General features: G+C 37.8%; 7 protein-coding genes, 1 long non-coding RNA gene, 3 other non-coding genes and 1 pseudogene across 11 annotated transcripts; 7 read left to right on the top strand and 5 right to left on the bottom strand.

Annotated features, from left to right (window-relative positions):
- The first annotated feature begins 9,225 nt into the window (after positions 1–9,225).
- On the top strand, positions 9,226–13,217 carry LOC121971425 (nudix hydrolase 26, chloroplastic-like). Its single transcript, XM_042522685.1, has 6 exons — positions 9,226–9,455; positions 9,525–9,575; positions 11,676–11,768; positions 12,118–12,212; positions 12,728–12,842; positions 12,927–13,217. Exons 1-6 carry the CDS (start codon positions 9,390–9,392, stop codon positions 13,005–13,007), a joined length of 501 nt encoding a protein of 166 aa, XP_042378619.1. The 5' UTR covers positions 9,226–9,389; the 3' UTR covers positions 13,008–13,217.
- Positions 13,218–14,524: 1,307 nt separating this feature from the next.
- On the top strand, positions 14,525–15,046 carry LOC121972836 (protein MKS1-like). The gene has a single exon (XM_042524462.1). The coding sequence runs from the start codon at positions 14,525–14,527 to the stop codon at positions 15,044–15,046; it is 522 nt and encodes a 173-aa protein (XP_042380396.1).
- Positions 15,047–45,646: 30,600 nt separating this feature from the next.
- LOC121971424 lies at positions 45,647–48,164 on the bottom strand. Its single transcript, XR_006109132.1, has 6 exons — positions 47,897–48,164; positions 47,668–47,737; positions 47,514–47,591; positions 46,677–46,763; positions 46,487–46,545; positions 45,647–45,919 (listed from the first exon to the last, which is right to left on the bottom strand). It is a non-coding gene; the product is annotated as an uncharacterized LOC121971424 (long non-coding RNA).
- Positions 48,165–52,600: 4,436 nt separating this feature from the next.
- LOC121971423 (auxin response factor 17-like) lies at positions 52,601–58,737 on the bottom strand. Its single transcript, XM_042522684.1, has 3 exons — positions 57,589–58,737; positions 54,193–54,715; positions 52,601–52,943 (listed from the first exon to the last, which is right to left on the bottom strand). The coding sequence occupies exons 1-3, from the start codon at positions 58,585–58,587 to the stop codon at positions 52,930–52,932; spliced, it is 1,536 nt and encodes a 511-aa protein (XP_042378618.1). The 5' UTR covers positions 58,588–58,737; the 3' UTR covers positions 52,601–52,929.
- A 642-nt stretch (positions 58,738–59,379) lies between these two features.
- On the bottom strand, positions 59,380–63,108 carry LOC121971422 (probable alkaline/neutral invertase D). The gene is made up of 5 exons (XM_042522683.1): positions 62,893–63,108; positions 62,217–62,611; positions 60,992–61,423; positions 59,988–60,546; positions 59,380–59,824 (listed from the first exon to the last, which is right to left on the bottom strand). The coding sequence occupies exons 2-5, from the start codon at positions 62,598–62,600 to the stop codon at positions 59,529–59,531; spliced, it is 1,671 nt and encodes a 556-aa protein (XP_042378617.1). The 5' UTR covers positions 62,601–62,611; positions 62,893–63,108; the 3' UTR covers positions 59,380–59,528.
- Positions 63,109–71,399: 8,291 nt separating this feature from the next.
- LOC121971421 (probable methyltransferase PMT26) lies at positions 71,400–77,373 on the top strand. Its single transcript, XM_042522682.1, has 9 exons — positions 71,400–71,574; positions 73,076–74,024; positions 74,112–74,261; positions 74,765–75,035; positions 75,124–75,234; positions 75,426–75,600; positions 75,702–75,974; positions 76,387–76,581; positions 76,848–77,373. The coding sequence occupies exons 2-9, from the start codon at positions 73,110–73,112 to the stop codon at positions 77,047–77,049; spliced, it is 2,292 nt and encodes a 763-aa protein (XP_042378616.1). The 5' UTR covers positions 71,400–71,574; positions 73,076–73,109; the 3' UTR covers positions 77,050–77,373.
- Positions 77,374–81,604: 4,231 nt separating this feature from the next.
- Positions 81,605–88,125, bottom strand: LOC121971420 (PHD finger protein EHD3-like). The gene is made up of 6 exons (XM_042522681.1): positions 87,769–88,125; positions 86,779–87,240; positions 85,032–85,241; positions 84,612–84,941; positions 83,043–83,123; positions 81,605–82,825 (listed from the first exon to the last, which is right to left on the bottom strand). Exons 1-6 carry the CDS (start codon positions 87,883–87,885, stop codon positions 81,854–81,856), a joined length of 2,172 nt encoding a protein of 723 aa, XP_042378615.1. The 5' UTR covers positions 87,886–88,125; the 3' UTR covers positions 81,605–81,853.
- Positions 88,126–88,769: 644 nt separating this feature from the next.
- TRNAV-AAC lies at positions 88,770–88,843 on the top strand. The gene has a single exon. It is a non-coding gene; the product is annotated as a tRNA-Val (tRNA).
- Positions 88,844–88,914: 71 nt separating this feature from the next.
- Positions 88,915–88,988, top strand: TRNAV-AAC. The gene has a single exon. It is a non-coding gene; the product is annotated as a tRNA-Val (tRNA).
- Positions 88,989–89,081: 93 nt separating this feature from the next.
- Positions 89,082–89,155, top strand: TRNAV-AAC. The gene has a single exon. It is a non-coding gene; the product is annotated as a tRNA-Val (tRNA).
- A 120-nt stretch (positions 89,156–89,275) lies between these two features.
- On the top strand, positions 89,276–91,228 carry LOC121971419 (annotated as a pseudogene).
- A 9,098-nt stretch (positions 91,229–100,326) lies between these two features.
- On the bottom strand, positions 100,327–102,329 carry LOC121972835 (UDP-glucuronate:xylan alpha-glucuronosyltransferase 1-like). The gene is made up of 4 exons (XM_042524460.1): positions 102,300–102,329; positions 102,088–102,213; positions 101,417–102,018; positions 100,327–101,339 (listed from the first exon to the last, which is right to left on the bottom strand). Exons 1-4 carry the CDS (start codon positions 102,323–102,325, stop codon positions 100,327–100,329), a joined length of 1,767 nt encoding a protein of 588 aa, XP_042380394.1. The 5' UTR covers positions 102,326–102,329.
- Positions 102,330–144,179: the final 41,850 nt, after the last annotated feature.

The following is a 144,179-nucleotide window of genomic DNA, read 5'->3' as shown; positions in this document are numbered from 1 at the left end:
AAACATTTTTCGAAGTTTATTATAATAAACAACCCAATATAAAATACTTTAAAGTATTTGGGTGCCCTGCTTTTATCTTAAACACAAGAGAACACTTAGGAAAATTCACCTCTAAAGTTGAAAATGGAATTTTCTTAGGCTACTCCCTAAATAGTAGAGGTTACGGGGTTTATAATAAGGTTACCTTAAGAATTGAAGAAACTACTAATGTGAAATTTAAAGAATCCAGACAAAACCAAGAACAAACACAACTTCAACCAATTGAATTTGTTCAAGAAAATAGTAACTCTGAAGGAACCAACCAAATTCTAAGTCATGAAGAAGAAGAACAACCTCAGGGGAGTCAACCCCCTAGAACTATAAGAGTCAACCCAAATCACCCAACTGATCAAATAATTGGTGACCCAGAACTTAGGGTTCAAACTAGATCATCCTTTAGAAATCTAAGTCAAATATCTTTAATCTCAAAAATTGAGCCCAAAACCATAGCTGAATCACTACTTGAACCAGACTGGGTCATAGCTATGCAAGAAGAATTAGCTTAATTTGAGCGTAATGAAGTTTGGGACTTGGTACCACCACCCAACAATAAGAAAATAATAGAAACAAAATGGGTATTTAGAAACAAATTAAGTGAAACTGGAGAAATTACTAGAAATAAGGTCAGACTAGTTGCTAAGGGGTTTAGTCAAGTAGAAGGACTTGACTATGATGAAACATATGCCCCAGTAGCTAGACTAGAGTCCATTAGGATGTTACTAAGTTATGCAGCACACAAAGGGTTTAGACTATACCAAATGGATATTAAGTCAGCATTCCTAAATGGACTAATAAAAGAAGAAGTCTACGTAGGACAACCACCTGGGTTTGAGAGTCTAGAACACCCTGATTATGTCTATAAATTGAAAAAAGCCTTATATGGACTCAAGCGAGCACCTAGGGCTTGGTACAAAAGACTAACTTCTTACCTAATCTCTAAAGGGTTTAACCAAGGTCAAATTGACCCAACCTTATTTGTCAAATTAATAAAAGAAGATATTTTTATAGCACAAATTTACGTAGATGATATAATCTTTGGCTCAACAAACTCAGAATTCTTAGATGAATTTACAAGTTTAATGAAACACGAGTTTGAAATGAGTCTGGTAGGTAAATTAACCTACTTTTTAGGATTACAAATCAAACAGACAAATGAAGGTAACTACATTTATCAACAAAAATATACTAAGGAACTACTCAAAAAATTTGGAATGGAAAACACCAAAGAGATAAAAACACCTATAGCAGTAAATACAATCCTAGATGATGACCCAAATGGAAAACCAGTTGATTTAAAATACTATAGGAGTGTCATAGGTAGCCTACTATACTTAACTGCAAGTCGACCAGATATCTTATTTGCAGTTAGTATGTGTGCTAGATACCAAACCTGTGCTAAAGAATCTCACTTGACTCAAGTCAAAAGAATCTTTAGATATCTTAAAGGAACAACAAATGTAGGTATTTGGTATCCTAAGACTAATAATTTTGAATTAATAGGGTACTCTGACTCAGATTATGCTGGATGCAAATTAGACCACAAAAGCACAAGTGGAGGATGTCAATTACTAGGTCCATCACTTGTTAGCTGGTTTAGTAGAAAGTAACACTGTGTTGCCCTATCCACAACTGAGTCAGAATATATAGCTATAGGAGAGTGTGTTGCACAATTATTATGGATGATGCACACCCTAAAAGATTTTAACTCGAACCTTACAAATGTAAAAGTCTTAATTGATAACATTAGCTCAATTAACCTAACAAAAAATCCAGTGCATCATTCCAGAACTAAACACATTGAAATTATGCATCATTTTATCAGGGATCATGTTACTAAAGGTGACATTGAACTCAAATACATTGAGTCCAAGTCCAATTTAGCTGACATATTCACAAAACCACTCCCTGAAAGTGAATTTAGCAATCTGCGTAGAAAATTAGGGATGTGTCTAATATACTAGGATTTTCAAAATTCAAAATTATTTTTAAAAAATGATTGTTTTAAATTCTAGGTTAAAATTGTTTTATTTTTTAAAATTTTCCTACTTTTAGAATTTCAAAACAATTTTAGCCTTAGAATAGAAAAATCTTCTTAGAAATCATGTTCCCCTAGGACTAGTATTTGAGCATCTCACCAACACCCAAGGTTTACCTTGCTTGTGATTGACATACATAGAAAGGGGTGAGATGTATATGCCAGTTGCCTGGACTTAAGATGCTTATGTCAGTGCATCAATATAAGTCTGGGCGTTAAATACAAAACATACATTGATCAAGCTAAGTTATTCAGTTTAGTCAAACACTGACTGATTGCAATGAACTTAATTGACTAACCAAGTGAAAGCTACTATCTTCTGATAGTTAGTAAGTACCTAATTGGTTAGACAGCTACTTTAGATGTCAGGTTTAGGGGGAGAATTAAATCAACACTTAGCACCTAAATTATTTTCTCCACCTTAAACAATTTTTTGTGGTTTTGAAATTGAATTTCGGTTTTCAAATTTAAAGTTTTTTCAGTATTGAAAAGTAGATTTTTCAAACCTAGTTTTGAAATCCTTAAAACTAATGTTTCAAAATATTTATAAACCTACTCTTGAAAACTAGCTTCTATAAAACTAAATTCTTCAATTTGATTTTATAAACTAAGGTTTTGAAAATTGAATCTTTTTCAAACTTAGTCTTGAAAAGTAAATTTTTCAAACTCGGTTTTAAAAACTCATGGTTGAAAAGTGTTTCAAAGTTAAAACTTATTTTGAAAATTTAAACCTTGAAATTTTGGTTTTAAAAACTCATGTTAAAGTTGAAACTTACTTTGAAAATTTGATCTTAAAATTTGTAACTTATAACCTTATGTTTGGAAATTAGAATATGTAAACTTAGTTTTCCTAAACTTAAGCTTAAAAATTAGCTTTTAAAATTCTTCTTAAGTTTGCAAAGTCAGTTTATTTTTCAAAAATTATCTTTCAAAATACTAAGTTATGTTGCTAAATTAGCTATTTTCAAAACTTAGTCATGTTACAAAAGTTAAATTACTATGTGTTGAAATTTAAAACTCTCCCAAGTTAACTTGACATTATTTTAACTTTGTCTGTATTCTGTATTTTTGAGTTTTGACTTATGTCCTTGTTTGATGAATGCCAAAGGGGGAGGGATAGATGGTTAAGTTAGAGAAACAAAATGTCAAAGTTTAAAACCTAACTTAAACCCTGAAAATCATGCTTGTTTATTTACTTGCATAATTTTTTCACTAACTTAACCAGGTTGTCATTCCATCAAAAAGAGGGAGATTGTTGGTGCGGTTAGCACTAACGATCTAACTCAGGTTTTGATTAATAACAAATCAGGTTAAGTTAGGTTTGTCGTTATCTAACACTCTGAACGAGTGTGCAGGCTAAGTCCAGACAGGTCAACGGGCTGACCGGATGTCTGGCACGAAGTCCAAGCGGGTCGACGGGCTGATCGGACGCTTGACGAGAAGTCTAGCTAGGTCGACGGGCTGACCGGATAGCTGGCGAGAAGTCTAGCTAGGTCGACGGGCTGACCGGATAGCTGGCGAGAAGTCCAAGCGGGTCGACGGGCTGACCGGACGCTTGGCGAGAAGTCCAGCTAGGTCGACAGGATGACCGGATAGCTGGCGAGAAGTCCAGACGGGTTTAAGGGCTGACCGAACGTCTGGCAGGTGAGTAAAGGTAAGTCACTGGAAGGGAGTGACTGTGAGGACGCGTTCCTGGGAAGGGAACATTAGGCGTCGATCTGGCTTAGATCCATTTCAGATATCTAAGTCGAGATCGTGACTAGATTCCGGTCTCGGAAAGACGGAATCTAAGTCATATCTTCTATATTGAACTTATAAACTGTGCTAATACTTTGTTTTGTAGGAAAAATATTATCTATTTGCCTCGGACTAACCTTGTTTTGCAGGAAAGGTGTTCCCTGGAAAAAGGTGGTCCGGGCGCTCGGAGGGGATCCGGGCGCCCGGGAGGCAGTTTTTATCTGGAACGCGTCGTCGCCACGTGGATCTCGCTGGTTGGACCTGCCACGTCTCACCAGGGTGCCCGGAAGGGATCCGGGGCGCTTCGAGCCTCATATAAAGGAAGGGGCAGAGGCAGAGCTTCAACAACAACTCTGAATTGACGATCTGCTCTCTTGCGCTCCTACGACGTTGCGACGCTACTCCGACAAAGCTCCGATTTCTTTCTTATTGCTCTATTGTCGGTATTTTATTTCTATCAATTCTTCTACTTAACTCCTTTGTAATTATTATTTGAATTGATAGTAATTGCCCAACGAGAGTACTCAACGAGTACGGGCCTTGGAGTAGGAGTCGACACAGGCTCCGAACCAAGTAAAAATCTTGGTGTCTTTGTCCTTTTTGATTTTCGTTGTTTTAATTTCCGCTGCGTACTCTACAAAAATTTGTAATCGATATTCACCCCCCTCCTCTATCGAACGATCACGATCCAACATGAGGAACGTCTCCATTCATCCCTTTCAGTATCCAAAATCTTCTCTGGTGAAGAGCGGGGGACGAACGGTGCTGAAACCCTCTTGTTGGGCCATTGATAATATGCAAAACAAAGAAAAAATAGAAGAGATGTCCCAAGACTAGGTCTTGGATTAGTAGTGCGGGAAATAAAGTTAATATCATTAGCTCGAGTGGTGTTGCACCAACTTCGAGCAAAACCCGATTCATAAAAAGAATTAGAATGTAGCTATTAAGCTAGATTCTAATTGACTCCGTAAAATTGAAAACACCACGAAAAAATTGCGTGATTGGTGGTTGCACCAGATCAACGCGACCCCTCTCTGATACTAATTGTTGGATCGAGAAGGGCTAGAGGGGGGGGTGAAAAGCACTCGTGACTTTCACTATTTTCGAATTCGTAAATCGTATGAGTTAAAGCAGCGGAATAAAGTAAAGAAGACAAAGAAACACATAAAGACACGAGGAGTTACTTGGTTCGGAGCCTGTGGCGACTCCTACTCCAAGGCACGCGATCGTTGATCGCTTCTGGTGGGCAACAACTATAAGCTCGAAACAATAGTACAGAATATGAGTTACAATGAGTGCAATAATGAAAATGATACCGAATGACAGAATCTAAAATAGTGGAGCTCCGGGTCGTCGGAAACTTGAAACAGCACGTCGAGGTCGTTACGTAAGCAGCGCACATGAGGAATAGCTCTTTTGAATTCTTGTAAAAAGGTGCTGCTTGAATCCCTCTTTTATACAGTGCTGGAGGCGCCTCCAAGCTGTCCGAGGCGCCTCCAGCCCGTCGAGTCGCACGGGTGGATCAGCACAGACCAGGTCGAACCTTATCTAGTTCAAGGCGCCTTCAAGCCTCCTTAAGGCGCCTTCCAACCTTGGTCCGAGGCGCCTCCAGCTTCATCCGAGGCGCCTCCAACTCCTCTGGACAGCTGGCTTCGGCTTGCACCCAAGGCACCTCCAAGCTCCATGGAGGGAGCTTGGAGGCGCCTCGGACACTGTTCCTCCGAGGCCAAAGTTGATTCTTTGTTCCTGCAAAATGTGTTAGTCCCAAACACATACCCTGCAAAACAAAGTTACCACAGAAACGATATAACAAATGATAGTCGACAGTCATTGGACTGTCCGGGTCTGACTTCGGATTTCCAACCGGAAACCCTAGGTCGACCCGAAGCCTACTGTTCCCTCTATGGGGAATGCGTCCTCACCTACTCCACTCAGGAGATTTACCTGTTGCTAGTGTGATCCTCCAGATCGACTGGACTTTTGCTCAGCGTTCGAAGCTTCCAGACTTTCTGCTGGACTTTCGCTTCCCGGCCCTTCCAGTCTTTCACCTGGTTCGCGACACCAGGACTTTCCACCTAGGGTTACCACTCCCTAGGACTTTTGCCTGAAGCTCTCGACCCGCCAAGACTTTCCGCATAGGGTTACCACCCCCTAGGGTTTTCCACCTGCCTAACCGCAGCTAGGACTTTTGCCTAAGTACACTTAGGACTTTTCCTACAAGCTCATTCAAACTATTAGATCACAAGACGACTTAACTTTGAACCCTTTGTCATTATCAAAACTTGGGTCCGATTGTCTGATGCTTCCCGCACCAATAGAATGTGATAAGAGTGGCACATCTCATTTATATGAAGGATCGAGACATGTTAGAGGGAGGTGGGGGTTGAATAACACTCGTGATTTTCACGTTCATTTTTTGGAAAACACTCGTGTAAGAGTTCATGTAGGGGAAATAAAGGAATAAACTAAAACAACGACACAAGTTGATTTTACTTGGTTCGGAGCATATGACAACTCTTATTCCAAGGCTCACACTCGTTGAGTATTTACTTTGGACAATTCACTTTTAGTTCATAAAATTACAAAGATAAATACAATTACAATGTGATTAAAGATTAAGTGCTATACATGAAATTATACTGACTACTTAGAGAGTTGGAGATGCAAGCTTTCGGTAATCGGAACAACGTTATGACTTCGTGGACTTATCTTTGGAGCAGTACTCAAGAGCATAATATATTCAAATTGTTGTATAGAGATGCTAGTCGAGGCCTCCTTTTATAGCCAAGTTGAACCTAATCCGATCCATTGATCTCGGGATCACTATTCGCAACTTGACTTTTATCGGTCGATCGATCCTTCTGTATCGGCCCAGCTTTTCATCCAGATTTTGCCACTTCGGATGAGTCTTCGCTCGGTTGACCGATCCCACTGCTCGGTCGACTGATCTCGCTATCTTCGCTGACTTATCTAGTCCAATCAACTTGCTGTTTATCTGTCGTTCAGTCGACTGAACCTCCCTGTTCGATCGACCGATCCTCCGATCAAAACTTCATCGAGAGCTGAAATTTGATCCTTTTGCTTTGGGGTTCGGTCAACTGATCTAGACGTTCAGTCGACTAAACAAGGCAAAATTTGACCTTATAAAAATGTTAGTCCTCCTATAAAATAGAGTTAGAATAAAAGGCAAAATAGTATATATAAAAATTAACTTTGATAGCCTCCGAACTATCCAGTTCTGACTTTGAGTTTCGCTAAAACTCTATGTCAGACCAATGCTTACTATTCCCTTTTCGAGGAGTGTGTCCCCACCTACTCCTCTCAGAAGAAATTATCTTTTGTCAGACCGGTCCTATAAACCGTCTAGACTTTTTCTCAACGTCTAAGACTTCAGGACTTTATGCTGAATGCCCGCTTCACGACCCGCCCAATCTTCCACTTGGTGTCTGTGACCCCCAGGATTTTCACCTAGAGTCCTCGACTCTAGAATTTCTTCCAAAGTCCTCGACCCGCCAAGATTTTGCCCAGCCCCTCGGACCAAGACTTCGTTGCCTAACCGCAACTAGGACTTTTCACCTACCTAGTATTAACTAGGACTTTCTTTTGCCTAAGATCACTTAGGACTTTCCTACATACTCAGTCAACCTTGTTAGACAACAAGAAACATTAACTTTGAATCTTTTGACATAATCAAAACTTATGTTCTATCGTTTGGTGCTTTCTGCATTAACATTACCTCATCACCTTTAAAATCAAAGGCAACGGAGGTGTACTAGAGACCATGGACAACAATGGGCGAACCGAAGGCCATGAGGATAGGACGGGAAGGGTCAGGAAAAGAGAAGAAATGAAACTTACTAGAAGCTAAAGGAGTAAAAGATGCAAGGAATCATCGATGAGCAGAAAACAAAGAAAGTAGAAGATGAAGAGAAAGAAGAAAGCGATACAGTGGCGTCAAAATATGCAACTTAAAAACCCTAGTGATGGCTGCTCACAGTCGTTCGATCAAAAGGATGGAGGAGAGAGGTTTAATCTAGAATGTTGAATTTAAACCGTCGGTAGTCACATAGAATCCCAACAGTTGTCTGTCACGTCACAATGCTTCACATTAATGATAAGTGTTACACGTGCCAATAAGATACAAGCAACACTTATGAGGGATGAGAGTCATTAAGCAAGCTTATGATAAAAAGTCGTGCTTAGCATGCTGCACATTAATGATAAGTGATTTGCTCAGTTTCCAAGAAGCCAGGGTGACCTTAGCTTGAGCCGAGACAATTCAAAAAGGGAGCGTCAAGATGGGAGACAAAGGACACATGAAGTAATAGTAGCTAAGTATTTCATCATCTTAAACCGAATAATGATACAAAATATGATCACCTAGTCGGGAAATATGGGGTCTTAGAAACACTGGTGGCTAAGTATAATATCCGTTTAAAGTAAATGAGCGCCCGATCGGAGGACCAGAAGCACAAACAACACTAAAGTCCAGTCAGTCGGATTTGCAGCCTCCTTCGACTAGACTTGAAGGGGAGACTTGTGATACAGTAGTTAAGGTGGGCCCCCCTTGAGGCAAGTCAAAGTCTAAGAGGTCAGCTTGTATGGTGGTCAAAGTTAAGAGGTAGTCAATATTCTGAGTGAAGGTTTACCATCATTTTAGATTGAGAGCTTACCCGATCAGGCCCTCCGACTGGTCGGGCCTCGAGCCCTGATCTCTTAAGCATCGATGAAACTCAAAGTCAAGTATTAATTAGCTCAACCGAGTGCTCCCACTGATCAGACATATGGCCCGATTGGACGCACTAGAAGCTTAGTCCACCCAAGCTCTCTATTCAAGTAAAGAAGCCGGGCGAAAGCCGAGTCACCGACTGTTTTCACCAAAGCCAACCTAGCGGCTCTTGTGAGTGATGGCTGATCGGACTATATTAAGAACTCAGTCGACTTGCCAGGTGAGCCTATTGTGGGTCTCGTGACCTAACGACCTCATATTTCTTTTTGGCATTTTGTGCCATGAAGGATAGTGAATATTTTGTGTGTAAGCTGCATATTTGAAGCTTCCACCTTGTCAATTATAGAGATTATGGATCCATTTAAGAAAGGTGTAAGAACTTCTATATGGTATGGTTTGTCCTAAGGGTTTTTTTTTTTCCTTTTTCCTTTTTTTTTTTTTACTCTTAAGAATTTTAAAATTTGTTAGTAAGTGAAGTTTAAATTTCTTATAGATATTTTGATAATTTTAAATTTATGAAAGATATTTTGTAGGATTTAAAATTTTGATAGGCTTTTCCATAAGTAGATAAAACTTTTGAGGGTGATACTCGAAAATAAATCGGGCAATTTCGAATAATTTTCAAAGGGTAGGGGCAATACCGTCCGCTTAATTAGCAAATTCCGATTTTCATTTCTATGGCGACGGGCAGTGCACAGCCGTGGTGGTCTCCTCCCTCTGCAGCCGCCCCGCCGCCCCTCCTTATCTGGCCCTCCCTTGACAAGCCCCTTCCTCCCCGTCCGATCCTCCTGCGTTCATCAACTTCGCGTTCTCCTCCGCTAAAGCTGAGCTCCCTTCGTCGCCGTCTCCATGGAAAGTTCTCCCCCGGGCTACCGAAGGAACGTGGGGATCTGCCTCGTCAATCCCGATAACAAGGTTCGTGGCACTTCGTGTCGGTTCCTCGTCTCTCGAGCGTTCGTCTGATGGATGGTTTCGCGCTTTCAGATCTTTTCGGCTTCAAGGCTCGATGTCCCCGGCGTTTGGCAGATGCCTCAGGTGAGTGTAATCGCCTTTCTGTACTTGTCTTTCCTTGTTGAAAGAATAAACGAGTTTGATGTGCTAAAAACTGAATTTCATCTGTGATTTGCTCCATTTCATCCCGCCATTTTGATTCATTTATGGCTGCGCTGTGTACCGTATTGTTTCCATTAGCTTCATCTAAATTCCTTTGTTTTGGTGTCTTAGTGCTTATAATTTGATGATAATGAGTAAGAAATGGGAAATTTGGTTCTCTATTTTGGATATTTCTGATGAGAAACTTTGGATTTGTTGTTTCAATACTTCTAATCTTGTAGATTAGGATGAGATAACATCGAACATAATCAAAGCATAGGGCTAAGTCAGTTAAACACTAGGGGAGACAGAGTCCTTTTCCAATTTCTTCAAACACAGAATGGAAGTTTAGTTCTTGTGATTAAGAATTGTTTTCCATCAAGGAATTAAATTTCCTTGAATGATCAGAAGTTTAGGAGTATAAGTTGGTTTAATTAAATCATCATTTTTTGAAATTAGTTTCCTATAAAAGGTAATTTATGTTAAACCAATAAATGCTCCAGTTAGATGATTTAAAACTATAATAAATACGGACATCAAAAGAAAAAAGAGTAAGACCAAAGAAGAGGAAGACTAAACAAGACTTAGTTAACAACGATAAAATAAGATAAAATTTATTTAAATATAGACGATGATATAGTAGGAGTATAAAAGCCTAATGACACAGGAGGATCCATATATCCTACCCCACTTAATGGGATAAGGTTTAGTTGTTGTTATATAAAAGGTAATTTAGGTCAATTATTTAATTAATTGATTAGATGATTTGAGATATATGATCTTTGAATATATATGTTTTCTAGTTGTTGCTGTTGTTGCCATGTGACCTTGCCGTCACGGGTTTGAGTCTAAGAAATAATCTCTTGCAATGCAGGATAAGACTGCATATAATAGTCCCAATGTGGTTTGATCCTTCCTTGGGACTTTGTATTAATGGAGTTTCGTGCACTGGGCTACCTTTTTATTGTAGTGTGTAGAATAGGTTAAACAACTGTTTTACTTATTATAGTTTAAATAATTGTTACTCTTATTCTAATTAATTTTTAATTTAAGCTAAATCAAAACTCTTTAGAATTGTATTTCACCAAATGTATCCATTCAGTGAACTTTCTATCTCCATCAATTTATTTTATGATATTTGAAAAACTTAAAAGTATTGGGGAAAAAGAATATATCAGCATCTAGGATTTATGATATAGGTTCTTCCTCTTCTTCTCTTGGCAATGCACATCTCTTTTCTTGTGTTATGCTTGTTTTCATGTCTTTGCATTTTGATCAATTTTAACAAAAGAGGAGGATGCAAAGCCATGATGAAAAAACCATAATACGATTCGAGATGTGCACCCATAGGAGAAGTGGATGGATAAGGAAAGAAGGGAAAGAGCCTACCTCATAAATCCTAGATGTCGTTATATTCTCCTTCTATAGAACATTTCGTTTTTCTAGTTTCCATGAAATAAATTGGTGGAGGTAAAGAGTTCATCAAATAGATAAATTAAAAGATTTGGTCAAATACAACCTAAAGAGATTAGCATTAGTTTAAATAAAAGGTCAATTAACTATTATGAGTAAAATAGTTACTTAAATTAGAATAAGTAAAGTAATTGTTTAATGTATTCTAGTCACCATAATAATATTCAAAATGATCATAATTAAATATATTCTAAAGTTCTTTAAATATAATAAATTAACTATGACCATGTTAAATGCTTATAATAGTTTTTTTTTCTTATTTAAATAAAACCAAAATCAATATTATAAAATCATTGTGAGAGAATTATTAATTTATCTTTTACTGAACAATTCTAGTAAAGACAATAAAAATAAACAATTTAACTAACTTAACACTCCTAAAATTGGGTTATACCTTTTTTCTGATTCTAGCTTGTCACATGTCTGTAGAAGTTTGTTTTGAATGGATGCTTAAAATTTGTTCTCAGCTACTGTCAAACACGAAAAGCTTGGATATTGATTCTTCAGTTTTCGATATGTTCTTCTGTTTGCCACTGAAGTTATCCTATCTTTTATGAACATCTTCTTCAGGGTGGTATAGAAGGAGAAGAAAACGCTAGGATTGCTGCCTTTAGGGAATTGAAAGAAGAAACAGGAGTTACATCTGCAGATATCCTTGCTGAGGTGACCAATCTACACTAGCATTTGCTCTCATTTTAGTTTGGGATGGAACAAATTGCTGATTGTTCAAATCGGCTGACGATATACCATGTAACTTAGCCATGCTATTAGTCATGTTGTTACTGTCAAGTTAAACTATTAAATGATACAATATATTGATCATAGCCTTGTTTTTGTGGGATTAACTCATGATCTTAGCTAAGAACAGGTGGTTTAAAATTTAAACAGCATTAGATGAGTTCTATCGTTTGGTTGATATATAGCGTGCCATATTTTTTCGCTTGGATTTTTTAATCTTCGTTCTATTAGAAGAAGCAAGTGAGCATATGTTGCCTCAATTCTGCAACTGCAGGTTCCTTACTGGTTAACATATGATTTCCCTCTAGAAGCAAAGGCTAAGCTGAACAAACTATGGGGGACGGATTGGAAAGGTCAAGCACAAAAGTGGTAAGCATTCTGACGTTCTTATTGATTTTCTACCTTTCTAATTGTAAAGGAGAGGAACAACACACGATTAACCAATGTGGTATTCAGAAAATAGTGCCACATCTTATTCAGTAGTCAGTACCCTGATGAGAATGTCTATTTACGATGTGTATTACCTGTTCGAGGTAGTAGAGGAAAGGTTTGACCTCGCAATACTGCAGTTATATGAATAGAATTTAACCCGCTTACCACTGAGAGCAAACAACTATTGGTAGAATGTTTGTTTCCTTTTTGAACATTTCATATTTTTTGTTAGACATTCCTCCTTCGAAAAGTAGTAGTTATGGACACTAGGCTTGGACTTCGACACATGTTGCAAAAGCTAATAGAGCATACAAATTGAGACAACTTTGAAGTTGTTTTGTCTTAGCTAATGTCCAGTAAGGTTCATTGCGAAATATATTGATTATTATCGCTCGTTTAAGAAAACTGGTTATGATCTCATTCTCGATAGCTAAGTCTGCATAAATGTGCAGGTTTCTATTTCGATTCACAGGAGACGAAGATGAAATTAGTCTCACTGGGGATGGAAGTGAGAAGCCAGAATTCGGAGAATGGATGTGGATGACACCGGAGCAAGTTATTGAACGTGTGGGTAAACCGACTCTTGTCCTATTACACTAATATATATGATCGAATTTGAATCTCATACTACATTATGTGCTTCCTGAACAGGCAGTTGATTTCAAGAAATCTGTCTACGAGGAGGTTCTAAAGTTCTTTAAACCTCATTTAGGACCAGATTCAGAAGATTAGATTCTGAAGAATAGATACTGGAAGACTGAACCGCTCTGTTAGCGGTTAAACATTGTTGTTGGTATAATCATGTCTAACTGCTTCGATGATTCTGAAGACAAACACCTCTCTTACTGAGTTTGAAATAGATCGCACGATAATGTGATAGGCAATCCATGCATAGTCGACTGATGAATCTTTCTTTATACAGTGACAATATCATGTGTTTGATATGTTATCAGTCAAGTTTATTACAGTTTGGTGGATAAGAAAAACTGCTAAACCAGTTCATCAGAAGAGAACTGTTTATAATATATCATTGATACGACGGAGCAACTTAACTAATTGAATTGAGGTCCTGGCTCGATCCAATCAAATCAGCAAAATAATACATTATTGAAAATAATTGACAATAACAAATGCTTTGTAGAAATTGAATCTATCAATCGTAATTATTCAAATCATTCGGCTTCTATAGAAAATAACTTCTAGAAATCTTGAGTCACAAATGACTTGGATAGATAGACGACTTCTAAGCCAACGGAGACGACTTCTCATACGTATTTTTTCATAAAATTAAATACATATAAAAGCATCCAGATATAATTGTGAATTGTGATTTGAAAGAGTTTGCAAGACCTAGACAACCATTCATGAATCGCCAAAGAATTTAACCGACTTAAACAAAAATTCCTCGATATGTCATCACGCAAGGAAGGAGAAGTTATTTTCTAAGTAGACTATTCCTCTTATCTTGGAAGCTTGGATTTCCAATTGGCTTATCTTAGACTATTCTTCTGAAAGACATACATATTGGATCTTGAAAAAAAAATATGATAATTTGTAATTTTTTTATTATAAAATTTAGCCCTAATTAGACTTAATTATCAACTAGAACACAAAAATCTTGCACCCAAAATTCCAATCCATTAATCATGGAGAATTCAAGAGCGAGACAATTTCATGAGATAGTCAACCAAGTAGACTGAGTTGTGAGAGATTCTGGAGACCTTTTCACCCGTTTGATCAAGGCCTAGATTTCTTTAATTGGCCCTCCGTTCACCTCTTATAGATTCTCTTTCAAATTTAGTTTATATCATGACTTAGTCAAGTAAAATAATAATAAATGAAACTCTCGCGAATACATGGTCCCGGAGAATAGTCGGACCATCTTGAATACATTATACGCAATTTTATGTTACATCGTAATAGGTTGTGGTTCTTTTAGTCAGTTAGTAGTGATTAGCGGTGCTAGAGCAGCCTTTAACCTACTAGTAAAAGGATAAGCACTAAACATACCCAAGGACGTTTTGAAAATTTTGAAACTTTCAAGGGGATAGAATGGAATGTTAATTTGGCAATGCATTGCTTTCCTTGCCTACAAATATCATGTTAATCTCCTTTAAGGTTCCTCCAAATTTGTATTTTATTTAGATTGTTCACTTTCTTTCTTTCTTTATTGTTTTCCCCATTTTCAAAGAAATTTATTAATTAGAGACTTGTAATTTGAGATCAATCTGTGTTTAATTCTCTCTGCCATGGATAATTCCTCCGCCGGCGGCGGACGACAAACTGCGCGGCAGCGGGAGCTGCACGGTCCGCGGCCGGCTCCTCTGACAGTCAAGAAAGAGTCCCGTAAGATAAAGAAGTCCCCAGTGGCGCTTCCGCCGCCGCCGCCGCCGCAGCAGCAGCAGCACCGGCGTCCCGTCATTATCTACACCGTCTCCCCCAAGGTCATCCACACCACCCCAGCCGACTTCAAGTCCACCGTGCAAAGCCTCACCGGCGGCCGCGCGACCACAGCCTCCGACCGCGACGGAAACAGGGGACCGGCTCCGTTCTCGCCGGAACAACGGAGAGGCGGAGGGGGGATCTTGTCGCCGGGGCCTGCATCGCTGCCATGGATATCTCCGGCGATCTTTACTCCTACTGCGATCTTTACGCCGCCAGAGATTCAATTTATCGCGAGTCCAAACAGCAATCTATTCTTCTCCGGCACCGGCATGGTTCCTTCCCCGACGGCTTACAGGGATCTCTTCGTCAACTATTATCAACATTAATCAATTCTCCGGCGTTTTGATTTTTACAGATATTATATACAATAATGATATGCTACGTAACTTTTTCCTACGCTCCCGTACGCAACCGCCACTGTGGCAATCCAAATCAGCGTTTTTATATTTTGTCATCTTTTTTTTAGTTTTTTTCCGAAGCAGCGTCTTATAGTTTCTTTCCTCTCTCGACGCCGCCGCCGCCGCCATCCTTTGGGTTGCCGCCATCCTTCGGCGCTGCCTGCCGGGTGAGACCCAATGCCATCTTTTTTTATTTTTTTTATTTTTCCCAAGCCGCGTCCTTTGGTTTTCTTTCCTCTCTCGACGCTGCCGCCGCCATCCTTCTAGGTTGCCGCCATCCTTCGGCGCTGCCTGCCGGGTGAGATCCAGGTGAGATCCAGTGTCAGACGCCGACCCTCGCCGCGACTGGGACTGCCCCACCCGCTAGACGCCTCTTGCCGCAGATTAGATTTTTCTGTCAATGCCATCCTTCTTCGTTGCTGCCGCCGTCCTGGAGCAACCAGCATACTAGGATTTCCTTAAGATGCCGTCCAACTCTGTTCCGGTGAGATCTTACAAATTAAGATACGAGGAAAAGCTTGCTCGTGGAAAATGGAAATTGGAAATTGGAATGAACACTTTATTTTAACCTATATATTTATATGTACATTTTATTTTAATCTAACGAAATAGCATGCTCATGGAAATTGGAATGGACCAAGAACAACAACAATATGACGAATTTTGTAAAGGTTATTTATCAAACACTGGACTATTTTTATTTTTATTTTTAACAAATTTTGATGAGATTGTATTGTTGATGTTTTGAGGTATTACTAACTTATACTAATGATTGACACTGTTTATTAGAATGAACAATAAGTCCATTATAATTATTTTGTTTCTTTGCTCATATTTTCCCAGAGACAACGGATTCCTTATGTTTCATACAATATAAATCATGAAGTATGTCAATCATTTTTGGGGTTTTGTAATTTGGAGAGATAATCATAATCTCATCTATGACAGAACCTGAAGTTTGCCTACCTCATCAAAGGATATCCTCTTTGTTAGCAATAATTTCATCCATTTGTGCTCCATCAATTCGTGGTTGGCTTAGTTGGAGGAGAATGCACATAAATGCTTTGTTGGTGACACTAAAACTGAAGCCACTATCGATGTCATCCCCTTCCCTTGTTTCATAAACCTAAAATTGAAGGAATCATCCTTGTGCAAAATTTGTAAATACAGTGTGCAACGAGTGAAATAGAATAAAGTTTAGTTTCTTCTATAGTTCCATATTTTCTTTACAAATCAACTGTTCAAAAAATTTATCTCACAAAAGAATCATTTTGTAAACAGTGAAATGAAAGTTATTTCTAGTAAAATGCTTCATGAGATATAATCTTAGTTGTTGATATATAAGGTGGTTTCTTATATCTCATTCTGATTAGTAAAATACTTTTTGAGATATATTCTTAGTAAAATGTTGATATACGATCTGACTAGTTTAACCCAATCATAGTCTTTTTTTTTATTATTTTTTCCAAGAGTCTAGTGCAGGTACTAAAATTATCACCTCTTTTTACTTTTTCAGAGATCATGCTTTAGTACTAAAACGATACATTTTGATGTTACATTACTGTCACATGAGAATATTGTTTTATATCTATTTGATTTAGTATGCTTTTGTGGCTATATGATTATATACAGAGCTTCACTTCATCTGACATTCTCAACAATGGAAGAAAATGATGACGAGACCCAAATATATATTCCTCAAGTTGCAGATGATCGAAAGCTAAAAATTAGAATGAAATTCTCATCACTAGAGGAGGTATTTTCATTTTATAACCAATATGTACGAGAAGTCGGATTTAGTACTAGGCTAAACAATAGCAAGAAAAATAAGATGACAAATGAAGTTGTCTGAAACAATTTGTATGTTTTAAAGAAGGGCATACAGAACAAATGCAGTGGAATAATCATGCAAATGGTGATCAACAGACAAGGAAAAGAGCACGTGGCGAAGTTAGAACTAGTTGTCAGTCAAAGATTTCACTTGTCAAGGAACGAACTAGATCTAATTGGGTTGTCAAAAACATCATGGAAAGTCATAATCATCCACTCTCGACTCCTTCAAAGGTACATTTACTACGCTCACATCGTAATGTTTTGATAGCAAAGAAAGCATTGACTCAATAATTTTCAGAAGTCAATGTGCCAACTTGTCAACAAATGCAATTATTAGAGATAGAGTACGAAGCTCCGGTGAGGGTGGGTTGCACAGAACGAGATATTAGAAATTTTGAGAAAGAACTAAGGGATGAACAAAAGGGTATCGATGCTGAAACACTAATCGAGTTATTTGCATCTGAGAAAGAGAAGAATCTAGTTTTTTTTCTTTGAATATGAGACTGATTCAAATAATAGATTTAGCAGGTGTTTTTGGGTAAATCATGTATCAAGGACAACATACAATATATTTGGTGATGTAGTTGTATTTGATATGACATATAACACCAACAAATATAGGTTGATTTTTGCACCATTTGTAGGAGTTAGCCATCATCATCAGACAATTGTTTTTTGTTGCGGCTTTATAAGTGATGAAAAAACTGAGTCTTTTGTTTGGCTGCTTAACAAGTTCATAGACGTAATGTCTAAAGGTGCATCAAATGTGATCATCATTGATCAGGATCCTGCTATGATGAAAGTTATTGCCCAAGTTTTCTCTCAAGCACTACATCGATATTGTTTGTGGCACATACTAAACAAATTTCTAGATAAATTATATCCTTTGACTTTTGTGACTACTATCAAAGTATCAAAAATGTCATTGGAAATTCTACAACACCTGATGAATTTGAGAATTCATAGAAAGAGGTCATCAAATGTACTAACTTAGAGAAAAATGATTGGTTGTCATTGATGTATGAATTACGACACAAGTGGATGCCAGCATATTTTAGCCATGTATTTTGTACTGGAATGTCAAATAGTCAGAGATATATCTCAAATAAAAATTTATTAATGGATATATAAAACAAAGAGGGACCCACCAAGTGTGGGTCAAAGGATGGAGATAACAGTCGACGTGGAGATCAAAGTCAAGAAGGTCAACGTTAAAGAACCAACGTGCTCACTCTCCAAAAGGGCGCCGAGCGAAACTCTACGGTAGTGGTCGATTGGGCGTAAAGCTTCCGACCGACAAAAGCTAGTGCAAGCAGAACACCCGTACATCCAAGATCATAAGACGCTCGTCACGAAATAGAGGGTCATTGGGACGACCGGAGCGTTAGTCCGTTTGAGCGATAACAAGTTGCTATACCCAGTCACCATAAGGAAGAACAACAGAGGCCGATCGATCGGAGGAGTTCCAGCCGATCGATCACCCCGCTTGGCCGAATAACGGGATCATTGTCGTATCTCTCGATATCCTTTTGGGAGATAGTGCCACTGACACGTGACATGGTCAACAGGTGGATCGTACAACGGAAGGTTCTGCTGTCATGTTAGGGATACGCATGCCCTATTAAGGTATGATGTCAGAGGCATTTTCTTGACTGGTCCTTCATAGGACAAATTGGAGAATGTGCTTACAACTAATTGGAGAATGTGCCCACGCCTCGAGAAGTGTGCACATCGCCACCAGGGCACTATATAAAGGGGTCCATACACTAATGGAAGTACACATTATTCACTATTCACACCTGTGTCTACTATTGCTCCATCTTTTTCCGCTTTTTAGTGACTGACTTGAGCGTCGGAAGACCAACACCAGGGACCCGTTCCCTGGCTCGACACTGATATTTTTTGTGTTGTAGAGCATAACAAAGTCTATATCCAATCAACGCAATAGCCACATCCCCAGTTTGTCATCTCTACAATTTTATATATATATATATATTACACATGATTAAACATATCTGTTAGCGCAGCGGAGCCGACAAGATGGGATGAATTGCCTGAAGAGGTAAATAAAGACCTTTCTCGTTCTTTCAACTCTAATTAAAAGCAACTATAATAATAAACTAAATGAAACACCTAGAAAGAAGAGGCACAGGGCGTAACGCAAATGGTGGGTGCATGACATCTTTGGTGTAATAGTCAAAGGTTGATTCTTAGGAACTGATGACCTGGGGTTTATCTCACCATGCGCCTATGGCCTGTGTACCTGCATGTACCTCCCTCCATATCCATGGGGTCGGCATTAGGGGGTCCGCTAAGGTAGTGGATCTACCTTAAAGGAAACAGCTAGAAAGAAGAGGCACAGGGTTTACTTGGTTACAACCTAGATGGTTATTAATCCAAGGCAAGTAAAAGCTCTAAAAGATCTCCTTCATGTAGGCAGAGAAGCCTCTTATAATCGTAGAATGCTTAGACAGTTGCTAGGAAATGAAAACAGGAATTGATATCTATTTTCTAGGTCCAGGGTCTTTTTATAGCCTCTGAAAAATCTTATCCATGGCTAGAAGGCGCCTTCCATAGGGGTGGAAGGCGCCTTCAGCGAGGCAAGTGACGATAAAACTTTATCCTCGCCAACGTTCATTTCTTGCCTGGTCGAAGGTGCCTTTCATAGCGCTGAAAGGCGCCTTCGTACTGTTCATCGAAGGCGCCTTTCATCCATGGAAGACGCCTTCCACAATAAAGTCGCGGAGGCGCCTTCAACTCCCTTTGAAGGCGCCTCCAGCAACACTTATAGCCATCTTTTATTCTTCTGCTACTCCGATCGCCTGGGTGATTTCGGCCAATCGGAATAGGGCTCACCCAAATCCATTTTTCGGCCTTCTCTTCGAGCAGCCTTCCTCCCCGACTTCTCATCCCTCGGACCTCCATGCACGTCCTTCTCGTCCGTCGGTGTACCCTTTCGCAGCACCTCGTCCCTCGAACACATCAAGCCCGTTGGCTCTCTCCCGTATTGTCCTTCTCGCTAGCTGCGTCTTCCGCTTGACTTCATGTGCTTCTAAGCTCCTACATACATAGACACAAGGATCAAATACACAGGATCTAACTTAACTTGGTTGACCACATCAAAATTACCACGGGATATCAACAATCTTCCCCTTTTTGAAGTACATCAACCCAAGTTAAAATTAGGGTAAAATAAAAGGTAATAATATGAATATGTAAAAAATTTGCAAAAGTAATTTAAGCAAGTCAAAATTTACAAACTTCGTTACAACAAAAATAAAATTCCCTTAGTCCTTACTCCCCTAACTTATATTTATTTCTCTCCCTTTGATTACATATAACAAAAAATAGGGAAAGATATATAAAAAGTTATAGAATTTTGACATTAATTCTTAGGGGTAAAAAAAAACTAGAATGTTAACATTTTTCGCAGAATTAACTGTCAAGAATTTAATTTTTAATAAATAAACCTCGATTTAGAAGAAAATTGTTTTAATAATTACTTATTATATTCGAAAATTCCTGAAAATTTTTGTCAAACTCAACAAGACAATATTAGATAAGTATAAAAAAATTTTAGAAAGAAATACTTTTTATTTGATAAGAAATGAATTATTTTAATATAGAGATTGAATTTTGAAAATAATTCTTTTAAAAATATATTTTTTAATTCTAAAAATTCTATTAATTTTTATGAATGTGTCAAACACATTGTCTGAAAGAAAAAAAAAATAGAATTTTCAACATTTCTATTTTCTTGAATAACCAATGTGATTTTTACAAAGTAATTCAGATAATATTCATAAAAAAAATTAAAACTTTTTTTTTTTGTAAAGATAGAGTATATCATGGTTCATCACAGAAAGATAAACTCTATTGAAAAGTAAGTCAAACATTATTTTTAATATTCAAAATACTACTTTCGTTAAACGGTTAATAATTTTTGAAAATATTTTCATAGATAGAGAGATGATAGTATTTCAAAAAAAAGTTTTTGTAAAAATAATTTTGTGAGATAATTTTAAATCGATACATTTTATTTAGACAATTCTAAACGAAAATAATATTAAATCAAATTGAGAGTACAATATGTATAAGAATTTAATTTAAGCATAATTTTTGGATCCAATATAAATTTTTCTCTGGATTAATTAACAATTTTGGTGGAACATGACTTCTAATTTAACCCCTATTATTCCTAATATTTCAATTGATTCTATCATAATTTCTAAATTTTAATTTTTCAAAATCGTTTGAACATGCATGGTCATTTTTCAACTTTTTTATATATGTAAATTATCATACATTTCTAGGGGCATGATTTTGTTAAGTTTAATTTTAACTTAACATTTTCTTTTTCTATTTTTTCTAAATATTTAGAAAGCACCTTAATGAATCGGAACAATTCTTCAGGAGATAAAGCATGTACCTCGCTTACCTCGTCTTCTAATATTTTCCCTTCGTCGCTGCTTTCTTCTGAGGATCCTCCCCCTTCATCAATACTTACCTCTGAGCTACTTTCATCGTTGTCTTTAGGTCGATATTCAGCTATTAGTGCTATGTTGTTGATCTCCTCGGTCTCGAATTCCTTTGATGATGAAGCGATGTCCATCGAAGGGTCTGATTCTTATTTTCTTGATGCTTCATGGTGGTTTTAAGAACTTTTCCCAAAGTTCTTTCGAACATGCATAGTCGCCGATTCTTTCGAGTTCCTGCACAGGTAGAACACTAAGTAGATGAAATTCAGCCTTACCATTGCCCATGAATTCGTTTCTTTGTTGTTTGCTCCATCGGTATTTCTCAAGTTCTTTTTCGTCTGTTGTTTTGGGTACTTTGAAACCATTTTTAATACTCAACATGATGTCAAAATTTGTCTTGAAGAAGATCTTCATTTTGTGTTTCCAAAACTCAAACTCCCCCTCAAATGTTGGCGGATAGATACTTGGTCCGGCCATCGTCTTGGTGCTTCAGTCGGCGATTAGTCCTTCTAAGACGGTCTGACTTTGATACCACTTGTTGGCGCAGCAGGACCGGCAAGATAGGGTGAATTGCCTGAAAAGATAAATAAAGATCTTTCTCGTTCTTTTAACTTTAATTAAAAGCAATTATAATAATAAACTAAAGAAACAACTAGAAAGAAGAGACACAGGGTTTACTTGGTTACAATTTAAATGGTTGTTAATCTAAGGTAAGTAAAAGCTCTAAAAGATCTCCTTCGTATATGCGAAGAAACCTCTTACAATCGTGGAATGCTTAGACAGTTGCTAGGAAATAAAAACAAGAGTTGATATCTATTTCCTAAGTCCATGGATCTTTTTATAGCCACTGGAAAATCTTATCCGTAGTTGAAAGGTACATCCAGCGAGGCAAGCGAGGATAAAACTTTATCCTCACCAACGTTCATTTCTTGCCTAGTCGAAGGCGTCTTCCATATGGTTGGAAGGCACTTCATATTATTCATCGAAGGCGTCTTCCATAGTGAAGGCGCGGAGGCACTTTCAACTCTCTTTGAAGGCGCCTCCAGCAGCACTTATAGCCACCTTTTGTTCTTCTGCTGCTCCGATCGCCTGGATGATTTCAGCCAACCGGAATAGGGCTCACCCGAACTTATTTTCCGGCCTTCTCTTCGAGCAGTCTTCCTCCCTGGCTTCTCATCCCTCAGACTGCTGCGCATATCCTTCTCATCCACTGGTGTACTCTTCTGCAACACCTCTTCCCTCGGACGCACCGAGCCCGTCGACTCTCTCCCGTGTCGTCCTTCTCGCTAGTCGTGTCTTCCGCTCGACTTTCTCTGCTCCTAAACTCTTGCACACTTAGACACAGGGATAAATACACAGGACCTAATTTAACTTGGTTGAGACCGTATCAAAACTATCACGAGGTACCAACAATATCAACATGAGAAAATTTTACCTTAGTTTGCATTTGTAATTATCTATAAATATACTACAATAAGATAAGCATAGTATGATAATTTTATTGTCATAGTTGATCTAAAACTAGCACAATATGCCAAAGAGAATAAGCATTAAAGTTCATTTGTTGTTCCCTTATGGGTACCAATTATGTACTTTAGTTTGAAATTTCATAAGATAGATTATTTGTTTATGAGACAGTCTTCATTGTTAAATTATTATCGAAGTATACGAGGGCCAAATGATTATAATAACAGATGTGCATGCTAGCTAGAAAAGATAATAATAATCTAAGGCTGTAGTTGCGAGTCTTAGATACAATAATGATAGTCTTCATTAGATCGCTCTTAGAGAGCTAGCTTGCTGTACCGGCTAAAGAATATTCCTCTAACTTTTATTATATTTTGGTTATATTTGTTACCGTGTACTCAATCTAACCTAAAATCTGGAAGCATATTTATCTAATATGAAATTATAATATTCTCATTCTTCTTTCTTTGGGTAACATACTAACATACACAATGAATCATCTCGCCCTGTCGCCTGTCTGTCTTATCGTCTCTCCTATGATGTGATTTCTTTTTCCCATGCTAAATCGCGATCTTATGCTTTATCATAGACTTTAACCAACTCATTAAGAACACCTTAAAATATGATAAAATGGCCTTGTCATTTCCTTGATGCTAGGCATGACATGTAAAATCTACTCTGGATTAATTAGAATGATTAATTGCATTTATATTAAAATCAGTTTGGATTGAATTATCATGCATAACCTTAATAATTAATACTCATTTTAGGAAAAAAATTGAAAAAACAAAAGTTTTGAAATTTTTTTATTAACCCTGCAATCAGGTAAAACCCCACACTTTTAAAATAATCATCTTCCGAACTATATCTCTCATTTAATGACGTGAAAAGTATACTCTATTATTTAAAAATCATTTATTGTTTGAATCAAATAAGATTAAATAATATAATCTTAAATAACTAAGATTATCAACAATAACTTTTAACTTAACATGTCCTTAAAGTTATATAAATCTAGAGGCATAATCTAATAACAATATTGACTGCTTTTATCTTTGTTGTTCTCAATCACTCTCAACTTCTCTTTACCAAATGAAATACTCAATATAAATTAAGGAGGTGTTTGGTTTAGAGAAATAAAGGAGAGGAATGAGAATAGTGATAATCGATTACTATTGTTAATGTTTGGATTACAAGAATATGAATATAAATAAGGGAATGAATCCTTATAATTAGGCAATAATTCATTTTCTTGTCTTCCCCCCTCAATCAGTCATTACTCTATTTTCAACAATCAAAATATTTCCTTATTTCAAAAATACCGTTGACCTAATACTAATATTTCCCCTTAATACCAAAGATTCCCATACCCCCCCTTCATCCGCATCCCTCCGTGCCATAGCCCCATCTCCTCCGTCAGCTGGCGAAGTGGAAGCTTGCCGGAGTAGCTCCAACAAAAGAAATCTGGCGCCTGAGTCAAGTACACCATGCTGCTGCCTTCGGCAGCAACAGCCATCACCTACAAGTTGTTCCTAGATGGTTGCGCCGTCTCCTACTCCCTCTCTCCCACTGCCATTTCCCATACTCTCGGCTAGAAAACTCATCCAAATGATGCGAAACGAATGATGATGACTCGAATAACCTAGAGTCATCAGATCTCCCAGGGCCATCCAGTTAGAGGTCCTATAGCCAAGTCACAGCTTTCGCCTCTTAAACGTAAACCACTTCTCAACAAACACCCTGACTCATCTACCTGTCCCTGATCGATGAATAATGGACTTGCAACCTAATCAACAAAGTCGTCGTCCCACCGACCCATAGAGATTTAGAGGAGGAAGCAGAAATAATCCAGCTTTATCACGATGCTCGCCAGCACGACCGATGCAAATCATAGGGGGACAAAATGGCAAGAGGAAAGAGAGACGTGTCGACGAAAGAAGAAAAAGGGTAAAAAAAGTAAAAGCGCTAAAATTGTCGATAAAAAATCTTATATTATAGTTATTTTTAAACCAAAACAAGTAAAATCTTATATTGCAGTTATTTACAATGAAAAAAAACTCAAATTATTCTTTTAATGCATTAACTAATAAGGATAAAATTGAAAATTTATTTAATTCTCATTACTGACATTGATTTAAATCAGATATTGATTTAAACCAAACACTGATAATGTAATCCTGATTCTCATTCCTTTTGACCTCATAATCAAATTCATTATCATTCTAATTCATAAATCCGAACCACATGCTTAAATATATAATGACTAGATAAATTAAACTATCATTAGTGTATATATATATATATATATATATAAACTAAAAGTTTGAAATGCGGGAGCATATTTTATAAGTTGAAAATTAGTTTATAATATTTTTATTTTTTAAAAAATATATATATTAATTTTAAAATCAATTTATACTTCAAGAATTATATTTTTTTAAAAAAAATATAAATCATTTTACCTATGTGATCCGGCAGTAAGGATGGGGGACCCCCTTTGTGGGGAGCCAAGGACAAGTGAAGGTCAGAAGTCAAAAGAGTCAGCATGAGGTCCATCCGATCAGAGAAGGGTCGGGTTAATCGGCCAAACGGGTCCGGACGGAATTAAAGACAACCTGACGGGAAGTCGGGTTTCCAACGCTCATGGTGAACAGGGTCCCTGGGCCGAGCGGGTAGCCCGCTCGGCTGAGGCGTAAAGCATCAATGCTGTGAAGGAACAGTCTCAGCCGAGCACGCGATGGAGTAAAATCTTCCCGGTCGGATCAATACTTACGCCCGATCGGACTGATGCCTGCCGAGCGGATGGACGCTCGGCTCGGGGAAAAAGGAGACAAGGGCAAGGGGACATTGGGGAACATCTTCTGACAACAGGTATGTTCGACGACCAAGCCATACTCAGAATCCTACGACGGAAGGTTCTGTTGTCCCATCAGAGAGGTGCTCGGACTGTAGCAGTATGGTGTCAGACATGCTCCTCTGGTAAGCCCATACATAGGTATGGTAAAGGACACGTGTACGCCTCGGTAGGTGTGCATAAGCCTCCCCACAGCTCTATATAAGAGCCCTCAGACTTCGCCGGAGGTACGCGATCTCTCATCTTTGGAGCCACTTCATCGTTTTCCTCTTGCCTGACTTGAGCGTCGGAGGGTCGTCGCCGGGAAACTCTTCTCGGCCCGACTTCTTTGCAGGTAGCGATGAAGATTCACGTCATCAGCCGGAGATAGCGGAGAGCGCCACGTTTCCAACGTCCGTCGACTCAGCATTCGGACAGGATCACTATGGAAATTCTATTTTTATCCTTCTAGAACCTCAAGAAGATAGTTAAAAGTTTAACATTATGATTTCTATTTGTCCAACAATATGTTTTTTAATTTATGATATAAAAAATATAATTTATTATTAGGGTTGATTTGTTCTAGAGCTCGTCGTGCTTCGGTTGTTCACTTTGTGATGATGAAATGCAGTGGAAATACACACAAAGCACACTCACAACGCTAACGCTAGGATTTACTTGGTATCCACATCAAGAAAATGTGACTAATCCAATGATTCATACACGACGCTCACTCCACTAATAAAAACACTCATTCTCAATAACTATCGGAGGTGGAGAAACCTCGTACAATACTCACACATACAACAACTTAACACAAGAAAAATATACAATGAATACAAATGAAAAACCCTCTCTTCTTGCTTACTTGTCGCTTGTTGTTGCCTCTTGAACCTTGGAAGTGGACCAGCACTTGTCCCCAAGAGCCTTCAAGAACTGGTTGTGAGCAGTGGAGAAATCGCATGAAGAATCGGGAAGAATTGCGCATGAAAGCTGTTGAGAAAAATGCTCGCAACTACTATATACTGTGTTCTCCTGCGGCTCCCAATCAATTGGGCTTCATCCCAATCGATTGCCATGTCACATCCCAACCATCACAGCCATTCATCGCCTGTATCCTACGCAACGGTCGAATCCCAATCGATCGGCTGATCGATTGGGGAGGCTTGAATCGATCGACCAATCGATTCAGTCTTCTTCTGTGCTCTCGCGTCTGCACGAGAAAAATTATCCCAATTGATTGACCAATCGATAGGGGAGCCCAATCGATCAACCGATCGATTGGGGAGCATTCTGTGCTCGCGATTTCACTTCCCAATCGATCAATCGATCGATTGGGCCAACCTTCTTCGCAGCACACCTTCAATCGATCGATTGATCGATTGACTTCCCTTTGAGTTTCTTAACTCAAGTCTAGGGTCCCCAATTTCAACATCCGATCAACCGTGACCTGTTGGAACTCCTCATGCCTAGCATCCGATCAACCTTGACCTGCTGGGACTTCTTCACCAAGTGTCCGGTCAATCCTTTGACCCACTCGAACTTTTCTCCTCGTGCCAAGTGTCCGGTCAACGTTGACCCACTTAGACTTACCGTCTCGTGCCAAGTGTCCAGTCCTCCATGATCCACTTGGAATTTCATCAGATGTTTGGTCACCCTTGACCCATCTGGATTTCCTCGTGCCAAGTATTCGGTCAATCCTTTGACCTACTTGGACTTCCCAACACCAGGTGTCAAGTCAATCTTGACCCACCTGGATCTCCACGTGTCTGGCTTCACTCACCTAGTCTTTCCATCTACCTGGCTTCACTCACTAGGACTTTCCATCTGCCTGACTTCACTCACCAGGACTTTCCATCTACCTAGCTTCACTCACCAGGACTTTCCATCTGCCTGGCTCACTCACCAGGACTTTCCATCTACCTGGCTTCATTCACCAAGACTTTTACCTAGATTCACTCACTAGGGTTTTCATCTGTCTTCACTCACTAGGATTTTTCCACTACCTGGCTTCACTCACCGGGACTTTTACCTGCCTAGCTTCACTCACTTGGTCTTTCCATCTCCCTGGCTCCACTCACCAGGACTTTCACCTAGCTTCACTCACTAGGATTTTCACCTGGCTTCACTCATCAGGATTTTTCCATTGCCCGGCTTCACTCACCGGGACTTTCACCTGCCTAGTTTCACTCACTAGGTCTACCTGCCTTCACTCACCAAGATTTTTCAACTGCCTAGCTTCACTCACTAGGTCTTTCACCTGACTTCACTCACTAGGATTTTCTCTTACCTAACATCCAGTTAGAATTTTCCCAGTCAAGTATCCGGTCAACATTGACCTACTTGACTCTTCTTTACATCAAACTGGTCAGTTCTTAACCAAAGGGGAATTGTATCAACAATCTCTCCAATCGGGCGATTGCATCTGCAATCTCCATGTATTGTCAAATATCAAAACCTAAACATCAAGACTCAAGCTTGAGCCAACTCAAGCTTAGTCAATCTGATCAACCTGACTCAGGGGATATTGCACCAACAATCTCTCCCCTTTTGATGTTTGACAATACCTTTAAGTTAGGCTAATCTCATAGCCTCAACTTATTCTTCATGTCAATGCCCTTTGGATAATGAAGGCATAATTTAGACTTTACATTCTCCCCCAAACTTTCCTTGAGGGACAAAAGCCTAACTTAAACCCAAATTTCTCCCCCTATTGGTACACATCAAAAACTCTCCCCCTGAAGAATTACTCAACGTTGTTCACAACCTCACATGTTGTTCACAACACCACAATGAAGGTCTCATACCTTTCATTGTCTTTAATGTTCACCCTTGAGCATTAACCAACTTTACACTCACAATGAAGGTCTCATACCCTTCATTATATTCAATGCTCATCCTTGAGCATACTCCTTTTCTACAATGAAGATATTCAATCTTCCATTGTTCCCCAATGTTCAACCTTGATCATTTATCCAAACGAAGGATTTACCACCTTCAATGGTTTCTGAAAAATATTTTCATATTTTTAAATAGTAGCTCCCCCTAAAAATATACTTCAAACTTCTGTCATTGCACCAATAATGACTTGGAGTTCCTAAATCTTTAGGAACCCCAAAAACTTAAAGTTTTGAGGTTTAAGAGATTCAATATTGAAACTAACCTCATCCTAAACTTCAACCTAGTGTTCCTTAACCATTTCTCCTTGTTTTCATCATGAAAACTACCCCTAACTGTATACAAATATATTCCAAAGGTTTAGGAGTGGTTGAAGAGGATCAATATGGCTTAAAGTACTGAAATCAAACTTTTCCAACCAAAATTAGCCTTTTCAATCAATTGGGTTGGGTCTCAATCGATTGACACTGGTTTCAATCGATAGTCTGATCGATTCCGGGAGCTTTTGTTCGCGAAAATTGCCGCTGAATCGATCCACTGATCGATCCAGGCAAGGTTGAATCGATCGAATGATCGATTCAGCGAGCTTCTGCTCGCGATAATACCCGTCTCAATCGATCGCCCGATCGATTAAGACACTCCAATCGATCACCCGATCGATTGGAGATCTAATTTCCTAAAATTCAATTTCAGTGAAATTTAGAAATACCCTAATAATTTTATAAAATTCTAAAAATTATAAAAATTATTGTAGATATTATTTATAGTTTTCTAAGAAAATACTTCCTATTTTCAAATATTGATACAAAATTAGAAACTTGTGAAAACTTCAATGTTTCTTCCAAGTTTGTGTCTAACTTTTCATTGATGATTACTATCAAAAGATAGTCTTCACTAAAGTTTTCCAAAGTATATTTAAAATGTTTTTCAAAATCAATTTCCAACCATGTTCTTTGAGCTCAATACACGTGACTTGTACATTAGCTTTCCCAATGATTGAAGTACACATAACTATGTGTTCAGATGAATTCAAAACTCAACTGGATGCACTAAATCAATATCTTGAGTATTTTTCATCATCCTAACATCTCACTTGTATCTAATGTGTAGTAAAACACATACAAGTCACCTTATAATCTTTGTGAGATGTAGTTTTTTGGTTTTACCCTAAACTAGGGATCATGCATATCTATCTAAACATTTTGAATTATGAACATCCACCTAGGATGCTGCTTGTTAATAAATATCATTATCCTTAATTGCAAGGAAGTTAAAAAGTAATGCATGATGAGTTATGGCATACATAAAAAAGAAATAATTTTCAAAAGAAAATATACTGTAGCTATATGATGTATGTATGACATGTCATGGTATTTTTGTGTTTTTCATAATAAAAATGAATGCACACATGATGTCATGGCATACGATGGGCAAGCAAAGTATGGCAATTTAGCATAATTAAAATACCTAGATTATCTATCTAAGTATCCTTAAACCTTAGCTAACTTAAAATTAAATCCTAGATTGTCCACTTTTTCCCAAGAAAATGTCAAACTCCCAATTTGACATTTTTTTTGTTTTTCTTAATTTGTGCTAATTTAAATTAAATATAATTCATCAAGGTTTGGTACAATTTACTCTTTCAAAGAGTAATCATTTTAAATTAAGGCTTAAATTGGCTTTACCTCCTTAAGAAAATACCAAAATCCCAACTTATCATTTCTTATCCTTTTTCAATTTGTGGCAATTTAAATTAAGTCCAATTCCTCAAATTTTGACACATTTTACTCTTCTAAAGAGTAAACAATTAATCCATTTCATTTTCAAAGGTCAACAAAAACCTTGAAAATACCTCCAAGTGTCAACTTCATCAAGGTTGGGTTAACTACCCTTCCAATTAGAGTTGACACTCTCTAACCCATCTAGGGTGTAGAGAATATACTCCTAGGAACCCAAAACCTATTGGTGCTCCTTGAATATTCTAGGTATTCACTAGGGATAACCTCCCTAGATACCTTCCTAATGACCTTTCTAGGTTTCTTAGAAGCCTTGGTCACTTCCTCTAGGTCAACTCTAGGGATAGCTTTCCTTGTGACCTCCTTAGTGACTTTCTTAGACTTCATAGAAGTCTTAGTCACATTTGTCTTTGCAAAAACACTTCTAGGGATAGTTTCCCTTGTGTTTTTGAGTCGACCACTAGACCTAGGGTTGGTTCCATAGCTATATGAAACCTTATGATAAGAAGGAACGTCCTTCTTGGCCTTGGTTTTGTATCCCAAACCTATATGACCATTGGATGACTCTTGATATCCTAAACCTAGGTTATGCTCATTTTACCCTTTTAGAATATTTTTCATCCTTTTTAAGGCATTTTTTAATTTATCAAGTCTTGACCTCAAGGCTTAGTTTTTCATCCTTAAATCCTTAGTTTTAGATTTTTCATTATTCTCATGAGCATTTTTATATTTGGGTCTATATCTAAAATTCTTAGAATTCTTACCCAAATTATTGTCTATTTTTCTAGCCCTAGGTGAGGTAGTCTTTGCATGAAGAGCCACATGATTTTCATTAATTCTATCATGCCTCCTATTTTTATGGTAAATAACATTAAAATGACATAAATTTGAACAAGCATGTTTTTTACCATGTGTCAAAGGAATTGGTTCAATAAATGATACCTTACGTTTTCCCTTTGAAGCTCCCTCTTGACTTGAGCTCCTTCCTTTGACTTTGGTCACTTTCTTCCCCTTAGGACATTGACTCCTGTAATGTCCCTTTTGATTGCAAGAGAAGCACACAATGTGCTCCTTGCTCTTCTTTGTCATGGGAGCAACCTTCTTGGGTTTCTCCTTGCCCTTTGGTGTCGCTTGGCCCTTCTTCTTGCCAATTTTGGACACTTGCTCTTATAATGCCCTCTTTCCCTACACTCAAAGCATATAATATGATTTTTATTATTAACAATTGAAATTGTTATATCTTTGCTTGTAGAGTTGGAACACAATCCTCCATTTGATTTTTCTTGACTTGTGGAGGTGACACTATCTTCTTCTTCTCTTGATCCGGAGGTAGAGACTTCTTCTCGCTCTAGAGTCAATGATCTACACTCCCCCTCAATCCTAGAGGTGGAGGCTTCATCATCTTCATCCTCTTGCACATGAAACAAAGAGTATGCTCCCTCTTTACTCTTTTGGTTGCACTCCTTTGAGGATAAAGCTTCTTGGACTTCTTCTTCGGAAATTAAGCATCTCTCAACTTCGGAGTCCTCTTCCTCTTGATCTTGATCCAAGGAGTCTCCCTCTTTGGATCCTTCTTGATTTGGTGGAGTGGAAAGAATCTCATGGATCTTTACCAATTTGCTCCAAAGCTCCTTGGCATCTTTAAATTCTCCCACTTGCTTCAAGATGTTGCTAGGCAATAGATTGACCAATAGTTTGGTCACTTTATCATTGGTCTCACATCGTTGGATTTGCTCTTAGTTCCACTTGCTCCTCTTGAGAATTTTGCCCTTTGAATCTTTTGGAGCTTCAAACTCTTCCATTAGAGCAAACCATTACCCTATCTCTATCATGAGGAAATTTTCGATCCTTGATTTCTAAGAATCGAAGCTCATTGATATGAATGGTGGAGGCACCCTCATGTCGAATCCAAGTCCATCTTGGAATTCCATTCGAAGTTGAGATTTTGATGAAGTCTGCGGCTTATTGAAATTTTCTTCAACTTCTTCTCCCTCTAGCTCGTTGCCCCTTCCGGTGATGATTCTGATGAAGAGCAACCTCGCTCTGATACCACTTGTTAGGGTCAATTTGTGCTAGAGGGAGGGAGGGGGGGGGTAAATAGCTCATCGTGCTTCAGTTGTTCGCTTTGTGATGATGAAATGCACTCTTGCGGCTCCCAATCGATTGCCACGTCACATCCCAGCCATCGCAGTCGTCCATTGCCTGCATCCTGCGTAACGGTCGAATCCCAATCAATCAGCTGATCGATTGGGGAGACTTGAATCGATCGGTCAATCGATTCAGCCTTCTTCTGTGCTCTCGCTTCTGCGCGAGAAAACTTGCCCCAATTTATTGGGGAGCATTTTGTGCTCACGATTTCACTTCCCAATCGATCAGCCGATCGATTGGGTCAATCTTCTTCGCAGCACACCTTCAATCGATCAACAGATCGATTGAACCACAGTTCAATCGATCGGTTGATCGATTGACTTCCTTTTGACTTGCTTAACTCAAGTCTAGGGTCCCCAATTTCAACATCCGGTCAACCGTGACTTGTTAGAACTCCTCATGTCTAGCATCCGATCAACCTTGACCTGTCGGGACTTCTTCACCAAGTGTCTGGTCAACCCTTTAACCCACTCGGACTTTTCTCCTCGTGCCAAGTGTCCGGTCAACCTTAACCCACTTGGACTTGTTGTCTCATGCAAAGTGTCCGGTCCTCCATGACCCACTTGGACTTCCACCAGATGTTCAGTCACCCTTAACTCATCTGGATTTCCTCGTGTCAAGTGTCCGGTCAATCCTTTGACCTACTTGGACTTCTCAACACCAGGTTTCCGGTCAATCGTGACCCACCTAGATCTCCATGCGCCTGGCTTCACTTACCAGGTCTTTCCATCTGCCAAGCTTCACTCACTAGAACTTTCCATCTGTCTGTCTTCACTCACCAAGACTTTCCATCTGTCTGACTTTACTTACCAGGACTTTCACCTAGCTTCACTCACTAGGATTTTCACCTGACTTCACTCACCAGGATTGTAAAATATCGAAAAAATGACAGATAATGATAAGGGAATTTTTTAAAATTTTTCGAAAATTTTTCGGAGCTCGTATGGACGAGTTAACGGGGATAAAAACGGGGCCCAGGAAAACCTGTTTAGGCTACCCTGTTTTAGCGAGGAAATGTTGATTTTTATTTATTCCTTTCTTTTTCCTTTTCTTTTTATTTCTATTTCTTCCGCGACGTCGTTTCCCTCGCACACCCGAGCCGCACCCCCTTCCTCGCCCGACGCCATCTCCACCGTGCCCTAACCGGCGGCGATTACCTTCCTCCCCTTCTATTTCTCGCCACTGCCTCTTCCCCTCGCCACTGTCCGTTGCCCCTCGTCGCAGTGGAGATCTCCAAATCGCATCAAGAGCCGCCGCCTCTTCGATCCGGATCCCAGCCCTAGCGCCGATCACCGGGCAGCGCCCCTTGCTCCTCTGCCCGAGAGCTCGAGCCGACGCTGTCGACCAAGACCGCTTCTGCCCTAGCGCCGGCTGCCACCACCACTGTGCCTGCCGACGCCGCACTTTCAAACCCTAGCGCCGGCCGCCATCGCCTGAGCCCTAACGCCGGCCTCACCTTCACATCCTTCCCGAGCCGCCCCATGCCCTAGATCTTCCGTCGACCCATTCTTTTCGGTGACACCCGAGCACTGTCGCCGACCTTGTGCGCTAGCGTCGCTGTCGTGCCACTGCCGATCCACTTCCAGCAACCGTGCACTAGTACTGTCGCCGGATTCTTGATCGCCTCTGACCAGTAGAGAGGAAGAAGGTAACTTGGTTGGAATTAGGTTATTATTTGGCAATAATCTCCATTCTTGAACTTGATCTTTTCCTTGCTGCTAATCTAGGTTACGAGTTGGTGAGGGGTGTCTCAGTTAGACATAAGGAACTGCCACCGTAGAGGTAATGGTTATGTTTTGGGAACATGGTTTGGAAGGAAAATTGTTGATTTGGTTTGTTTGTTTTGTTTCTAGCAGTTGCCCCTATTCCAGCAGCCCTCATTTCAGCAGTAAACGATCAGCAGTAATCAGCGTCTGTGATTTGAGGTAAAGTGTAGGATCGTGATACATTTTGTAGTGAATTTGGATTATATGGTTAGTAGGTTGGTTTAGGGTTTTGCCCTAAATAGTTCTTAAGAATTTATTTAGCTATTTATGTAAATTATAGCTAAATAAAATATATTTATTTGTTCGTGACTTAGGGTTTTGACGCGAGACGAGTATCTCGATTACCGGATTGGACCATTTTATTGGAAGCGGGTACTTTGACTTATGTCTTTTGATATGCATAATAATATTTTTAACATATAGCAATGATTATGTTGCTCATTTGCTTCGGTTGATCACTACCCGATCTATTACATGCTTGTTTATTTATTTTTATGCACATCATGTTAGTATATATCTGATCATACATGCTCATAGGGGTAGTGACATAACCATGATATATATTATGTTCAGGACCTAGGGTTTATTTGATACCCTATTTGATTTGTGTACCTTTGATTTGATTCCTTGTCCTGTGGTACACATTTTTGTATTTATATATTGTTGGAGCGTATACTGAAAGCCTAAGCTTTTGTAAACATTTATTTTGAATAAAGAATCACATTTGGTCAAATTATCTACATTTGTTTGTAGTTGTTCAATTAATTTATATTGTAGATGACATAGTATGTGGTGTCACATACAGAAGATGATGTTATCAGTACCTTATAAATTATAAACAGTAGCTCATGACCAAAATGGAAAGGAACAAACTATTGGAAGGTCGTAGTGTAATTAGGAATTAGTTTATCTTAACTATATAATTACACTAGTACACTTAGAGTGTATTGAGTAGGACCATTAGAGGTCGTTTCTTTTATACTGACTTTATAAAGGAACAAAGACCTCAGTTATTGTGGAAGTGTGCGCTCTTAATCCTAATATAATAACAAACATATATATTTGATATTTATTTCTTTAATTTATCAATGGGTGAGATTTAGTTCGATAAATCAATAAGCCCGATAAGTTGGGAAATGATATCACTTATAGTGTGTTGTTGATTATACAAGGAAACTGTGTCCTAGTGATCTAGGTTGATAATGTCCCCAAGATGAGCTCATAAGGATTGACATGTTAAACCCTGCAGGTGGACTTAGTCCGACATGACGATAAGGTTGAGTGGTACTATTCTTGGACTAAGATACTAATTAAATGAGTTGTCAGTAACTCACTTAATTAGTGGACATTTGGCATCTTAAACACAGGGAGACTAACACACTCATAATAAGAAGGAGCCCAAAAATATAATTTAGGATTGGTGCGGTAGTTCAATAATAGTTCTCTAGTGGAATGAATTATTATTGATAAAATTAAGTTGTGTGTTCGGGGCGAACACGGGATGCTTAATTTTATCGGGAGACCAAAATTAATTCCTCCTCTCGGTCCCTATCGTAGCCTCTTATTTATAGAGTACTATACCCACCTATACCCACCTTCATACCCATGATATAGGGGTCGGCCAAGCTAGCTTGTGGATCAAGCTAGGGTCGGCCAAGCCTTGGTTCATGGGTGGCCGGCCCTAGCTTGAACCCAAGCTTAGGTGGCCGGCCCCCATTAAATTTAAAAGAATTTTAATTTTAAATTTTTCTTATGTGAAAGGTATAATTTACAGGAGAGATTAAAAATTAAAATATCTCTTTTAAAAGGATCTACAAAAGATTAAAGAAAGAGATTAGATCTCTTTCCTTATTTGTAGATTGGAAAGATATTTTATTTTTCTTCTTTGTAAATTATTCACATGTTGAAAAATTAAAATTATAAAAATTTCTTTTATCAACCATGAAGGGATTTTAAAGGGAAATTTTATTTTTTTAAATTTCCAAAGATAAATAAGGAATTTTAATTATTGATTGAAATAGCCTTGTTGGCTCTTAATGATGTGGCCGACCATGACATGAAGGAATAGAAAATTTTGTTTAATTTTTCTTAATTAATTCATGTCAAGGAAAATTAAGGAAATTTTATTGTAATTAAATTTCCTTATTTACCAAAGCTAAGGATTATAAAAGAGGGGGTTGGGGTGCCTTCATGACACAACAACTTTATTATTCTTCTCCCTCTTTTCTTCTTTGGTGTGGTCGGCCCCTTCAAGATCTCTCTTCTCCTTGTTGTGGCCGAACCTCCTCTTCCTCTAGGAGATCAAGTGGTGGCCGGTTTCTAGCTTGGAGAAGAAGGAGAGAAAGCTTTCATCCCTTGGAGCTTGGTTGGTTGTTTCTCTTCTTCCTTGGAGGTGCACTTGATTTGGCCGAACCTTGCAAGGAGGAGAAGAAGGTGCTTTGGTGGTTTCTCATCTCGGAAGACCGTTGTCCGCACAACGTCCGAGGTTAGAAGAGGAATACGGTAGAAGACCTAGAGGTTTTTGCTTGCAAAAGAAAAGGTATACTAGTTTTTTATTTCCGCATCATACTAGTTTCATCTTCATGTAAAAAATACCAAATACAAGAGGGATGTGATTCTAGTATTTCGAATTTATTTTCGATGTTGTGTTCTTTGTTTTTCTTTTCCTTGTGATTTGATTGTTCTTTTCGGTTGACCTAAAGTTATTTAAGGAAATTAAATATTAGCTTTCCTTAAAAGGCTTTGTCTAGGCAGTGGTGGTTGTTCCCATATCCAAGAAGGTCATGTGCCTCGTCATGCAGTCCTGGAAGCCAATTTTGGAAATTAATATTTAATGGAATTAATAACCTAGGTGATTTGGATCGAACGTGTTAAGTTCCGCAGGAGATCCAAGTCTAAACCTAAAAGAACAAATAGATTAAACTTTGGATCAAACGTGTTAAGTTTCGTAGGCGATCCAAGTTTAATTTAAAAGAACACATGGTAGCTAGGAAAAGGTTCAGACCTTTGTACAAAATTTTTGTACAGTGGAACCATTAGGTTTTCCGAGTAGCAACCAACAATTGGTATTAGAGCTAGAGTTTTGCCTATGTGTATTTGGTATTAGTTTAATTATGCACATGTCATACATAATTTAGGCAGGTTAATAGTAGGATGTGCTAACTTTGTAGATGCAGGATCCAACTATTATGGCTTATAGTTTTTATGTGTGTGATTGGACCTTTGGACATGTCAAGGGCATTTATTGTGTGTGCATGATTGTATTATAAAATACAGCAGGAGCTGTATTTAGTTTTATTAGGATTTTATTTTTTGATCTAGTTACATGTACATTCCTTTTATGGAATATAGGATCGATGGATGTAAATTTTTATTTTATGTTCGATCTAGTTCACATGTACATTCCTTCGAGGAATATAGGATCGAAAAATGTAAAATTCTATTTATGTCGCGGATCGAATCTTGCAAGGCGTGGAACATTTTGAGGACCAGAGACGCAGCGGAACAAGGAGCAAGATGGATGCGACATCTAGACCCGGTGGCGGTGGCCAAAGATGGCAGCAGCTAGGGTTGGCGACACACGGAGGACAGCAATAGATAAAAGTCATAATAGTTGAAAATTAGTTTTTCTATTTATTATTTTTTATTCTGTGACTGTGTGTGCTTGTTAGTATGCATGTTAAGTAGGCTATCATAGTCAAAATTCCTCATTTTTAAATAACTAAGTGGGAGAGGAATTTTAAATAAATTCCACGGTCTCCATTACTGGTTTGTAAGTGATGCAGACAAGCTTGCGCATTGGCTCTGAGTGCCTTCCTCCATATCGGATGAGCTTGTTTATGGATCACTAGAACAAACTTTCATTTTGGATGACTATAGGAAGTTAATTAAGAGCGTGTGATCTTCCCCATCGGAAGGGGCACAATCTTATTAATGGACTTAGTGTCAAGTAATGGTATACACTTAGGCACGTCTAATAGTATCCTCCCCATCGGAGTCACTGCTATTATTCGTGTGACCAAAGGAAACCAACTATTAATTTTATTTGTGAAAAAGTTAGGTTGACAAGATAATAAAATTAATGGGTTAAACCCTCCTTTTACAAATGTTGAATTTGTATACGTCCACACTATCGTGGCATACAAAATTCTCGGTGTTTTGAGGTGTTGGTTAATTTAAAATAGTATTGTTTGAGGAATCAATATTATTCTAAATTTAGAGTTCTGACCAAAAGTTATTTGTGATTCTTAGGATGACTTTCAATCCACTGGTCATCATACTAAAAGAGAATAGACTTACTGGTCCTAACTACATAGATTGGAAAATGAACCTGGACATTGTTCTTACTACTGAAAGCTATAAGTTTGTACTGACTGAGCCTTGCCCTGATGCACCCACTGGTGAATCTACCCAAGAGGAGATTGAATATCATAGGAAATGGGTAAAAGCAGATGAGATAGCGCGGTGTTATATTTTGGCTTCAATGTCAAATGTATTGCAACATCAGCATCAAGATTTACCAACAGCTTATGATATTATGAACAATTTCAAGGAACTCTTTGGTCATCAGGATCGGACTTCTAGACAAGAAGCCATGAGAAACATAATGACATCCACCATGCAAGAGGGTACTCCCGTGAGGGATCATATCCTAAAGATGATGGCTTATCTAAATGAAATACAAATCCTTGGAGGAGAAATTGATGGGGAAATCCAGATCGATATGATCCTCCAAACACTATCTAGAAGTTTTGAGCAATTCCGCCTGAATTATAATATGAATAAAAGGGTATATTCATTGGCAGAATTACTGACAGAACTTCAGGCAGCAGAAGGTTTGTTCCGTCATAATTCTCATATTCACTATGCTGAAAATGGTTCTACTTCTAAACCGAAAGGAAAGAAGAAGAAGCAAAGAAAGTGAATAAATCTCAGAGTGCAGGACCTAAAGCTGGAATGAAAAAGCCGAAGGGCACGTGCTTCATCTGCAAGCAGTCAGGGCATTGGAAGGCGGACTGTCCTCGTAGGAATCAAAACAACAAAGGTATATCTCATGCTCTAGTTGTTGAAACATGTTTAGCGGTGTTATCTACCATCACCTGGTGTGTAGATACGGGAGCCATTGATCATGTCTGCAATTCCTTGCAGGGGTTCCAGGAAACCCGACGACTAACTGAAGGAGAGATTACAGTCTACATGGGCAATGCTACTAAGGTGGCGGCTGTTACAGTAGGAGACATCTACTTATCTTTTAATAGAAATAGAAATTTGGTTTTAAGAAATTGTCTTTATGTACCTAGTTTTAGAAAGAATTTAATTTCAGTTTCTAAACTATTTTTGGATGGATATTCAGTTTCCTTTAGTAACGATGTAGTTATTAAGAGAAATAAAGTGATTATCTGTTCTGGTGCATTAGTTGGCAATTTGTATACTTTAAATCCAATTTCTCCTACAAAGCATTATATGAAAATTAATAACACATCTTCTAACTCAAATAAGAGAAAAGAACCTTCAGAAATGAACCAAGCATATCTTTGGCATCTAAGACTTGGTCATATTAACTTAAGTAGGATTCAGAGGCTTATAGCCGATGGACTCTTGGGTTCATTAGAGTTAGAAAATTTTCCAACTTGTGAATCTTGCTTGGAAGGTAAAATGACCAAGAGGTCTTTCAACGCCAAGGGGTATAGAGCCAAAGAAGTGTTAGAATTGATTCATTCTGATTTGTGTGGTCCTATGTTTGTCCAAGCAAGAGGTGGTTTTGAATATTTTGTCTCTTTTATAGGTGATTATTCAAGACACGGATACATTTACCTAATGTGCCGCAAGTCCGAGTGCTTTGATAAGTTCAAAGAATACAAGGCTGATGTGGAGAAACGACTAGGTAAAAGTATCAAGACACTACGGTCTGATCGTGGTGGTGAATACCTCTTAGGAGAGTTTAGGAATTACTTATCAGAGGTTGGGATTCAATCCCAACTGTCTGCACCTGGTACACCCCAAGAGAATGGTGTGGCAGAACGAAGGAATAGGACTCTTATGGAGATGGTTAGATCGATGATGAGTTATTCAGAATTACCAAATTCGTTTTGGGGATATGCTCTGGAAACAGCAATGTACATTCTGAAATTAGTACCTTCTAAATCAGTTTATTCTACTCCCACAGAATTGTGGAATGGGCGAAAATCCAGTCTAAGACATATTCGAATTTAGGGTAGTCCAGCACATGTGCTGAAACCATATGCTGATAAGTTAGAATCTCGTACAGAAGTTCGCGTGTTTGTGGGTTATCCCAAAGGAACGAAAGGTGGTTTATTTTATAGTCCTAAAGACCAGAAGGTCATTGTTAGCACCAATGCCCAGTTTTTAGAAGAAGACTATATAATGGATCACAAGCCCAGTAGCAAAGTTGTTTTAGAAGAACTTAGAGAGGACACGTCTACTTTATTACCAAAAGTACAAGATGAAGTACCACAAGAGACTACAACACGTGTCACACATGATACACAACCACAGACGGTGCCTCGTCGTAGTGCGAGAGTGGTGAGGGAACCTGAGAGATTCATGTTTTTGGGAGAGTCTTCGGACTTGATTCGGGGTAAACATGAACCTGATCCCCGTACATATGACGAAGCACTCCAAGATATAGATGCAGTATCTTGGCAAAAAGCAATGAATTCTGAAATAGAGTCTATGTACTCTAATAAGGTCTGGGAGCTTGTAGAACCACCCGATGGTGTAAAAGTCGTTGGATGCAAGTAGATTTACAAAAGGAAAAGAGGGACAGACGGGAAGGTAGAAACCTTCAAAGCTAGGCTTGTTGCGAAAGGGTACACTTAGAAAGAGGGAATCGATTATGAGGAGACCTTTTCATCGGTAGTCATGCTTAAGTCTATCCGGATACTCTTATCCATTGCTGCTCATATGGATTATGAGATTTGGCAAATGGATGTCAAGACAGCTTTCCTTAATGGAAGTCTTGAAGAGAACATCCATATGAAGCAACCAGAAGGGTTCATTGAAAAAGGCAAAGAGCATCTAGTGTGCAAGCTCAATCGGTCCATTTATGTACTGAAGCAAGCTTCAAGGTCTTGGAACATCCGGTTTAATGAAGTAATCCAGTCATATGGATTTATTCAGTGTCTGGATGAGTCTTGTGTATACAAGAAGTGTAACGGAAATGTGGTGGTATTTCTTGTACTATACGTAGATGATATTTTGTTAATTGACAACAATGTCAAGGTATTATCGGACGTAAGGGTATGGTTGTCCAAACAATTTGATATGAAGGACTTAGGAGATTGTGCACACATTCTTGGGATCAAAGTTATAAGGGATCGCAAGAAAAGAATGTTGTCTGTCCCAAGCTTCATATATAGATCTAATCCTTGCTTGTTTTAGCATGCAAGATTCCAAGAAAGGTTTCTTACCTTTTAGGCATAGAGTAGCTCTATCTAAAGAGATGTCTCCGAAGACATCAAAGGAGATAGAGGACATGAGAGCGGTTCCTTATGCTTCGGCTATAGGAAGCCTAATGTATGCAATGCTATGTACGAGACCTGATATCTGTTTTGCCGTGGGCATGGTTAGCAGATATCAGAGTAACCCTAGACAAGGACATTGGACTGCGGTAAAGCATATATTAAAGTACCTGAGAAGGACTAAAGATTATATGCTAGTTTACCAAGCAGACGATTTGCTCCCTATGGGTTACACGGATTCAGATTTCCAATCAGATAGGGACAACAGTAAGTCTACATCAGGCTATGTGTTTACTTTAGGAGGTGGAACCATTGCATGGAGGGGTGTTAAGCAGAAATGCGTTTCGGACTCAACCATGGAAGCTGAGTATGTAGCAGCCTCTGAGGCAGATAAAGAAGCAGTATGGCTCAGGAACTTTCTAATGGACTTAGATGTAATTCCTGGTTTGCCCAAAATCATCACAATTTATTGTGATAATAGCGGTGCATTTGCAAACTCGAAGGAACCACGAGCTCATAAGGCAAGTAAACATATAGAGCGCAAGTACCACCTGATACGAGATATCGTGAAGCGAGGAGAAGTTGTCATCGCCAAGATTACATCAGCAGATAACTTGGTAGATCCTTTCATTAAGGCCCTTCCGGCAAAAGCTTTCGATCGGCATGTGGAGGGAATGGGAATCAAATGTATGGCAGAAGATATGGCAGCTTAGTCATTAGTATAAGTGGGAGATTGTTGGAGTGTATACTGAAAGCCTAAGCTTTTGTAAACATTTATTTTGAATAAAGAATCACATTTGGTCAAATTATCTACATTTGTTTGTAGTTGTTCAATTAATTTATATTTTAGATAACATAGTATGTGGTGTCACATACAGAAGATGATGTTATCAGTACCTTATAAATTATAAACAGTATCTCATGATCAAAATGGAAAGGAACAAACCATTGGAAGGTCGTAGTATAATTAGGAATTAGTTTATCTTAACTATATAATTACACTAGTACACTTAGAGTGTATTGAGTAGGACCATTAGAGGTCGTTTCTTTTATACTGACTTTATAAAGGAACAAAGACCTCAGTTATTGTGGAAGTGTGTGCTCTTAATCCTAATATAATAACAAATACATATATTTGATATTTATTTCTTTAATTTATCAATGGGTGAGATTTAGTTCGATAAATAAATAAGCCCGATAAGTTGAGAAATGATATTATTTATAGTGTGTGTTGTTAATTATAAAAGAAAACTGTGTCCTAGTGATCTAGGTTGATAATGTCCCCAAGATGAGCTCATAAAGATTGGGATGTTAAACCCTGCAGGTGGACTTAGTCCGGCATGACGATAAGGTTGAGTGGTACTATTATTGGACTAAGATACTAATTAAATGAGTTGTCAGTAACTTACTTAATTAGTGGACATTTGGCATCTTAAACACAGGGAGACTAACACACTTATAATAAGAAGGAGCCCAAAAATGTAATTTGGGATTGGTGCGGTAGTTCAATAATAGTTCTCTAGTGGAATGAATTATTATTGATAAAATTAAGTTGTGTGTTCGGGGCGAACACGGGATGCTTAATTTTATCGGGAGACCAAAACCAATTCCTCCTCTCGGTCCCTATTGTAGCCTCTTATTTATAGAGTGCTATACCCACCTATACCCACCTTCATACCCATGATATAGGGGCCGGCCAAGCTAGCTTGTGGATCAAGCTAGGGTCGGCCAAGCCTTGGTTCATGGGTGGCCGGCCCTAGCTTGAACCCAAGCTTAGGTGGCTGGCCCCCATTAAATTTAAAAGAATTTTAAATTTAAATTTTTCTTATGTGAAAGGTATAATTTACAGGAGAGATTAAAAATTAAAATATCTCTTTTAAAAAGATCTACAAAAGATTAAAGAAAGAGATTAGATCTCTTTCCTTATTTGTAGATTGGAAAGATATTTTATTTTTCTTCTTTGTAAATTATTCACATGTTGAAAAATTAAAATTATAGAAATTTCTTTTATCAACCATGAAGGGATTTTAAAAGGAAAATTTATTTTTTAAAATTTCCAAAGACAAATAAGGAATTTTAATTGTTGATTGAAATAGCCTTGTTTGCTCTTAATGATGTGGCCGGCCATGACATGAAGGAATAGGAAATTTTGTTTAATTTTTCTTAATTAATTCATGTGAAGGAAAATTTAGGAAATTTTATTGTAATTAAATTTCCTTATTTACCAAAGCTAAGGATTATAAAAGAGGGGGTTGGGGTGCCTTCATGACACAACAACTTTATTATTCTTCTCCCTCTTTTCTTCCTTGGTGTGGCCGGCCCCTTCAAGATCTCTCTTCTCCTTGTTGTGGCCGAACCTCCTCTTCCTCTAGGAGATCAAGTGGTGGCCGGTTTCTAGCTTGGAGAAGAAGGAGAGAAAGCTTTCATCCCTTAGAGCTTGGTTGGTTGTTTCTCTTCTTCCTTGGAGGTGCACTTGATTTGGCCGAACCTTGCAAGGAGGAGAAGAAGGTGCTTTGGTGGTTTCTCATCTCGGAAGACCGTTGCCCGCACAACGTCCGAGGTTAGAAGAGGAATACGGTAGAAGACCTAGAAGTTTTTGCTTGCAAAAGAAAAGGTATACTAGTTTTTTATTTCCGCATCATACTAGTTTCATCTTCATGTAAAAAATACCAAATACAAGAGGGATGTGATTCTAGTATTTCGAATTTATTTTCGATGTTGTGTTCTTTGTTTTTCTTTTCCTTGTGATTTGATTGTTCTTTTTGGTTGACCTAAAGTTATTTAAGGAAATTAAATATTAGCTTTCCTTAAAAGGTTTTGTCTAGGCGGTAGTGGTTGTTCCCATATCCAAGAAGGTCATGTGCCTCGCCATGCAGTCCTGAAAGCCAATTTTGGAAATTAATATTTAATGGAATTAATAACCTAGGTGATTTAGATCGAACGTGTTAAGTTCCGCAGGAGATCCAAGTCTAAACCTAAAATAACAAACAGATTAAATTTTGGATCAAACGTGTTAAGTTCCGTAGGCGATCCAAGTTTAATTTAAAAGAACACATGGTAGCTAGGAAAAGGTTCAGACCTTTGTATAAAATTTTTGTACAATGGAACCATTAGGTTTTTCGAGTAGCAACCAACATATATATGGTTATTGTTATGTTGTTCATGATATTGCCATGTTTAGTGTTATGCATTATCTTACATGATTGCATGCTGTGCGATAGTCTGCTCCATTATTGTCGAGCACATCGCCAGTTACATGTATCCGTACACACCACCACTCATGGGTTAGTGGTAGATCAGACAGGTGTGTGACAGTTCTGTTGTTTGGCTCCGTTGGTCTGGTGACTCAGCGTGGTAGCCGGCAGACAGTTCTACTCTGTTTGGCTCCGCTGGTTTAGTGTAGCAGCGTGGTAGCCGGCAGGCGGTCGGACTCTGTTTGGCTCCGTTGGTCCGCTCATGGGTAGTGTGACGCAGCGTGGTAGCCGGCAGAAATTCCTCCCCGTCATCGTGTACCGGGAGACACTACAAGAAAAAAGCTAATAGACAACGCTTTAAAAGCGTTGTCTATGTGACTGAAAAAACGTTGTTAAAAGCACTGTTGTTAAAAGTCTGCTCAAAGACAACGCTTTAAAAGTGTTGTCGTTTGTAGCAAAGACAACGCTTTTGCAACACTTTAAAAGCGTTGTATATTTTTTGCAAAAACATCATTATTGCAACGCATTAAAAGCATTGTTGTTTTTGGTAAAGACAACACTTGTGCAACGCTTTAAAAGCGTTGTCTTTTTAAAAAAAAATAAAATAAAAATCTATTTACAAAATCATTTTTTTATATTTACAAAACTATTAATTTTCTTTTACCATGTCCAGATTCGAATTTGACATATAAAATAGCATTAATTAGCTCAGCTAATGATTTCAAACTCGTACCAAACAATAGAATTCAACTACAAAGTATTCGTATTTACAGGAGAATTCAACTATACACAAAGACTAAATATTTCTGTTTCAAAATAGTTAGTGGCATTCAAATTTAAAATAAAAAAAGTACAAAATAGCTAGCCGGCCTCGAAGACAACGATCTGCATGCTTACTTCTACTAGATATATTGATCAAAATGGATTGACGGCTTGAGACTGGGACAAAACACCTATCACTGTGTATCTGTCATAGAAAACAATACCATCAGTATTATGCAAAAGAAATTTTTGGTGGTAATAACTGAAAATAAAGGTCACAGTTCACACCATACAATAATTTTTAAGAGAAAAAGAATTAAACATAAAATAACGGGGAATAGAGCAAACGAAAAATACTTGTGCTACTTTGTTTCCGTCATGGAAATATAGCAAAAAGAATAGTATAATTGGATATGCTAGGGAAACCACTATGAGACCTAAATACATAATTAGAGATGCAGTGCAAAAAAAACAGCATATATTTCATTTGAGTTCTTACATATGAACTAAAGTCGAAATCAGCATATGTTCTGATTTCTTTGGTTTGCAGAACTTGTAGCTTTATCAAACACAATTTGACTTGAAATTTTTCAGTAGCAAATGTAGTTTTCCGGTGTACTAAACTATACATATAAAATATGGCTTTGATTCTAGAGTGCAAAGAAAGGATTTAAAAATTCAACATGTCAACATGAAGGTAGAAAAAAACCATTTTTGAACCAGTAAACATGGTATTTTCTACAAGATATTGAAGCCGACTCTTGGATATTACCTGCCCTTTGATCAAGCATCTAGAAGTTGATGAGTTCTGTCAGTCATATTTTGTTTGACCTGAAAAGGTACGACAATCCCAAATTCATATTCCTAAACTCATCTGATGTTTTTGGGCCATCAAGAAGGTAATGAACTTACATAAACTTTAACTAAAACAAGGTAATGAACTTACATAAACTTGAACGTACCTACTCATAAATATGATCTTGTATATATTCTGCCAACTCCGATCGCACCTCATCAATTTCTTCTCGAGAATACTCCGCTTCTGTAAACTGTGAACATTAATGAAAAAAACATCAACATTGCCTTAAGCTAAGCTCCTCCCTCTTCTTTTCCTCTGAATACCTACTATCAAAATAGTACCAAACTATCTAGTTCCACTCCAGGAGTAAGATTTTAAATCATGTACCCAAACCAATTTGCAGAGAGTTTTACAACCCAAAATCACAAAGATTATTGAACTAAATATTGACAATATAAATTTCACATTCGAGAAATAAACCTCTAATTCATTCTTAAACTTCAGGATTGAGCATCTCTAGGAGAGCAATCATCGTTGTATGCTGTCATCTCAAGCTAGACTAAGGCACATGACAAAACAACTTAAAAATGAAGGCCTAAAATTCTAAAAGAATATCTTTCTTGCACTAGACTATTTAATTTTGTGGTATATTTAACATCGTGCAGGAAATTTCACTTGACCAAGATTAGAACAGAAAGACAAATTTGTGTTCCTTGTCATGAGTCATGATCAATGAATTAATAAAAATGAAATTAACAGGAATCAAAAGAACTAGATATGTGAAAGATAGTTCAAGATTAGCAGTAAATCACTTTGGCCATTCAATTTTACAGGACCTTTCAAATATTCGATATATTGCACTATAAATTATTTGAGATGCAAAAATAAAATAAAAGTGATCCATGGCTACTTATTTCTTTTGCCTTTTAACTTGATAGAGCATCAATCATCTAGAATCTGAGTTTAAAAATTTACCAAACAGAGCAGAAGAATAACTCACCTTATGAACCAGGTCCTTCTGCTGATGATTTGATGTTAATCTTCTCCTCATCAGAATCTGAGTCACTGGCATTATAACCTGAGAAATAAAACAGTTGAGCAACACCCTAAATATATATCATAGGTGATAGATCCCGTCCTAATTAGAGTATCACCTGGCCATTTGTCGCTAACCTTCCAAACTGAACTCCGATACTTTGATGCTCTTGAAATCCAAGCATTTGCCTGCAGATGCCAAGAGCAAATTAAAGAATTTGTCACGGAAAGAATTCAGAAAAACACTAATTCGTACATATTGTGTTACCTTTCAAAATAATGATCTGATGCAGGGAAAAAAACAGGAAACAAAAGAATCAACCTTGTCGAATTAACCGTAAACCCTACCATTTTTGCAGAGGAAACCACCGACGAGTAGATCTAGTGCGGAGGCGGCGATCCAAGAGCGGAGTGATTAGGGCATTTGCTATTTGACGAAGAGGTGAAGGAATTCAGAGGAGAGGAGGTTCGCGGAGAGGAGTTCGCCGGAGAGGGGTTTGCTGGAGAGGAGTTGGATGGAGAGGACATAAGAGGAGGAGTTGGAAGGAGAGGGCGTGAGAGGGGTTCGGGAAGATAGGCATGAGATGAGGAGTTGTGAGAGGGGTTCGGGAAGATAAGCGTGAGATGAGGAGTTGTGAGAGTGAAACCTAAGGGTACTTGATCCAACGGTTTGTATTATCCCAGATTTAGATGAGGGTTTAACAATACACAATGCTTTTTATAAATCATTGTCGTAGATACTAAAAAAATGCTAATAGACAATGCTTTTCAAAAAGTGTTGTGTTTGACCCATAAAAATCACTAATAGACAACGGTTTTTAAAAAAACGTTGTCTATTAGTAAGAAAATAAAGAAATAGACAACGCTTTTCATTAAAAGCGTTGTTAAAAAGAAAAAGACAACGCTTTTTAAAAAAAACGTTGTCTTTTAAGTGTTGTAAAATCTCAATTTTCTTGTAGTGAGATGAGAGCATTAAGCTCCCCTATTTATGATTTGGGGTAGGAGGATAGGTGTACTCCGACAGCATCCCGTCCACTCGGTCACTCATCAGGGGCAGTGATGGCAGAGTGCACGGTTGTCACAACCCTACCCACTCGGTCTCACCATTGTGTGTGAGATGACTTACTAACGTCAGGGGTGACCATGACATTTGCAGCATATGCATGATGCATTTATTGTTTGTGCTTGCTGCATTTACTTGCTGAATTTATATGGATGCATATGATTGACATGCATACAGGATTTATGACACTCTCGGTCTGACGACCTGTTGTACTTATACCTTGGTCCTGGTTAGTACAGTTTTATCCTATTTTGTTTCAGTTGCATTTATTCTTCTTGTATCAGAAGACTGTACGCATGATTAGTGTTGTCTGTTATTTTCTTTATTATGCATATCAGTTGTTACCCGCTGAGTGTTGGACTCACACCCTCCTCCGTTGTTATTTTCAGGTTAATGCTGTCCGGAGAGAGTTCCAGTCGCTAGTCCCCTGCAGTCCACGAGGATGTTTATTTGTCTTTTGGTGTTCTTTACTAGACTATGTTGAGACTTATTCTATTTTGATACACTTGGATCTTATATGGATATTGTCGATGAGTTTTTATTTGGATTTATTTTACTACATGTCTGCCTGGACGGCAGAAGAGGTAAGTTGATATTATCGTCGGATTTGAGCTTTATGAGTGTAGTGGAGTAGGAATATGTTTTGAGTTTTATGGGTGTAGTTGAGTAGGTTGTTTTTGAGTCATATTATCACTATTACAGTTTGTTAAATTATTAACTGCGTGGGTGATTGTTTTATTATCTGTTATTGTTCCGGCCGTGTTGGCCGAGGTATATGTGGCCCAGAGGGCATTGTAGAAAGTTTCAAATTGTCCGCCGTACAGGGGAGATGCTCGCCGAAATTTCTTCGGACAGTGCCGCCTCCGGGACGTGACAAGGATTTTCCCACTTCCCCGCTTCACTCACTGAGACTTTCACCTGCCTTGCTTCACTCACTAGGTATTTCTATCTGTCTGGCTTCACTCGTCAGGACTTTCATCTAGCTTCACTCACTAAGATTTTCACCTGACTTTGCTTATCAGGATTTTCCTATTACCAGGCTTCAATCACCGGGACTTTCACCTGCCTAGCTTCACTCACTAGGTCTTTCACCTGGCTTACTCACTAGGATTTTTCAACTACCTAGCTTCACTCACTAGGTCTTTCATCTGACTTCACTCGTCAGGATTTTCCATTGCCTAATATTCAGTTAGGACTTTCCTAGTCAAGTATCCGGTCAACCTTGACTTACTTAACTCTTCTTTACATCAAACTAGTCAGTTCTTGACCAAAGGGGAATTACTTTAACAATCTCCCCAATCGGACGATTGCATCTACAATTACCATATATTGTCAAATATTGAAACCTAGATATCAAAACTCAAACTTAGTCAATTTAGTCAACCTGACTCATAAGATATTGTCCAAATATTTATTTTATATTTAACTTTTAGACATTTCAAATTTAGTATTTTAAACTTTTAAGCAACTCAAAAGTATTCTAAATTGTAAGTCTCATTCCAAGCAAGCTGATTTAGTTATAATTCAGTAAAAAGAAATTATTAAGAATGAATTTCAAACTTTAAACACTACAGCAACCACCCTAACCTTGAACCGTTGAACGTAACAAAATTTCAATATAACTAGATTAGAGGTGATAAAATGGATCAATATTACCGATAATATAAGCTTGTTATTATTATAAATTGTCCTCGAGATTATGATATCGCAGTAGGACGTTCAGATTGTCACTCAGGCACCTAACATATTTATAGAAATTTTTCTTCTAAATAGGAACATAATCAAAGGATGCTAAATTTCTGAGTTGATCATCATATACGTTTCTCGATTGCTAAATTTCTGAGTTGATCATCATATGCGTTTCTCGATTTATTTTGATGGTCGATAAAAAATTTCTGTGGGATCAGATCGATCATCCTAAAAATAATCAATGAGGCTAAATATAATTATCATAAATTAATTAAATATTTATCCAATTGATAAATATAACCTGAATAATTTAAAATTATAAAAATTTGTATTTTTTTTTGTATTTAAATGAATCTATAATCAGACAAAAACTGAAAGAGCACCAGATTTATTTCCCTTTTAAAAAAAAATTAATTAAAAGGGCACTCCAACTTTCACTAAGTCTCTTACTTTTCGCACTATTATAACACTTATAGCTACCTCTTACAACGTACAAGAGCTACTTTATTAATAACTATTATAATATGTAACAACTACTAAATTTCTATTTCAAAAAAATAATTATTCTATTTTAATCAAAATTATTATATGTAAAATATTATTATATCAAAATAATCTTTAAGGTTAAAATTATTTAAATTTAATTAAAATTATTTTTAAATAATTATCGAAGCTACTAAATAAATGTACATAGTTTTAACTAAACTTTAAAACTTAAATCTTAAAATCTAAATTATTTATCCAGAATACTATTATATCAAAATATTTTATACTAATTTAATCAAAATTATTTAAACTTCATCAAAATTATTTTAATTAATAAAAATATTTTTAAATAGTTATAAAAGCTACTTAAATAGCTACTGCATAATTTATAGAAGTTACAAGCAATTGCTAAATACCACAATAGTATTGTATTTGCGATTACAAGTAATAATATTATAACAACTGGCCTGCTGCAACAAAAGTAAAGGTATTCTTAAAAAGTAGGATGTCTGAAACGCTCTTTTAATTTTAACCCTTTCTAATAAAATGTGATTTAAATTTATAGATAATTAAATGTTTTTTAAATTAATAAATAAATATAGCATAAATTATTAATAAAGCAAATTATCCTAAAATCTTTATATACAAACTCAACTTCTTTTTACGTCCAGCAAATTATCTAAAATCCCTATATACAAACTCAACTTAATTTCTTTTCAATTCCTATGTTACAAAAAATTATTATCACTCCATGCTTCAACTCCCTATTGCACATTAATTTACTTAATTACCTCATCTTTTAGTTAAAAAATTAAAATGAAATACAATTTCTCTAAAATTTAATATCATTGAATTAGAATCTAATATATTTTATATCAAATGGACAACTTCGATCAATTGAAAATCAATCAATTTATCATGAGAGAACAAAAACTCTCATATATATATAAAATGTCTAAAATAAAATATAATGTATCTTAAATTCAACATTATTTAACTAAAATCAAAATATATTTTATATCCAATTGAGTATTAATTGAAAATATACTAACTTCTAGTCTGAATGTGTTGAATTTAAAAAAATTATATCTCATTTTAACTTTTTATATCTAAAGAAATGAAGATAATTAGATAAATTAATGTAATATTAGAGTGGAAGTAAAGAAAAATTAGGTTAATAAACCAAACTTGCTAGCATTTAAATTTATTTATTATATTGAATGGAACATAATATTTATTCTTGAACCCCGATTTTTTATTTTTAACTCTACATAAACGTGTCAGACTTAGAGTCTGATTTGGTTTTTGGCTGAGATAGGCCCGACGCAGTCCAACCCTTTATCGGGTTGTGTCTGGCACAGCCTAAATTAGGCCACATTGCAGACTTTTGGTCAGGCCAGGTCAGACTGGATTGCAGGGTCTGCCCGGTCCCATTGCCATATGAAATCGGCTATTGATTGTCTCAATATTCCAAACAGTTGTTACTTTAACAGCCTGACAACTCTTTTTTTTAAAAAAAAAAGGTAATGGCAAACCACAAAGAGCGTCGAAAGCTCCTCAGCGGTCTGCCATCACATAACACATTATGCATGTTGAAGTTGCTAGGGCTGGCGCACCACCACCGGCCACTTGATCACCCGCTTATAAAATGGCCTTCTCCTTCTCCAACAACGACTTCACGTACGGAGGAAGAAGAAGATGGGCGCGTCTGCCACAAAGCCTAAAGTACTCGAGGAGGGAGGGAACGCACCTGAGACGAGGGAGATGGTAAAGGCATGAGATGGTAAAGGCATGTGATGAGGATTCTTAGGGACTCAGAGAAGCAACAGTAACTAATGAACATAAGTAATGTGATGAGGTTCCAGTACGACGTACAAATCTGTTAGTGACCAACCTGCTACTATGTGGTGCGATACTAAAAGGAACATGAAACGACAAAAAGTATACAACAAATAGAACATAAGAAACTAATGGTATAGACAATTGATGCTAACAAAATTCACTGAAAACAAACATGTGGAATATCAAGGCAATGCTAAGATAACTGCAGCAAGGAGAAGCAAGTCATAGTGGTTAGGAATTCATGGTTAATCCTTATAGACAAGGCCTTCGACATAGCACTTCGAAATCACTCACGTTATCCTCATGAATGCATTCCTGAAAAAACAAACATAGATGTCAAGCACCAAGGGATGAGAATTAACAATGAAAAAAAAATATGCACCAGTAGTTTCATTAAATTGACACAAATTTTGCAGTTCACTCAAAACCCATAGAGAAATTCCAGTAATCGCAGGTTTAATTATTTGATCCGTAGAACTATATTTAGAATTTACCCCATCATAAAAAAATATAATTCGAGCTTCAAATATCACCGATCTATCTCCAATCACAATACATATTTTTCAATAACAAATTTAGTCTCACGCAAACAAATTTCTCAACTAGATTGTTGTATCACATGTGAATCCATCTATGTTGAGAGGTGGTCATTTGAGTTATTGGTTTTGCATTTATTGATTGGAAATTGGTCGGGGGAAAAAATCTTCACAGTTAAAGTTTAAATAATGGATCTTGTACAAAATGAACAAAAGACAATCTATTCACATTTTGCTTTATATTGCTAGATGAACCAACCTATTATGAAATACTGAGGCTAGTAGAATTTGGGCAATGCAATGAGATAAAATGATGCTAACCAATCAAATCTAGGTCTTTATCTTTTGCCATCTAACCAATTCATTACTTTTAGGGTTAAACTATACAAGCCTTTGTCTCCAGACACTAAAGAATGAATTGAAAATTATGCCTACCGCAATTTAAACCAGGATGGTGACAGGAACCAAAAATACAAGTTCATGCACAAAAACTTGCTAAGTCAAATTTGGGAACTAAAAATAATTCACTTGATTATCTAATCAGATGCAATGAAAATGGATTCAAGAAAAAATGACAGATGGTCATATAACAAATCGTTATTATTATACGATAGTACTATTTACCATTGAATGTTTTCTCAACATTCGGGTGGGAATCACTTGCAATAAGTAACTCAATGAACATAGTAACATGAAACAAACAGATGAAACCAGGGAAAGATAGAACATCAACAAAATTAGATACGTTATTGTTTCAATCCTAAGACATACTGGATAGGGAAAAAATCTAAAGAAATAAACTCAAACTCTATAGGGCATATGACAGATATATTATAAAATTTCATGTAAATCTTTAATGTTTTGCTAAGTTCTAATTATTTAGTCCCGTAGCAAAGTATGAATATTTCAAACTAAAAATGTATCATGAGTATGTTAAATAAACGAGTACTGTAACAAAGATATGAAACTGAAAGGCTGAAGCCCTTCAGAACTGAATGACAAACTGCTGATCTTCATTGTAACATTACCATTATGAGGCAGCTCCATGTGAATAACTTTACCAAATAGCCGGAGAGATCTTGTAGAAACCTTGACCTGGTTATTTGCTGGCTCAGCACTTTTACCGTCTGAGGTTTGGGTGCTATTGTCGCTAGGTGGACAGGAATCTCCTGACTGTGTGTTGATCTCGGTACTTAAGGCTATGATCAGACCATTTTTTTGTGGTGCTAGACCATTGTGTAGCACTTGCTTAGAATGGTTGACACAGTCCCATACACTAGGTGCATTGACTGAATCTTGCCTGGCTCCCTGCATGCTAGCAGGAAACAAATTGTAATCAAAGAGTTTTCTGTTTCCACTCTCCGATCCTATCATCTGAAAACTTGTCATTTCAACGAGTATGTCACGACGAGATTCGGAATTTTCTATTCCCTTCAATCTCTTTGGAGGGAGAAAGGGAGCATCTAGCTGAGGCCTATCACAAATCAACTCAAGCTGCCAAGGGTTAACAGTTCTGGCATTTTGCAAAACCTCTGGCTCATCCCAAGAGACCTGCAACAAGGAAAGGGAAAAGAAGTTGGTGGAGAAGCAGGTTTTTACTCAATGAACAATATATTTTAAATTTATCATTTCTGTTGCTTAATAAATTTCCACGTCTCTTTTCTCGAAGATAGAAATGCTACAGATTTGCCAAAGCAATAAGATCAATTATCTACTAATAGAGTGCTAAAACCACACTCCATATGTGCCTCTTCAGACCTGCTCCAAGACTGAAAGACCTTAAATTTCCCTATTGTTGTCTTGGTCTTCATCATTGAAATTACAAACTGTTAGACTTTATTACCCAACTTTTGTTGGGTCTAGCCCGAAAAGTTCACAGTATGACATATGTGGTGCGGCATATGTGGTGCAACCTTAATTATGAGAATTTATTTTAGGATATGTGGGGATAACAGAGAGACCTTTAGAGTATGTGTTCCTTGTTGTGTGTTGGTTGTCTATTTTCAATATTATTATTACATGAACAATGCCTGAGAAAATCTTATGAATAATATATGAAACTAAATTAGATGAGAGATTGGTTTGGAAGAGAAAATTTGTAGAGTGAATACAAAATTACCGTTGGTAAAATTAAGTCTTGATGTGTGTTAGTTTCCATTAATTAATAATATGCATAGGTAGAGTGAATATCTAGGGTACAAAATTTAATTTTTCCTTGTAACAGTTGGTAGTGTAAAATTTAATTTTTCCGGTAACAGTTAGTATACGCTACCACAACTTGATCAAAAAATCAACCCCTGTTATGGCATCAGATTCGGTTTACATAGAGAGGCCAAAATCTCTCTTTTTTGGTCCTTTACAACCAAATAGACAGACCTCTAACTGAGTAGGCATTGCAAGTTGTAACACTTGGCCCATTGTCTCTTTTAACATCTTCCATGGGCTCAGGTGAAACAGTCAGTTTTTGGTATTATAAAAGATCACTTGATGAGATTTATAAATTATAATATTACTGATCATTATCTGCAGAAAATTCCTAGAATTAAAAAATCTGTAGCTTCTACCAAAAGCACATGACCCAACCATCAATAGGGAGGAATTTATACTTCAAACTATCCATCAAATTCATTATTAAGGAAAATTTCCATTTCAATTTGTCTCAACCACCAACCAACAAGACTAACACATTCTGAACTCCTTCAAGTATTGGTGTTGACACTACAAAATCAGCTTATGAAAGGATTTGCTGTAATCCTACAACGAGTGACATCTTGTGGAAGTGCAAATAAAATGGCCACAAAGTGTGTTGTTTTCTTTGTCTGGTCGCTGCCAATGCCATCCTTCCATCATTTATTGAGCTAGAGATTCAGCCAATCAAGTATCTTGTCACGTCTGCCCAACAAGCAGTGAGTCAAGTTTTCATATTCTCAGAGACTGCTCCCAAGTGTTTGTTGAGTTAGATTCATCCCTTCCTAGATCACTCCAACTTCTACTTTTCAAACATTCAGAATGGGCATTATCCAACCATAGTCAAATGGAGGTTTTCCAACCACAAAATTCCAAGGCCAATCCTCTAAAGATTCATCCAATCAAGTATCTTGTCATGTCAGCCCAACAAGCAGTGAGTCAAGTCTTCATATTCTCAGAGACTGCTCCCAAGCTTCAAGTGTTTGTTGAGTTAGATTCATCCCTTCCTAGATCACTCCAACTTCTACTTTTCAAACATTCAGAATGGACATTATTCAACCATAGTCAAATGGAGGTTTTCCAACCACAAAATTCCAAGGCAAATCCTCTAAAGATTCATCCAATCAAGTATCTTGTCATGTCAGCCCAAGAAGCAGTGAGTCGAGTCTTCATATTCTTAGAGACTGCTCCCAAGCTTCAAGTGTTTGTTGAGTTAGATTCATCCCTTCCTAGATCACTCCAACTTCTACTTTTCAAACATTCAGAATGAACATTATTCAACCATAGTCAAATGGACGTTTTCCAACCACAAAATTCCAAGGCCAATCCTTTTTAGCATTTCCTGGCTACTTCAGAATCAGAGAAACAAAGCAGTGTTTGATTTGGATAAAGGTCATTAAGCCACCATGTAATGGCCCTTAAAACATCCAAAATCCATACCATTTCTTAAACTTACACACAAGCTTATGCCGCAGTCTCAACAAATGGAAGTCATTAGTTAAACCCCTTTTGGGGGCATGGAAGCTGAACTTGGACAAAGCATTCAGATAGCCAAGGAAACTGGCATACAAGGGAGGGCTAATAGGAGATTACCTGAGTCAATGGACAAACAGCTATTTCCACTTAATTGGCTAAGCTTATCTTCTCTATTCAAAATATTGGCAAGCAAAGAAAAACTATCCTTGGCATGGTTATTGTATTGGAAGTAACTCATTGTTGAAACCGACTCAATGTTTGCTTCCCAGCTACTAAATAGAAGGGGTCGTGCTGATTCTTCTATCATGCCCATTTTCTATGACGCTTGGAGATCCTAAACAAGGAGTGGCATGTTGAGATAAATAACATTCCTCATGAAGCCAATGTAAGTGTAGATTGAAATGCTGAACATTCTTCTATATTTAGCTGAATCTATCAACATTAAGCTTACATGACTGCGTGGGGACCTCTGTTCCCCAATTCTGTATTTCTCATAATGTGTAACATCTTGGGTCTTTAGCGATTCCTTTCACGATTTAAAAAGGGATGTTTACCGAAGTCAAGAAATGTGAAGAGCATCATTCTTCAGAAATTATCAACTCTTCATAAAATTGATAAAGAATAATAATAAAAAAATCAATAGCTTCACAAATGCCGTCAACAACGTAACAACAAGACGAAGACAGAAACCAAGTGAAGAACCAGATTTCAAGTAACAAAAATAGAAAAAGATATTACTTAGGAAGTTAAGAATAAAGCACCTGAAGCATTCGCCATGGTGATCGCTGCATTGACACTTTGGATACAGTGCCATAAAACCAAGACATTCTCGCTGAACCCTCCGTTTCCACTGAGATCCTTACTCTCGCTCCTACGGTCCAACGCACCTTTGACGCGGCATCCACAGTCTCCTCCGCCACCACGAAGACCGGAAATCCAGCCATAGGATAGTACAGGACCTCAAAAGGCATGCCCTTCCCAGCCAATCCGAATGCCTCCACCACGGACGAGGCCGGAACCTTACCCTTAACATCCCTGGAGAATCCCTCGCTCCAAGAGTGCTTCTCTATCTTCCCCAATGCTTCTTTCGGATAATAACGTGGATACTCGGTGAGGCCGCAGGACCGGCTGGTGCGGCGGATGCCGACAAGAAGCTGGCCGGATAAATTTTTCATGAAGACTATCGAATCACCCGCAACAAGCTTCTTCTCTTTGACAAAATTACACCATCCCGTGGTCAGGAGGTGGCGGCGCGGCGTACCGCGGTAAATGTGCCGGAAGCTCCAGGCCACTCCGTGAAGATCACGCACGTGGATAATTTGCACCGTTGGGACCTTCTCGTAATTAAGCGGCGGGAGGATGGACTCGGCGCAGAACTTCGGCACGGAAAACCCACCCCCATTGTTGGCATCGCTAGCTGTCAGGATCTTGGAAAACGACACAAAGCCGCCGCACCCGCCGTCTTCTTCAAGAGAGATAGCGGGCACGGTCGAGGACGAGATAAAAGGGCTGCGGAAGCAGCAGTGGTCGAGGCTGATACGGGCAAAGACCTCGTCGGTGTCGACGTCGGCGAGGAGGCGGACTGCGGACACGCGGCAGAGGAGCCCGGCTGACACGACGCCGGGTATATCGACAGGCGACGAGGCTTGCTCGGCGTGGCCCTGGGGGAAGTAGTAGACGCGGGATCCGACAGCGGGGAAGCGGGCGGCGGCGCCGGCACACGCCTTCCACGCCTGGGGGTCGACCTCTCCGACCGCCATTTCGAGTAGGGTTTCTCGATCTCCCGATCGGGGAGCCGAGATTCGAATCGAAGCTGCGGCAACGGAGGGAGATATTTATAGCGGCGGAAACGGAGGAGAGACAACGCAGGCAAGCGGGCGCAGGGGAGACGGAAAAGGGATTATGCGGGAGGGCGAGTAGGTAACGGTGCGGGTAAAACCATGCGGTGTGGGACCCGTAGATCAGCATGACGGCATCCACATTTCCCTCTCACAAAATTACGCGGTTTACCCGTCGCCGCACCCGCAGCAAGATGATTAACAGTGACGAGAATACACGCTTTGAGTGCCAGCGCTGGGTACGCGGGTACGCAATGGAGACGTAAGCGTCTGGTCCTCCTGATTTGTCACTACGTGTCGCTTGCATGATGTACGACATTCAACGCTCGCCCACACGTGGCGCTTTAAGATTCGAACATGCCCCATATTTCGGTGTCGGTTACTCTCGGGGGATTCGAGCCGTACGTATCGGCGCAGAGCATCTCGGCCGTTGGATCGGCGCGATGGGGTCTCTGTCTTGCCTCTAGAATGGAATTTAAAAAATAAAACAATTGCTCTTAAAAAGGAAAAAATCCATAAACCTTAAAACCCTAAATTAAATAAAATTATATATTAAAACTAAATTCTAAAAATATTTTATCATCTTTTAATTTATATAATCTCTTCTGTTCTTCACTTAGTCTCTTTAGTCATCCGCAAACTCTTTGCTCTATCTATAAACTCCTTTTGTTCTTGATCCGCGATCCTTGTTCATGCAAGTCGAACATAAACTTCTTTGTAAGAATCGCAAATGAATGTATTGCAGTTGCATGTATTATACAGAAGGAAACCTTCTTTGTAAGAATCATGAAGGATGAGAATTGATGATCGATATTGTAGGGGATTCGATAAAAAAAGAATGTCTCTATTAAAACATAAACTTCTCAACAAGTCCATGAATTCGATCTCTTTATCAGAGGCTTCATTGCCTTGTCCTCTTCGAGAGAAACCATTCCAAGATGGGATGGATCTTCGAGCATCATCTTCGCAACCAAGTAACCCCCAATGGACCATGTCTGGAACTTCCTAGCCTGTTTTCCTACATACCTCCCTAATTTGCCATCGTAGTACTCCGGCCAGCCATCTTTTAATAGCCGGCTCTCCGCGAGCTCTATTGCACGTCGAGCAATTTGTGGTCGACCAGTTTTGATACAGGCTGCAGTAAGCAGCCAAAGGAGAACTGCAACCACAGAAAAAAACAGTGGAAGAATGGTTCCATGATGGTTAGACCCATTTGTGTATCTCACATGCTAATCGTAAGGAACTCGAGAGAATTTGCATTTGAGCATAAGGTTTTATAGCCATTGTAACATGTAAGTTTCGATGATCTGAATTCAACTAACCTGGCCAAGATCCACCATTGTGATAACTCCATCTGGTATTCTTAGGATCACAGCCAGTGATGATTCGCCACTCGTGGTTCTCAATCGCAGGATAGGTTATCTTGAGAGGCATTTCACCGAGCAGTTCTTCCCAACGCTCTTCGATTAGATCCATAATAGCCATAGATTGCTCTGGTGTAGAAAGAGATGACAAAATGGCAACAAAATTTCCCAATGCAAACCATCGAAAATCCATCCTTGCTGGACTGACATTACCAATAAAATAGCCACCTCGAGTAGGCATGAACTCAAACACCCAATCTGGAATTGAATCGGGGATCACATTAAATTTGTTGACTGCTGTGTGAGAGTACTCCTCTGTTTTGTAGCGGTATATATCATTTAGTTGCTGGAAATCGAACCAAAAATAACTCCTCATATGGTAACTTAACGCATGCAGTCGTGTCACTATCCGTTCCACGAATTCTTTCCCTTCGGCATCATGTTTGAGCATCGACAAAGCACACCTCAAGGCCATGAAGAAAAGGGCTTGAATTTCAATAGGATAACCATATACACCCTGAAAATGACACATAACACATGTAAATAGGTAGGTATCAAAGTAAACAAAGGATCAATCTTTAAACTTTTGTGGCAAAGTAAAATAATTCTTTTCAACAAGAAGTGTGAGAGAAAAAATATAGTTTATGTCTAACAACTAAAGCTGAATAATGTGATGTCAGACAAAAATATGTAGAAATTGATCTTGCGGTTGTATCTACACTAGTCAATGCACATAAACAAGCAAACTCAATCAGACATGCAGTTGATTGAACTCACCTTAGCACATGACAACTTAGGACTTGAAGAAATTTCACTTGTATAACTACAAAAGGTGGCAAAGTAGCTTTTTGCAACAATAACTATACATATAATGCACATTATGCATCTATGACAAATAAAACATTGAATCATCGATGCTGCTGAGTAAAGACAGGTGTGTAGAAGGATATTTATCATCTTACCATTCTTCGATCAATCATTGAACATCCATCAGCACAAAGGAGGGTTGGAAATGTGTCAAAGCCCTCAGACAAACATAAAGCTAATATAAGCCTCATTCCTTTTTGGCAATCAGGTGTTTCTGCAAGAGATAAATCCCCAGTGGACTTCGTATAAGCACGAAGGAGAATAATCCACCAGAATCCTGAGTCAACCGGTGCAACTCTTCCAATTGCACTTTCACCAAAGTCAGCAATCAAAGTATCTGTTTTTCGAGCAGGATCATGCAGCACTTTGAAGCTTGCTGGCATGACTCCTTCACCCAGCTTGAAGCGATCAATCTTCTTTTCCCAACCTTGAAGGCGGAGAGTTTTCAAAAGGAAGTTTTTGACTATCTCCGGTTCTCCGTTCATTAGAAAAGCAAGTGCACTTGGTACAAAATCACGAACAAAGACCTACATAGATATAAACCAATTGTCAAACCAAACACTAGTTCAACATTTTAATGGACTTTTTTTGTCTTCTTATCCTTGTGAGATTATGGCCAAAAAGTAGGTTATAAACCAAATCATGAATATGAAGATGACCGAAAAAGCAAGTAAGGCCTAACATGGTTGTGTCTATAACATCATGAGTATTTCCCTGGAAAAAGAATGCATCAGAAGGTCAAGGATACATAGCTACTATGCACTTTGCAAAGCATTTAAAGAAAGAGAAGGATTTAAAAGGATCGCAAATGGTAAGAAAGTTATTGTAGTGAAGGCTCATGGTGAGTTTACTTGAAGGGAAGTAAAAAAAATTGCATTTTAAGCTAGGAGAAACTTAAAGGAAAGAATCATATTATCTTCCTCAGTGCCACTTACTTTCACCCATCAAATTTACTTTAACAGAATATGAAGGAAGAAAGTAATGTCCTTATGTTGTGCTTCCTAATGATTTGTATTCTCTCTCGCTCCATAACCATCCGACTTGGGTGGTAGCAAGATAAAGGAATGAATAAAAAGGCTTCCCCAATTGGTCCAACTAAAGATGAAAACAATTTCTTTCCTTTCTTTTCTTTTCTTTCCCTACTATTATCATCTAACTAAACAAGCCATCAAATATTTGCTACAACTTTACTAAGAAATATCTAAGAGGTGAGGATATCGTATTTTTAGCTCATAGTTTCCCATTATCAGTCAAATGCCAATCTCCTTAGGATCAATATGATCAACAAGATATGTAGAAACTCTGAAACTAGTAAACTACCTGATCATAGTTTAGGAGCTCCTCTGAGCCATGATCATTAGCCGCAATAGTGCCTACAGGGTGCCCTCTGTAATACACCAATGACTTCCGTAGCGCCTCCCATGCCTCGCCAATCATCGGATGCGGCTCAAAGGATTGGCGAGCCGATGAAGCAGGAGTGTCAAACCCGGACCTAAACCCTACAGGGGAGTACAAACTGTCATAGTTCTCAAGGTTTCTTACATTGATCGAGAGCTCGCTCATTGATCTCTCGTCGAACGACCTTTGCCGCTCGATGCTGAGCTTAGGCTTGTCAGGGAGCCGCGACAGATCAAGGTCATCCGCCTCCGCATTAGAAGCGTAGGATCCGACCTCACGAAGCCCTGATTCCTTGAACCCGTCCATCCCTCAACTACCTGCATCAAAAAACTCCATCATTTAACAACAAAACCAACTGGAAAGAACATTTTTTCTTGCTCGAAACTACAAACGACCTACATTTCTCATTTGACCAAGGATCAAAAGCCATACAACGAGATCGAACAAAAAAAAGGACAACAAAAAACCCATTTTCCATAAACTAAGCGTCATATCCATCAACTTCGATTCAACAAAACAAGTGAACAACTGCGAAGAAACTAGACATGCCTGGAGGAGAGAACAAGCAAAAACAGGGAGAAAACTGCAAACAAAATACCAAGAAATGCGGACGGAGCGAGAGCAGTCGGTTTCGCTCTACGAATCAAGAGGAGGCCGCCAAGGTCCGAGGGAAACGACGCGGGGCCGCCGCCACCAGCTCAAGGAGGGAGACGCAGAAGGGAGAAGATCAGAAAAAGGAAACAGCGTAGCTGGCCTCTGGTATTTTACGGCCGTCGAAAGCGTTAGCTGACATGGAGATAACGGCTGCCGTCTCTTGCTCCCCTGGCTAATCACGGCGACATTTAGATGAATTTAATCGATGCCAATAAATAATAAATAAATAAAAATAATTGATGGATTAGGCAATTTCCATTAAAAAATTAGAGAAATTTAATCAGTAAAATTTTAGTGTATTTTAATAATTAAAAAAATGAAAATAAAAGTTAGATCTGGCAGAAATTGGAGTGCACTGCACTTAAATGTTTCACAGTTCGAACATGCGAATCAGGTGAGGAGGTCGATTGTAATGATTTTTCGCACTTAGCAAATGGTAACCCGAAAAACTGCCTTAATGTTATTAGAGTTCCAAAGGGTCCCAGATAGCGGACCCAACCTGGTTGTTGGAAGTTATTGCGAGTGAGAGATGCTTGTTTTGGGTGGATATTTAAATGATTGTTTACTACGAAAGAATGGGGAAAAGGTGGATGGATAAATTGATAATGTTTAGCTTCGAGTTCGTGTAAGGAAGTGACGTCACGAGTCGTGCCTAACAAAACCTATAATGTTCGGTTAACTTGTCTATCAAATTAATCAAATCAAATCTCAATGCTCAATTGGATGCTACTCCTTTCTGTGTATTATTGTTGTTGACAGAACTTCATCATAACTTATTTGTATGTAGGTAGTCGGAGATTGAGGGAGAGTCTTGACGTAATGATAAAATTATTGTCATTGATCAAAAAGTCACGGATTCGAATTCTATGTATCTTGTTCTTTTCATCCTCTCTAGTAAACACTACCTAAAAGTTAAAGGTAAATGATGAAACCTGTGAATTTGTATGTAAACTATCCGTCTCTTTTCAGATGCAAAAGTTTGTCTCAGCACGAGATTAAGCAAAAGGAAATATCACATCCATACTTTAAACCATGGTTCATTTCGACTGAACCACGGTCCATATAATCCATGGACATGGAATCATTTTGAAAAATTATAGCTAAGTATTTATAGGGTTGGATTCAAAAATTTTATTTAAGGGATATAATTCATATAAAATCATAAAAGATGATGATTAAAAGAATCTCTTCAAACTCTTTTATGGATGTTAGATTCATAATCTATAATCCTAAGTCTTATCCCTTGATAGTTGATTTTGTAGGGTACAATAAGAGTGCGATAGAGGAGGGGAGGTGAATATTGCACTTTTAAAAAAAAATTCTTTTACTCGTTTAACTCAAGATCGTGCAGCGGAAAATAAAGAACAGATTCAGTTACTTGGTTCGGAGCCTAGGTTACGTTAACTCATACTCCAAGGCTCGCGATCCTTAATCATACCAATGGGCAATCCACTAAGACTGTTTTCTCCGAAAACCTTGGAGAGAAGCAGATCATGCAATATGAAAGAATATACGATAGTAACAATCTACTATCTTATGTGAGTTTAAGTACAATGTAAGCTTTTTAAAATAAAAATTATACTAAAACTTATATGGAAGATATTGCTCAATCGGCGCTTGAACGAAGTAGTTGCTTGCGTGAGTTGTAGAGCAGCAGCACGAACAGCCGTAGCTAGTATAGAGATGAACATTGAACCAAACAAATTTTCTTTTTCCAACCTCGGACCTCAAGTTCACTTTTATAAAAGCCATCGACGTTCGATCGACCGATCCCTAGGTTCGGTCGACCGAACCAACTCCCTTCATCTTCACTGAGATCTGATGCTGATTCTATCTTCAGCATTTAATGACATTAAAGTGTTCGGTCGACCGAACAGAGATTCTTCCCTATTCGTCGAGATCTGAAATTTATGCACCATTAAGTGATGATTGTTCGGTCGACCGATCAGTCGCACTTCCTTCTTTGCTTCTGCTCAGTCTGAACTGTGCCGAGTCATCAGGGTTTGGTCGACCGATCCTATGGTTCGATCGACCGATCAAGCTTTGATCAGACCCTGCTATGTTTTGGTCTAAACTGATATCTGCTCTGAGTTGTCCTTGTTCGGTCGACCGATCATCTGGTTTGGTTGACCGATCAGGCTGAACCTACAAAACAGTGTTAGACAATAATCCTGCAAAATATATATTAGCACAGTAATAATATATCTAATGCATGAGTAATAATAATAGACAATTCAACCGTCTTGATCTCAACTTAGAAACCTTCCCAATTTCTTCAGTTAGATCAGCGACCTTAGGTTGTTCCTTTCAGGAACATGACCTCACTGTCGCTCCTCCAGTTGCTTACCTCAACCTACCTGTCAAACATTGGTCCTCTAGACCGGTTTGGACTTTGTCTGATAAGTGTCTAATTGCCTGATCCACTAAGACTTTCTGCAATACTACATTAGCCAACAGCAATAATAGTAATACAAAATACTATGGTAAATCTAAACTTAAATTTATTGAGATCCGCTGGTCCGGTCGACCGCGTGCGGTTGACCGAAAACCATTCGATCAACCTTGCTTGGAGTTCACTTCTCCAAGACTTCTCGTTACCTAAGGTTATCTCCCCCTAGGATTTTCTCCATCTGTCTTCACTCACCAGAACCTAAGGTTACCACCCCCTAGGTTGTTCGTCACCTAGCTTCACTCACCAAAACTCAGTATTCGGTTACCCAGGGATCAAGTCCTCTAGACCTATCGAATCCACTTAGCTTCCACGATCTACCGAGATTTCCCTTGCCTTAATATTCGACTACCCAGGGATCATGTCCTCCAGACCTATCGAATCCACCTGGCTTCCATGATCTACCGAGATTTTCCTTGCCTAGCCTGCAACTAAAACTTCTCTTGCATAGGGTTAGTCATTCGGTTGACTTCCCACCATTGTCTAGCCATGACTAGGGCTTCCCATGATCAGGCTACATTAAACATACTTAAACATATTTATCGAATATTAAAATTTTGGAGGTCGATTGCACCAACAGATTCAACAAAAGATCAATTACATCTGAACTAATATGAAGTTTATCAAAAGACTCTTCATACTTTTTTTCAACGTAAGTTTCATAACTTCTTTTTTCAAAGATAGTAATTCTTGAACATTTAATTTTTTAAAAAATTATCTTAACATACTATGTATAGTTAAAAAAAAAATCAAGATATATGTCAAAAAAAAAAAAAAAAAAAAAAGAATACTTAAAATCAATCCTAAATGTAAAAGTAACAAATATTTAATCATCAATACTCCAAAATAATAGAATCTTAGGACACTCCGATGAGCTAGAGAGGAGGTGATTAGCTCTAATCGTTTTATTAATGATTTGTTGTAGCAAAAACTCTAAGCAAAGACTTCAAAATGCTAATGCTCTTGATTTTACTTCGTATCCATGCCCTTAAGGTGACTAATCCAAGGGTCCACTCTTCCTCACAGATATATTATGAAAACCTCCTCCGTGGAAGCGGAGAAGCCTCGTATAAACTCAAACACAATAGTACATGAGAAAATACAACAATATATGCAACAAGAATAAGTAAATAAATACATCAATCTAAAAAATTGCTTTTGATCTCTTATTGATCTGGAAACATCTCTTGTAGACTCGGAAGTACAGTAACACTTTATCCTGAATCATTCAAGAATCAACGGTAAAGAATGGAGAAGAAGAGTTGTGTTTAAATCTTCGTTGTCGTCTTTATATCCCGTGAATTAGGACTTCTAATCGATTGACCTTACCTCTAATCGATTACCACGTCAAATTTGAGAGCATCCAACCATCTAAACCTCTCAACCGCTCTTTTTCGCGTCTCCCAAACTTACCTGATTGATTAAGCGTTTCTTAATCAATTACCTAATCGATCAAGAATGTCTCTGTGCTCTCGCGAAAACTCCTCTCAATCGATTGTCTAATCAATTACTTGGCTTCAATTGATCACCTAATCGATTCAAAAGTCTATTGTTCATTTCACGAACTTCTCTGAATCAATTCAGCACTTTACCAATCGATTCAGCACAGAGAACACCGTGCTTCATGAAATCCCTCTTTAATTGATTACCTAATCGATTGACTTCAGGGTGAATTGATCACCTTATCACATGCGCATCACGCAGAGATGCGCTCAATCGATCAGCGACTCGATTGACACAACTCTCAATTGATCACTTGACTGATTGCCTAACCCTAACTTGCTTAACTCAAGTCTAGGGTTCCCTTACCCAATCTCCAGTCAACTATGACTTGTTGGGACTTTTTCATCATGTGTCCAGTCAACCTTTAAATCCACTTAGACTTTGCCAACTTCCCATTTGATTTCTAGTCACCCAGTGCAGACCTCCTTGACCCACTTGAAATTTTCTCTTGTCTAACAGCAGTTAGAACTTTACCTTGCCAACATGCGGTCCCCCTTGACCCACTTAGACTTCCCTTTATTTAACCTCAGTTAGGGTTTTCCTTTGCCAATGTGTGATCCTCCTTGATCCACTTGGACTTTACTTGCCTAACCACAGTTAAGACTTTCCCTGTCAACGTGCGGTCCTTCTTGATTCACTTGAACTTTCCTTTAGCTAATCGCAGTTAGGACTTTACCCATGTCTAATCCTAGTTATGACTTTATCATTGTCTAACTGGACTTCTCTCTCACATGTCCCACAATATATTGTCCAAACATATTATCCATAATATATTATCTAAACATCGAAACTCAAATTCGACTCTACTTAAGTTTAGTCAAACTGATCAATCTTAATCCGAACAACGATTATACTAACAATCTCTCAATATAAAAAAGATTTAAAATTCTTACTATCAAAATAGATAAAACTCAAAAATAATTAAACTAACAATTTGATAGTATAAAACTAAAAAAAAATTAAACTAACAATTAAGAAATAAAGAAAAATAAATAAATATGATATATGTTTTTCAAAATGTCAAAATTGAAAGGTTAAAAAGGGGAAAGAAATAAGGGAAAATGTGATACTTTCAGAAATCGCAAGCTAAACGTTTTTTTTCCAAAGAAGAGGGCAGGAGCCCAGAGCCGTTCGGTGTGAAAAGTATCGATAATAGAGTTTTGTTTTTAAAGGTATATTTGTATTTTTTTTTTAAATGAGGGGTCCATGTCCGTTTGTGATTCTGCCGCAGATTATTCAATTAAAAATTCTTTAAAAAATTGAAATATGTTAAGTTTTGCAAATATAAAATTGATCATTTTTTTTAAGTTTCAAGAATAAATCCAGGATGAGTATCATCCTAATATCTACTTTGTTTCTAAGTTCTTCGATAAAATATTCTTGTATAACTATACGACCACGTTTTTCTATCATGGTTCGACTTTCCTAAGCTCTAACGTCATAGTTTATGATCGTTTGATGGATCACTCTTATACTTTTCCCTTCATAACAACACTTGAAGAACGTCTTATACAATAAAAATATTATGGTTTAAATAAGACTTATAAAAATAGCCCTTAAAATAGTTTCATTATCAAACATGCGTCACTAACATGATTTTATTATCCCCATTAAAAAAAATAAATCGGTTATCTTAACGATCCCCCTAATGACGATCCTATAGATATAAAGAAAGATAAATATATGTACAAAGTATTAGGTGCATGATGGGATAAACCTTAGGTCATCGTCAATTTTTGAGAATCGACTTCTAATCATTACGTCAGAGATGTCATATGTCCACCATCCGCGTTACGTCCTAAGACGTATTATCCCCATAAGAATACACGCTTAGTGGAGTATGTCCTTGGAGAAAATTCCTCCCACTTCCTTGTCACTTAGCGATTGATAATAAGTTGATATCGTGATTTATCTCCCTTCATATAACCGTTGAGAAGACAATCAAAATCCTACATTGAAAATATATGAAAAAGATCATGAGTTTAAAATAGTTAAACTATCTTCATTTGTATGAGTTCTTTTGTGTAAAGGTCAAAAAGAATAGTATGAAGGCTTAAGCCTAAAGTGAATAATATCATACTATTGTAAAGATATATGAATTCTTTTGGTTTCAACAATTGATATCAAAATACTACATTGGAAAGATATGAAAAAAAGATCATGAGTTTAAAATGATGAAACTATATCTTCGTTTATATGAGTTATGTTGGGTAGAGCCAAAAAATATAACCATGAAGCTTAGGTCTAAAATGGATAATATCATATTATTGTAGAGATATATGAATTCTTTTATTCTCAACAAGTGGTATCAAAGTTATGGTTCAGATCGGATGTTATATAGGACGACCTTGAACGAAGTTGAGAGGAGATCCGAAATAGGTCAAGAGCAACTGAATAATTGCGAGGAGGCCTAAAGCAGGTCAAGAGTGATCAGATAGTTACAGATAGACTCTGAGTAGGTCAAGAGTGACTAGATGCTTACGGGGGAGGTTTGAAACAGATCAATAGTGACCGGATACAAATGCTTGTGATGAGATTTAGAGCCGGTCAAAAGTGATTAGATGCTTACTAGGAGGTCCAGAACAGGTCAAGAGTGACCGGATACTTGATGAGAGGTTCAGAGCAAGTCAAAAGTGATCGAATACTTACAGGGAGACTCGAATTATATGAGTAATAATGGTCCTTTAATTGAAGGGAGGATTATTAAGGATATAATTAAAATCTCATATTAAAAGGATAAGAAAAAAATTATGAATTTAAAAGAATAAAGTTATCTTAATTGGTTTGTAAAACTCAAAAATAAACAATTGACCCGTATGATATATTGACCATAGTCAATCTAATAACAATATGTCCGCCTAAATTAAGACTATCCTTGCCTGAGCATTGCGCTCAACTAAACAAATGTCTTAACTATCGATCTTTTTTCCATCAAAATTTTCATGTTTCATATGTATCGAACTCTTAACTGTCATTTTTCTAGTGATCTACTTTAATCATTTCTTATTAAGCTTTTCATTTTTCAAATGACCCCTTAATTATATTTACTTTGGCACGCAAATTCAACGTGATGATGATGTATCGATGCGAATTAATAATAACACCAACTTGTTTAATTAAGAGTCATATTTGATAATTAGTGATGTCGTTCACTTCTCTCGAGGGACAACTCCTGGACCGGTCTGAACCGGACCGGATGGATATTACCAAACTACCCTGCTGTCTGGATCGTATGACGCAGTAAGCACGCGGAAGGTAGGGGAGAGTATTTTGGACATTTGAAGACTTTGGCTGTGGTGGGGGCCGCATTGGTTGGGTTTGTTTAATACGACGTGGTCCTCGGCACCCACGGGAAGCACGTGCTTTTGGGGAAGTTATCGACATCCCCCCGAATTTTGTGCTTCTTCAACATAATTCCTAAACTTTTTAAATATCATCTACCTTATTCAACTTATTCAACTAAGAGGTCAAATAGTCAGTAGATCCCCTAGACAACCTCTAATTGACTCCACTTGCGTCGCGATTATTCATGTTGTTGTTGGCCACGAGTATCTTGCTCAATTATATGTTTATTGCCAACTAAGTCGATATGTCTCTATCGAATAAACAATGAGGAGGAGGAGTTACGTTGTTGAGATAGAATAATGACATTTTTGTCAATCTACTTTTGTCATCCTCATTAGATATTTGATATATACTATTGAAATCATTCAAACAAGATAGTTAGTCAAGTCAAATCATGTTTTGTGTTGTTTAAAAGTGTTTAATAAGTTACTAAGGTGCTGATTTTTTTTATCATTATTGAAGCTTAATTCATTTAGATATTATTAAATTCTCAACTTAATATTGTTTGATTGTTTAATATTTTTATATTTTTAACTTTGTTAGATTTTATTAGGAAACTTAATTTTATATGTTAGAGCTTTTATTCATTTGTAAATTTATTTATAAAATTGATAAAAAAAAATTATAAGTTAGAACTTCTTTTATTTACAAACATTTGGTCATAAATATTATTAACGAACAATTTATATTTTTATTCACTAATATAATGAACTATATATATATATTCAATTTTAAGTAATTAAGATAATGTATCTAATTGGTCTTGTGAATATTGAATAACGATAAATAGAATACAAAATTTGCTCAAAATGAGTTAATTTTAAAAAGTAAAATTGCGAGGACATTTTTAAAAATATTCTTAGGTTTTTTTTTTTGGATTGCCTGTCCCATACGGAGGGAAACACCCCAAACGAGGGTTCTACGAACTGACTGTCCACTCGAAATGGGTCCCACATCAAATTACCTCAATACGTCACCCTCTATACAATTGGACTAAGATCGGCTATTGAGATTAGACAGAACCAATCAACAGAAGGTAACAGAGTGAGTATCTTGATAGTGGTATCTCTCCTTGCGCCGTACCGCGAATGGAACGTTGTAGTGCAGAATTAATTAAGACCAAAATGAGACGAAGGAAGGGACGGTCACGCGCTTGCGAGATCGGAATGGCAGCAGTCTCTATAAGACGGTCTCCGCTCGATGCCGCTGGAGTGGAGCAGGAGGAGGGAGGGATCCAATCCGGACGCGAATGGCGGCGGCGTCTCCTTAGCGGTGCTGCTGTCTATCTGCGTCGCCTCGCCCCCGAGCTCCGTTGGCAACTAAAGAGAGGTGCGAGCAGTTGCCATTTGAGATTTCGGCGTTCGTGCTTCGTTTCGTGTTAACTTGTGCAGTTTCGTCTAGCTGCGGGAGTTTGAATGTTGTTTGTGTGCCCACCATTGCTGTTTTTGCTTGCATTAGAGACCTTACTTTGGATCCGGTGGACGCCTGCTTTCATTTCTCCTGCACGTCGGAGTTGGTTTTTTGGTTAGATCTGTTCGATTCACCTGGTTGAGTTCGTGTGCGCTGACATCCAAGTTACTGACTTTTTGCCTGTTTAAAGGAAGAGACGAAGCTAATTTTTTTTTATTTTCCGCTCAATAAGTTAATGCCATTGTTATATTGTTTCGATATTTTGTCTGTTTTGAAGGAAATCCCAGCCAAATACCTTTGCAAGACGCATTCTTTCTTGTTTTAATCTCTCTGTGTTTGTTCTTCTCTGATCATTTCTGTTAGAAAGATCCTAGATGAATCTCCACGTATTTGCTTCATGTCTTCAGTCTTCACTGACTGTCGATTGTGTTAGTAAATTTAGATTTTAGTTTTTCGGGGTGGGTCATTAGACTTTTAGCAATTTCCTAGATTGTTCCATATTTTTTCCGGTTTTACTGGATCGCAAACTTCCCAATTTTACCAAGGAACACCTATTTCAAATTACAAGCTGATTCATTTTGGGTTTAAATCTCATGTCTGAGTTTTATCCATATCTAAATGTTGATTTTGGGGCTTACTCCATCTGAAATATCATAAGCAAAGGAAAATGAATGCTTGAGTATTTTGTGTTTCTTTTTTTTTTTTGTACTCAAATGATCTTTTTCATTCGTTTAATTCATGTGACCCAATTTTTAGGAAGGGATAAGCCCCCAAGTCCATGTTCTAAGTGTCAATGAACCAATACATGAATTTCTAGCCACAATGAAAACAGAATAAGCTTGTTTAACATTATTGTGCATATTTACACTCAATAAATAGATTCTGAAATCATCTTGTTTGCTCATTTTGTTTTTTTTTTTCTCAATATTTTACTACGGGATAAGTCTAAAAATTTATATTTTAGGTGTAAATGAACTCACTCACAAGATCTCTCTCTAAATTGAGTCAACAAGCTTGAATCAACTTATGAAACATTTTGTGATATCTACACCCCCAAAATCCACGTTTCAAAATTAGCTTGGTGACTGTTTTTTTTTTTTGGTTGTTTTAGACGTTTTAGGGTGCGTTGATTCCCAAAATTGTCATTTCAAATGTAAATGATCTCACAAAATTTCAACCCAAAATGAGTCAACAAATTGATTTAAACATATGGAAAAAAGTGGAATGAGGAGTGATTTGATAAACTGGAAAATTAGGTATAATATGCAAAAGAACTAAAAACAATTTGCTTGATCCATTAAATCGTCGTTAGATTTTTAATATATTTGTGTACTTGATCTAAGTGATTGTTGAGGTAGTCTTTGAAGAGTGTGTATTAGTTCATCAATGGTTGTGACCTTGTTTGTCTCTCTTATTGTAGGAAATTGGTGCCAGGTGAAATACAGATTGTCGACATGGCTGGGAAAAACTCGCACTACAATAGGAGGGCATCATCCTACTGCTCATCAACAACCATTGTGGTGTTTGTGGCCCTCTGTTTAGTTGCGGTATGGATGGTCGCATCCTCGAACATTGCCCCTGCAAAGTTGCCTTCCTCAGAGATGAAAAATAAGGTTACAGGGGGTGGTACTAAGCCACCAAAAGGTGGTTCAGGTGATGTAACTGAAGACTCACTTAAAGAAGAGGCAATCAACGATGAGAATGTAGTTCCGAGTAAATCTGATATTGAGTCTGACAAAATTTCTGAGGTGGCAGTGCAAACCAAAGAGAAAAATCCTTCTATGGGAGATGAAGAAACTAATGAAAACTCTGATGCATTAGATAAGAATGACAGTGATGCAAATGGGGAACAAGATGTAGAATCCAATGAGAAGGGTGAAGATGCAAAACAGGGACATGATACCAATCATGGTGAGACAGATGGTGAGGGGAACAAACAAAAGTCAGAGCAAGGTGTAATAGAGGAAAAACTGGATCGAAGCACTAACGAAGACAAAGATGACAATCAATCGAAGAACAAAGATGAGCATGAGGTTTTTCCTGGGGCACAGTCGGATATTTTAAATGAGACTGATATGCAGAATGGGGCATGGTCTACTCAAGCTGTAGAATCAAAGGATGAGAAGGAGATGCAGGCTGCTTCTTCTTCCAAGGGCCAGATTATAGAGTACAGCTGGAAATTGTGCCATGTAAGTACTGGAGCAGATTATATCCCTTGTCTCGACAATGAAGCAGCTATTAAGAAATTACGTAGTACTAAACATTATCAACATAGAGAGAGGCACTGCCCTGATAATGCTCTAACCTGCCTCGTTCCTCTTCCTGATGGATATAAACAACCAATTAAGTGGCCCAAGAGTAGGGAAAAGGTACTTATTTTATTTGCATCTTGATTTATATTTAGTCGTTTTACTTCTAAGGCTTAGCTGGCTGAACCTCGTTCATTGTTACTACAGATATGGTACAGCAATTCCCCCCATACCCAGCTTGCAGAGGTAAAAGGACACCAGAACTGGGTGAAAGTTTCAGGAGAGTACCTCAACTTTCCAGGGGGAGGAACTCAGTTTAAACAAGGTGCCCTTCACTACATTGATGTCATCCAAGAGGTTGAGTACTGATCTTAAGTGATTGTGACTTAACAGTTTTTTCAATTTAAGCATTTGTTTGTTCCTTTTACCAGTATGTGTTTGAGGATTTTTCATTCTTGACTGCACCAAACCAATGGCACTCTTTCTTTGCATATTTGTTTACTTTGCAGTTTGTCATTCTTATTCATGCTTGTGCATCTTAACAAAAGTTCATGACTACCTGACATCAATATGTTGGTATATGAGTAAATCCAAAATTGTGATGCTTTTATCCCATTACGCTTTTGATTTCTTTCTCTCGCATTTTGCTAGCATTTGCAAAATTGTTAACAAAATGTTAAATACTTGTATAATGATATTCATGATGATCTTAATATTTTTTGTTTCTTTAATGAGATTATCAGATTTTCCTTTTCTAGCTTTCTATGCATGGAATAATCTCAAAGTCATCTTAGTGAAGTTAAAAATAAAGAATCAACTCCTTAAGCTTGTTAGACCTTAATTTTTCTTATAAACTACAGGCATTGCCTGATATTGCTTGGGGTAAACGTAGCCGTGTCATATTGGATGTTGGATGCGGAGTGGCTAGCTTTGGTGGTTATCTCTTTGAGCGAGATGTGTTAACCATGTCATTTGCACCCAAAGATGAGCATGAGGCACAGGTACAGTTTGCTTTAGAGAGAGGCATTCCGGCAATATCAGCAGTCATGGGAACCAAGAGGCTTCCATTCCCAAGCAAGGTCTTTGATGTAATTCACTGCGCCCGCTGTCGAGTACCATGGCACATAGAAGGTAATTCACTGTGCCCGCTGTCGTTACCTTGCATAGGCTTTTGTTTTCTTTGTGCAATTAGTTCTAAGCTTAAGATAAAATCTTGTAGGTGGTATGCTTTTGCTGGAGTTGAATAGATTGCTGCGCCCTGGCGGTTATTTTGTCTGGTCTGCAACTCCAGTTTATCAAGACCTACCTGAAGATGTTGAAATTTGGCAAGGTAGAATATTCAAATATTTTCTTAAACCTTTCTCAACTAGATTAGCTAGATCCATAGAGCAAGGAAACCCTAAATCAATATTTATGAGAATAAGGCCAACCTGAACTAATTGAATAATTGTTGTAACATGTGAACAAGGTCATGTAGATACTGAGAGCTTAACTAATATTTCTTAATCAAATCTGCTGCAGCTATGTCTTCCTTGACAAAATCTATGTGCTGGGATATAGTAGCAAAGAAAAATGATACACTAAACCAAGTAGGTTTTGTTATCTTTAAAAAGCCTTCAAACAATAAATGCTATGAAGAAAGAGCAGAAGATGAACCCCCTCTATGTCAGGAGTCTGATAATGCAGATGCGGCCTGGTATGTTTGCTGTTTTCATAAACAGATAACTTATTTTCAATTTTTCTACTGCTCATTCATGCTTTAGTTAGACTTTAACATCTGTATTCGTGTATATGCAGGAACGTTCCTTTACAAGCATGCATGCACACATTGCCGGTTGATTCGGCAGCTCGTGGCACAATGTGGCCAGAACAATGGCCAGAAAGGCTAACAAAGCCACCTTACTGGCTGAACGGCCCTCAGCTTGGAGTTTACAGTAAGCCAGCAGCCGAAGACTTTCAAGCTGACTATGAGCATTGGAAGCAAGTACTGAATAAATCTTACCTCAGCCGAATTGGAATCAACTGGCCAAATGTGAGGAATGTAATGGATATGAGATCCATATATGGAGGGTATGGAGATATAATCAAGAATGCATTCATAATATGTAAATTTGAAGCAATTATTTTTTTCATTGTTTTTTATTTACAAACTTATGGTTCTTTTTCCCTAAAAGACTGGTTTTCTAGTATAATAGAGGTAAATATAATTCCTGCATCCTATTTCATATCCTTTAGTGAGTTTTTAAATTCTGAAAATTCATGAGCTTCGGTAAGGTTTATTTACAAACTAGCTGATTTGACTTTTTTTTCTTGGTGCTCGTCTCCTAGCTAGCCTCTAAGCTTACTTCTTTAGGAATTTGTTTGGTTGTCTTCATTAATCAGGAAGTCAAATCACTATTCTAGTTTCTTGGTTTATACAACATGATTGCCCATGCTAGTTTTAACATGTTGGTCCTTTCTTACTACCCTGGTTTGTTTGCAGTTTTGCGGCAGCTCTGCGGGACATGAAGGTCTGGGTGATGAATATTGTTCCAATTGATTCACCAGACACACTTCCTATTATTTACGAGCGTGGACTGTTTGGGATGTATCACGACTGGTGTGAATCATTTAGCACCTATCCAAGGACCTACGATCTCCTGCATGCAGACCATCTATTCTCGAAACTTAAGAAAAGGTTGGTCCTCGGCATTCTTTGCTACTCTACTGTATCTTCTCTAATTATGCTTCAATCTTCATCATAACATCACTTTGGCACTATTACTTGTGCATTTCACAATAGCTGAAACAAAGATATGCTTGTTATGCTATGAATCAAACTTAGAGGGATTGATATCTATGGTTTGAGTAGTTATGCAATTCCCTTTTGGATTTGCAAAGTAACCTAAATACGGTACCTACCTTTGTGATTAACATTAATTTGGTGATTGTATTGTGCAATAGGTGCCGACTGCTACCGGTAATAGTCGAAGTCGATAGGATTCTGAGACCCAAAGGGAAGCTGATAGTTAAGGACAATGCCGATACAATTAGTGAGATAGAGAACATTGCAAAGTCACTTCACTGGGAGACAATAGTAATCTACTTAGAGGGTAAAGAAGGATTGCTTTGTGTTCAGAAGACAATGTGGAGACCCACAAGATAAAGAAATAAGTATGTCACCATTGTCTTAACACCTCATGGCAATTTTGTTTACTCGATGTTCAAGTGCGGAAACTCTATCAAATACAAACTCACTCCGAAAGATAATGCATTATTGGATTGATGAAGTCATTCGTCCATTCTTGCTGATGAAGATCATTGTTGCAAATCTCCTGGAGAGGTCTCCATGGTTATTTTAACAAATCTAGCAAATTGTCAAAAAAAATTCTTTTATTTTTTCAGTTAATTACTTCATATGTAACCTCTGTATCAGACAGAAAGCTTGTTGGATTCTCATTGAATAAATGAAGTAGGCAAACTTCTACCAGGTTTTCTTCTCAATTTGATTGTTGCTTCCTCTTAATCTGAAAATGAAAATATCCAAAAATTTAACTTAAAAAATTGTGATTTAAGAAAAGTAATGATTTCACGAAAATTGTTGGAAAATTAGTATACAAATTTGAAACATAACTTATGCACATTTAGAAGTCAATCTTCAAAATATTTATCCCAGGTGGGAGTTGAATGAATCTTGGTCCTCTTTTATTTGAGTGTTTTACTAGTGTATCATATTTGTCGGGCGCCATCAAATTAAAATTTTAGTTTTGACTTGATGTTGTCTTATCATCTTTTATATGTATAGTCAACTAAGAACAATCATAATTCTTATTCTTATGTGATGGTTTGCTCAATTTTTTGATTTATTTTTCCACATCAGCGTATGACCTTTATAGAAAATAAGAACAATCATAATAATTAGCAAATATTATAATATTATTTAATCATCTTTGATATATACACACACTGTTATTACCCTGGGCGACAATGACATATATTTTTTTTTTGTTTATTTTTTTTAAATTTCTGATTATGCCAATAAGTTTGTCTTTGGAATTTATGGGTTAGATTATAACATTAAGCAAAAAAAATCGAAAAAAATATGTTGGGTGTACATAGGATGTGCGAGATAACAAAATTCTCTCTCTTTATATATATATATATATATATATATATATATATATATATATATATATAAACTTTCAACATTGAACTAATCTCAATTTTTATTTGATTCTATACGTAAGACTTATGCAGTTCTTCTATGTTGGTGACTCTTTCAAGTGAGAAATTGAGTCCTTCATCCACTCTTTGGGGACAAAGAAGCCCGCGGAGCAGAGCCACAAGCATGAAGTTGGAATGTCAAGTGGCGCGAAGGAGGGCATTCGAGTTTGGAGTCTCTAGATCAATACAAGCAGGTAAAGATGGAAGTAGAAGAGAGATGTCTCAACTAGGCAAAGATCGAAGGAGAAGAGAGATGTATTGATATGACGTACAATGGAGGGGTCCAGTACAATGGGAAAGTCAATAGTCAAGATGATGTGACGGTCAAAAGTAAAAGAAGGATGATAGTCAAGGACGGGAAGTTCCTAGCCTGGTCCAAAAAAAAGAAAGTAGCAGTCAAGACCTAGAAGTTCTTCGGGAACTTTATTGTCCCACCTCATAGGCACGACTCTCGATATACTCTCGGCCGGTCTTAACTGATCGGTCCCTAGGGCTTAGTCCCCTAATTCCCTCCTGAGCACCGCCCCAATCTACTCCCAATCGACTTCTTAGCTGATCGGGCTCTAAGGCTCAGTCCCCTTATTCTTTCCCAGGCACCACACTAGTCTACACTCGGCCCGCTTCTTAGCTGATCAATATCTTTGGGCTCAATCCCCTCATTCTCTCTTGGGCACCGTCCCAGTCTACACCTGGTCGGCTTCTTAGCTAGTCAGTATCCCATAACTCAACCCTCTCATTCCTTCCTTGGCACCGCCTCAATCTACACCCAGTCGGCATCTTAGTTGGTCGGTCCCCGAGGGCTCAGTCCCCTCATTTTTTCCGGGGCACCGCCCCTGTCTACACCCGAATGACTTATTAGTTGGGCGGGCTATCATCGGGAGACAACATTGTCAAGAAATCGCAACAATTTGTCAGGGAATAACAGTTATTCATTAGGGAATATTCTGATATTCTGCCTCCTTGTAGCGTGAAACCTTCATCTACCTAATAGGAGCTTGTTGTACTTCAGACATCACCCGACATGCTCTGATACCCGACATTCTTTGATATTTCATCATCACGGAAGTTATGAGAGGTAGTATAAAAAAGGAGATCATCTCCGTTGGCCAGGTACGCGCACACATATGCATCTACTGCAATAGTACTATTCATCTTCTTCTGTTTGCACTTTTGCTTTGTGCTGCTCTCGACTTGAGCGTCTGAAAGCTTATGCCAGGGGCATCTTCCCTGGCTCTCGCTCTAACACCCCCATGTGATTTCTCCGCGTGTTCACAGACTTGTGGGTACCATTGGTGACTTTTCCTTCACCCCCACCCTGTTTTGCTGTAAGGAGAAAAATCCTGCAACGTCCTCGTAGGCTCTAGATCTAGGTCCTTTTTTCGTCAACTTTTTTACCCTCATAGTCGGTCCTCTATCTAACTCAGCTTCTCAACGGGATCATGTATCAACTAGGACTCCTCTCATTGAGGAGCTGACTAATCCTCCTATGTTCTTCGAGTTCTTTGTTTTTCTTTGAAAATGAAATGGTTGATTAGTTGCTTGTTTGGATTTTTTTTTACCTACCAAAAGTTGATATAAATAATATATTTAAAAAAATCGAAAGGGTCTTCTAATTATCAAAATTGTTAAAAAAACAGCGCGTTTTAAAGTTAGAACGACACCCTAATATATTTTTTATTCTGAAAATATCTTTATTCAAATGCTGTTGCTATTGTATGACATGTTAAAATAAATGATTCAACTTGATCAAACATATTATCTATATAACACTTGTATAATTTTTTTTCTAACTTAATCAAAGTTAGTTAAATCAACGTAAGATTATTATATTAGAGTAAAGATGATAACACTATTCAATAATGATTCAGTAATACTTGCCCCCAATTAATTATAGATAGATAAATCACTGAATTTATTTTTATTCTAACACAATGGTCTTCTGATGGAGAAGATTAAATATCTAATAAAATATATTCACATCCGTTTAGAGTAGATCCCCTTAGAATAACAATTAAAATATTACTATGAAATTTTTTAACAACTATTTAGTATCTTATAGCAATATAATGCTGTAATACTAATAGTCATTTAATGATTACTAAATGACGGCTAGGGCACTGGGTTATTGTAGCAATCACTAATAGTTGATATAAGCCCTCAACTATCAACATAGTTGGTAATTATATTGATAATTATTTTTATAAATTTTAAGACTAATTTTTAGTTAATACAAAATAGTTCTTTGGATGAACATGTCTGACCTCCCATGCAAAATTTTTGGGAGGAGCATTATTAGATTTGCTACTTTAGCGATCTTATTATTAGATTTACTACTTTAGCGGTCTTCTTAGTGCTGACTTGAGAGCACGTTATTATTTTTAGTTTCAACTAATAGTTGTGACAATAATTTTATAATAAATTTTAATCATATTTAATTAATTTTGGTTAAATTGTAAAAAAAATAATATAAAAGTGTTTTGGGTATCGTATAAGTGGATTAATTGGACAGATATTGAACTAAAAATAATTTTCAGAGATATTTATACCACCAAAGTCCAAAACATATTAACAAAAACATTCTAAGGAATAAAAAAAAATGAAAAATTAAATCTATATCCAAGGAATCACAACCCTGAAGAAAAAGTATTTTTGAAGAAATCGAACTTAAAAATAATTTATTTTAATACGTTATAATAACAATAAATTAGAGAAAAATTCTCAATCACAATATTAACTTTGCATGTAATATCCATGTCCAAAAAACTTAGTTTTCATTTCCTGCATGTAAAGTATTACTTGTTTCAACTCCCTCATGCAAATATTGATACCTAAATTGCCTCTCAGATTTTTTAGGTGCAAAAAGTCCAAAATTGAGTACAAAAAGTTCAAAAATGAGTATAATTCTTCTTAAAGTCAGTACTTTATATTAAAAATCGAATATATTTTCTATCAAAATTGTCCCTCTTATTTTTTAGGTATAAAAAGTCTAAAAATAAGTATAATTCTTATTAAATTCAGCACTTTATACTATAATCTAGTATTCTATATTAGGATCTAGTATATTTTCTATCGAAATTAACTCATATTTTTCGGTACAATAGTCTAAAAATGAGTATAATTCCTATTAAATTCAGCACATTAAATTAAAATTGAGTATATTTTGAGGTGAAAAAAAGGAGCGTACTCAATTTGATAGAAAATATACTATATTCTAATTTAATATACTGAATTTAAGAGGATTTATACTGATTTTTAAATTTTTTGTACCTAAAAATATCATAGGCAATTAGGTAAATATGTTTGACTGGGAAGTGAAAACAAAGATTTTCATGGATGAGTACTACATACAAAAATTTATTTACCAATAGGGACTGCATGTAAATTTTCTCTTATAATAATTACAGTGTCACTGCTACTCCGTAGCTAATGCTAAAATATGAATATTTTCAATATAAGAAATGCTCTTATGAATCACATTGTCCAACAAATTAACGCAATTTTGCAAAGGCATTAGTTCAAAATATTTTTTTTTCAATTTTCATACCCAGAAAAGTTTCCTTCAGTGACATTACAGATGCCATTTTAAGGCATCTCCCCCCAAAAAAATTACAACACTAAGGCAAATATGAGTTCTACTTCTACTAAAGGTAACATTTTGTATCCCTACAAATTTCTTCAACCATATTACAAATTGAACTCCCAGAAGTTGAAACATTACAAACTTCAACCATGTTGCAGTCGTCTCACTACTGGGCAGTCCGCTTTATAGTGCCCTTTTTGCCTGAGCTTAGCTTTTCAGCGACACTCGGAAGCACATCTACTGACCCAATAGCTTCATCACTCTGCCCGCCTTCAATCTTCCTGTGCTGCTGCAAGATCCATTGCTCATATCTTTTCATACCTTCCTTTGCTCTAGCAATACTGCATGGTACACAATACCACTCGCCTTTGGGTACCATGGTTCGAGGTGGTTTCATGCAGTAGGTGTGGTAGGCCTCGTCACAACCATCACATAAAACAATCTTTTCATCGTCCTGATCACATAGACAGGCCCTGCAAAGGCAAGATGGGCAATACCAGCACTGCTTGTTCAGTTGTTGAGCACTAGCTATCTGACTTGTTTTTAGGCATCTGACGTGGTAGAACTTGAAAGGGCACTGAATGTGACCACATATTAGGAATTTTCTGTCTTCCTCCTCGCATTCACCACATACCTTGCACAAAGATGACTTTACGGTTCTTGACAATTCAGGTGGCTCTTCAGAATTCAAATTAGAGATGGAGCTCTCCCCGCAATCAGTGACTGGAATGGCCCCACTACCATGCTCATCAGCATCCTCTTGTGTTTCAGAAACTTCAAGTCTGTCACAAACCGCACAGTTTTTGTGCAAACTGTCTTTCTTGCTGTCAGAAGATGCTGGATCAGGGGAGTCCTTGCCATTTGAAGTACACGCATTGCAGTACCAGCACTGAATTGGAATCTCACTAAGCACAGGTTTGATGCAGGAGAAATGGTACATTGCCTCGCATCCATCACAAATGAGGCTGCGCTGACCATTTGCTTCGGTGCCACACTGCTTACAAGTGCAAACTTTGTACAGATCAGCTGCCTCTGTTTCATGGGGTTTTATGGAACAATCTGATCTGCTATATTTAGACTGTACTGTAGGATCTGCACTTAGAGAATGCTTCCTACCGCCATCGAGTTGGTTAGCCACCTGCAATAAAATTACGATGATGAAAAGCTATAGTACAAAATAATTATAGTGTGAACCGTCATGACACAGATTAGGATCGTGTTTTAAGTTTGATGATAAACTAGATATATTAAAACTACTTGGCACTCGCCAAAGCTCACATGTTACCTGATGCAGCTTCAACAAGTCGAGAGCCATGGAGATTTAAAAAACAAAAAACTCATCATAAGGATGTTACCTGCTTCTCCGTTGAGATACTTGAAAGATTGCTTGATATAATAAGCATCTTTTGAGCCATTTTTTGGAACTTTTCCCATATCTGAAAAATGTAAAGATCACTTCACTCATTCACGTCAGAAAATCCTCAATTATGCACAGCTTGGAGCAAAAGGGCCTAAACCAAGATAGTAAGAACCAGAATGTACGGGTAACAAAATTTATTACATGTAATTCCAAGCAAAACAAACAAACTTCAGTAATAAAATGTAGTCCAAAACAAAGAAGAAATTATATATTTCTCTTGAATACAAGAAAATGAAAAATTCTCAGATGACTGAATCTTATAACAAGTTAGATTCTAAAATTTCTTTGCTGAGATGATTTTCTCATATCAAATAATAAAAGCATATTTTGTGAAGCAAAGATAAGAATGATATGAGATCATACAATTTAATTGGAAAGCAAACCAGGGTTCAGCCACTGCTAGCAATAGGCTGACATTCAGATATGCCAAATCATTTCATCAGGTCCATAAGGCAACCAACTAGTTTCAGATATATCATGCACACTCTATTAGAAAGCGACCCCAATGACTGTCTAGGTGGTTCTGATAGGGGACTGCATGACATATGCAATATGTGGTTTCCTCTCAATCAGATATTTTAAAAGATGCTCGAGGCAGGCAGCTTTGAAGGGTTAGACTTTGGTTTTGGCGAATACAAAAAACTGGTTCAGTTTACTAAAGCCATAACTTGGTGAGTTTTCCATCCCATTCACATGACCACTGTCTCCTCACTTGCTCCCATCGACCAAACCCATGGAACATCATTGCCTATCAGCAGAAATAACAGCTTCAACACCTTTTTCCTCTTTTTGTTTTATGTTTTTGCTTCTCCTATGAAGGTATCCTCTTCATCTTCTTTTTTGGTTTATTTCTCCTATTATAATGGTCTTTAAATTGTTGGTGTGAATCCTTTGACTAATTTTGGATTGAATTCAATAAGCCTTTTTATTTGTTTAGTGTTTATTTATATTCAATTAGAATACAGCAACAGCATCACCACAAGATACTTCATTTGCCTACTTGTTTACTTGTGAACTTATTTTGATTGATTAATAACCTTTGTTGGATGTATGTCAGTGGACCAACCACCTACCACCCTAAACCGCCCTTTAAAACATTGCTCATACAAGAGTTTCAAGTGCAAAAGTAAACTACTTGTTGAATACCAATTACCAACCAATCACACACATGCTATTTACACCAGTTTAGTAACCTAATATCCTACTGTATCAGTGGCATGATACATTATGGTACTTGATGGAAATACATAAAAGATCTTATCCATCATGTGTTGAAGGAAACTCAATAGAAAAGAGAAACATAAGTATAACATAAACAAAAAAGGCGATGCATATCTAAAAAAGCTCAACGACTTTGATACAAGTAACAGCTTTAGGTAATCAGGGAACCAAGTATAAGGTCTCAATGCTGGTAACAATCAAAACTACAACACAAAACCACCATAGATAAATGACATGGCGTCAAAAACAATATTAGAATCAGTAAAAATTGAAATATAATTACCTGCTGGATATCTTGGTTTAAGAACTCTGGCGCCTGTTCATAATCCCCATTTTTTAATTTTGTATCAATGAAGCTAAAGTCCAAACAGTTCTTAGCCTCACCCTCTTCAAATTCCCGAATAAAATCACATAATAAGGCAAACTTTTCTGAGATCAAAATGTCAAGGAGAGCTCTTTCACATTTCTGAGTGTTAGTATCTTCACCACAGTAGCTGGCAATCGATTCATAAAGTGTATCTTTTGATTGGGCAGTTTCTTGTCCTTTATCAGTCATAGCACAAATTGAGTTCTGTTGCTGAATTTTCATTTCAGAACCCACAGACGATCTATCCTGGAATTCATGAAAGTTTGCAAATTCTGTTACTTGCTTATTTGAAATTTTCTTGTATATGTTAGCAATCAAAGAGGAATTTCAGACTACCTTTAGCTGTTTATTATCCTCAACAAGATCAACCATCCACTTTTCAGAAAGTTGAGAATGATTTAATGCCAGTGCATCATTGAAAACGTTCCATATGCCATGACCAGGTTTTATATAGGGCAACCTGCACTGTTGTTCCACAATATTTTTCCAGTGACTGATTATTCTATTACTAGAATGTGAAACCATCTTATCAGGATCCTCCACGTCCTATTTCAAACAAAGATCATGAAACTAAGAACATATATATATAAATCAAATGTGCCAAATTCTGTAAATGCTTAAAAAAATATGCACATGATCCAGTAATAGTAGAAATGCAAACTTTATTATGTAAAAAATCTCTTTTAGAGATTCATATAGGTGTTGTGCTATTCAAGTAACTTAAAGAGGTAAAGACCAACCATGTTATTTCTTTTGTGTTTGTACCAGCAACGTTTTGGCAGGAACCAAAATGTCACTGCAAAAATGTTGCTTTGCTACTAATTCTGGGAACAAATATATGTAATGAAGGTTCAAGATATTATTATCTGTTGACAATCTTAAAAAGGACGGTCCGGTGCACGAAGCTCCCACTATTGTACGCAACCTTCCTTTGCTTTTTGCAAGAGGTTGTTTCCAGGATTCGAACCCGTGACATTTTGATCATAAAGCAACAACTTTACCGTTGCGCCAAGGCTCCCCTTCATTTGTTGGCAATCTTATGTTTAACAAAATATTTGTTATTATGGTGTCAATGGACTCACAAAACACAACACAAACCCAGCTTATTCTCCACATCCGGCCTACATTACTCCTCGAATATCACCTCTCTGATTTTCTGCACCCCAATTGTCAGTTCATATGACACTTTTCTTCAAACACTTGATATTTTTCTCAATATCAACAGAAATATCAAGTAGAAAGAATTATAAAAACAATTATTGTTGAAAACAAAGAAAAATAAGGTCAAGATAGAGCATTTGGTTGATTATTCAATTTTCATATGATAACTATTTTCCCAATGAAAATTTTGATTGATGGGATAGAAGTCTTGTTTGCATTTAAAGACTGGAAAAATCTTGTCTATCGCAATAATAGAAAGAGAATTGTAGGTATAATTCCTTATCGAAATCTTGTTTGTCAAGTCACATAATCTAAGCAAATAATAGGTAAGGTGTTCCTTTTTGTATGCACAGTAGATGAAAATCATGTATCTCTAATTTGTAGACAGAAAACAACATGTATGATCCTAGGGAAATCTTGTTTTTCAAGTGTTGGACTTTTTTACTTATAAACAAATGGACTTACATAAAGTTATGCCAATTAATGAACAACCAAACTCTTAGTATCATCTACAAACCCTCCAGATTAAATGTTTGTCTTAGATTACATCTTCATTGTCAACTTCCTCCTTTTTCCATCTAACTGTGGGGTCATCCATAGTTATAATCCTCATTCCTCAGAAGCAGCAATCTTCTTTACTGATATAAAACAATGCATTTGTTTCCAGTATTGAACCACCACAACAGAACTAGTTATTCTCAAGTACAAGTCCAAGTCCAAGTCCAAGGACTACTGTTTACATTTAACCACTTGAATAATCCAAGGACTGCTATTTATTCATTCTCAGTGAACACAAATGACAGACAGTGGCACACTATGAAAATAAATTGATAGCATCGTTTATGGAAATGCTCAGAAAAAAAAAAACTATGAAATAACAAAAATATGAATGAACACTATGAAATAACGAAAATATAAATACCTTAGTCTCACTGATAGCATGTAGTTGAGAAGCAATCTTTGATTGCTTAGTGCTCGGGCACCTTTGAGCACTAATTCTAGGTGAATTACACTTAATGTGTCTATCTGGACTTTCCAGATTCATCTCCAAGTTGTTTTCTAAACAACCATTATTAGCAAAATCATTATTATGGAGACTATCCAACTCCGTTCTCTTAGCAGCAGACTGCCTAGTCAATCTCATGGGTATGAGGTTTTGCTTCTCCAGTAGATGGTTCAGCATCAACTTAGCAATATCTTCTGGAACATTTGGGCACTTTTTAACAGGATAAGACCCAGCAATATGCCTCTTCAGTTTAGATACTCCGCCACTATATTTGCTTAATCCACACCATTTGCACCTCCAGTGCAATTCATTGCCATCAATTATCTCACCATGGTCCCACCCGATGTCCCTAGTTCTCTCAGGTGGTGTGTCCAACAACTACAAATCCACATTATCAACAGATCATTTCCTTGAACAGAAGAAACTATGAACATTATTTTTCAAAAAAAAAAAAACGTTTTTTTTTTAAAAAAGAACAATTATATAGATTTGGTTTCATAACAACTAGGGTAGACAGACGAAACTGCATTTCAGCCAATTACAAAAAAAAAAAACAAAACATTAGATTATTCAACATGTAGTTCACAGACCAATTACAAAGAACAAAAGAAACAAACTAGTAAATCTTAACCCTTTTCCTAACTCTACAGCTTCGTGCTTCTGTTAATATACTACAAGACAACATATAGAGCATTCAACTTATGAGCGAATCCTACAAACTCAACAACGAAAGCATTTGCACAATGTAACACCATTGAAGCCACTAACAGCAAAGAAAAGTCGAGGCAAAGACTTCCATGGAGGCCCAAAGTCCTACCTTTCCCAACCCCAGGAATTACTACAATCCTCGTCCTATACTGGAGCGAAAAAAAAAATAAACAAATAAAGAGAACGAGTACGACTCACATGAACCGAATCCGCGTCGGGACTACCACGCTTCCGCCGCTTGTAAGTGATGAATCTAGCCCAAGAAGATTCCTCCTGCTTCACGAACCCCTGGCAGCTACTCTCCTCGAAGCCCATGGCCGTTCCCTACAGTACCACTTCCTCAAAATCTAGGTTAGAGCAAATCCCGACATCGAGAAGGTAGCAGAGAGGGCATGGAGTGTGGACCAGATATAGAGGAGCAGTGAAAGGTAGGAAGCGAAGAGCAGGAGATGGATAATGGAGTCGGCAAGAAGGAAGAAAAAAACCCTAATTTTTGAATGCGGCGAGCGGGACGGCGGGTAGGAGATCGTACAAGTGCGACAACGACCCGCGTTTGGAGTCGACGAGAGGTCCGTTTTATTGTCGCTTTATTAGATTTTTTAATTAGTGAAATTTCAGGATTATTTTTATTTTTTGAAAATAGAATTTGCCACTACTTTTTTAACTTTATTTTTATATTCTTATTTTATATTTTATATTTATTGATATAATTTAAATTGGGTAAAATTTTTGTTATTATATATATATATAATCGAATGGTCATATTTAATTATGATAATTGTCAAAAATAATAATAATAAAATGATGAATTAATATATTTTTATATTGAAAATATTTTAATTTTAGTTTTGTTATAGAACTTACTAGTTAAAATTGTATTATAATATGAAAAAAATGGTCGAAATTAATTAACATTATTTTTTTCTAAACATTGTTATATTAAAAAAATTAACAGTTAAAATTATTTCAACTAGATAAAAATCATTTTAATTAGTCAAATTACAGTATTTGGTCAAAAGTACTATAATTGTTATAACAATTCCAAAATAAAAATATTCTTGGAGATGAAAAAAATAGGATAGATTACCCTTATATATTTTTTTTTTGTGCCTCTTTTTGACGATAACAAAAAATAAACTTGATTTTTTATTTTATTTATCTATATATATATATAATTGAGTCGATACGTTATATCAGTTGGTGTCGTGGTGTAGTTGGTTATCATGTCAGTCTAACACACTGAAGGTCTCCGGTTCGAGTCCGGGCGACTCCAATTTTTCTTTTTTGTTTGAACTGTTAATAAAGATTGTGATATTTTAGAAATTTCTTAGTAAAAATTACCATGGTGTCGTGGTGTAGTTGGTTATCATGTCAGTCTAACACACTGAAGGTCTCCGGTTCGAGTCCGGGCGACGCCAATTTATTCTTTTTTGCTTGAACTGTTAATAAATGTTGTGATATTTGAGAAATTACTTATAAAATTTTTATTATTTCTTAGTGAAAAATAAAATGGTGTCGTGGTGTAGTTGGTTATCACGTCAGTCTAACACACTGAAGGTCTCCGGTTCGAGTCCGGGCGACGCCACAGTTTTTAGCTGCAAAAAAATTGATTTGGCCCGTTTTTATTTTGATCGATTTCTTCAAACTTAAATATTAAAATATTATTTTAAATATTAAATATGATTTCAAAATTAATAGCGTATAGAAAGATCGAATCCCACTATTGCCTTCGCCATGGCTTCCGCTCTCCTCCTGCTCCTCGTGTTCTCCGTCCTCATCCTGCTCCTTTCCGCCGCCGCCCACCGTTCCCCTTCTGACCGACGAGTCTCGAACGTCCTCCCCGGCCCTAGAGCAGATCCCTCCACTACTGTCTCCGCCTCCGGCGCCATCGAGCAGGCCTGCGCCGCCTCCCGATTCCGGCAGCTCTGCGTCTCCGCCCTCTCCTCTTCGCCCCACTCCCTCCCCCCCCAACCCCTCCGCCGTTGACCTCTCCCTGGCGGCCGTTTCCGCCTCCGCGCGCGGCCTTCAGGTCGCCTGCGCCAATGCCAGGGCCATTCTCGAGGCCTCTGCCGCCAACGTTAACCGCACCAACGCCGCCCGCAACTGCCTCGAATTCCTCTCCCTCGCCGACTACCGCCTCTCCACCGCCTCTAAGGCACTTTCTTCCGGCGATCTCGCCGGCGCGCGCCTGTTCGCTGGCGCCGCGGAGCTCTACCAGTACGACTGCTGGTCGGCCTACAAGTACGTCAACGGCACGCAGCAGGTAGCCGACGCGATGGCGTACCTCTACGCCCTCGCCAACCTCACCGGCAGCGCTGCCTCCATGGTCGCCGCCCTGCAGCGCTACGGCAGCAACATGTCCCTGTGGGCCCCGCCGCAGACGGAGCGGGACGGTTACTGGCCGCCGGACGTCCCAACCGGCAAAGCTTCAGAACGCGTCGTCGCCACCGCCGCCTCCGAAGAATGGTCTCCAGACGCGACTGTCTGCAAGGATGGTGGCGGGTGCCAGTTCACGACAGTGCAAGCGGCGGTGGACGCCGCGCCATCACAATCCCCGCGGCGGCACGTGATCTACATAAGACAGGGGATTTACGAGGAGACGGTGCGGGTGCCGCTGCAAAAGCCAAATCTAGCAATTATCGGCGACGGCATGGGGAAGACGATCATCACCGGCTCCCTGAACGCCGGCGTCCCCGGCATCTCCACCTACAACACCGCCACCGTCGGTGAGCTACGTCACATGCTTTGGTCATGTACCGCTCGTGACGTTAAACGACAAAACGATCGTCTCATTTCTTTGACCTTTTCTACTTCGATTATTGCGTCGATCACGGGCTTTGTTTCATCAGATTCGACTTTGTTCTTATTGGTTAATTAATTAATGTGTTTGCTCCTCTGTTTTCGTGACAGGCGTCGCCGGCGACGGGTTCATGGCGCGGGATTTGACCTTCGATAACACGGCGGGGCCGGATGCGCACCAGGCGGTAGCCTTCCGGTCCGACAGCGACCTCTCGGTCCTTGACTCCGTCGAGTTCCTCGGCCACCAGGACACGCTCTACGCGCACTCCCTCCGCCAGTTCTACACTCGCTGCCGCATCGCCGGCACCGTCGACTTCGTCTTCGGCAACTCCGCCGCCGTCTTCCGCGGCTGCCTCCTGCTGGTCCTCCCGCGCCAGCTCAACCCCGAGAAGGGCGAGTCCGACACCGTGACCGCCCACGGCCGGACCGACCCGGCTCAGCCCACCGGCTTCGTCTTCGACCGCTGCTCCGTGACCGGCAGCGACGACTACCTCGCGTTCTTCAGGTCCAAGCCGGCGGTCCACAGAGTGTACCTCGGGCGGCCGTGGAAGGAGTACTCGCGGACAGTGTTCCTGAACTGCCAACTGTCGGAGGTCGTGAGGCCGGAGGGGTGGTTGCCGTGGGACGGCGACTTCGCGCTGGCGACGCTGTACTACGGTGAGTTCGGGAACTCCGGCGAGGGGGCAAATGCGACCGGGAGAGTGGCCTGGAGCAGCCGGATTCCGGCGGAGCACTTGGGAGCTTACTCCGTGGAGAACTTTATACAGGGGAATCGATGGATACCTCCCTCTCTGCTGTATGACATTAAGACTGGAATTTGAGAAAAGACAATAGCAAATCCAGTGAATTGAGTTTGATCCGGTTGGGATCTTTTGAGAATGGGTTGACAGTTGACTCCTACGGGGATCAAAGAGAGAAGATGACGAAAAATAATTAAACTAGTCAGATTGTCTCGTACGTGTACCTCGACTTGCCTACACGGGCACCTTTTTATATGAGTTTGAAAAAGGGATGGGGCAATACTTTTACGCCAGCTTGGAAGAGTGGGATAGTCTTAGGGATTGGAGGTTTATGCTATGGGATTTATACTATAATCTCATCTTCACTACACGGGTGAAATTTATAATATTTTTTTTATAAATTGGTCCTAAACTTTTAAGATTGGTTTATACTTTTGTTTATAAATGGTCCTAAAATCTTGGAATCAATTTATACTTTTAAAAAAATTCAAAAAAAAAGTTTATGCTATCCCTTTTAATGTGCGTGAGAGCGACACTTAACAAGAGACTACCGTAGGAATTATAATAGAATTTTACAAAACAATTAAATCATACCTAGTTGTGGCGACATTCAAAGAGTACAATTGACAATCCTCAATAAGACAATTGATATCTAGTTCTATATCATAAATTGTAAAATCATCTGTTAAAAAATCATATCCGATTGACATTGAGTCAATCTTAAATTCAACACACAAGTTATAAAAATCAATACAATACTCTAAATTCAGAAGACATGTAATGGAAATAAGATTCTCTCACATTTCAGGAGCATACATGACATCATGTAGAAACAAAATACTACCACCACGGACGTTGAGTTTGCAAGTGTCGACTCCTTTAACTTCGCTCTTGCATTGTTTTTCACATAGATCTATTTGTTGTTAGCTCGTACCTGATGGTACTCTACAAATGTAACTCGCTCCCAAGCTACATGGTTAGTTTATCCAGAATCTATGATCCACAAAAGATAAGAATCAACTAACAACACTTCACTAGGAACAAAATGCCCAAGAAAAGAAGACACATTTGAATTTACCTTTTTCGGTTCAATGCACTCCCGAGCGAAATGACTCTTCCTGTAGTAGTTAAAGAAAGTCAACTTGTCTTTAGGTTTCACTTCAGTCTTCTTTCCTTTCTTCTTGATTGGGCTCTGTCTCATAGTAGCAACTTCTTTCTTCTTTTCCTTCCCATTCTTGAACCATTTCTTTTCGTGGATCCAGATGATCTTGTTGGTGCATTTGACATAAATGATCAAACTTGAGTTTTAATGAATAACAAATGGATTAAAGTTAGATATATTATTGATCTAACCTTGTTATCTAGTGTGCAAGTTTGACTAACTTGATAGGTCAAGAGGACCTTATACCAAGCAGAAAGTCCAGTTTATTTGATTCTCGGCGGGAGAAAGTCCGAATGTGTGATTCTAGCAGGAAGACTTGGTGGGTCAGATTGTTGGTTGGTCCTAGGAAGATCGTACCGATTCCATTGTACAAAAATTTTGTACAAGTGTCGAACTTTTCCTAAACAACCTATTGTGTTCTTTAGAAGTTAAATTATGAATCACAAACGGAACTTAATATTATTGATTCCAAATTTAACTTATTTGTTATTAATGGTTTAGATTTGGATCGCAAGTGAAACTTAACACTATTGATCCAAATCAACCTATGTTATAAAGTTAATTAAATATTTATTTCTAAAATCAGCTCCCAGGTCAAACATGGCGAGACACTAGGCCTTCTTGGGTATGAGATCATCCACCACTGCCTCGACAAAGCCTTTAATAAAAATTTAATATTTAATTTCCTAAAATAACATTAGGTTTAACCGAAAAGAATAATCGAATCACAAATTCGAAAAACAAAAAAAAACACAACTCGAATTACAAATTCGAAAAACTAGAATCTAATGTCTCTTGTGTTTGGAATTCTTACAAAGAAAAATAACTAGCATGATGCGGAAAACAATTACTAGTTATACATTTTCTTTGTATGCTAATAACCTCGAGATCTTCTGTCGTATTCCTCGTCTCGCCTTGGACGTCGTGTGGGCAACGATCCTCCAAGATGAACGCCACCCAAAGCCTTCTTCCTCCTCTAAAATCCGTCCACCACCACCACCAAGGAACAAAGAGAGCAAGGGGAAAAGAAAAGGGAAGAGGACCGGCCACAAGAGGGAGCGCAAGCAATAGAATAAGAATAGATGCAATCCCTACTTCTCCTTTTCTTCTCCTTCTCTTTGTATTCGGCCATACAAAACAACCACAAGAAGTGGCCGACCCTAGCATGAAGAGAAGCAAGGGCAGACCCTTAGGAGAAGACTAGAGAGAAGAGAGAAAATAATAGCATAGATTAGGTAGCTTCATGAGGCCTCTCCTCACATTCTTTTATATTATTTGTCCAAGGCAAATAAGGAAAAACTTTTTACAAAAATTAAATCATCCTCTTGTTTTTCCTTTTCCCTTTTTATTTTTCCTTTTCTTTCCTCTTGATTGATTCAATCATCAATCTTTGATTGGTTAATTGATTGGTCGGCTCCTTGCTTGGGCACCAAGCAAGGGTGGCCGGCCACTTAAAGAGGAATAAAAACTTTGTAAAAATTTTATAAGTAAAAAAGGAAAGTTCTTATAAAATTTTACAAGCTCTCTTTTAATTTCTTAATGTGGATGTTAAAAAAAGAAAGTTTTAAAAATTAAAACCAAGTTTTAAAATTTAAAACTTCTCTTCTAAAATTTCCTTTTTTAACATAGTTAAAAAAAATAGAAAGTTTCAAATTTAAAACTCCCTTCCTTTTTTCCAACAACCATGAGGATAGTTAAAAAAGGGAAGTTTTAAAACTTTTAAACTTTCTTTTAAACCATGTGACCTAATTCAAATAAAGAAAGTTTTATAAATTTAAAATCCTTCTTTTAAACTTGTAGTTATCTACAAAGAGAAGATTTTAAATTCAAAACACCCCTCCTAATTTGAAATATAATGGCCAGCCCCTCCTTTGCTTGGGCACCAAGCATAGGGCCGACCCTCTTGAGGAGATGGTGGTCGGCCCTTGGCTTGGTCACCAAGTCTTGGGTCGGCCCCCTTCTTGGACACCAAGATGGCCTTTTATTTGGATGGACTTGAGGCTTTAATGAGGCTACGACAGGGACCTAGAGGAGAAATTGGGTTTGGCCTTCCGACGAGCTTGAGTATCCCATGTTCGCCCCGAACACATAACTCAAGTTCATCAATAATAATTCATTCCACTAGAGAGTTATTATTGACTACCGCACCAATCCCAAATTACATTATGGGCTCCTTCTTATCATGCGTGTATTAGTCTCCCTGTGTTTGAGATATCGAATGTCCACTAATTAATTGAGTTACTGACAACTCATTTTAATTAATGTCTTAGTCTAAGAGTAGTACCACTTAACTTCATTGTCAAGTCAAACTAAGTCCACCTGCAAAGTTTAACATGACAATCCTTATGAGCTCCTCTTGGGGACATTCTCAACCTAGATGACTATGACACAGTTTCCTTCTATAATCAACAACACACATTATAAGTAATATCATTTCCCAACTTATCGAGTCTATTGATTTATCGAGCTAAATCTCGCCCTTTGATAAGTTAAAGAAATAAATACTAAATATATATGCTTGTTATTATATTAGGATTAAGAGCACACTTCCATAATAACTAAGGTTTAGTTCTTTTATTAAGTCAGTATAAAAAGAACTTACCTAAAATGGTCATACTCAATACACTTAGAGTGTACTAGTGTAATTTATTAGTCAAGATAAACTAATATCTAATTACACTATGATTATTTCAATGGCTTGTTCCTTTCCATCTTAGTCGTGAGCAACTGTTTATAATTTATAAAGAACTGATAACATGATCTTCTGTGTGTGACACCACACACAATGTTATCTACAATATAAATTAATTGAACAACTACACTTAACAAATAAATGTAGACATTTGACCAATGTGATTCTTTTATTTCAAAAATAAATGTTTACAAAAGCTAGGCTTTTAGTATACACTCTAACAATTTCCCACTTATACTAAAAGACTAAGCTGTCATATCTGCTGCCATACATCAGATTCCCAACCCTTCAACATGTCCATCAAAAGCTCTTACCTTAAGGGCCTTAGTGAAAGGATCTCTCAGGCTATCATCTGATGCAATTTAGGCGACAAACTTCTCCTCGTTATACGATGTCTCGTATTGGGTGGTACTTGCGCTCTATTGTGTTTACTTGTCTTATGGACTTATGGTTCCTTCGAGTTTGCTACTGCACCACTATTATTACAAAAATTGTAATAATTTTGGACAAACCAGAAATCATGTTTAAGTCCATCATGAAGTTTCTAAGCCATATAACTTCTGTGGCTGCCTCAGAAGCTGCCACATACTCAGCTTCTATGGTGGAGTCTGGAAAAGCACCTATGCTTAACACTCCTCCATAGATATGGCTTCACCTCCTAAAGTAAACACAAAAACCCCGAGGTTGTCTTACTATTGTCCCTATCTGATTGAAGTCAAAATCCGTGTAACTCACAGGGATCAAATCATCTGCCTAGTAAACTAACATATAATATCTAGTTCCTCTAAGGTACTTTAATATATGTTTTACGGCAGTTTAGTGTCCCGGTCCTGGGTTACTTTGATATCTGCTAAGTATGCCCTGGGCAAAATAGATATTCGGTCTCGTGCACAACATAGCATACATCTTCTTTGATATCTTTGGAGACATCTCTTTAGATAAAGTTACTCCATATCTAAAAGGTATAAAACCTTTCTTGGAGTCTTGCATGCTAAAACAAGCTCGTTATATGAAGCTTGAGATAAGCACAACATTCTTTTCTTGCGATCCTCTTTGATCCCGAGAATATGTGTGCATTCTCCCAAGTCCTTCATATCAAATTGCTTGAACAACCATACCCTTACTTCCGACAATACTTTGATATTGTTTCCAACTATCAAAAATGTTATCTACGTATAGTACAAGAAATACCACCACACTTCCGTCACACTTCTTATATACACAAGACTCATCCGAACACTGAATAAATCCATATGACTGGATTAAACTGGATGTCCCCAGACCTTGAAGCTTTACTTCAGTCCATAGACTGATTAAGCTTGCACATAAGATGCTCTTTGCCCTTTGCAATGAACATTTCTGGTTGCTTTATATGGCTGTTTTCTTAAAAACTTCTATTAAGGAAAACTGTCTTAACATCCACTTGCTAAATCTCATAGTCTATATGAGCAGCAATAGATAAAAGAATCCTGATAGACTTAAGCATGACTACCGGTAAAAAAATTTTCTTTTTCAGCAAGCCTTGTTTTGAAAGTTTCCACCTTCCCGTCTATCCCTCTTTTTCTATTATAGACCTTTTAACACCCAATGACTTTTACACCATCTGGTGGTTCTACAAGCTCCCAGACTTTATTAGAATGCATATATACTAATTCTGTATTCATTGCTCTTTGCCAAGATATTGCATCCTTATCTTGGAACGCTTCGTCATATGCCCGGCGATCAGGTTCATGTTCGCTAGGGATCAAGTCCAAAGACTTTCCCAAAACATGAATCTTTCATGTTGCCTAACAACCCTTCCACTACGATGAGACACTGTCTGTAATTGTGTATCATTTGTGATACGTGTTGCAGTTTCTTGTGATATTTCATCTTGTACAGTTGGTACTAGATTAGACGTGTCCTTTATTATTTCTTTAAGAACAAATTTACTTATGGGCTTGTGGTTCATTTTATAGTCTTCTTCTAAAAATCAGACATTGGTGCTAACCGTGACCTTTTGATTTTTAGGACTATAAACCTTCTTTCGTTTTTCTAGGATAACCCATAAACAAGTGAACTTCTGTCCATCTTATCAGTGTCTCCCTTCAGCACATGTGCCGGACTATCCAGAATCCGAATATGCTTCAAATTAGGCTTACGCCTATTCTGCAATTCTATGTGAGTAGAGAGTTCTGACTTAGAAGATACTATGTTCACTTCTGTTTGCAGAGTATATTCTCAAAATGATTTTGGTAACTCATCATCGATCTAATCATTTCTATAAGAGTCCTATACCTTCTTTCTACTACACTATTATGTTAGGGTGTACCAGGTGCAGTTAGTTGGGATTGAATCTCTTCTTCTAATAAGTAACTCCTAAACTCTCATAAGAGGTACTCACCACTATGATCTTACCGTAGTATCTTGATACTTTTACTTTGACGTTTCTCCACATCAGTCTTGTATTCTTTGAACTTATCAAAGCACTTAGACTTGCGGCGCATCAAGTAAATATACCTGTATCTCGAATAGTCGTCTATAAAAGAGACGAAATATTCGAAACCACCACTTTCCTGGATAGTCATAGATCCACACAAATCAGAATGAACCAATTTCAATACTTCTTTGGCTTTATACCCCTTAGACTTAAAAGGCCTCTTGGTCATTTTTCTTTCCAAGTCGTCTATATGGATATTGCTATGCTGCTCAAGATTTTGTCATGCTTAGTGTCATGCACCACTCGCATGATTGCATGCTACGCGATAGTCTGCTCCATTATTGTTGAGCACATCGCCAATTTCATCTCTGTCGGTGCTCCGCTGGTCCGCTCATGGGTAGCGTGACGCAGCGTGGTAGCACGTCAGTTTGCTCGGTGGTGCTCCGTTGGGACGCTCATGGGTAGTGTACTGCAGCGTGGTAGCACGCCGAGATCCCTCCCCGTCATTGTGTACCGGGAGATGAGAGCATTGAGCTCCCCCATTATGATTTGGGGTAGGAGGATAGGTGTACTCCGACAGCATCCCGTCCACTCGGTCACTCATCAGGAGTAGTGATATCAGAGTGTACGGTTGTCACAGCCCTACCCACTCGGTCTCACCATCGTGTGTGAGATGGCTGACTGGCGTCAGGGGTGACCAGGACCCATAATTGGCATCATATGCATTTATGCATTTCTTGATTGTGTTTGCTACACTTATATGTTGCATTTGGATGTATGCATATGTTTGACATGCATACAGGATTTTGATACCTCTCGGTCTGACGACCATGTTATACTTATACCCTGGTCCTGGTTAGTACAGTTTTCTCCTACTTATTTCAGTTGCATTTACCCTTCTTGTATCAGGAGACTGTACGCATGATTAGTGCTGGTTGTTATTTTCTTTATTATGCATATTAGTTGTTACCCGCTGAGTGTTGAACTCACACCCTCCTCCGTTGCTATTTTCAGGTTGATGCTGTCCGGAGAGTTCCAGTCGCTAGTCCCCTGCAGTCCACGAGGGTGTTTGTTGGTTGTTTGGTTTTTCTTTATTAGACTATGTTTAGACTTGTTCTGTTTTGATACTTTGGATCTTGTATGGATTTTTACTTGTCGATGAATTTTTATTCGATATGATATTCTACATGCCTACCTGGACAACAAAAGAGGTAAGTTGATTTTATTTGCGTCGTTGAGTTTTTGTGCTTTATGAGTGTTGTTGAAATAGGATATCGGTTTTTGTGTTTTATGAGTGTAGTTGAGTAGGATGATTTGAGATGTTTACTTATCATTTATTTTAGTTCACTATTTAACTGTGTGGATGGTGCGATTGTTTGCTTATTTATTTGTTGTTATATACATATGTTCCGGCCGTGTTAGTCGTATATGACTATGGATGTAGAAAAGTTTCAGATTGTCACATGTACAGAGGAGATGCTGCCGAAATTTCTTCGAACAGGGACTCCCCCGGGGCGTGACATTCCGACTGCGTGCCGCCTTCTAAATCCATGCCACATTCGACTCCATGTCATCACCTTCAGACCCAACTCCTCATCCGACTCACATTCACCTACTTTTTCAGGTTATGACGACTCGATCAGGCTTATGACCAACTCATTGGTCTACTAGAGGGTGCCTCCTTGGGTCAGGGTACATCACCGTACTCATTCTTTATTCATTTCATTATTATACTATTATCATGTTTCTTATATATTCGTGGGATTTGCCTCGAGTATCGGGGTGTCAAGCATGATAATCTGGTTGCTGTCTGTATGTAGCGTTGACCAGAGACCTTCTAATGACTTGATCAATATAGAAGATAGTTCATCATATCCTAGGTCATGACAACTCGATTAACATTTCAGTCACATTACACCGATAGTTCTATTCGACATCCATATCATATTGTTTATCAAAACTTTAAAATTTAAAATTTACATAAAAAAATTATTTTATTAAATTTAAATATCTATTTTTCACTATACAATATATCAACTTCTCTAATTCATTTATATTTATTTTTTATTATTTTATTCTGTGTAATCTTTAGTTTCTTATTACTTAATTTTTTTTTAAATTTTTTTTCTCTCCTCCTCGGAATTAAATGACAATAATATCGTGGAACATAAACCTCTCTAAAATATTAGAGCATCCACGCTCCCTTTGAGAGCTCCTACTGTGAGGTGACTTAAGGGAAGGAGCTCCCTCTCATTAAAATGCAGGCTCTATGTTCATGGAATCATTTCTTAATTTGTGAGAAAATGTGGGTCTATAAAAGAATAAGAAAGAGTTATTGAGAAATTTTTTAATAATAAAAAGATATATGAAGAATTTTTACTTTTTTAACATGATATAAATAGCTCTCCAAGTATTTTAATGAGTGTGAATGCTCTCAGCAGATGCCCTTATCGGGCATTCTCCGCACCACACGTCAATCCACATTCTTAGACCACATCACTTCTCTCGCGTCCAACCGCATCCTCATGGCATGTCCGTGTCACTCCGCATTCTCGTCTGAGCACAGATCTGCAGATCAAATTTTTTTTATTTTTTATTTTTTATCTAGAAGATATGCAACCCGTATTTATGATTGGATCATAACTATGATTTAATCATAAATTATTACGATCTTTTCTTGGATTCACCGTTCTCATCAAATTATAATTTTTATTCAGAACGGACGATCTCATTCTCGTATCCACTAGTCGAATCTTAGGTCAAGTCAGATTGGAGTTGCAGGAGGCCGCTTTTAGATCGGCCGGTTTGACTCGAACTCGTCTTGAATGGAGCTGATCTAGCTCGCTGATCGAGTCCAGCCATTTTTGATTTACTCAATGTTCGAATGTTTGGACAAAAACTAATTGAATACATGAACGATTTTTTTTTTATTCCGAAGTTGAATTCACGAGCTCTGCAGAGCCGCAGTGCGGTTCCGGTCGCCGGCTGCCGGCGAACTGTTCTTCACCCAGTGCGCCAGCATGCTCTCCCAGTTGCAGAACGCCTCGGAGCACACTGCCAACCTCGGATCGGTGATGTTCCTCCGCCAGTGCCCATCAGCGAACCCCTCCGCCTCCGCCTGCCGCCGACTGTACTCTAGGGATGCCTTCGCCTTAGTCGGAAGGAGGCAGAACCGACTTAGGTTCGCCGGAAGCTCGTCGTGCACCCTCCACCACTTCCCGTGAGCTGCGTCGCTGGCAAACCCCCGGAAGTTCTTCACGTTCCAGTTGCAGTCGTAGTCCCGGAAGCACAGCCAGGGTTTGAGCCCCAGGTAGTGCGCCACGTAGATCGCCGACGGCTCTGCCGCGAACAACCTCTCCTTCTTCGCCCTCCTCTGTTCCTCGCCGGCGAAGTGCTTCAGGTAATTGACGTTCTTCGGCAGTCGGTGCCACCACGTGAAGATCTCGTTCAAGTACCCTTGATCTCCTCCATTGTACGACGTGATCTCGTCGACGTGATCCATCAGCAACCGGAACGTGCACTCCGACGGTTCAATCACCATGACGCCGGAGTTGAATAGGGTCGCGTCGTTGCCAACGGCGCTGAGCTCCGGCAGAGAGAACATGAAGTCAACGTTGCGGAGGACGAGGAGGTCGGCGTCGAGGAAGACGACCTTGTCGTAGTCGTCGGCGAGCTGCCACAGCCGGAACTTGCTGTAGTTCCACTCGTTGTAGGCGTCGCGCTTCGCCTTCGGGTTACGGATTCGACGGATATTGCGGACCTTCCACCCGGCGCCAGTGAGGCCGCGCCTGGACTCCTCGCCGATCGTCTCGTCGACGAGGGCGACGAGGTCGCGCGACGACCCTGACAACCGGATGCTTATCGCGGCGGCGATGGCTCCGCAAACGTATTGCTCCGACGAGTGGAGTATGGTCACGTAGGCTTCTCGCCGGTGTCGGAACTCGGTGTACGGTCTCACTGAAAGCAAAGAAACAGAGTCTTGACCATCGTCGGCGATCTCATCATGCAGATATTAAAATCGAATCACCGCTCACCTTCTGCTTCAAAAGGGACGACGAGCTCGCAGGACCCGACCGGAAGCCGGAGCTTCTCTTCCAGCGCCGCCGTCCCAACCTCATAAAGCCAAAGATTCCCTATCCGTTCCACGAGATCGCCGCATCCGAAGAGATTCGGAATCGGCAAGCAATCGCTGAAGATGAGCACACGGGCACGAGCCCCAGCAGAGTCCGCCGCGACCCTCGCCGCAGCGAGCTGGAGGTGCAACCTCGCTACGTCCCGCGACCACTGACCGCCGGACCTGTCGCAGGGCAGCTTGACGGCGACAAGATCGAATTTTGACGCTTCCTCCGACCGCGGCAATGGAAACGACGGGCAAGACGGCTCTCCGTATTCCCGCTCCTCGTCGATCCACTCCGGGTAGAGAATCTCCCAGCCGATGCTCGCCGGAGCATACTCCAGGACAACCAGAGAAACCTCCGCTCCAGGTAGAGTCCGCCGCCAGAATCCCACCTCAGTGGAGTTGAAATTCAGCAATCCAATCCTTAGATTCGTGCCGTCGACCATATCAGATACTCGAACCCAGTTGACTTCCAAATGCGACACATATCGACGATCTAAACTTCTTCCAAATCTGAACCTGAAAACAAAAAACTTGTTAATATCAGAAAATGATTGCAGTCGACGAACTGTCGCATAAAAATTGCACCTTGATGCAGAATTCGAGGAGGGTGGTCTTTCTTGGATCGCTGGCGATAAAACAAGAGAGAGAAGAGTGCAGCAAGTGACGATGAACAGTGCAAGCTTCAGGAATCTGTATCTGTCGAACTTTTTGCTGATGAAAAGAATTTATTTATCTATTTTTCAAAAATTGCATGTTGATTACTGCTACGAAACTGATCGGATTAAGGAAGAACTCACTGATCTGCTGCTGCGAGTTTTTTCATGATCAATGATCAGCTGAACAAAAGTGGAAAGTCTTGCTAAAAATTGAGGGAGATGAAGAGGTCTGATTCCTGTCTTAAATTCTGTTAGATGTTGGTGATCTTTGAGCCATTGATTGCATTTCAGTATCCAAATTAAGCATTGGAATGTTCACCCTTTGTCAAGATTCTTGCATAGTGATTATCCCAATTCAATAAAAAAAACATAATTTTAGAAGAATGCATTTGGATTTTTTGTTCGAATGATAATGAAACGGAAATACTTAGTTATAAATGCTAACATGCCAAATGTAAGAAGTCCTTTGTGACTTCATTTTTAATGGTTGAAACAGGACAAATTTGATTTTGATTAACATTAAAAAAGAACTAAATTCAAATTAAGTTCCAGAAAACATTTCTTTAAGACGCACATTAAATGCTGAATTGGTTCATAAATTCAACAATGTAAACAATTTAGTCAAATTTGCCACGATAGTTAACTTAAAAACATTGTCATTCCTTTAAAAGGATTTTGCAATAGTTAATAAGAAAAAAACAGTCTCAATACAATCGGAGCATCAAAGAAAAATATGCTTTGTCTTATATCTTTCCGAACGAGCAAAAAAAAAATGGTTATGTTCTTTTGCAAGTTAATTAAACCAATGCCCAAATCGTTTCAGATGATAAATGAGGTTATACAGAAGGAGATTTAGAATTAGGTTAACATAATGAATGCCCACTTCAACTAAATAATCAAGGAAGAGCCAATATACAAGTCTGATGTTTATCTAAATATTGATAAAAATTACATAAGAAAAGTGATATCACAGATCTAATCGACCATTGCAGAGGAGCATCAGTATCTAGGACAGTCATATATTTGAATGGAATTACAAATCAAAATCATCGTTATGGCTCTAGGTTAACACATGGAAGACAAACAACTCCATATCTAAGAGGAAAGCATCCAGCCAAGAGATTTTATGGATATGCCTTTCATGTTCTCAAAAGAAAACCATCACATTAGCGTCTAGCAATTGGATATTCATAACTGAACTCTACAAATTTATTTATGTAGAGACTTTAGGACATCCACAATACATATGTTAATGGAGTGTTATAACACCCCTTGGTGTTAAATACTATTGTGAAAGGGTGTTATAATACCCCTTCACTTGAATGCGTTTAAGAAGGTGGGGCGGGCCTGCCCCATGTGTTTATTTTTTTAATTTTATTTATTAAAAATTTATAAATTTTAAAATTAAAAATTAAATAAACATCTATTTTATTTAATAAATATATTTAAAAAATTTAATATTATTTTTGAAAAATAGTAAAATTATTTTTTAAAAAGTAAATTAAAAAATTAATAATAATTTAAATATTTTAAAATATATTTATTTAATATGATATAATTTTAAGATAATTGAATGAACTGTAAAATCTATAAATAATAAGGGTTAATATTAATAGAGTATATGATAATAGATCTCATATTTTTTTTATGAAATAGTGGATGTTATAATAGTGATACATTATGGATGTTAATAGATTGTGTTCTCAGCTGCCAAGTTTATCTTCTGCACAAAAGTCAAGGTAAACATCTCGTATCTGCAATAGCTCTTATGTTTTCAAATGCATTTTTTGGTTCACTAGGCACATGTAAATAAACATTTCCTTGCCTTCCGTTCTAGTGTTGGATGTAGCATAAAATGACACCCTTAAGATGAATTCTTCTCCCCCACGATTTCACAAATTCCCAGCACTTAAAAAGGAAAATCTTGTCAGAATTCTGTGTTACTGAAAAAGATAAAGATAACCTCTTAAATTCTTTATCATATTTAAAACACAAGCTTCTTTGCTGCGGCTACTGGTATGAAGACAGAAAAGGTCGGTTTTGTATATTCATTGCAATAATATGGTTTGCTTAAATACATCATGAATTCGTTCTTGAATAATTAGTAAATTTGTACATTTTATAATTTGTTATTGCAAATATCACCGTGTATAACTTTCAAATATGATGTGAATATTGCAGTTTATTCAAATTCTTTTAATAAAGATTAAAAGTTAGATATGAACTTCATTGCCTTTCAAAAAAGGAAAAAATTAACAGATGCTGTGGCCAGAAGTACAAATAGCGTCGCCCTCTTCTTGTTTGGATCAACGTCCGGTGGAGTGTTCGGGAAATCGGTCCTCAGTTGGAGCTTGCAGGACTGGCTCGGAATGCCCAGCTCCGCCGTGTTAATATATGGATGTTATAGTAACCAAATAGTATTACAATCAATGTAGGTACCATTGGACGTCTCTTCTACTAAATATTCAGTCCTTGGCCTATTTGAACTCTTTTCAAAAATTCAACATCAATAAACACAATGTTATCCTAACTTCAATTCCTTTCCAAACACATCAAAACCAACAATAATGACCCACCCTACAATGTTGAAGTTACAAAATGAGGAACGAATATTGTCTATTTGAGTGGTGTAAGGTCATTAAGTACTTTTGTCCAAAACTACTTGAAGACTAATATATAGGTACAACTTCCAAACCAGATCATCATAAATGAACTTGTAAACCACCAAAAAGTCATTTATACTTGTACATATATCTATTTGAGCAATATAGGGTGATTAATTCAAAAATGAAACCTAAGACGTCTAGCTAGGAACATATTCATGAGCTCCCACCAAAATTGCTGGTTAGCTAGCAAGTAGTAGTAAATTCAAATTAGGAATAAAAATGATTTCATCAAAATTATAGGGGTGTAATAATATGATAATTTAATTACCACCCGAATACTAACTCGGATATACCCGTGGGAGCACATATACTCCAAATATAGAGCTCATCTAAACTTAGTTAATTATGCTCGTGTCCTCATGCTTTTACATTACTTATTTGATCAACATTCAATCTTCAAGTGTTTTTTTATCAAAACTATATATGACTTAACATGGTTCAATAACATGCTTCTACTAATTCCACGACCTTAATTTACAAAAGGTAATGGGGGTAAATGAAAACTTAACAACGAGTACTAATTAAGGAATTGTCTTATAATCTTCGACCTTGATCCAGCCCCTTCCGATCGAGATCCACATCTTATATATAATCTTCAACCTTGATCCGAGGAATCACTGCGCTCCCTCTGCCGCCGCCGCCGCCGCCTTCTTCCTCTTCCGCTTCCTCTTCTATCTACTCGCGCTGGATCTGTCCTGTCAATGCCGCGGTCAAAATCCTGACGGCGCGGCCATATATGTCCGAGCTGGCGCGGTCCGTTATCTGCTCAAGCGGCCGTCGGGATTTTGACCGCGGCATTGGCGGGGCAGATCCAGCGCGAGTAGATCAGGAAGCGGAGGCGGAAGAGGACGGCGGCGGCCCCGGCGGAGGGAGTGCAGTACTGATTCCTCGTCTCGGTCTCGATCGGAAGGGATTAGGCTTAATTAATTTGCGTGGAGATCAATGATGGAAAGAGGACGGAAGGTTGGTTTTATATCGGAAAGACGCGGGGGACACCCCTCTGATAACGCCGTCCCAGGTGGCGGATATCACCTGCCCAAACACATAAAAATGTATTATTGTTATTATTATTATTATTCGAATGATATCATTCATGCAGTCGACTTAAATGATAATAAGACGAAATTTGAAAGCTGGCTGACGAGTGTGCAAATTACATGCATATATGCATCCAAAACATGCCAGAAAAATCGTTTCCAAAGATGAATCCAATTACTATTTTCAGGTGGATCCATTGCTTGGCCATCTGTCTGTCTTACTAAACACAAATACATAGACAACATATATTGTTTCTGATTGTTTCCACAGATCATAAATAATGATCCTTGAGCTTCTTGATAAAGATCAGTTGATCACATAATAATGTCATAACAAGGAAAAAAGAAGAAGAAAAGTCTGTCCATGGTAACTACTGGTAAATATATTACAAAAAAAAGTGTAATTTTCAATGAGCAACAGTGTGCATTAATGGCCTCAACTGACTGATCGATCCATGCATGCATGAATCAGTATATGCTGAAGAATTAAATTTGCATCTAAATCCAGTATCTCAGAATCAGGAAGAATTAATGGACTCTTTTACTGATCAATACCAAAGCTTCGTGCAGAAACCATTTGGCATTGGCGACGGTCTCTTGCTACCTGTAGATTGCCTCCGAAAATTAAGGTGTCCACCAATTCTCTTCTGGGGGGTTGCCGACCCGCAAGCTGAGCCACGTCAAGAATTTTACTCGGAATTAAGTTTGTTACGATATGCATGCCCTAGCGCTTCACTTTAATTCCAGCCATCTAATCACCTTCACGCAGTACTCATAGCTAGGTCCCTTCCCAGTGAGCATCTATAGATCTTTAAGATTTACAGCATCAAGTTTTCTTTTCTTTGATGAACTCCCTGGCTAGCTCTTTGTCGGCCGGCTTCGATCGTCGAACGATTAATTCTCAAATATGTCCCCCTTAGATTTCCCTTTACTGCAGTACCTCCCAGAGCCATCTGCAGAGTGTAGCAGGCAAAGGGTACGATCGATCATGATGGCATTGGCAACCGGATTGTTGGATTCATTTTCTATTTTGGGACGTCAGATATATATATCATTGTTGAATAAGTGAATGAAGAAAAAATGAAATAAGAAAGAGGTTTCATTGTGAATGGGACTTTAGTCCCACATTGAAAGTTTCAACGCACTATTGTTATTTATATTGATTCATATATATTAAGGTTGTGAACAAATATATAAGGAGAGACTCTCTCTCATGTGTGGGTACATAGGGGGTGCAAATCTAGGGCCTGGATTTATATTGAACTAAGCTAACTCGTGTGCGAGTGTGACCACATGAATGTTGGATCGGTTGGGACAAAATTCGCCTAAGTGGAGCAACCAATATTTTGTCACGTAAACCTTTTTGCTGCTTGTGTAGCGGATGCATTAAAGGAAGATTAATGCAGGACATTTCGTAGCTTGGTTCATTAATCGATCATTAATTTTATCGTTCATTTGAGCTCCTATAAGGAGGCTGTGACTACATGCAAAAGGGTTACGCACACAGCATAGCAATGACTCTCCATTTTCTTTCTCCTCCTCTGTGGTGCAGCTCCTGCTCGGTAGAGTGCCCGTGATAGCAATCGGGTACCGCTCAGTTCGCCGTGACCACCAGTGCTTGGTCGGATTCACGGTCTACCGTTGTATCCTAGGAAACAGACGATCCTTGTAAGTCTCGAAGCACACCCGGAGGTGGGCGAATCTGTTTCAAGGAAACTGCGACTCTCGCAGGCTTCGGTTAGTTTTCCCGGTCGACCAGCCTCCTCGCCCGATCTGTCTTTTGTCAGATCAAGTGCAGACCTGGTCTTCCGCTCTACAGACCAGCCCTGTCGTTCCGTTCTGCAGACCTGGTCTTTCGCTCTGCAGATCTGGTCTGGCGCTCTGCAGACCTACTCTACCTCTCTGGTCTTCTGGTCTGCAGACTTGTACTAATACTCTGGTCTGCCACTCTGTAGACCTGCCTTGCAGCTCTGGTCTTCCGCTCTGCAGACCTGCGCTGCCTCTCTGATCTGCCGCTCTGGTCTTCCGCTCTGCAGACCTGCATTGCCTCTAATCTACTGCTCTGGTCTGCCGCTCTGCAGACCTGTCCTGCTACTCTGGTCTTCCGCACTGCAGCTCTGGTCTGCTACTCTGGTTTGCCGCTCTTCAGACCTATTCTGCTGCTCTGCAAACCTGCCCTGGTCTTCTGCTCTACTAACCTGGTCTTCCGCTCTACAGACCTGGTCTTTCACTTTGCACTTTATAGAAATCAGCCCCTCCTGGCAGCCTGAGATTACCCGCTCAGGTCATTTCGATTGTAAATTGAATTTAATTCAGTGTAGCTTAAATTCAACTAATACCCATAAAATCTCTGACATTAGATTGTTTGTCCATCATGCATGGTTATTTTCCATGGAGTTCGTGGAGTCGTCTATGCAAATAGGCGAGATAATTTTGTTGCTCATCTATGGCAGACTCGAAGTGCCCAGGCCAGGTGCTGTCTCTGCAGGTCCAATCATCAATGGCTTCGGTGCAGAGTGGATCGGAGGTTGATATATATAATAATATTAATTTATTATATTTTTAATATTATCTATTTGCTATATTTTATTAAATTTAATGTAAAAAATAGAAAATGGGAATTAAAATCTTTAGCATTTTCAATATTATTATTATTTTTTCTTTTTATTAAATAATAATAATAATAATTAAAATTTTAGTTTATTAAATAGTGAGTATATAAAATCCCTCTATTCTCCACTATATTATAATATATATTTAAAATTTTATTTTATTTTATATTTACTTTTAATTATCCAATCTATTTCTATTTTTTTCTCTCTTCCAAATTAAATGATATATTTTAATGTATACAGAATGAATTTCATTTTCTAAATTTAAAAAGTACTTTTAATGAAATCTTAATTAAGAGAGGTCCGATTTAAGGCATAGGCCCTAGGACCCTAATAAAATTAGGGCCCATTATTATTAAAAAAAAATAATAGATTTAATTTGTACAGAACAGGATTACTGAGGCTTCGATTACCAAATTTTATTTTTTTCATCATATTTTGTAATTAGCTGATCATCTCATATTCTCACTCGTTCTCTCATCTTCTATATTTTTCCTCCCTCGTCACCTCGTTGGTGATTCTCTCAGTCTCAAAACTCAGAAGACGTCCTTTGCCTTCCTTCCTTGATAATATTTTTTTTTTATCTTTTCTTCTTTCTCAAAATGTTCTTTATTGTTCTGTATAAATAATAAATTATGGATCGAATGAACTCAAACATCGTTGGAAAAATAGATTATTAGCAATTATATGAAAATTTGTTTCCCATTTTTTTCGTGCATGCGAAATACTATAATCACAAACCTGATTTATACACTTAAAAAATCATAAATTCAGAGATTTAATTTGTAATACTTTTAAGTGCATTTATATGATTTATTATATACTTGTTAAGTACAGTTTATTATATACTACTGAAATTAATCTATTCAAATCAAATTTAATATTTAATATTTAATATTTTCTTATTATATTTGTGCAGGTAATGGTTAAAGTTTAAAATATTATTAAATTAAAACTACACATCGTAAATTAGGTTTTATTGTTCATTTAATTCTAAGTAATTTTGGATATATAAAATGTATGAAAAAAAAAGAAAAATAGAAGAACTTATTCAATCTCAACAAGGTGTACTACTTGATAAATTTATTATTAATACTCAAAATCAAAATTCAAAAAATAATACAATTGAAAATTTAAATGAAAAACAAATTGGATTTTCATCGGAAGATAATACTAAAATAAATCTATAAGAGCTTTTTAATGATCACAAATTTAATTAATCAAATATTAATATTAATGAAGAAAATAATTGTAATTCAAAAGATGACGAAGAAGAAGAAAAAGATGACTATATATATATATATAGATTTATTAGTAGAAAAAGGTCTAATTAGATAAATCAATATTTCTTTTCCAAATGATGAAATTATATGTGGCAAAAGGCAATTCGCTCGCCCCCAGCGCCCCTATTGAGTTTCAACCATAATATCTCATGGTAACACTGTTGGTTATTATCTCTAATTTAAGTGAGTTTAATTGTAAGTTATGTATATGAGTACAAACCGAATCCATTAATATAATCTAACTTAGATTTTTTGGATTTCGGTTGTTAAATGTAGACCTTGTATGTGTAGAATCTATAGTCCCACATCTATTATCATCTATGAGTTGATAATAGATGTCCACTATATATATGGACCTATAGTCCTACATCTATTATCATCTATGGGATGATAATAGATGTCCATTATATATAGGGTTGGTCCCCAAGGTTTAGAGAATCATCTTGACCTAGTTTCATGTTTCTTATTGACAAGAAGCTTTATAGCACCGTCATCCCCTAAGCTCATTAGAAGCTCCTCCCTGTTTGCTTTCACTTCTTCTTCCTCAGAGTCTTCTAAATGACGCTAAAGGAAAAAAGACAACTCTTCAATCAAGTTCTTTGTCATTATGTTTATGTATTTACTTTCTTATGTCATATTTAATTGATGAAACTAGATCTTCTTGTTTTTGTATTTTTTATATGTGAGTGCTTTATGTTTTAGATTCATGCGGCTTAGGTTTTACAAGAAATATTAATTGGTATCAGAGCGAAGTTTCAATTTTGTCATTTTCATTGGCAATAAAGTTTAAGTTTTTCGTCAATTTATTGTTTGTATGCTAGATTAAGTTTTTCTAGTATAATAAAATTTTTTATCGTCGAAAATCATGTAAGAAAAAACTAGGATAGACTTGCTTTTCTATTTTTTCCGTGTTTCTATGAACAACACGAAGAACAGTGAAAATCATCGTCGTTTAACCTAATTTTAGGTAAAATTATGATGGTTCGATCAATTATTTTGGTCGAGCAATTGATTAACGAGCCTAAAATTTTGAACAACAATAATTGAAATTCAATTAATTAACGACCTTAAACTTGTAACTAAGTCAATTATCAATCGATTATAATTATTTTTTAATCGATTGAGATTATTTTTTTTAATTAAGTTTTTTTAATCGATTCGATTAATTAAATTAAAGGAAAAAAACTGTTTCATTTTTTAAAAAAATGTGAACATTAAAATTAAATAGTATTAAAAAAAACTATTTAATTATAGAATTTAAAAAAAGCTTTAACTTCTTGAGGGATGATTTTATATATAATCATGTAATCGCATATAGTAGGCTTTCAAATCGATTGGGATAATCGATTGGATCATATCAATCGATTATCATAAGGTATTAATCGATTAATAAATTTAATTTTATGTTGTTAAGGTTGATTAAGTAATCTCTGTTCAAATAAAGTTCCTAGGGTTTTCTTGAGTCTATCTATACAACGTATTACTAAGTTGAACTAATGTGCTGGCTCAAAGGGAGACACCTTAGATAAGTTTAGTGTATTTTATGTTGGTAAACATATATCTTGTTAGATCGAGTCGCATGTGAGGGGGGGGGGGGGGGGGGGGGAATCACATGATTTTCAAAAATTCTCTTTTCGTAGTTTTAAAATCAGAGTGCAAACGCAACGAAAAAGAAAAAAAACACGAAAGGCAGGCACATGAGGAACACAAGCGGTTTACTTGGTTTGGAGTTTTCGACGACTCCTATTCCAAGACCCAGGTCCCACGGACCTATCGATGGGTAATTCACTATAAACCTCTTCTGGTACCTCCGGGAGAGGGAATCAAAGTACAAGTAAAGTTAGAACAAGTGCAACACCCTGCACTTGTCCTTTTACAGTATTTAATTACACAAAAAAATTTTACCGACACTTTCGAGATTGAAGTGGGAGCGTTCATGTCGATGTTGGTCTGTCGACCATGATTGGAAGTCCTCGGAGTAGTCATCGGGCGCAGCAGCTTTGCAGCAGAGTCGTAACAGAATCTTGGAGCAGTCGAAAGTTCAATTGGATGCACGGTAGCTCGTATAAGAGTTATTTTTGAAGCTTTGGGCGAGCAGCCTTAAATAGAGCATGGAAGATGCCTCCAATGAGGCAAGTTTGATCCCGAACAATTTGGGACATATCCGTTGCGATGCTAAAATTTTATCTTGTGGAAGGCTCCTTCCATAGCCATGGAAGGCGCCTTCTATGAATAGTACAAAGGTGTCTTCACTGTTTGAAGGTGCCTTTGGACACTGTTCATCCCAAGGCAATTTTCTTCTTTTACCCTGCAAGACAATGTTAGTCCAAAAATACCCTACAAAATAAGTATTAGGGTAATTTAATAATAATATAGAGTAGTAATTAGTTCCTGTCCTTCTAGGACTAGGAACTAGTCAAGGTCTCAACTTAGGGATCCCAAATTGACCTAAACTGGATCGACTCATATTTTCCCTTCAACTGGGGCATGTCCTCACTTGGTCACTATCCTCTAGTGACTTTCCTTAACTTACCAATTTGTCAGATATCCGGTCAACCCATCGACCTGTCTGGACTTCGTGTCAGCTATCCGGTCGGCCCATTGACCTAGCTGGACTTCGTACCAGCTATCCGGTCGGCTCGTCGACCTAGCTGGATTTTGTACTAGCTATTCAGTCGGCCTGTCGACCTAGCTGGATTTCGTACCAATTATCCGATCGGCCCATCGACCTAGCTGGATTTCATACTAACTATCTGATTGGTCCGTCGACCTAGCTAAATTTTGTACTAGCTATCTCGGTCAGCTCGTTGACCTAGCTGGATTTCCTGCACACTCAATCGAGTGGTTAGATTATAACGGAACCTAACCTAACTTACTTTGTCATTCATTAAAATCGGAGTTAGACTTTTAGTGCGAACCGCACCAACAATCTCCCTTGTTTTGATGTAATGACAACTTGGGTTAATTTAGGAAAAAAATGCAAGTATGAATAAACACATGATTTGGTTTAGGTTATTCGGAGTTCAATTTGTTTCAACTTAACCCTTTAACCCTCCCCCTTTTGCATTCATAAAAAAAACATGAATAAAAAAAATTGCTAGGGAAAGTAAGAAACTTTACAATAATTCTTAGGATTCCTTTGAGGGAGGAACAAGTATAACCATAAAAACTTGTAACAAATATTTTACAAAATATGTTTAAAGATACTTTTGAATCCGCTTAGCATTTTTGAGAAAATGATAAACAACTTTTTATTTAAGAATTGCAAAAGTAACTTTTGAAAAGGGCCTTTTCAGAAACTGTTTCAAAGTGTGTTCAAGACATCTAGTAAAGTAGATTTGAAAAATATTTTAAAGACATTTTTCAAAATTTTAAGACACTATATGTTAGTATTTTCACAAGAGTAATAAGGTTGAAAATAATTTTAAAGTCGGCTAACTTTAGAAACTTTAAAGTTTTCAAAAAAATTTTAAAAATGCTGAGTTCTCTCCCAAAAAAAATTTAAGGTTAAAGTTCTCCAAGACAAAAGTTAAAGTACTAAATGTTGCAATATTAAAAATTGTTTGAGATAGTTTTCAAAATATTTTTAAAGACATGTAATAATTTTAAAAATGAATTTTTTAATGGAATGATTTTAAAATTTTACTGACTTGTTTTTCCTCCCCCAGAACATGAGATTACTTTAAAATAATCTAGTCATCTATAATTGTCCTTAACTGTCTAATCGTTAGTTACTAATTAACTATCAGAAGATAGCAATGTTCACTTGGTTAGTCAGGTTAGACCTTTGTATCTAGTTAGTATTTGACTAACCTGGATTACTTAACCTGATTGATGTAGATTTGGTATTTAACGCCCAGACTTATGTTGATGTACTGAAATAAGCATCTTAAGTCCAGACAAGTTGCCTATGTATCTCACCCCTTTCTAAGTTTGGAATACACAAACAAGGTAGCCCTAATGTGTTGGTGATATGCTCAAGTCCTAAGTCTATAGGAGCATGCTTTCTACGGGTTCAATATAGGCTAAAACTAAAATTGATTTTTAAAATTCTAAAAATAGGGAAATTTTGAGAAAAATTAAATAATTTTTCCCTAGAATCTTGAAATGTTTGAAAATATTGAAAATGTTGATCCTAGTCTATTAAACACATTTCTAACTGGCGTCGTAAGTTACTAAATTCACTTTCAGGGATAGGTTTGGTGAATATGTCAGCTAAGTTTGACTTGGACTCAATGTAATTGAGTTCAATGTCACCTTTAGTGACATGATCCCTGATAAAGTGATGTTTAATTTCAATGTGTTTGATTCTTGAATGATGTATAGGATTTTTTGTTAAATTAATTGAGCTAACATTATCAATTAGTACTTTTATTTTTGTAAAGTTTAAATTAAAATCTTTTAGAGTGTGTATCATCCATAACAATTGTGCAACGCATTCTCCTATTGCTATATATTCTGCCTCAGTAGTAGATAAGATAGCATAATATTACTTTCTACTAAACCAGCTGACAAGTGATGTACCAAGTAACTGATATCCACCACTTGTACTTTTACAGTTTAGTTTGCAGCCAGCATAGTTTGAGTCAGAATACCCTATAAGTTCAAAATTATTTGTTCTAGGATACCAAATTCCTACATTTGAAGTTCCTTTTAAAAATCTAAAAAATTCTTTTTACGTTAGTTAAGTAAAATTCTTTAGCACAAGTTTGGTATCTAGCACACATACTAACTGCAAATAAAATATTAGGTCGACTTGCAGTCAAGTATAAAAGGCTACCTATAGCACTTCTATAGTATTTTAGGTCAACTGGTTTTCCATTTGGGTCATTATCTAAGATTATGTTAGTTGCCATTGGAGTTTTTACTTCTTTGGTGTTTTCCATTCCAAATTTTTTAAGTAATTCCTTAATATATTTTTGTTGGTAGACATAATTTTTTTCATTAGTTTGTGTAATTTATAGACCTAAAAAGTAAGTTAGTTTACCTACTAAGCTCATTTTAAATTTTTGTTCCATTAAGGTTATGAATTCTTGTAAGAATTCTAAATTAGTTGAACCAAAGATTATGTCGTCTACATATACTTGGGCTATAAATATTTCTTGTTTGATTGACTTTACAAATAAGGTTGAGTCAATTTGTCCTTGACTGAACTCTTTGGAAATTAGGTAGGAGGTCAACCGTTTATACTAGGCTCTAAGTACTTGTTTCAGATCATACAGAGCCTTTTTAAGTTTAAAGATATAGGTAGGATGATCTAGACTCTCAAATCCAGGTGGTTGACCTACATACAATTCTTTTTTTATTAGCTCATTTAAAAAGGCGGATTTAACATCCATTTGATAAAGTTTAAATCCTTTGTGAGTTGTATAGCTAAGTAGCATTCTAATAGCTTTAAGTCTATCTATTGGGGCATATATTTCATCATAGTCAAGTCTCTCGACTTGACTAAACCTTTTAGCCACTAGTCTAGCCTTATTTCTAAGAATTTCTCCATTTTCATTTAGTTTATTTCTGAAAACTCATTTTGTTTCTATTACCTTTTTATTGTTCGGTGGTGGTACTAAGTCCAGACATCGTTTCTTTCAAATTGGGCTAGTTCTTCCTTCATGACTATGATCCAGTTTGGGACAAGTAAGGATTCTTCTATCGTTTTGGGTTTAATTTTTTAGATTAAGGATATTTGACTTAAATTTCTAAAGGATGACCTAGTCTGAACTCTTAGGTCTGGGTCACCAATTATTTTGTCAATTAGATGATTTGGGTTTACTCTTATGGTTCTAGTAGGTTCATTCAGTTGAGATTGATTTTCTTCTTCATGACTTAGGTTTTCATTTGCTCCCCCTTGACTAGTGGTACCTCGAACAAATTCAATTGTTTGATTCTGGGTTTGTTCTAGGTTTTGGTTAAATTCTTCAAATTTTACATTTGAAGTTTGTTCAATCTTTAGTGTAACTTTGTTATATACTCTATATCCTCTACTGTTTAGTGAGTAACCTACAAAAATTCTATTTTCTATTTTTGAGGTAAATTTTCCTAAGTATTCTCTTATATTTGCTATATAGACTGGGCATCCAAATACTTTAAAGTATTTAATATTAGATTGTTTATTATAATTGTTGGAGTGTATACTAAAAGCCTAGCTTTTGTAAACATTTATTTTTTAAAATAAAAGAATCACATTGGTCAATATCTGTATTTATTTGTTAAATGTAATTGTTCAATTAATTTATATAGTAGATAACATGGAGTGTGGTGTCACACTCAGAAGATCATATTGTCAGTTCTTTATAAATTATAAATAGTTGCTCACGACTAAGATGGAAAGGAACAAACCATCAGAATAGTCATATTATAATTAAGTGTTAGTTTATCTTGATTAATAAATTACACTGGTACACTCTAAGTGTATTGAGTAGGACCATTTAGGTAAGTTCTTTTTGTACTGACTTAGTAAAAGAACTAGACCTTAATTATTATGGAAGTGTGTGCTCTTAATCCTAATATAATAACAAGCACATATATTTAATATTTATTTCTTTGACTTATCAAAGGGTGAGGTTTAGCTCGATAAATCAATATGCCTAATAAGTTGGGAAATGATATTACTTATAGTGTGTATTGTTGATTATAGAAGGAATTTGTGTCCTAGTTATCTAGGTTGAGAATGTCCCCAAGAGGAGCTCATAAGGATGGTCATGTTAAATCCTACAGGTGGACTTAGTCCGACATGACAATGACGTTGAATGGTACTACTCTTGGAGCTAGATATTAATTAATTGAGTTGTCAGTAACTTACTTAATTAGTGGACATTTGTTATCTTAAACACAGGGAGACTAACACACTCATGATAAGAAGGAGCCCATAATGTAATTTGGGATTGGTGCGGTAGTGCGATAATAACTCTCTAGTGGAATGAGTTATTATCGATGAACTTGAGTTGTGTGTTCGGGGTGAACACGGGATACTCAAGCTCATCGGAAGGCCAAAACCAATTTCTCCTCTAGGTCCCTGTCGTAGCCTCATTATAGCCTCAAGTCCATCCAAATGTAAGGCTATTCTTGGTGTCCAAGAAGGGGGACGGTCCAATGCTTGGTGACCAAGCAAGGGTCGGCCACATCCTCTTCTATAGGGGTCGGCCCTTTGCTTGGTGACCAAGCATGAAGGGGTCGGCCACAATAATTCAAAAGTGGAGGGTTGTTTTGAATTTTTAAAATCTTCTCTTTGTAAAAAACTATAAGTTTTAAAAGAGAGATTTTAATTTTTAAAACTTTCCTTATTTGAATAGGTGACATGTTTTAATAGAGGGTTTTAAAACTTTCCTTTTTTAACCATCCTCATGCTTTAAGAAAAAAAAAGGAAGATAAGTTTTAAAATTAAAATTTTCTTTCATCATGTTAAAAAAGGAAATTTTATAAGAGAAATTTTAAATTTTAAAACATGATTTTAATTTTTAGAACTTTTTTTTTAACTCCTACTTTAGGAAAGAGAGCTTGTAAATTTTATAAGAGGATTTCTTCTTATAAAATTTTTAAAAAATATATTTCCTTTTTCCTTGATGAGGTGGCCGGCCACCTTGCTTGATGCCCAAGCAAGGGGCCGAACATAATTAAAATAAAAATAAAATCATCATAAATTGATTTGGTGATTGATTCAATCAAGAGGAAAGAAAAGGAAAAAATAAAAAGGGAAAAGGAAAAACTAGAGGATGATTTTATTTTTTGTAAAAAGTTTTTCCTTATTTGCCTTGGGCAAGTAATATAAAAGAAGAGATGAGGAGGCCTCATGAGACACAACTCTTATTCTCTTGCTTGGAGACTCTCCTGGTGTGGCCAACCCTCTCCCTTCTCTTTTCCCTTTTGCTCTCTTCTCCTTTGTGGTGGTGGTGGCCGGATTTTAGAAGAAGAGGAAGAAGCTTTTGGGTGGTGTTCATCTTGGAGGATCGTCGCCCACACGACATCCAAGGTGAGGCGAGGAATACGGCAAAAGATCTCGAGGTCATTAGCTTACAAAGAGAAGGTATAACTAGTAATTTTCTTTCGCATCATACTAGTTATTTTCTTTGTAAGAATTCTAAATACAAGAGGCAATTAGATCTAGTTTATCAAATTTATTTTTTGAGTTTGTGTTTTTTTTTCAAATTTGTGATTCGATTGTTCTTTTTGGTTAACCTAGAGTTATTTAAGGAAATTAAATATTAGCTTTCTTTAAAAGGCTTTGTCTAGGCGGTGGTGGTTGCTCCCATATCCAAGAAGGCCATGTGCGAAGTCAATTTTGGAAATTAATATTTAATGGAATTAATAACATAGGTGGATTCGAATCAGTAGTGTTAAGTTCCACTTGAGATTCAAATCTAAACCATTAAGAACAAATAAGTTAAATTTGGAATCAATAATGTTAAGTTTCGTCCGCGATTCCTAATTTAACTTCTAAAGAACACAATAGGTTATTTATCAAAAGGTTCAACACTTGTACATAAAATTTTTGTACGGTGGAATCGGTACGTTTTCCTAGGACTAACCAACAATTGGTATCAGAGCTAGGGTTTGTGTAACGACCCGACCCTCTTGGCCCATTTGGCGACCCTCGGGTCGTCGACCGTCGACCCTTATGTCGTCGGCCCATTTGGCGACATCTCATGTCGTCGACCGATGACCCTTGGCCGTGCCGTTACTCACTAGGACTTTCCACCCCTGGCAGTGGATTTTTGCCTCCCCCAGGATTCGAACTCTAAACCTCCAGGCTTAAGTATTAGAGTTTATGAATCCTGGTAACCAAGTGAGATCAACCAAAAAGAACTAAGTATTTAATTTCCTTAAATAACTTTAGGTCAACCAAAAAGAACAATCAAATCACAAGGAAAAGAAGAATAAAAGAACACAACATCGAAAACTAATTCGAAAAACTAGAATCGCATGCCTCTTGTATTTGATATTTTTACATGGAGATAAAACTAACATGATGCGGAAAATTATATTAGTTATACCTTACTTAGTAGATAATGACCTCTTGATCTTCTACCATATTCCTCTTCTAATCCCGAACGTTGTGTGGGCAACGATCTTCCAGACGAGAACCACCAAGGCACCTTCTTCTTCCTTCCTTCAAGTTTCGGCCAAGCATATCTTCTAAAGGATGAAGAACTTTTTTCACCAACCAAGCTCCAAGGGATGCAAGCTTCCTCTCCTTCTTCCTCAAGCTAAATCCGACCACCTCCTCCAAGCTCCAAGAGATAAAGGATTTCGGCCACACAAGAGGAAGAGAGAAAAGGAGAAGGGCCGACCACACCAAGGAAGAAAAGAGGGAGAAAATAGAATAGAATCGTTCACCATGAAGGCACCTCTACCTCCTCTTTTATAATCCTTGGTCTTGGCAAATAAGGAAATTTAAATAAAAATTTCCTTAATTCCTTTGCCATGAAAAAGAAAAATTATTTTAATTAAAACAATTTTCTTTTTTCAATTAGAATGGCCGGCCACCTCTTTCCCCAAAACAAGGAGAGTTTTAATTAAAACAAAAATTAAAACTTCCTAATTTGTTTCCAGAAATTTATAAAAATTTCTCCAATAATTTTAATCCCTTTATGATTGGTAAATAAAAAGGAAATTTTATAAATTAAAATCTTTCTTTTAAACATGTGGATAAAAAGAAAGTTATCTCTAAAAATTAAAATCTCTTTTAATCTACAAATAAGGAAAGATATCAAATCTTTTCTTAATCTCTTGTAGAAACTTATAAAAGAGAATATTTAATTTTTAAACTCTCCTTTAAATCATGAACATGGTTAAAAAGGAAAGTTTTCTTAAAATTTAAAATACACCTTTTAATCAACAAATAAGGAAAGATTTTAAATTTTAAACTCTCTTTTAAACATTTAGATGATTTACAAATAAGGAAAGTTTTTATCAAAAATTAAAACCATCCTTTTAATCTACAAATAAGGAAAGAGATTAATCTCTTCTCTTAATCTTTTGTAGAAAGCTATAAAAGGAAATTTTTAATTTTTAAACTTTATTTTAAAACCATGATATCCACATAAGAAATAATTTTAATAAAAATCCTTTTTAATATTTTAGTGGTCAGCCACCTAAGCTTGGGACCCAAGCTTTTGGCCGGCCACCAACTTGGCTCATCCACTTGGTCTTGGCCGGCCCTAGCTTGGGTTCCAAGCTAGCTTGGCCGGCCCCATTGGATGGGTAAGAAGGTGGGTATGTTGTGGGTATAAATCTCTATATACAAGAGGCTACGATAGGGACCGAGAGGAGGAATTGGTTTTGATCTCCCGATGAAATTAAGCATCCCATGTTCGCCCCGAACACACAACTTAATTTCATCAATAATAATTCATTCTACTAAAGAACTATTATTGAACTACCACACCAATCCCAAATTACATTTTGGGTTCCTTCTTATTATGAGTGTGTTAGTCTCCCTGTGTTTAAGATAACAAATGTCCACTAATTAAGTAAGTTATTGACAACTCACTTAATTAATATCTAGCTCCAAGAGTAGTACCACTCAACTTCATCGTCATGTCGGACTAAGTCCACCTGCAGGGTTTAACATGACAATCCTTATGAGCTCCTCTTGGGGGCATTCTCAACCTAGATTACTAGGACACAGTTTCCTTCTATAATCAACAACACACAGTATAAGTGATATCATTTCCCAACTTATCAGACTTATTAATTTATCAAACTAAATCTCACCCATTGATAAATTAAAGAAATAAATATCAAATATATGTGCTTGTTATTATATTAGGATTAAGAGCACACACTTCCATAATAACTGAGGTCTTTGTTCCTTTATAAAGTCAGTATAAAAAGAAACGACCTCTAGTGGTCCTACTCAATACACTCTAAGTGTACTAGTGTAATTATATAGTTAAGATAAACTAATATCTAATTACACTACAACCTTCCAATGGTTTGTTCCTTTCCATCTTGGTCATGAGCTACTGTTTATAATTTATAAGGTACTGATAACATGATCCTCTGTGTGTGACACCACACACCATGTTATCTACAATATAATTAATTGAACAACTACATTTATCATAAATGTAGACATTTGACCAATGTGATTCTTATTTCTAGATAAATGTTTATACCAAAAGCTAGACTTTTAGTATACATCCTAACAACCTGGACATTGTTCTTACTGCTGAAAGCTATAAGTTTGTACTGACTGAGGCTTGCCCTGATGCACCTGACGGTGACTCTACCCCAAAGGAGATTGAGTATCATAAGAAATGAGTAAAAGCTGATGCGATGGCGCGGTGTTACATTTTGGCATCAATGTCAAATGTATTGCAACATCAGTATCAAGATTTACCAACAGCTTATGATATAATGAACAATCTCAAAGAACTCTTTGGGCACCAGAGTCGAACTGCTAGGCAAGAAACAATGAGAAAGCTAATGACAGCCACCATGTCCGAGGGGACACCCGTAAGGGATCATATCCTCAAAATGATGGCTTATCTAAATGAAATACAAGTCCTTGGAGGAGAAATCGATGGGGAAACTCAGGTCAATATAATTCTCCAAACGCTACCTAGAAGTTTTGAGCAGTTCCGCCTGAACTATAACATGAACAAAGGAGAGTATACGTTGGCGGAACTTCTGACAGAACTACAGGCAGCAGAAGGAATATTTCGTCACAGTTCTCAGATTCACTATGCTGAAAATGGTTCTACTTCTAAATCGAAAGGCAAGAAGAAGAAGAAACAGGTCTTTTCAGCAAAGAAGGTGAATAAACCTCAAGGTACAGGACAAAAAGTTGGAATGAAGAAGCTGAAGGACAAGTGCTTCATCTGCAAGCAGTCAGGACATTGGAAGGTGGACTGTCCTCGTAGGAATCAGAACAATAAAGGTATATCTCATGCTCTAGTAGTTGAAACATGTTTAGCGGTGTTATCTACCAGCACCTTGTGTGTAGATACGGGAGCCACTGATCATGTCTGTAATTCTTTGCAAGGGTTCCAAGAAACCCGACGACTATTTGAAGGAGAGATAACTGTCTACATGGACAATGCTACTAAGGTGGCGGTTGTTGCAGTGGGAGACGTCTACTTATCTTTTGATAGGAATAGAAAATTAGTTTTGAGAAATTGTCTTTATGTACCCAGTTTTAGAAAGAATTAAATTTCAGTTTCTAAACTGTATTTGGATGGATATTCCGTTTCCTTTAATAACAATGTGGTTATAAAGAGAAATAGGGTTATTATCTGTTCTGGTGTATTGGTTGGCAATTTATATACTTTAAATCCAATTTCTCTCACAAAGCAACAAATGGAAATTAATAACACATCTTCTAATTCCAATAAGAGAAAAGAACCTTCGGAGATGAACCAAGCGTATCTTTGGCATCTAAGGCTTGGTCATATTAACTTAAGTAGGATTCAAAGGCTTATAGCTGATGGACTCTTAGGTTCATTAGAGTTGGAAAATTTTCCAACTTGTGAATCTTGCTTGGAAGGTAAAATGACCAAGAGGCCTTTTAAGGCCAAGGGGTATAGAGCCAAAGAATCGTTAGAATTGGTTCATTCTGATTTGTGTGGTCCTATGTCTATCCAGGCTATAGGTGGTTTTGAATATTTTGTCTCTTTTATAGATGATTATTCAAGATATGGATACATTTACCTAATGTGCCGCAAGTTTGAGTGCTTTGATAAGTTCAAAGAGTACAAGGCTGATGCGGAAAAACGTCTAGGTAAAAGTATCAAGACACTACGGTCTGATCATGGTGGCGAATACCTCTTATGAGAGTTTAGGAATTACTTATCAGAGACCGGGATTCAATCCCAATTGTCCGCACCTGGTACACCTCAACAGAATGGTGTGGCAGAACGAAGGAATAGGACTCTTATGGAGATGGTTAGATCGATGATGAGTTATTCAGAATTACCAAATTCGTTTTGGGGATACGCTCTGGAAAAGGCAGCACACATTCTGAACTTAGTACCTTCTAAATCAATATCTTCTACTCCCACAGAATTGTGGAATGGGCGAAAGCCCAGTCTAAGACATATTCGGATTTGGGGTAGTCCAGCACATGTGCTGAAACCAGATGCTGATAAGTTAGAATCTCGTACAAAAGTTAGTGTGTTTGTGGGTTATCCCAGAGGAATGAAAGATGGTTTATTTTATAGTCCTAAAGACCAGAAGGTAATTGTTAGTACCAATGCCCAGCTTTTAGAAGAATACTATATAATGGATCACAAGCCCAGTAGCAAAATTATTCTAGAAGAACTTAGAGAGGACATGTCTATTTCAGTACCAACAGTACAAGATGAAGTACCATAAGAGACTGCAACACGTGTCACACATGATACACAACCACAGACGGTGCCTCGTCGTAGTGGGAGGGTTGTAAGGCAGCCTGAGAGATTCATGTTTTTGGGAGAGTCTTCGGACTTGATCCCGGGTAAACATGAACCTGATCCCCGGACATATGATGAAGCACTCCAAGATATAGATGCAGTATCTTGGCAAAAGACAATGAATTTTGAAATAAAGTCTATGTACTCTAATAAGGTCTGGGAGCTTGTAGAACCACCTGATGGTGTAAAAGCCGTTGGATGCAAGTGGATCTACAAAAGGAAAAGAGGGACAGATGGGAAGGTAGAAACCTTCAAAGCAAGGCTTGTTGAGAAAGGATACACTCAGAAAGAGGGAATCGATTATGAGGAGACTTTTTCACCGGTAGCTATGCTTAAGTCTATCCGGATACTCTTATCCATTGCAGCTCATATGGATTATGAGATTTGGCAAATGGATATTAAGACAGCTTTCCTTAATGGAAGTCTTGAAGAAAACATCCATATGAAGCAACTAGAAGGGTTCATTGAAATAGCAAAGAGCATCTAGTGTGCAAGCTCAATCGGTCCATTTATGGACTGAAGCAAGCTTCAAGGTCTTGGAACATCCGGTTTAATGAAGTAATCCAGTCATATGGATTTATTCAGTGTCCGGATGAGTCTTGTGTATACAAGAAGTGTAACAGAAACGTGGTGGTATTTCTTGTACTATACGTAGATGATATTTTGTTAATTGGCAACAATGTCAAGGTATTATCGGACATAAGGGTATAGTTGTCCAAACAATTTGATATGAAGGACTTAGGAGAATGTGCACATATTCTTGGGATCAAAGTCATAAGGGATCGCAAGAAAAGAATGTTGTTCCTATCTCAAGCTTCATATATAGATACGATCCTTGCTCGTTTTAGTATGCAGAACTCCAAGAAAGGTTTCTTACCTTTTAAGCATGGAGTAGCTTTATCTAAAGAGATGTCTCCGAAGACATCAAAGGAGATAGAGGACATGAAGGCAGTTCCTTATGCCTCGGTTGTAGGAAGCCTTATGTATGCAATGCTGTGTACGAGACCTGATATCTGTTTTGCCATGGGCATAGTTAGAAGATATCAGAGTAACCCCGGACAAGGACATTGGACTGCGGTAAAGCATATATTAAAGTACCTGAGAAGGACTAGAGACTATATGCTAGTTTACCAGGCAGATGATTTACTCCCTGTGGGTTACACGGATTCAGACTTCCAATTAGATAGGGACAACAATAAGTCTACATCAGGCTATGCGTTTACGCTAGGAGGTGGAGCCATTGCATGGAGGAGTGTTAGGCAGAAATGCGTCTCGGACTCAACCATGGAAGCTGAGTATGTGGCAGCCTCTGAGGCAGCCAAAGAAGCTATATGACTCAGGAACTTTCTAATGGACTTAGATGTGATTCCTGGTTTGCCCAAGATCATCACAATTTATTGTGATAATAGCGGTGCAGTTGCAAACTCGAAGGGACCACGAGCCCATAAAGCAAGTAAACATATAGAGCGCAAATACCAGCTGATACGTGAAATCGTCAAGCGAGGAGAAGTTGTCTTCGCCAAGATTGCATCAGCAGATAACCTGGCAGATCCTTTCACTAAGGCCCTTCCAGCGAAAGCTTTTGATCTGCATGTGGAGAGGATGGGAATCAGATGTATGGCAACAGATATGACAGCTTAGTCTTTTAGTATAAGTGGGAGATTGTTGGAGTGTATACTAAAAGCCTAGCTTTTGTAAACATTTATTTTTTGAAATAAAAGAATCACATTGGTCAATATCTGTATTTATTTGTTAAATGTAATTGTTCAATTAATTTATATAGTAGATAACATGGAGTGTGGTGTCACACTCAGAAGATCATGTTGTCAATTCTTTATAAATTATAAATAGTTGCTCACGACTAAGATAGAAAGGAACAAACCATCAGAATAGTCGTAATGTAATTAAGTATTAGTTTATCTTGATTAATAAATTACACTGGTACACTCTAAGTGTATTGAGTAGGACCATTTAGGTAAGTTCTTTTTGTACTAACTTAGTAAAAGAACTAGACCTTAGTTATTATGGAAGTGTGTGCTCTTAATCCTAATATAATAACAAACACATATATTTAATATTTATTTCTTTGACTTACACTACAACAAAAATGTTAAAAGGCAACACCCCTACGACAACGGTTTTAAGAGAAAGCGTTGCGTATTTGCTCAAAGACAACGGTTTTTGCCAAAACCGTTGTCTTTGAACTCCCCATTTAATATAAAAGACAACGGTTTTGTGAAAACTGTTGTCATTGAGCGACTTCTTTTTAAAATAACAACACTTTTTACAACAATTTTATAAACCGTTGTCTTTAAGCGCGTTTTTAGGGGCTACGACAACAGTTTTGATAAAACTGTTGCCTTTGACTTTATTTGTTTCGTCATTCCCCCCTGCAGTTTTGCTTTCCCTCTCTCCGAAAATCTTTTTAGCGCCGTGTTTTCCCCTTCGCATTCTAGAACCCTAAGCAATTTTTCATTCCCTCTCCCTTTCCCATCCCCCCACTTCGCTCTCTCTCTGTTCCATGGTGTGATGTGGACTGCAGTGTGAGAGCTGGAACCCTTGCTCATTACCTGTCTAGCGATCTCAAGGTCTAAACTTGTCGCAAGGTGTGGTTTTGCTCGTGCTTTGCTCCCATTTTTTTTGTCTTGTTTCTTGGGTTTCATCTTAGTTCTGCTAATGTCTGGTCTGGGAGGGCTAGATCTGTGTTCCTTGTGCTTCGATGTTCATGATCCGGGCATGCAACATTCTTTTCCGGCGTGATTTGTGTTATTTTGGGGCTTGCGACTCGTCTGTCGTCGAAAGATGATATTTTTATGTATTTGGGGTCGATTTATCAATGCTCTTTGTCTTTTTCTCCATATCTTTAGTTTCTCTTGGATTGATGAGATTTTTGGGGTTCCTTTAAAGAGAAAAGACACATTTTGCTCAACGATCTAACGTCCCAGACCAGGTTGTATCTATACTTTGCATGGTAAAAGTTCCTTGATCTGTCGATCCTACGGAGGGACATTGTTTCTTGATACCTCTCGTACTACTTTCAGAATAATGTTACGATTTCTAAGATCTTTATACCATTTTTGTTTCATGCTGATGCGTTGTTTGAGTTAAAATCTTTATCTATTCGAGATGTATGAGATGCATAGCAGTTTTAGTCCATTCCACCAGAAATGCTTGCAAAATTTGCTTGTAAATTTTTGTTCAGGGAGTCTGGCTACATGGATCAGAACTCTATAAAAAGCTATATCTGTATTAATGTTCTATTTTGATTCTTGGTACTTCCTATAAAGGACGCATTTGGTTCATTTTGTTGTTATACTCTCAAATGCTCTATTCTCAACATTCAAGCCAACTTTCAAACATTCTTATTTTTGGTTGTGTGTAGTTTTCATTTTGAACACAAACTATCTCACAGAAAGCATGCCTTTTCAGTCATACTTGCTTTTCATTTCGTTCCATTACATTCATCTCAAACAGACTGATAGACTATTTCATAGTCCACCAGGTACTGCTTATTTATTTATACTGGCTATATCTTCATTTTATTTATTAATTTATTTATTTTAAGCCTCGTGTACTGCTTATCATGTGTTCATATATTTGTGTCATTTTATTTTACAAGTTCTATGGTTTCTGAGCGCTATGGAGAGAATGATTTTAAGTAGGTTTTTGTTTAGAAGGTAGGAAATGGTGAGCTTCTCTTATTCAACTATTTTCTAATATTCCACAAGTCTAGTTCTAAATAGTAAACATATTTGCTTTTGTTCTCTACTGCTTATTGAAATTTAGTTGTAAATGTATTGATAGATATGCAGCTATACAAGCTAATGTAATATGTATTTGCTGGAAGTAATATCGATATAAAAGAAATTTCTGTTATATTTTGCAAGAATCTCCTATTTATCTTACTATGCTCTTCCGCTTTCTCTCAGCATTCCTCTTGTCTTCTCTCTTCTCCTCCACTTTCCATCATCTTACTTGATTGCTTTGGTATACTTTTCCTTCCTCAAGCCCCTTGTCTCCCTAATTATTCTCACCTTCTTTCTAGTTCCCTGACTTCTTGTTCTTTCTTTCCTATGTACCCTCTTCTCCCTCTTCTCTTTGTAACCACTAACATTTACCCTTCATCTCTTATAAAGCTTGACATTTACCATGAGTAGGGTTGAGCACAGTTCTGTTTTCAGTTTGTAAATTTTCAAACCAAAATTAGATCAAACAAAATTACTAAGATTCTTGAACTGAACTGAAAGTTTCATTTTGGTTTAGTTTAGACCAACTAATAAGTAAATATATATATATATATATATATATATATATATATATATATATATATATATATATATATACACACACACAATAGAGCAATCTTTCTATTTAAATTACACCCATATGTGAATACATATGCATGTGTGTGTATATGGACTATGGAGTTATTCCTAAATACATATAATGTGATTGTGAGGCTACTGAGTAAAGAAGGGTGAAAAGGATTGATTTAGGAATACATGACTATGTTTTTTGGTTTTTGAATAGTAGTTATGATGTAAATTAATGGTATATTGGGCTATACTTGGTTCTTTCACTCTGCTGGCTTGGGCAATGGAATCATAGATACTAGCCAATGCATATAGTCCTTCGTATTCAAAATTTGGCCTGATGGAGGGCCTGTAAGATGTTTGAAGTTTTGGTTTCTTTGCATCTTGTCTCATGTTTGTGACAGACTAGCCCTGAAAATTGTGTTTCTAGCTCTTGTGTATTTTTGCTAACTTACAAATCTGACAATTTTCATAGTTGCATCATTTTCTGTTTATTTCAAGTTTTTGACCTTTACTCTAAATAGCAATTACAGAAGACTTCTCTTGTCCTTTTTGTTTAGTGAAGTGTGCGAGCTTTAAGGTAATGTACATGATGCTTCTGCTTCTGCATTGTTTTTACTACTTTTGTAGCAAAGGTGATTACGCTCACCCTAGGCACCCTTCACAACTCGTCTCCAAGTTCAGTGAAGGGTGCTAAATTACGAGTCAGCTTATAGCCGACTGCCAAGTTTGTTAGGGGGTGGGAGGTGTTGTTTATACTACTTGGTTTCATATGTGGTGGTGTTTTCTGCAGTGTCTCAGATACCACTTGAACTCTTCTCATGACCTATTCAATTTTAAGTTTTGGGTTCGTAAGCTTTTGGAATTCTTTTTTGTATATATGTGTTGTGTCAAGCATAACATGTATTGTTTGGCTAATCTTTCCTCAGGTAACTGAAGAGTATCAAGCTGTAAATGTTTCTGTGAGAACGATGTATGGAGTTTTGAGGTTAGATTCCATTATCCATACCTTTTCTTGAAGTTATGTGATTATACTTCTATTAAAATCATTGGTGCTGATTAGCCTGCTTATTATGAAAATGCTAAGTAGGACTTACTGTGATAAAAATTTATCTCCTGATAAAACTTGCTGCATCGTATAATTGTAGGTAAGTATGGAAATGAACAGGCAGAAAGGTCTTTAGACCTATTCTGACTCATCCGACATTGAGTTATTCGTGGTAGAGAAGGTAGAGAAGGTTGGCTTAAATATAATAAAGCTACTTTACTAGTTCAAAGATGACGGGTCTGATAGAATAAATCAATTCAAGATCTAAGTTACAATTTTTTATTTATTTCTACTAGGTATTAAGTATGTTATCTTGCTAATTGAACATTTTGTGAATTTAGTTATAGGTATTGTCGTGGTGTCCTTATAATTTTATTTTTGTTTTGTCAATTAAACTTTGCCTCCGAGAAATAAGCTCATCGTATAGTGATTAAATTCGGCTGAGTTATTAGATGGAGTTTGTAGCATGTTGACTGGAATTATGAGCATGTTTTATTTTTGTATTAAGTATTTCTGATAGATGGAGTTTGTAGCAGTATGACTAGAATAAGCTCATCGTATAGTGATTTTGTGTAGATTTTTCTCTTCCATTTTGTAGGCATTAAGTGTTGTCATGGAATTCTAGAAATCCTTCTCTCATGTCCATATATTAGAGCTATGCGAAATGTTTATTCTATAGTTATAGTTAAAGCAGTACTTACTACAATTCTCTTTTTTCTTATATTTTATATTTTTCTTTGATAAGTTTTGTTTAATTTTTCTCTTGCAGGTATGTAACTCGGGCAATTCATGAGGCTTGAGATTTTGGATGCAAGGAGTGAGCTTTGTTAGGTTGTAGATTGCCTTGCTAATGTGTAAAAGTCATATGGAGAACAGTAATGGAAAACATGTGATTTATGGTTTGATACTACTAAATTTGATTAATACAACTCATTTTGTATGTTTTGTATTGGTGGTTTGCTTATATTAAAAATATAATTGTTGTTTGGTATTATTATGTTACAACATGAACATTAAAGACAATGGTTAGAAACGTTGTAAAAAATACGTAAACCACAACGATATTTTTTTTTTGTGAAAAGTGATAAAAGACAATGGTTTTATTAGTTGTAAAAACATATTAAAATTATATTACAACAGTTTATAACTGTTGTAAAATACAAAATGAGTAAATACTATCTACCATAACAGTTTATATTTGTTGTAAAAAGGGTCTACCACAACGGTTTATATCTGTTGTCGAAATTATCTACCACAACGATTTTAAAACGTTGTCGTATCTTTCGTAAACAAATTTTGAGCATATAAACAACAACGGATAAAAACCATTGTCAAATGTCTACAAAGACAACGGATTCAAAACCGTTGTCGTAGGGCAATACATTCTACAACATCCTCAGTTACAACGGTTTTTTGACCCTACGACAACGGATAATATCCGTTGTCGTTTGTAATTTTTGTTGTAGTGTTATCAAAGGGTGAGGTTTAGCTCGATAAATCAATATGCCTGATAAGTTGGGAAATGATATTACTTATAGTGTGTATTGTTGATTATAGAAGAAATATGTGTCCTAGTTATCTAGGTTGAGAATGTTCCCAAGAGGAGCTCATAAGGATTGTCATGTTAAACCCTGCAGGTGGACTTAGTCCGACATGACAATGAAGTTGAGTGGTACTACTCTTGGAGCTAGATATTAATTAAGTGAGTTGTCAGTAACTTACTTAAATGTGGGCATTTGTTATCTTAAACACAGGGAAACTAACACACTCATGATAAGAAGGAGACCATAATATAATTTGGGATTGGTGCAGTAGTGCGATAATAACTCTTTAGTTGAATGAGTTATTATCGATGAACTTGAGTTGTGTGTTCGGGGCGAACACGGGATACTCATGTTGGAGTGTATACTGAAAGCCTAAGCTTTGTAAACATTCATTATGAATAAAGAATCACATTTGGTCAAATTGTCTACATTTAGTTGTAGTTGTTCAATTAATTTATACTGTAGATAACATAGTATGTGGTGCCACATGCAAAAGATGATGTTATCAGTACCTTATAAATTATAAACAGTAGCTCACGACCAAAATGGAAAGGAACAAACCATTAGAAGGTCGTAGTGTAATTAGGTATCAGTTTATCTTGACTGTATAATTACACTAGTACATTTAAAGTGTATTGAGTAGGACCATTTGAGGTCGTTTCTTTTATACTGATTTTATAAAGAAACAAAGACCTCGGTTATTATGGAAGTGTGTGCTCTTAATCCTGATATAATAACAAGCACATATATTTGATATTTATTTCTTTAATTTATCAATGGGTGAGATTTAGTTCGATGAATCAATAAGCCCGATAAGTTAGGAAATGGTATCACTTATAGTGTGTGTTGTTGATTATAGAAGGAAACTGTGTCCTAGAGATACTAGGTTGATAATGTCCCCAAGAGGAGCTCATAAGGATTGTCATGTTAAACCCTACAGGTGGAATTAGTCCGACATGACGATAAGGTTGAGTGGTACTACTCTTGGACTAAGATATTAATTAAATGAGTTGTCAGTAACTCACTTAATTAGTGGACATTCGATATCTTAAACACAGGGAGACTAACACACTCATAATAAGAAGGAGCCCAAAAATGTAATTTGGGATTGGTGCGGTAGTTCAATAATAGTTCTCTAGTGGAATGAATTATTATTGATAAAATTAAGTTGTGTGTTCGGGGCGAACACGGGATGTTTAATTTTATCGGGAGACCAAAATCAATTCCTCCTCTCGGTCCCTATCATAGCCTCTTATTTATAGAGTACTATACCCACCTATACCCACCTTCTATACCCACCTAAAGGGGGCCGGCCAAGCTAGCTTGGGAATCAAGATTGGGTGGCCGGCCATAAATTAAACCCAAGCTACTGAAGGCCGGCGAAATTAAAAAAAAAAAGAAATTTAATTTTAATTTTTATTATGTGGAAGATATAATTTATTAAAGAGAATTAAAATTAAAATATCTCTTGTAAAAGATCTACAATAGATTAAGGAAAGAGATTAGATCTCTTTCCTTAGTGGGAGATTGGTGAGAGATTTTATTTTCTCTTTAAAAATTATTCACAGGTTGTAAAATTAAAATTATGGAAATTTCTTTTTATCAACCATGAAGAGATTTTTGAAGAGAAATTTTAATTTTAAAATTTCCGAAAACAAATTAGGAAGTTTTAATTGTTGATTGAAACTTGTCCAATTTGTTCTTCATGATGTGGCCGACCAATTTAATTGGGGAAATTTTATTTTATTTTTCTCAATTAAATCATGTCAAGGAAATTAAGAAAATTTTATTGTAATTAAATTTCCTAATTTGCCTAGGCCAAGGAATATAAAAGAAGGGGTGAGGGTGCCTTCATGAGAAACAACCTCTATTATTTCTCTCCCTCTTTTGTTCCTTGGTGTGGCCGGCCATCCTTTCCCTCTCTTCCTCTTGTGGTGGCCGAACCCCTCTCTTTCCTTGGAGCTCTTGTGGTAGCCGGATACTACTTGGAGAAGAAGAAGAAGAAGGAGAGGAAGCGAGCATCTCTTGGAGCTTGGTTAGTGTTTTGATTTTCTTCCTTGGTGAAGCTTCTTTCTTTGTGGCCGAACCTAGCTAGGAGGAGAAGAAGGTGGTTGGTGGTTTCTCATCTCGGAAAATCTTTGCCCACATAACGTCCAAGGTTAGAAGAGGAATACGGTAGAAGATCAAGAGGTTTTTCTACAAGGTATAACTAGTAATTTTTCTTTCCGCATCATACTAGTTATTTATGGAAATAATACCAAATACAAGAGGCTTACATTCTAGTATTTCGAATATGTTTTTCGATGTTGTGTTCTTTTGTTTTATTTATCCTTGTGATTTGATTGTTCTTTTCGGTTAACCTAAAGTTATTTTAGGAAATTAAATATTAGCTTTCTATAAAAGGTTTTGTCTAGTCGGTGGTGGTTGCTCCCATATCCAAGAAGGCCATGTGCCTCGCCACGTCAATACTGGGAACCAATTATGGAAATTAATATTTAATGGAATTAATAACTTAAGGCGATTTGGGTCGAACGTGTTAAGTTCCGCAGGAGACCCAAGTCAAAACCTAAAAGAACGAATAGATTAAGTTTTGGATCAAACGTGTTAAGTTCCGCAGGCGATCCAAAATTTAATTTAAAAAGAACACATGGTAGCTAGGAAAAGGTTCAGACCTTTGTACAAAATTTTTGTACAGTGGAACCTCTAGGTTTTCCGAGTAGCAACCAACAACTCAAGCTCATCGGAAGGCCAAAACCAATTTCTCCTCTAGGTCCCTGTCGTAACCTCATTATAGCATCAAGTCCATCCAAATGTAAGGCTCTTCTTGGTGTCTAAGAAAGGGGCCGGTCCAATGCTTGGTGACCAAGCAAGGGCTGGCCACATCCTCTTCTATAGGGGTCGGCCCTTTGCTTGGTGACCAAGCATGAAGGGGCCGACCACAATAATTCAAAAATGGAGAGTTGTTTTGAATTTTTAAAATCTTCTCTTTGTAGAAAACTATAAGTTTTAAAAGAGAGATTTTAATTTTTAAAACTTTCCTTATTTGAATTAGGCCACATGTTTTAATAGAGTTTTAAAACTTTCCTTTTTTAACCATCCTCATGGTTTAAGAAAAAAAAGGAAGATAAGTTTTAAAATTAAAATTTTCTATCATCATGTTAAAAAAGGAAATTTTATAAGAGAAGTTTTAAATTTTAAAACATGGTTTTAATTTTTAGAACTTTCCTTTTTTAACTCCTACTTTAGGAAAGAGAGTTTGTAAATTTTATAAAAGGATTTCTTCTTGTAAAATTTTTAAAAAATATATTCCTTTTTTCCTTGATGAGGTGGCCGACCACCTTGCTTGGTGCCCAAGCAAGGGGTCGACCATAATTAAAATAAAAATAAAATCATCATCAATTGATTTGGTGATTGATTCAATCAAGAGGAAAGAAAGGGAAAAATAAAAAGGGAAAAGGAAAAACTAGAGGATGATTTTATTTTTTGTAAAAAGTTTTTCCTTATTTGCCTTGGGCAAGTAATATAAAAGAAGGGGTGAGGATGCCTCATGAGACACAACTCTTATTCTCTTGCTTGGAGACTCTCTTGGTGTGGCCAGCCCTCTCCCTTCTCTTTTCCCTTTTGCTCTCTTCTCCTTTGTGGTGGTGGTGGCTGGATTTTAGAAGAAGAGGAAGAAGCTTTTGGGTGGTGTTCATCTTGGAGGATCATCGCCCACACGACGTCCAAGGCGAGGCGAGGCGAGGAAAACGGCAGAAGATCTCGAGGTCATTAGCTTACAAAAAGAAGGTATAACTAGTAATTTTCTTCCGCATCATACTAGTTATTTTCTTTGTAAGAATTCTAAATACAAGAGACAATTAGATCTAGTTTATTGAATTTATTTTTCGAGTTTGTGTTTTTTTTCGAATTTGTGATTCAATTGTTCTTTTTGGTTAACCTAGAGTTATTTAAGGAAATTAAATATTAGTTTTCCTTAAGAGGTTTTGTCTAGGCGGTGGTGGTTGCTCCCATATCCAAGAAGGTCATGTGCCTCGCCATGCAGTCCCGGAAGCTAATTTTAGAAATTAATATTTAATGGAATTAATAACATAGGTGGATTTGAATCAATAGTGTTAAGTTCTGCTTGCGATTCAAATCTAAACCATTAAGAACAGATAACTTAAATTTGGAATCAATGATGTTAAGTTCCGTCTGTGATTCCTAATTTAACTTCTAAAGAACACAATAGGTTATTTAACGAAAGGTTCGACACTTATACAACAATTTTTTGTATAGTGGAACCGGTACGTTTTCCTAGGACTAACCAACAATAATATACTTCAAATAACGTTTTATTATGAGTTTTGTTTATAGTGGTCCTGTTTTGTACATAGCAGGCAGTGCTAACATCTTCTATCCAAAAGTATTTTGGCAGGTCATATTCATTTAGCATTATCCTAGAGGCTTCAAGTAGAGTTGTATTTGTTGGAACCCCAAGGTGTTTTGATGTGATCAAACAAGTTAAGGTAGGTCCTATGTTGTTTAACCCTTGTGTCTAAGTGTGCAGGAGCTTAGGAATACAGGAAGTCAAACGGAAGACGTGGCTAGCGAGAAGGACGGCACGGGAGAAAGCCGACGGGCTCGGTGCGTCCGAGGGACGAGGTGACCGCGGAAGAGTACACCGGTGGACGAGAAGAATGCATGCGACGTTCGAGGGATGAGAAACCAGGAAGGAAGGCTGCTCGAGGAGAAGGTCGGAACTTAGGTTCGGGCGAGCCCTATTCCGGATGGCTGAGATCACCCAAGCAAGCAGAGCCGAAAGCGGAAGACCCGGACCAAGGCGAATAGCACCGGAGCAGAAGTCACGGACCAGAAAGTCAACCTGGTTGACTTAGTGGTCTGTGCGCCCGGATCCATTCCGGACACTCGGAGTTGGGTTTTTGACCAGATCGCGTCAAACGTGATCCGTTGCGTTGGGGATAAAGTTTTATCCCTCCCAGGGCGCCCGGAACCCCTTCGGGGTGCCCCGACTAAGGCTATAAATACAGCCTTGGTCCAGAAGTTTTTCAACAATCGAAGCAAATCACTTGTAATCCAGTTCTTTCATTTCTACATTTTTGTTTGTGTTGTCAACGCTATAAAGAGGCTACTCCACCCGAAAGAGATCGTCAGATAGTGTGCTACACTTTCCTTGGATTAGCAATCCTCTGATTGCAACCAAGTAATTCTCTTGTGTTTGTTTCTTTTAGTCTCTTTCTGTTTTAATTACAAGTGCTATTAATTTAGTTGAAAATCCGAGAAAGGGTTATTTTACTTTTCAGGGCAATTCACCCCTCCCCTCTTGCCGGCCTCCAGAGGGACTAACAAGTGGTATCAAAGTAAGGACTCTTCAGAAGGACTAACCGCCGACTGAAGCAAACAACCAATGGTCGGACCAAACATCATTCCACCAAAATTCGAGGGGGACTTCGCACACTGGAAGAGTCGTATGGAGGTATTCCTGAAAATTGATTTCAAAATTCGTCTAATTATAAAATATGATTTTGTATCTCCTACGAATCAGAATGGAGAGGAAAAAGATGAGAGCCTTTGGACAAAGAAGGAACAAAATGATTCTGTTGCAAACTGTTAGGACCAAAAGTAGCTAGAGGGGGGGGGGGGGGGGGGAATAGCTCGTCGCTCGGCTCGGTGCTCGGCGTTGCTTGTTCCTTCAAAGATGTGCAGCGGAAATACAAAGAAACAATCACACAACGCTAACACGGTTGGTTTACTTGGTATCCACCTCACAAGAGGTGACTAATCCAAGGATCCACACCAACACACACACCCTCCACTAAATAAAACTCTCCTTTATGGTAACTACCAAGGGCGGAGAAGCCCTACAAGACTCAATACAAGAAGAGAGGGAAAGGATACAAGAAATACAAGCTTACAAGCTTACAATGAGTATAAACCCTAACCCTAGCTTCTCTTCTTGGCTTTGATCCGCCTCTTGACTTGGAAAACTTCCAAGATCCTTCAAGAACTGGCGATCTGAGCTTTGTAAGTGCTGTGGAGGAGCTGGCGAGAAATCTGGAGTGAATCGGAGAAGTTATTGCCGCAGCCATCGAACGCCTGTAGCTATAAACGATGCCAACGGTCGGATCCCGATCGATTCGAATATTCCCAATCGATCGGGGAGGCTTTGGATCGATCCATGGATCGATCCAGAGCGCCTCTGTGCTCTGGGAAAAACGCCTGGATCGATCCACGGATCGATCCAGCGCTTATCGCGCGAAGCAGCCGCGTCCCAATCGATCCACTGATCGATTGGGACATCTGGATCGATCTAGAGGCTTTCTGTTCGCTGGGAAAAGCCTGGATCGATCCACTGATCGATCCAGCTCCTGGATCGATCCCCTGATCGATCCAGCACTTGGTTTTTGCCCAAAACCAAGTACCAAGACTCCCAAACCAACATCCGGTCAACCTTGACCTGTTGGTACATCATGCCTAGCATCTGGTCACTCCCTTGACCTGCCAGGACTTCCCACCAAGTGTACGGTCAATCCCTTTGACCCACTTGGACTTTTCTCGTCGTGCCAAGTATCCGGTCACTTCCTTGACCTACTTGGACTTCCACCAGATGTCTGGTCAATCCCTGATCCATCTGGATTTTCCCTTGCCTGGCTTCACTCACCAGGGCTTCCACCTAGCTTCATTCACTAGGGTTTTCCATCTGCCTGGCTTCACTCACCAGGACTTTCATACTGCCTAGCTTCACTCACTAGGACTTTCACCTGGCTTCACTCACCAGGATTTTCCTTCTGCCTGGCTTCACTCACCAGGACTTTCATACTGCCTAGCTTCACTCACTAGGACTTTCACCTGGCTTCACTCACCAGGATTTTCCTTCTGCCTGGCTTCACTCACCAGGACTTTCATACTGCCTAGCTTCACTCACTAGGACTTTCACCTGGCTTCACTCACCAGGATTTTCCTTCTGCCTGGCTTCACTCACCAGGACTTTCATTCTGCCTAGCTTCACTCACTAGGACTTCCTTCTGCCTAACATCCCAGTTAGGACTTCCCAGTCAAATATCCGGTCAACCTTGACCTACTTGACTCTTCTTCAATTAACATCTTATTGTCAAACATCTAAACCCAAACCAAGACTCAGCTTGGTCAAACAGGTCAACCTTGACCTGAGGGATGTTGCACCAACAATCTCCCCCTTTTTGATGTTTGACAATACCAACACTATCACTTACAATACCACATGTAAGTTAGGCTAATCCCATAGCCTAAACCTTCTTCATGCCACTAGGTAATGAATACATAAGTTAAGCCTTTCATTTTCCCCCTAAGAGGGCAAACTCCCTCTAGGTAATGAAAGCCTAACTTACTCCCTTTCATTCTCCCCCTATTGGCACACATCAAACCATCTTTGAGCACACATCAACCCGTGCCTTAATTTTGGACACTCTTCAACAAAAGCCCCATTGTTGAAACTCTCCCCCCGAAGAGTTGCGCATCGTTGTACACAACTTCACTCGTTGTGACCAACACTATAATGAAGGTCCCATACCCTTCATTAACCTTTACCCTACATTCTCCCCCAATGTAGGCAAATACCCAACCTTGAGCATTTTCTAACCACTTGAGTTCCCACTTGAAATAATGAGGATATCCACTCCCCATTTCAAGTTCAAAAGCTCATACATGAGCATTTTCTTTAAAGAAGGTTAACCACCTTCCAAGGTTCATGAAAAATAATTTTTCATGTCTTTAAAGAGTCCCTCCCCCTAAAGACATGGTGGTAACTTCTGTCATTGCACCAACAATGACTTGGAATCCCTAAACCTTTAGGAAACCCAAATTTTGAAGTTTTGGAGATTCAAATATTCAAAATTTGAAACAAACCTCAACCTAAACTTCAACGAAGTCTTCCTTAACCATTCCATCCTTGTTTTCAACACGAAAACACCCGGTTTGTGTATACAAATGTATTTTTAAGGGTTTGGAATGGTTACAAGGACTAACCATGGTTCAAAGATGCTGAAATCAGGCCTTCCCAGCCAAAATCAGCAACCTGGATCGATTGGAGTTGGGTTCCAATTGATTGAACCTGACTGAATCGATCCACTGATCGATTCAGACTCCCTGGATCGATCGGCTGATCGATCCAGCGAGCTTCTGCTCGCGGAATTACCTTCTGAATCGATCCACGGATCGATTCAGGCACTCCAATCGATCCATGGATCGATCGGAGCTCTGATAGTTGCTGAAATTCCATTTCAGTCAACTTCAGAAACCCCTAGAAAATTCTACAAAAATCCAAAAATTATGAAATTTCGTGTTGACATTATTTAGGGCATTTACTATCACGAAAAAATAGTTTTCTATGAAAATACTTCATATTTTCAAAGATTGACACAAACTTGAAAACTTGCAAAAACTTTAGTGTTTTCTTCAAGTTTGTGTCTAACTATTCAATGGTGATTACTATCAAAAGATAGCCTTCACCAAGGTTTTCCAAAATCATTTTGAAAACATTTTTAAAACCAATATCCCATCATGTTCCTTGGACATAATGCACATGACTTGTACATTAGCTTTCCCAATGATGGGGAAACACATAACTATGTGTTTTGATGAATTTAAAACTCAAAGGAATGCACTAAATCAACATCTTGAGTTTTGTTCATCATCCTAACATCTCACTTGTATCTAATGTGCACTAAACCACATACAAGTCACCTTATAGTCTTTGTGAGATGTAGATTTTGGTTTTTGCCCTAATCTAGGGATCATGCATATCTATCTAGGCATTTTAGAAATATTAGACATCCACCTAGAATGTCACTTGTTAATAAGGGTTGTTAAATGCCATTTGTCCTTAATTACAAGGGAATTAAACTAATGCATGATAATGTTATGGCATACATCAAAATAAAATAACTTTCAAAAGAAAGATTCCTATAATTACATGATGTATGAATGTCATGACATGGTATTTTTTGGATTTTTCATAATAAAACATGAATGCAAAAATAGACATGATGTCATGGCATATGATGGGCAAACAATCATGGCAAGGTTTAGCATAAATAAAATATACCTAGATTAACTATCTAAGTATCCTTAAAATCTTAGCTAAACTTACGACTTAAACCTAGATTGCCCTAAAGTGCTTCAAGAAAATGCCAAAACCTAAATTGGCATTTCTAATTTCCTTGATTAATGTATGCCAATTGAAAATAAATATGTCCTCAAATGTTGGCATATTCCATTTTTCCACAAGAGTAGCACTTTTAAATTAAGGCTTAGTTTGCCTTTAATTTCCTAAGAACATACCAAAATCCCAACTTGGTAGTTCTTATGTTTTTCTAATTTGTGCCATTTTAAGATAAAATCAATTTTTCCACCAATAGACACATGTTACTCTTTCAATGAGTAAATGATAATTCCATTTCATTTTCAAAGGTTAACAAAAACCTTGAAAATGCTCCTTGAGTGTCAATTTCCTCAAAGTTGGGTTAACTACCCTTCTAATCGGAGTTGACACTCTCTAACCCATCTATGGGGTAGAGAAGATGCTCCTAGGAACCCAACACCTATTGGTGCTCCTTGGATGCTCTAGGTACTCACTAGGGATAACTTCCCTAGATACCTTCCTAGTGACCTTGTTGGGCTTCTTAGAAGCCTTGGTCACATTTTCTAGGTCAACTCTAGGGATAGCCTCCCTTGTAACCTTTTTTGTGACTTTCTTAGACTTCTTAGAAGTCTTAGTCACTTTGGTTGCAAAGATACTTCTAGGGATATCTTCCCTTGTATCCTTGACTTGACCTCTAGACTTAGGGTTCGTTCCATAACTATATGGAACCCTATGATAACTAGGCACATCCTTCTTAGCTTTTGGTTTGTATCCCAAACCTTTATGGCCATTGGATGGCTTTGATTTTCCTAAACCTAAGTTATGCTCACTTTGCCCTAATAGGATATTTTCCATCATTTTTAGGGTCTTCTCCATTTTATCAAGTCTTGTCCTCAAGACTTGATTTTCTCTCACTAAGTCCTTAGTATTTGATTCATGAGCATTTTTGTTTCTAGGCTTGTATCTTAAATCCTTAGAGTTATCGCCTAGGTTTTTACCTACATTCCTAGCCTTAGGGATAGTAGTTTTGGCATGTAGGGCCACATGCTTTTCCTTAAAGCCCTCATGCTTCCTATTCTTATGGTAAATCGCATTAAAATGATAAAAATTTGACCTAGCATGCTTTTTACCATTTTGCAAGGGAATAGGCTCAATGAAAGTTACCTTCCTTTTTACCTTGGAGGCTCCCCCTTGACTAGTGCCTCCTTGAGCCTTGACCATCTTCTTCCCCTTGGGGCATTGACTTCGGTAATGCCCTTTTTGATTGCAAGAGAAGCACACGATGTGCTCCTTGCTCTTCTTTGTTCCGGGGATGGTCTCCTTGGGCTTCTCCTTGCCCTTTTGTGCCACTTGGCCCTTCTTCTTGGCCAATTTAGGGCATTTGCTCTTGTAATGCCCACTTTCCCTACACTCAAAACATATTATATGATTTTTATTTTTAATTGAAATATTTATACCTTTGCTTGTAGGGGTGGCATCTTTTCCTTTGGATCCGGAGGTAGAAGCTTCCTCTTGATCGGACCTTGATTCTCCTCCATTTGATTTTTCTTGACTTGTGGAGGTAGAATCTACTTCCTCCTCTTCGTCTCTTGACCCGGATGTAGAAGCTTCTCCTTCTTCTTGATCCGGCGTCACCAAGGATTGCTCCCCCTCAATCCTAGAGGTGGAGGCTTCATCATCTTGAATATGAAACAAGGAGTATGCTCCCTCCTTGTTCCCTTCGTTGCATTCCCTTGAGGATGAAGCTTCTTGGATCTCCTCTTCTTCGGAGGTTGAGCATCTCTCAACCTCGGAGCCCTCCTCTTGGTCTTGCTCCAAAGAGTCACCCTCTGGATACTTCTTGCTCTTGTACAGTGGAGGGGATCTCTTCATGAAGCTTGGCCAATTTGCTCCATAGTTCCTTTGCATCTTCAAATTCTCCAATTTTGCAAAGGATGGTGCTTGGCAATAAATTGACCAAAAGCTTGGTCACTTTGTCATTGGACTCGCACCTTTGGACTTGCTCTTGGCTCCACTTGCTCCTTTTGAGTACTTTGCCCTTGGAATTTGTGGGAGCTTCAAAACCTTCCATGAGAGCAAACCATTGCTCTATCTCCATCATAAGAAAATTTTCGATTCTTGATTTCCAAGAATCGAAGCTTGTAGATGAATATGGTGGAGCCACCCTTGTGTCAAATCCAAGTCCATCTTGGAATTGTATCTTGAAGTTGAGCTTCTTGAAATCTTTGACTTTTGATGAATTTGCTTCAACTTCTTCACCCTCTAGCTTTTCTTGTTATGCTTGACCCTTCCGGCGATGATTCCGGTGAAGAGCGGCCTTGCTCTGATACCACTTGTTAGGACCAAAAGTAGCTAGAGGGGGGGTGAATAGCTCGTCGCTCGGCTCGGTGCTCGGCGTTGCTTGTTCCTTCAAAGATGTGCAGCGGAAATACAAAGAAACAATCACACAACGCTAACACGGTTGGTTTACTTGGTATCCATCTCACAAGAGGTGACTAATCCAAGGATCCACACCAACACACACACCCTCCACTAAATAAAACTCTCCTTTATGGTAACTACCAAGGGCGGAGAAGCCCTACAAGACTCAATACAAGAAGAGAGGGAAAGGATACAAGAAATACAAGCTTACAAGCTTACAATGAGTATAAACCCTAACCCTAGCTTCTCTTCTTGGCTTTGATCCGCCTCTTGACTTGGAAAACTTCCAAGATCCTTCAAGAACTGGCGATCTGAGCTTTGTAAGTGCTGTGGAGGAGCTGGCGAGAAATCTGGAGTGAATCGGAGAAGTTATTACTGCAGCCATCGAACGCCTGTAGCTATAAATGATGCCAACGGTCGGATCCCGATCGATTCGAATATTCCCAATCGATCGGGGAGGCTTTGGATCGATCCATGGATCGATCCAGCGCCTATCGCGCGACGCTCGATCGATCCACGGATCGATCCGGCTATTCCAAACCGTGCGTCCCAATCGATCCAGCGATCGATTGGGACATCTGATCGATCCACGGATCGATCCGAGCTTTCGAGAAGATCCGGATCGATCCACCGATCGATCCGACTTTCTGATCGATCCAGCACTTGGTTTTTGCCCAAAACCAAGTTCCAAGACTCCCAAACCAACATCCGGTCAACCTTGACCTGTTGGTACATCATGCCTAGCATCTGGTCACTCCCTTGACCTGCCAGGACTTCCCACCAAGTGTCCGGTCAATCCCTTTGACCCACTTGGACTTTTCTCGTCGTGCCAAGTATCCGGTCACTTCCTTGACCTACTTGGACTTCCACCAGATGTCTGGTCAATCCCTGATCTATCTGGATTTTCCCTTGGCTTCACTCACCGGGCTTCCACCTAGCTTCATTCACTAGGGTTTTCCATCCGCCTGGCTTCACTCACCGGACTTTCATACTGCCTAGCTTCACTCACTAGGCTTCACTCACCAGGATTTTCCTTCTGCCTGGCTTCACTCACCAGGACTTTCATACTGCCTAGCTTCACTCACTAGGACTTTCACCTGGCTTCACTCACCAGGATTTTCCTTCTGCCTGGCTTCACTCACCAGGACTTTCATACTGCCTAGCTTCACTCACTAGGACTTTCACCTGGCTTCACTCACCAGGATTTTCCTTCTGCCTGGCTTCACTCACCAGGACTTTCATTCTGCCTAGCTTCACTCACTAGGACTTCCTTCTGCCTAACATCCCAGTTAGGACTTCCCAGTCAAATATCCGGTCAACCTTGACCTACTTGACTCTTCTTCAATTAACATCTTATTATCAAACATCTAAACCCAAACCAAGACTCAGCTTGGTCAAACAGGTCAACCTTGACCTGAGGGATGTTGCACCAACACAAACAACCGGATGGAATATCACTTGCTGGGCGTGTTGCTGCCTCAAGAAGTCAACCGCATCGGAAGCTACTCGTCGGCCAAAGAACTCTCAGAAAAATTCCTGGAACTCCACGAAGGGACATCCAAAGCCAAACTTGCGAGGAGAGATATACTTCGGAACAAGTTGACAAATATTCGTCTAGAAAGAGGTGAGAAAGTAGCTGATCTACATGCAAAGGTAAATGAATTAATTATCAGACTCGAGAACCTTGGTGAAACGGTAATCAATCGGGACACCATATGCTACGCACTGAACGCCTTTCCCAGAACTCCAGAATGGACGTCAATCATTGACTCCTACTACATTTCAAAAGACTTAGAGGTAAGTACCCTAGAGGAGTTATTTTCTACTTTTGAATTACATCAAACTAGATGTGCAGGGATAACAAAGGAATCAAGTCAAATAATGACGCTAAACACAACCAAGAAGGATGAACCCTAGTCAGACTCAGAAGAAGATCAAGAAGCATATATGGTAAGGAATTTTAAAAATTCTTTTGATCTAATAAATTTAAAGAAATATAGAATAATAAGAATCCAAGAAATAGAAGAAGGATTCATTGCTACCGGTGTCAAAAAGAAGGACACTTAAAAGAGGACTGCCTAGAACTCAAGAAAGATAAAGTCAAGATACCCAAGAAGCACAAGAATCTAAAAGTTACTTGAGACGACAGTTCATCATCTGAATCCGAAGTACAAGAATATGTCAGACTAGTACTGATGGTGAGCTATGAAGGGCAAAGTACATCGGAACCCAGCGTTGATGAAGGGGGAGCATCTTCAGATGAATGCAGCGAAACATGGGGAGAGTCAGGCTTCAAGTCTGATATGGTAAGTGAGGTATGTCTCTTACCTTCTGATCAACTTTATTTCGATATTAAGGCTATGACAAAGTCTATGTATAAATTAAAAAGTGAAAATACTAAATTAAAAAAAATGAAAACTTAGAAATAAAAAGAACTTTAGCAAAATCTTATCTGATAGAAGATTTTGATAAACTTAGACTTGAAAATGTTAAATTAAAAGAAGAAATAGAAAATTTGAAAAATTTTGATCGTTCAAATATTTCTGCTTTTAGAAATTACAAAGCATTAAACTGGTACTATAGGTTTCATAAAA

The sequence above is a fragment of the Zingiber officinale genome, chromosome 4A, assembly GCF_018446385.1.
Source record: "Zingiber officinale cultivar Zhangliang chromosome 4A, Zo_v1.1, whole genome shotgun sequence".
Taxonomy (NCBI): Eukaryota; Viridiplantae; Streptophyta; class Magnoliopsida; order Zingiberales; family Zingiberaceae; genus Zingiber; species Zingiber officinale.
Note: the sequence above shows the minus strand (reverse complement) of the source record. Positions and strands in the feature narration are given on the sequence as shown.

Excerpts from the sequence above, each read along its gene's own strand:
- LOC121971421 (XM_042522682.1), top strand. The coding sequence starts at position 73,110 with ATGGCTGGGAAAAACTCGCACTACAATAGGAGGGCATCATCCTACTGC. Across the intron at positions 75,036-75,123 it reads AGTACCATGGCACATAGAAG|GTGGTATGCTTTTGCTGGAG; the intron begins GTAATTCACTGT and ends AAAATCTTGTAG. Across the intron at positions 75,601-75,701 it reads GATAATGCAGATGCGGCCTG|GAACGTTCCTTTACAAGCAT; the intron begins GTATGTTTGCTG and ends GTGTATATGCAG.
- LOC121971423 (XM_042522684.1), bottom strand. The coding sequence starts at position 58,587 with ATGGCGGTCGGAGAGGTCGACCCCCAGGCGTGGAAGGCGTGTGCCGGC. Across the intron at positions 54,716-57,588 it reads CACCATGGCGAATGCTTCAG|GTCTCTTGGGATGAGCCAGA; the intron begins GTGCTTTATTCT and ends TCCTTGTTGCAG.
- LOC121971425 (XM_042522685.1), top strand. The coding sequence starts at position 9,390 with ATGGAAAGTTCTCCCCCGGGCTACCGAAGGAACGTGGGGATCTGCCTC. Across the intron at positions 9,456-9,524 it reads TCGTCAATCCCGATAACAAG|ATCTTTTCGGCTTCAAGGCT; the intron begins GTTCGTGGCACT and ends TCGCGCTTTCAG. Across the intron at positions 12,213-12,727 it reads AAAGGTCAAGCACAAAAGTG|GTTTCTATTTCGATTCACAG; the intron begins GTAAGCATTCTG and ends ATAAATGTGCAG.
- LOC121972835 (XM_042524460.1), bottom strand. The coding sequence starts at position 102,325 with ATGAAAAAACTCGCAGCAGCAGATCA. Across the intron at positions 102,214-102,299 it reads AAACTCGCAGCAGCAGATCA|CAAAAAGTTCGACAGATACA; the intron begins GTGAGTTCTTCC and ends TCTTTTCATCAG. Across the intron at positions 101,340-101,416 it reads CGTCCCTTTTGAAGCAGAAG|TGAGACCGTACACCGAGTTC; the intron begins GTGAGCGGTGAT and ends CTTTGCTTTCAG.
- LOC121971420 (XM_042522681.1), bottom strand. The coding sequence starts at position 87,885 with ATGGGCTTCGAGGAGAGTAGCTGCCAGGGGTTCGTGAAGCAGGAGGAA. Across the intron at positions 83,124-84,611 it reads TAAACCAAGATATCCAGCAG|ATATGGGAAAAGTTCCAAAA; the intron begins GTAATTATATTT and ends TACATTTTTCAG. Across the intron at positions 82,826-83,042 it reads GTATCTCAACGGAGAAGCAG|GTGGCTAACCAACTCGATGG; the intron begins GTAACATCCTTA and ends ATTTTATTGCAG.
- LOC121971422 (XM_042522683.1), bottom strand. The coding sequence starts at position 62,600 with ATGGACGGGTTCAAGGAATCAGGGCTTCGTGAGGTCGGATCCTACGCT. Across the intron at positions 61,424-62,216 it reads AGCTCCTAAACTATGATCAG|GTCTTTGTTCGTGATTTTGT; the intron begins GTAGTTTACTAG and ends ATATCTATGTAG. Across the intron at positions 60,547-60,991 it reads CAATGATTGATCGAAGAATG|GGTGTATATGGTTATCCTAT; the intron begins GTAAGATGATAA and ends TGTCATTTTCAG.
- LOC121972836 (XM_042524462.1), top strand. The coding sequence starts at position 14,525 with ATGGATAATTCCTCCGCCGGCGGCGGACGACAAACTGCGCGGCAGCGG.